The sequence below is a fragment of the Lissotriton vulgaris genome, chromosome 1_1 (genome assembly GCF_964263255.1).
Source record: "Lissotriton vulgaris chromosome 1_1, aLisVul1.2, whole genome shotgun sequence".
NCBI lineage: Eukaryota > Metazoa > Chordata > Amphibia > Caudata > Salamandridae > Lissotriton > Lissotriton vulgaris.
Window position 1 is genome coordinate 833,962,468 of NC_141685.1, and position 137,320 is coordinate 834,099,787.

The 137,320-nt window shown below is 43.2% G+C and overlaps 1 protein-coding gene across 1 annotated transcript; it reads right to left on the reverse strand.

Annotated features, from left to right (window-relative positions):
* Window positions 1-11,497: 11,497 nt before the first annotated feature.
* Window positions 11,498-71,358, reverse strand: LOC147747973 (uncharacterized). The gene is made up of 3 exons (XM_086936376.1): window positions 71,237-71,358; window positions 22,446-22,575; window positions 11,498-11,919 (listed from the first exon to the last, which is right to left on the reverse strand). The coding sequence occupies exons 1-3, from the start codon at window positions 71,352-71,354 to the stop codon at window positions 11,619-11,621; spliced, it is 549 nt and encodes a 182-aa protein (XP_086792502.1). The 5' UTR covers window positions 71,355-71,358; the 3' UTR covers window positions 11,498-11,618.
* Window positions 71,359-137,320: the final 65,962 nt, after the last annotated feature.

Consider the following 137,320-nt stretch of genomic DNA (forward strand, 5'->3'; position numbering starts at 1 on the left):
GGATTACATGTGTTACATAAAAGATACAAGCAGAAAAAAATTGCAAATGTACAAGTTATAAAGTCACACAGGGAAGAGATATAAACAGAAATAAATTGCAAATGTACAAGTAGTAAAGTCACACAGGGAAGAGACAAATAGAAAAAATTGCAAATGTACAGGTTGCAAAGTCACTCAAGGAAGAGATACAAATGGATAAACTCTAAGAGTCACATAGGAATGGTAGAGAGTACAAAGATCTACTGCAGTGGTTCCAAACGTGTGCGCCGTGGCACCCCGGTGCGCCGTGATGAGAAGCCAGGGGCGCCGCGCCGCCGCCCAGGATGTGGGTCATGGAAATTGCAGCCACAACAGTAACAAAAATTAAAAAAAGATAATGTACTCTAGGTATTTTAATTCATGATGTCATGTTTAACAAGTCATGAGTGTTGTACTACATGAAGTCATGAACAGTACATGAAAGGGCACAAGGTATAGAGTTCAAGCTCAGGTACACACTTATTTTTTTCTCTTTTTAAAAAAAAACTTTTATTTAACTTTTTTTCCATTAAAGACATTGCACATCACAACTGCAAAAGAGGCCTAAAAAATAGGCTTGCGATAGGTTACCACAGGGAGCTTTCAGTTATTACAAGTGATTCAAAAGGTACACATCACAACAAGCACTGTAGGTGTATTTGGTCATAGCAATACATCACTGTTGTATGAGAACAGATTCAGGCAACATTGGGACATTATATGTAACCATCTGACACCTGGAGGACATCACTAACAAACAACTTGTTGTATATTAAATCATAAATCGTACGGTGAAGATAGCTGAAAATCCCCCAACAAGGAACATGCATGCACAGGACGATGGTCCACCTGCATTACGGAACCTTACGTGTATCGAAGGCCATGGGGTGGGGATTGAAACATACCTAAAGAAAGTTAGTCTCAACTTTACCCCCTAGTATCCTGCTCCGGGGAAAGGAGTCAGACTCCTCTGTGGTGTGTGTTAAGTGACTGCTACAGAGTTAAGATTTTTTTTTTCATCCTTAGGCTGAAGGCAAAAATGGAAAGCCCGATAGGAACCCATCTTGACACCTGCTTTTTAGGACTGCACCGGCAGGACCCAGCTCACTTAAAACACTGGGGAGATGGGATCTGGTGTGCCATCTTGGGTTCATCAGAGCCCACCCCACGTAAACTTCTTGTAAAGTCACAGAGCTCCATGAGCCTTTCTCTAGCCAGGTTACTTTTAGTGGGAGTGCTTTAACCTACTCTATGATTGTGGTGTATGCATTGAGAAGTACTTCATAAGATCTTTGTGATTGCAAATAAAGTTTTATGATGGTGATGGCTACTCTCTGAATCCTTCAGCACGTTTAAGCTTGATTCTTCATGTAGACCAATGGTTCCCAAAGTGTGCGCCGCGGCACCCTGGTGCGCCGGTAAAAAAATGATGGGGAGCCACGGCCAACTGACAATTAGATCAAGGGAGCCACGGGTCAAAAAAGTTTGGGAACCACTGGATTACATGATGGAGTTCAAGAGGGACCTAGTGAATCTCCCATACCAGCTGGCAACAAGGCTGAGCCAAAAAATAGCAAAGACTTTCCGTTATTCACTAAAAAGAGCTTTCCGCTTATAAAGTCCTCTGCAATTCCATCTTTTTCACTGGCAATCGCAATTCCTCCTGCTACACCAGATGAGGCTGTAACAATTGATTCCCTTGCAAGTCTGCATATTTCTCCACCTGCAGAGGTTTCGTCTCCAGCCCCGATACTGTCTGCCACAGCCGATCAAAGAAAAGAGAATACACCATCCCTCCCAGTAAAAAAGCTGGCCAGGGCAGATTTGCCACTTTAATCTTCTGTGGCAATAAATAGCCCAGAACAACAGCGAGAAAGCCCACTGCGAATACAGGATCAGTCAGGTCTATTCCAGGAGAAGGGTCAGGTATCTCTAAACCAGTAGAGCAAGAATGGGAACAAAAACTCGCAAGAGAAACCACAAGAAAATCAGGATCTGCCACCCCCTTTGGTCAACTCACAGCAGATGGACGTGAAAGATTTGCTTAATCTGATATTGGAGGAGATCCGGGAAATGAAAAAGTCCCAGGCACATGAGATAGCTGTTCTCCATCTTAGACTCGAAAAAATCAAGGAATCAATCTCAGGCACTCCTGCGAGGCTTGAGGAAGCAGAATCAAAAACAGCTCAATTGGAAGATCAGATGAGCTCTACAATACAGAAGATCAATGACGTGACAGTGGAAAAGATTGCCTTAGAGTCTAAAGTAGAAGAGTTGGAAAATCACTCATGCCGCTCAAAGGTTCGCATAGTGGGAGTGCCTGAAGAGAAATATGGTACCAACACCCTTCACTGGGTTGAAACATTTATTAAACAAAAAGTACTCCCTGACTTTTCGGGGGTTCTTGTAATAACAAGGGCACATCGGGTCCCGTCAAATCCTATTCCAAATTTCAAATACTCTCCTACAATTTGAATTAATTTTACAGATTTTAGAATCAAAGAAGATGTGTTAACTAAAGCAATTCATTGAAAACAATGGGGTAAACCCAATAAATCAATAGGACCTGGGTAAATGTATATATATAAAGAAAAATGGTCCTAGACACAATTTTAAACACGGCTAGTGATGTGAGTATTACTTCTTCACAGTCAACAAATAGTCAGACTTAATCTGAACACAAAACACATGGAGATGTATTGGTTAGCTAATTCAGCTATAGATGCAACAAAATGCAAAAAATGCAGGAAACCCAACACAGTGGTGTTACAACAAATTCTACTGTAGTTTATTTACAATTTGATAAAATTTCAGCAAGAAGAAAGGAAAAGAGGAGGTTGGTGCTCAGGTGAAGGAAGGTGAAAGTAAGGGTTGATAAAGTGATTCAGTGCAACAAAGAGAATATTTTTACATTGCACATGTAAAGCCTACCCATTCACAATCTATATACAATATTATACAGGGGGACAGGGAGAGACTGGTGTAGGCTTAAAGAAATTGGGGGGGGGATCGTCGACGTTTCGACCCTGGCGCAATAAGGGAGAGTCACGACCTCTGCTGCGGGTCTTCTTCAGGACGGTTGGGGGGACAGGGGACGGGGAAGCACCAAAAGAAATTGAACCAGGTGTAACAGTTCCAGATCAGTTGGACGATACACCTCTGACTGAGAATTTCTGCTTAAACTGAGAATTCAGTTGAGAAAAAGTTGGTACACAAAGGGCAGTCGAATTCAATCGTGCCTGTTCCGGTAGCGCGATGTGAATTATACCAGTGGTAGAGGGCGAGGAGGAACTAGGTTAAGTTCAAGCAGACCTCAGTATTGTAAAACGTTATCCCCAATGCTTCAAAACGGGGGCAGACGGTAGTTCATAAGTTAGAATTGCTCGCAGTGTAAACCGGCAGCTCCCGACTCTCGCAACCGGCAGAAGCCACGTGATAGGGCACCACCAATCCCATATACGAGAGCGCGTGAAAATAGACAAGGGACTCTGGCTTAATGAAAGTAAAAGAGGGACTACGGACGTTCTGGACGCGAGTAAGCATAAACGCCTCGAAACGCCTCGTTTATGCTTACCCTCGTTTATGCTTACTCGCGTCCAGAACGTAATACTCACATCACTAGCCGTGTTTAAAATTGTGTCTAGGACCATTTTTCTTTATATATAAACTAAAGCAATTCAGCAGAAACAATTTGATATTGAGGAGGGCTCAAAATGTCGGATTTTCCGGCAGCCCATAGACGCAAGGAATTTGTCAAGCTCTCATTTTTATTTAAAGCACAAGGGGCTCAGGCATCCATTGCGCAACAATCCAAGTTAAGGGTGTTGGCTAAAGGCAAATTTCATATGCTCTCACGGGTTGAAGACGCTCTGGAATTGCTGAAAAATATCTCTACTGCGAGATGAAACTGCTTTTACTGGATTTACGAATATGTATAATGGTATAGCTCTTATCCACAGGTCTTTTTCTTCGTTTGGGGGTTGGGGGCGCTCACCTAGGTTGCAGGACCAGGGCAACCCACAAGTGGAAAAGGGGGAAATGTGGTTTGCGGGACCAGAAGAGACCACATTAGGGAGGAGGGAAGGGTTCAAAGGGGGGGGTGAAAGCAGTTGTAAAATGAGCAGTTGTAGGGCTTCTATTGGAATAAGGGGCCGCAGTATGCAAAGTTTTGATGTAATTGGTATGGCCTATAGAAATAGGTTTATTAATGATGAGTAAATGTAGTATTCTTTTGCTTAACATAAATGGAATTTTGAACAAACAAAACCATGGAGCCCTAATTAGATGGCTAGCTTCCTTTGTATGCCAAGTACTATTTTTACAGGAGACACATTTAAAAACGAACTCTCCTAGAATATTTCTTCCAAGAATGTATTTGCATGCCTTTTTTGCTTCTGCAGGATTGGCTAAGCGAGGAGTAGCAATTTATGTCTGTAGGGGTCTCCCATGGGTGTTTGGCCAAGTGAAGAGAGGTCCTCAGGGAAGATGTATATGGGTGGAGGCCAAATTAAATGGTACGATATTGCATTTCATCAACTACTATGGCCCCATTGTGAATGACACTACTGCCCTGTGTAAAATTAGTGGAATATAGAGGGGGGTACCCGAGAAATAATCATGGAGGGGATTTTAATTTTATTCAGGATTTAAAGAAAGATACCTCGAATAAAAATAAAAAAGAGCTCAAACCAAAAACTAAAAAGGTGATTGACGCTTTAAAACAGGAGCATCTTTTGATGGATCCTTGGCGTGTTGCCAATCCATCCAAATTGGAATTATCATGCTATTCCTATCAATTCCATACGCCCTCTCAATTTGATTTTTTCTTAATATCACAATCTCTGGGCTGTACAACCTCTGATATAGATATTAGTCCATTTTTCAACCATTCTCGCATTAAACTTAGTATAGAGGTAAATAAGAGGCCAAGATCCAGGTGGCAGATGGATCGGCTGCTATTGCAGGACCATCAATGGGTGGCTGATACAAAAGATTGGATTGTTGAATTTTTTAAGATAATCGTGGATACAGCAGAAATTTTCTCAGTTTGGAGGGCGTTTAAGGCAGCCCTTCATGGGCAAATGATTGCACTATCCGCCTCTTCAGTTAAATCAAGGAAAGAGAAAATGTTAAAACTCCAGCAGGCTATAGTAGAGGCAACACAATCAGATATGCACCATCTGCAGGTATAGGGGATGCTAAGGCAAAGCTAGATAGGGCCATATGTGAGTTAAAAGAGTTCTTTACTCTGGAAGAGATTGCTAGATCTAAAACGCGTATATGAGGAGAGTCAGATGGTAGGCAAGCTGCTCGCTGGTAGCATGAAAACCAAACAGGAGGCATCCACCATTACAGAAATTACAGACCCTAAAACTAGATTGTCTGTAACGGGCAAAGAGAAGATAGCTCAAGTCTTTTTAGATCATTACTCCCAGTTATATACAACTAGATATAAAGCTGAAGCAAGTCAAATCAGCAAATATTATGACGGAATCGAGCTTCCTACTCTTTCAGGGCTTAGGGCGGGACAGCTCCTGTTAGACATCTCTGAAGAAGAGATTATAGGTGTTATTAAGTCTATTCCAGGAGCGAAAGCCTGCTTTGCTGACGGCATTCCAATTGAGTTTTTTAAAACTTTTTCAAAAGAGCTGATCCTGTTTTTGGTAAATCTTTTGAACAACATCACCCAAGGAGAGGGAGTTCCTCCAAGTTTTAAGGAATCTATTTTGGTCAGTTTTGTTAAAAAGGGTAAAAATTGTAAAGATATTAACTCATATAGACACACTAGTCTTCTCAATGCAGATTTTAAAATACTAATGAAAATCTGGGCATAATGCTTTGCGCCTATTGCCCAGGAGCTTATTCACTGTGACCAAACTGGGTTTGTAGCGGGAGGTACATGTCTAAAAATACACGATTTTTAATTCAAGCCCTTGATTATGTGACAAATAATAAAATACCCACCCTCATTACCATGGTCGATGCTGAAAAAGCATTTGACCTGGTAAATTGGGATGCACTTTTTTTTGGTCTAGGTAAATTGGGTATTCCGGCTCAAGTTTTAAACATGCCAAAAAATATCTGCCAAGGTGCTCCAGCCTGGGTGATAGTTAATGGAGACGCAGTAGGGACCTTGGAAATAAACCGCGGTACTAGACAAGGGTGTCCGATGTCCCCTCTTCTGTTTACTTTTTTCATTGAATCCCCTGCTGTAAGAATGAGTGGAAATTCCCTTATTAGAGCTCCATGCCAAGGGATGCTAAAATTAAAATTATTTGCAGACGGCATAATTATGTACCTTTGCCCGGAAAAACAGATTGTTGAAGAAGCCCTTTTAGAATTTAGCAAATTTGAACAAATAGGAGGCTATAAAATAAATCAAAAGAAAACAGAGATGTTCTTATTTAACTCAAAGGGTGACTGCTTACCCACGATTTTAAGAACTCAGGCCCTGAAAGATGAGCCAATTAGATACTTGGGTATTAGAGTCTTGTGCCACTTATATCAATCATTCAGTCTGAATTATATTGCTGGGCGAATCAAAATTAATCCTTATTAAATCCTTATTAGACAAATAGTCCCTCTTGCCTTTGCCATTGATTAGTCATGTAGCACTCCAAAAAATGTCAATTCTTCCATTATCAATATTTTTGTTTATCAATGTACCCTTAAAAATTAATGCTAAATATTTTATGGAAATCAACTCTATGTTTAGGGAATCAGGGGGACTTAGCCCTACCAAACAACCGCACATACTATGAGGCTGCGTTATTAGATCTTACAGCATTCCTAGTGGAACCTAAAGACCAGATGGACACATATTTTTTCAAAAAAATTATTATAGAGGCTGGTGCTCAAATCCCGGTATTCTTAAAAACATCTAAACTACCGAAAAAGTCCTGTTGTAAAACTGTTCGTGACTATTCCAACTGACTCCAGTTGTTGTTTTAACAGGCAAACGTCTCCGGGTTTGCCTTTTTGAAATTGGATGAATGTAGGGGGTTTGGCCATGTTAGGAGATGGAAAGATATTGGCTTTGAGAATTTGGGCCAGTTTCTCATTGGTAATACAGTGATTCCCTGGGAAGGAGTACTATGTAGGGTAGGGAAACGAATTAAGTCAGGGTTCTTGGAATATATGCAGATTACAAACTTTGTTAAAAAATATATATTCCCGTTAAGCAGGGCTCCAACTCCCCAGGCTAATGCTTTATTTAAAGTAAAATTGAAGGGAGTGGGAAATTCGTATTCCTTACTTATTTTCCCCAGAAATTGAAGAATTTCTGGGGAAAATAACTCGGGAGACAAATTGTTCCTTCTCTCATCAGGAATGGCAGGCTATAGCCCAAATAGGAAGCAAGGCCCTGGGAGCGGCTAATTTTAAAAGGATGGCCTTCTTGTCATGTTGGCTGGCCTATTGTACTCTGAAAAAGCTAAACAAATGTCATCCGGAAGTAGACAATAAAGGCTTTCGATGTCTCTCCCAAGGCAAGGGAGAGTGGCTTCAAATATTTTTTACATGCCCGAAGCTTGAGACCTTTTGGAAAGACATTTTTGTAGCAATGAGCCAGTCAATTAAAAAAAAATCACTTCTGAGACGGAAGTGGCTCTCTTTGGACTCTCTAAAGCTAGGTCAGATCTGACAAAAGCTGAAGAGACGTATATATCAATCTGCTCTACAGTATGACGCTTACTAATTCTTCAAAATTGGAGGTCGGGAGATACTCCATCTCACCAAAAATGGGTAAATAAAATGGCAAGAATAAGGAGATTTGAGGAAGCATATGCTAAACGGGATGGTGCAAGAAAAAGGTTTGCAGTGGTTTGGAAGTTCTTTGACAACTTGGCTGTATTACAGGAATTCTAGCACTTTAGCACATTTGCACTTTAGAAAATTGAGCACTTTAATGCATTGCACTTTAAACCCCAAAGAAGGTGGGGAGAAAAAAAAATTGTACTGTAGTAACAATGCCAACATTTTGTAAATGGAAAAAGCTACTGATGAACCAACTGATTTACTCGTATTCTTGATGATTACCCAGCAATAGTCACTTTAGGGTAGTTTTAGATGTGGAGGGTGTAATTAATTGCTTTCTTGATGTTTATGAACATAGGGTGTTCCGGACTCTCTGTTTTATTTTTCATTCGAAGATTTGAATATCTTGGTGTGAAGGGTTCCAGTACTTAACTGTATATGTGATGTAGGTGTAAATGTATGTATGATATATGTACGTCAAATTTGGAAATATGAGTGCTGTCGCTCCCTGATGACCAATGTTATGTTATCTTTTGGTTCTCTGCATTGCTCAATAGAAAAACTTTTAAACAAAATAAAAGAAGTGTGCAATTCGCTTCCAAAAATATATTTAGATCGGGTTTGGGCCTAATATATAAGGATTCTTGATAACACATTTAGGCCTGAACTACTTTAAAAGAGTCCGATTTAAGGTCTTGCAAGCAGTCATGAATATATAGAATACTTGGAGGAACCTCTTGGGCATCACCTTAATGTATGGTTGTTCTTTACTGTGGGATACTCCACACCTTCCTAGCTTATGTAAAGACTATATAATAAAACTATGGGCTCAGTTTGGACTCATTACAGTTGTGCAATTATACGCAAATTATGTCTTCTGATACTTTTCTTACAACAATATTTTCAGTTGCGTAATTGTTTCTTTAAAAACAAGGTTAACATTAAGCAACATGAAAATGAATGAATTGACTTATTAACTGTATCGAATAAAGCAGTGAACATTCAAGACTATTACAATATTTGCATTAGTAAAAATTATGTGAACTATATTAACTACAAATGGATCATGAAAATTTGTCAGGAGGCTTGCAAAGCAAAAATAATTAAAGCACTTGCGACTGGCTTTGACATACTCAACTCAGTAGCCTTATATGAACAAACGTTTAAAATAATATAAAATTGTTCAAATGGAAGTGTTGAATGACTTTAAATGTCGAAGAAGCAACAGGTATGATGTCGATGAATTACATATGTTTGCGCAATGCACCAAGCCAATGGGTTTTTGGTCTCAGGTTTCGATTTCTATACCAGATTTACCACAACAAGACATAACCATAAGTCCAAAGAAAATTATGTTCGTTATACATGATGTCATACCTCATTCAAACGTAGGTTTCCTCTTTAAAGCTGTGTCAGTGGCTAGTTTATGCAGTGCATTAGACTGGATTAATGCAAATCCCCGAAGCACAGAGAAGTGGTGGAACCTGCTATATCACACATATGAATTAGAGGCTACATTACAACTTTCAAAGGCTGATCAAGGCAGTAGACGCTATATAAACAAATGTGGGTCACTCCATACTTCTACTTAAGATTATTCAGGTATGTTTTAGAAAGTGCTTATAATTATAATGTATTATTAATTATTATCTATACACCCTGACTGCTGGTATATGGCTCGATTACAATTGCTACATATGTACCAGAACAGGTATGAATGGCACAGGTTTAACCAAAAAGATGTTCTAAATAGAGTTGTGTAATCCATGCCAACAAATGTTCAAGGCGGGAATGGTACAGAATAGCGCAATTGCTGTCCTGGTCCCGGTAGGAATGTAATAGCCTAGGTCAACTGGTGCTGCGGGTATGGAGGCACCAATTAAGCCAACTGGTGGTCTATATTGAGATGGTGCAGTCAATGCAAACTGGCATTCTAGATTAGGATGAAATTGGCTCTGTGAACTGATGTTCTAGGTAGCGAGGGTGCGGGTCAAACCAACTCATGTTCTAGGTAAGACCAATTTTAGCTTTTCACATACTCAGGATCACTTTATTTTACCAGATGGGCATTTTGTGAGTGATTCTGCAAGTGCAATTTTCTGTTTTAACGATGTCATGCTCTATTAAATTGTATAGTACATTCAATAGACAGTTCCATATATCTTTCCGAACATACAAATATCAGTAAATAAATCTGTGCTCTATTTTACAACCCTTATCTAGAACATTATTTAACTCAGCACATTCTATTCTACGTAGTACATCTGTTTTGCTTAGATTGCACCATTCGATCTAGAATAACAGTTGACTTCATCTTTGTCATCCATACATAGAATCAGCCGCGATCCGTGGAGGTAATAGATGTGGGGTAGTGGGGCTGGGTTAGGGGGGATTTCAAGGGACGATGATGATGGAAAATGAAATAAATATTTAATTTTCCTTCAGCATCATCCTTCGAAATCCCCCCTAACCTGACCCCACCACTGTTACCTGCACAGACAGCGGCTGCATAGAATATCTTTTGGTTTAGCCTGTGCCATCCCGGCATAGAACATCTATTGGCATAGCTTATACCTTCACTACCTACATCATTAGTAGGATTGGCCAAAGCTACGCTTACCTAGGCTGCATCCAATTAAATAATGTATAGCAGCAATGTAAGCCAATTAATATTGAAATTAGTGATTTGCAAACAAAGCCAATGGTGTTTCAGGTAGGGATGACAAAGGGAAAACGTTTTGATGGGGTGAGGAGGGCTAAACCAGGTGATTTCCAGTGTAAGCAGGGCAAGTCTAAGACCGCTGATGTTCTCAGTAGTGAAGGTGCAGACAAAACTATCTTTTGTTTTATGCTGGGATGGCACAAGCAAAATCTACTGATGTTCTAGGTGCGGATGACATAGGCTAAGTCACCTGAAGCTGGAAGTGAGGATGGCACAGGCTCAGCAGACTGACTATAAGTAAATATGGTACTGATTAAGCTAACTGATGCTGTTGTTAGGGATGCAACAGGTTAAGCACCCTCATGTTCTAAGAAGGAATGGTGCTGGCTAAGTTAACTGATATTCTCTGTAGGGACAGTTTAAGCAAAGCTAACTGAGTTTCTAAAGGGATGCTACTGGATAAGCCACAAAGTGTTCTATATAAGGATGCCACTATTTAAGATAACTTATGTTCTAAATAAATTGAATTGAGGCAGTTGGTATTCTAAATAGGTATAGTACAAGGCAGTGGCGGCTCGCATAGGGTGTGCTGCAGGGTGGTGAGGCGGGTCAGGGGAGGGGCAGGGTGAGGGGTAGTAAACTCAGACATACGCCGGAACGGAGGAGCTTAATAATTAATTTCCTCCGTTCTGTTGTATGTCTGAGTTTACTATCCCCCCGCCCCGCAGGACACCCTATGCGAGCCGCCACAGGTACAAGGTAAGCCAAACGATTTTTGAAGTAGGGGTGGCTCTGAATAAGCCAGCTGGTGTTCTATATAGGGAGTGTAGATTCTAAGTGTATTGATATTAAATCAAACGTTTTTCCTGTAGGCAACCATAGGCCAGGCTAATAAAACCAATGCTGCTCGTAGATGTTAGTAGATAATCCAACTGAAGTTATATATGACGATAGTTTGGACTAAGCCAACTGATGTTCTAGAAATGGTGAAATCTAAGTAATGGTATGTTCTAAGAAGAATTGGTGCAACTGATGTTATTGGCAAGAATGTTGCAGACAAAATCAACTAGTGTTGTATGCAGAAATACCACAAGCTAAGCTAAATGGTGTGCTATGTATTAGTGGCACATACTAACACAACTGATGTTCAAGTAGCGATGACACAAGCTAAAAAACTATAGTTCTATGTAGAGATGCTATAGGTTTTGCCTTTGACTTTTCTTCGGATATATACCCTTTTCTTAACTGGATATGGACGGTGTGGTGGCTGAGTCAGTTTCTCTCTTCTTCTGTCCATGAGTGCTTGAGGTTTGTTTTGCAACACTTGATAGCTTTTAGAGTGCATGCCAAGGGCTGCCTTATGGGCAATTGGTGGCAAAGCTTTGCCAGCTGCATCCAGACGATCATTCAGCTCTACCAGCCTTTTCTTCAGGGCAAGCATCTCTTTTAGCAGATCATCAAGAGCTTCTGATAGCGACCCGACTCTGTAGGAAAAAAACATACCTCTGGTTTAGTAATGTTCAGTCAGTACCAGTTATACATATAGAGGTTATAAATCTCATATAGGGTGATGCGACATTGAACTGTCTCAGTCCTCAGCCCTCTCTACCTAACAAGGATGGCCGCAAGCATCCTTACAAGTTGCCAGGCCATTGGGGTGAAAATTCCTACCTTGGATTAGTCTGGACCTGCAAACTATAGCAATGCTCTCCACTGGATGTACCCACCTGCCCCACACTTTCCCGCGGTGAGCAGGCAGTACTTCTCTTAGAGGAATGACTACAATTAGATGTGCAATTTTTTTTAATCCATTCATTTTTTAAATTCAAAAAATGTTCAAGTATAGAATTTCTATGACAAAAATAAGGCCATTGGTTAGATGATGTTCCAGCACCTACAAACATAAGATTACAATTCTGCAACTTTGGTTCTGCAGTAACACAAGCCAAACATGTACCTTGCTATTGTGTGCAACCCGGTTGTAAATCACCAATTCCAGTTCTTCATTTGAGAGATTTTCCTGCTGTTATTTGCAAATGTCCAGAATCGGCCTTACTGAAGCAATTCAGTGGATGTAGCTTGCACTGAGTCACATGATTCCGTGACAAAACAGATAGATGCTGGGCCTAGGTCGAATCTGCTTTTTTTCCTCAGGATAACAGGGTTTTAATAATAGAACAAACTATGCCATTGTTGTTCTATGCAGTGATGGTGTAGGCTAGGCCATTCCTACTTTCAGGATGAGCTTAAACTGTGCTATCCTTATCTAGAGCATCAGCTTTGCTTTCCCTACCCAGAACACCAGTTGACGAAGCCTGTGCCAACTCTACATATAACACCAGCTTTGTTTGAGCTATCCCAGCGCAGAACATCAGTTTGCTATGCCGACATTTTATCTACTCAACCATCTACTAGCTAAGCCCCTGACATCCATGCTCGCAGACTCAGTTGTCTTTGCCTGTGCTGTCCCTAGCCACAAAATGAGCTGTCTTAACATGTGCCCCCCTTACCTGGAAAACCAGTTGGTTTAGCCAACCTTCTTTCCATGCACAACATAATTTGGTTGAGCCTGCACCACCATTAACTAGAATATCTGCTTGCTTAGACTGCATCATTCCTTTCTAGATCTATCTTTCTAACCATGTCTATTTGGGGGATACACAAAGATAACCATGCCTGGTACAGGAGGTAGCCATTAACATCCTTAAACAAACCCAGATTGGGAGCCTAAACCAGCCCTGGAAAAGTTTGTCAGACCAGCCACCGAATGGTGTGTTGCAAGTAAGTCTAGTCAGCGAACCTGACCACTACGAGAAGGTTTTAGGGGGGGGGGGGGGGGGGGGGGGGGGTTCCCCCCTAGAAATGTTTTTTTTTAAATGTCAAAAATGGTTCCCTCTGCAACACATTTCTCATTTTATATCCAATTGTGTTAGCCTTTAAAGCATGGCATGGATCCGGCCCTCCAGGACCGGTTTGGAGACCCCTGGTTTAAAGCATGGTAAATGATGCCGCTGCAGGGCACCAGAGTACCCAGTCATACCGACAGACTTTCTAATGGAGAACACAAAAAATAAGATTTCAAGCATGAAACATTTATTTAAATATAACATACGCATGCACATTCACTGTTTAGCACAGCCAAGAGCTGAGGACACAATGAAAGACCATTAGAGGATGTTAGAATGCTCCACCCCAATTAGTGGCAGGGCGGGGCCTGCTTTAGTGCTAGTGGTTCCCGGTGGGACAATATTTTTGGGCTCTCCAGCATGATCTCCTCCTCCACAGATTCCTTCACTATCACTCTCCAACAGTGCCCTATATCTCTCCATAGCCCCTATGTCACATGTGTTTCAATTGTTTTATAGCACCTCTCATACCAGCGTAAACTGTGAGAGGACTTTACATCACACACACATACAGGAGCAATGAATCACACGTGTAAATTATTGTCTAGAAAATGTTACATAAGACAACTGTGACAGGATTTAAATGTCATCCATACTGGTATGCAAGAGCCCTTGATTTGGAGAAGCACAAACTCAGGTTTCGAATGTGACACAGTGATTAGTGTTGGATTAGGGTTGGCTTAACTAATGATAATTTATTTCTAACCAAACAAGCCCTTGTTAGCAACATTATGATAATAAATGACTGGGAAAAAACATAACTTTCCAACCTGTGTCATGCAGTTTGCTTGCAGCTCTTTGGTGGCAGTTCATAGATCCCAGTGCTATGTTACGATTGTAACTTATGAACTGCACAGTAATAAGGGATCTCTGTGACAAAAGAAGTAAGCCACTGAACTATGCACATGAGATGCAGTTCTGTTATCTGTATGGGACACGTTCTTTGCAACATGCATGTTAACCCTCTGCGCTGCCTTAGATGAGTCAAACCTGCTGCTAGACAAAACTCTGATCTTTCTCCAGCAAGAACATTATTCAGCAGTTATCGTGGCATTTTTATTGTTGCCTGAAAACTGCTCAATATAAAAGCAACTCTGCAGTCAGTGCTTTTAAATCCATACCAATTTGCAAAACAGAGTGCCCAGCTCAGTGGCATGTTGGGTCCATTGCCATCAACAACCTACTTTAACAATTTTAAATAATGTCAGAGGCATGCACTCAATCAGCACTTACCACAACTGGTAGTAGATGAGCTGCCTGTCGAGGGCACTAAGAAATAATGATACCAGACCAGGGCTGTCAGTTAACACTAGCAGCTTCTGGCAATTGTCTCAGGTGGTAGCTCTGACCAGACTTGGCTGAGAGCCTCTGGGCCTGGCAATGTGCACCATCTCTAAGCATCATGAGGTCTGAAGAGTAGAGGCTGTGTAAGAAATTGAGGGACAGAAGAGAGGGCGCAGTCTACGGGGGCCCAACAAAATTACATGTACCAAGGCCTTAATGGGTAGTTCTTTTGCGTGCTACTACAGATGGCCATGTCAGCAAACACACCATTATCAGTGGTGGCTCACAGTGGGAGTGCTGCGGGCGGTGGGACGGGGTGGGGGAGGGGCAGGGCGGGGGTAGTGGACTCCGACATATGACGGACAGAAGTAAAGTAAGAATTTAAATGAATAAATCTATTTACCTTGAGCGCGCTGCATCGCCAGCTCGCTCCCTCTGCGAGCCGCCGCTGACCATTATGAATGGACAGTGGTCACATGATGCACATTCAAGTGCATGTGTGGAGTGCTGGCTGACCCCCGGAAGGCTGGTAAAGAAAGTGAGTGGATTTGCTTGCTGGACGATTTTGTTACTGCGGTCCAATATTGCATCAGTGCAGCAAAGCTGTTCCTTAGTAACAACACCTTCCCCCTCCCTTCCAGTCTACCAGGGAAACGAGTACAGCCTTGTCCTTAAATGGTTATTTGAATGATACATGCACTCACTCCTATGTCCTCAGTAACCTTTCTGTCAAAAGAAAGAAGGTATTTTGAGGAGGCGCTAGGGGGCGCACAGCGGGATGGCTGCCTGAACTGCAGCTCCGCCGGGCGATCACCAACAATGTGACCTATCGCCGCTGCAGCCCCGCTAACCCACCTTCCAAACACATCCACGGGTGGGGGAAGACGAGGCGCATCAGCGGGTGTGGGAAACTTTGACATCCCACCGTGTTTGCAGCTTTCGTTCGTGATAACCGAAGGGCACCGCGGAGCGCCTGACAAAATGGCGGACATCAACCCGCCGTCCTCCTGCGGTTCGCGTTGAAACTGGCATGGGATCAGCGTGTTGAGATTGAAGAGACAACACGGGGGTAAGAGACGGCGTACCAGGCCTCCGTCAACGTTGTGACATGCTTTCGCCCCCGGGCTCTGACACCCGTTCCTGCTGTTGCTTCAGACCGCGCGCCTGACAATATGGCGGCGCTTAGTACGAATACAGCGTTGCAGACACCCTTGCGCTGTTAAAAACAGACTCGACCGGGCTGAGTTCATTGTTCGACTTGGCTGCGGGGGATCACCACCATATGGGCGGTGGATCTACTGACCTACCGCCAAACAGCAACATGGAGAAGATACTACTAGCCATCCAGTCAAATCTGCAAGACATAAATGGTAAACTGGATAACCTGACGTGCAGAATGGATGGCATGGCCGCACGGCAGGAGAAACATGGTGAACGATTAGACGAGGCTGACATGCGAATATCAGCCGTTGAAGATGAGGCGCGAACCTCCACCACCAAATGCGCGGGAATGGAACGCATCCTCGAAGTGATTAAAGCGAAGGAGGAGGATTTGGAAGCGCGCTCGAGGCGCAATAATGTGCGAATTACGGGCCTGCCGGAGTCGACCAACACTGGGCAGATGGAGCACTACGTCGAGAACCTTTGCAAAGACCTCTTTGGCGCGGAGGCCTTGTCGCCAGTCTTCATAGTGGAACGGGCCCATAGGTCGTTAGCACCCCGGCCACCACCCGGGGCAACACCTAGACCAATTGTGGCGAGGATCCTAAATTATCGAGACAGGGACACGATCCTCAGACTAGCGAGGGAAAAGGGCAAAATCACTCATCAAGGCAACTCCCTGGAGTTCTACCCGGATCACACGATTGCAGTTCAACAGGCACGTAAAGAATATACCTCCGTGAAGGCTAAACTGCGAGACCTAAACATTAGCTATTCAATGCTGTATCCTGCCAGGCTTCGAGTGATGTGGAAGGATAAGGCGATTGTGCTGGCAACTCCTAAGGCAGCCCTGGATTTTGTCAAGAAAGTACAGCGTGAGACAAGGTCGGATTCGCAAAATGACCAACAGAGGGACTCGGACTAGCTTCGCTGACAGACACCATCATCAAACAGCGGTGAGTTGTTCAGTAGAAATAGGTTAAGAGTGTTTGACATGTAACCATACTCGGCCATGCTGGGTGGCTCAGCCTGGTGCAGAACTCCTAAAGAAATGGCTGTGGCACTTCTACTTGACTTTCCATGCAATTGTGAGACTGGTGCCCATAGGGGTTGAGATGACTGGAGAGTACTCCAGACAGTGACGCTCGCCACCACCCACGGCTGACCCCTCTTTGCTGCACACTCCCCGTTTCATATTCATTGACGTTTCCCTGCCAGGCAAGATAAATTCCCGGTTGTCTGGGCTACTTTCCATGTCTTCCCCCGTACTCTGGCACTGAAAGCATCCTGGAAGGGGTCAAGGGGCAGTGGGAACACATTCATGTGCAGCACTCCAATTGGCACCACATTAGAGCGTAGACTTTGCCAATACGCACACGCTCCTGTGCACCCCCATTGCAATAAGCACTTGAGACGCAGCACTCGTTGTGTGGGAAGGAGTTGAACTCTGGATAATACGGAACCTATTACTTTCACACATGTGCAAAAGTGACTGAGCCTAGCTGAAATGCAGCTGCAATTGTACTGACATATGGGTAATGCTACAGAAACTATTGGGGGTGAGGGGACAGCGGGTCCATAGACACATGTATTATGTATATGTACCGCTTTTCTAGTATCGCCTAAACCCGTTCATCGGGTGTAGAGTTGTGCTCCCTGCGGTCCTCCACAAGGGTAATACCCACCACAAGTTCTCAGAATGGGTACTGATTTGATTGTTCTATGTTTGTGGGTTTTGTATTTCAAGGGGCTAAGGCTTCGGCAGGTTGGGGTTGCTGGAGTGGGTGGGCTGAGGGGGTGGGGGGGTCTGAATGTTTACAAAGACCAGAAACATTGAATTTGGACAAATTCCTAGGTTCTCCTTTGCGATTGGCTGCCATTGCTGGTTGTGTTGCTGCTACTGTGTTGAGACGAACACCACATGTGACAATGGGTTGTATAGAGATAAGACACTACACGATCTCAAATGACACCAGGTTCTAGGCATGAAGGTAGACTGTGTTTAAACGTCTTCACTTGGAACATACGGGGGTTCTCACGGCCACAGAAAATCAGGCAGGTTTTTGCAAGCCTCACCAGATGGAACATAGATATAGCATTCTTACAAGAATCACACCTAGCTCCCAACACGCATGCACATTTGGGTGCAAGATGGGCGGAGTCGACGTACAGGGCTTCCTATTCCTCATATTCTCGTGGGGTACTTATTTTGATTAAGAAAGGGGTTAATTTTAAGACACAACAGGTGACACATGATCCCAATGGTAGATACGTGTTGGTGACAGGCACGTTAAGAGGCCAACACGTGACACTCCTTAACGTATATGGTCCGAACACTGATGCTCCGGAATTCTTTCGGGAGGTCTGGAGCCATTTACAAACACAGACCAACACACACATACTGTGCGGAGGGGACTGGAACGTGACATTACAGGATGGGCTGGACCGCTCCTCTCATTCATTAGAACAACATAAGCAGTCGAGATTGATGGTGGATCACATGATGAAAGACCTGGCCTTATCGGATCTTTGGAGGCTGCGCCACACTGACACGCCAGGTGCCACTCACATAACAGCGTCTCACAATAGCTGGTCCAGACTGGATTACTGGCTAGGCACAAGGGACATAGCCCTGTGGGTTAGAAAGATACAAGTACTGCCACGCACATTATCGGACCACAACCCCGTTCTGTTGCAGATCGATATTCCACATTATACACCCCCTCCGTTCCAGTGGCGGTTCAATTCCCAGGCTCTATCCGACTCAGTTTATGCCGACACTTTAAAAAAAGCCATAAAGGAATATTTCGAAATAAACTCGCAGACAATGGAGGACCCGTGTATCTTATGGGAGGCCTTCAAGGCCACGATAAGAGGTGTCTGCATCGGCACCACTATAGGGGTTCTTAAAGACATAAGGCACCAGATACGCCGCTGTGAGATGCAAATGAGGGACATAGAGTTACTGTATGAGACAACACAAGATATTTCACTGTTACCTAAGTTGCGCGAATTGCACACTGACCATGCTGAGTTTATGGCGTTGGAAATTAAATACTTAGATCGCAAGCACATAGCCAGAACCTTTGGAGAGGGGGGTAGGCCAGGGGGAATATTAGCGAAGAAAATATGTGAAGGAAGAGGGCAGTCGGCAATACTCCGAGTCAAATCTAGGGAGGGTATATTGCAGACACACTCCACAGATATACTAAAGAACTTTGTGGAGGCCTTTAGCTTGCTATATCAATCGCAACCCTCAGCGACAGCGGAAGAGATTTATGATTACTTGCAAGATGTGGCGATTGGCTGGCTATCGGATGCACAAAGGGAACACTTAGCTAGGCCCATTACAGTGGAAGAAGTGACTGATGTGATCAAGTCGCTGCCCAATGGTAAAGCACCGGGCCCCGACGGGTACACGTCTGAGTTTTATAAACAATTCGCGGACATTATCGCTCCCTATTTAGTGGACATGTTTGGCACCTCCTTTGAGAAATCGATACTTCCCCCCACTCTACGAGAAGTGCTAGTCATTGCTCTCCTAAAACCGTCCAAAGATCCGGAGGAATGTGATTCCTACAGACCCCTATCTCTGATTAACGTAGACTCGAAAATCCTTGCAAAACTCTTGGCGGTACGTTTGTCCCCTCTGATGACCCGTCTGGTCCTTCCGGATCAGTCTGGATTTATCCCAACAAGGTCCACCTCACATAACACCAGATCCTTGTTTGCGCTTTCTCATTATCTCAAGCCCTCGGTTAAAGCAGTGGCTGTCATGCTTGACGCCGCGAAAGCATTCGACTCCATTGAATGGAGTTATATGATCGCCATCTTACACAGGATGGGTTTTCCTAAGCGATTTGTCCAATGGATCTCCTTGCTATATACACAGCCCTGCGCTAGAGTCCGGATTAATGGCTATATCTCTGCCCCATTTAACATTGAGCGTGGGACGCGGCAGGGCTGGCCCCTCTCACCCCTTCTATTCGCGTTGGCGTTAGAGCCTCTCGCTTGCATAGTGCGACAAAAGTACAAAGCTTCAGCATTACAGTTCGTTGCCAGACCGCTCCACATATCCCTCTACGCAGACGATATGCTGCTGCATGTCCGCGACCCTGGCACCCATCTAAATCCTCTGCTTAGAGAATACATTAGATTCGGGGGACACTCGGGGTTAACGATTAATTGGTCAAAATCCTCCATAATACCCCTAACGGACACTACAACTCCCTTTGAGGTCGACTACCCGCTAGAGTGGCAGCAGGATCCGATTCGTTACCTAGGGGTCATGTTTCATAGGGATCCAGAGGAAGTCATGCGCGCAAATTATGGTGTAGTGATATCTAAACTTGAAGATAGAGTCCGACGATGGGTTCACTTGCCTCTATCTCTAGCTGATAGAATCGCAATAGTCAAAATGAACATTTTACCTAAATTACTGTATCTTTTTAATAACATACCCATCACACCCTCGGGGGAGGTTTTCCGTCACATTAAATCCTTAGTACTGACCCTGATATGGGCCGGTAAACAAGCCCGCATTGATCTTCAGATATTAACACTCCCGTTTGCGCTGGGCGGTTTCGGAGTACCTGATTTTCTCCTCTACTATCTTTGTGCCCAGGCGCAATATGCAGCATATTGGTATCATGAGGTCCCATACCTCACCCACGTGGCCATAGAGGAAGGAGATGCACACCCTGTCCCCCTGTCAGCAATACTAATGCACACCAGACCACCACTACATGCAAAAGACATAAACACCATAGACACCACGATCAAAGCATGGCGTAAACTTGGACAGTTGGCTCACAAAACCCCGTTGTACGCGCCAGCGATGCCATTACAACATCATCAGGCATTATCCGTCACTAGTGAACAGGTAGGGATGTCCCTGCTGAGTAGAGCTGGAATCGACAAGCTGGGTGATGTGTTTAAAGAGGGCACATACTTAGGCCTTGACCAATTAACCTATATACAGAACCAGACACCCATGTTTCGCTTCACGTAGTATAGGCTAACCAGAGCGTTGAGGGAACACTACCCGACATTCCCTACAGAACCAGAGTGCTTGGCACCACTGCAGCTACTGATCACTACACAGGACCTATCACATCTGGTGTCCAGATTGTATGCAGCAGCGCAATCGGAGATAGCGCGACCCACACTTAAGGCTAAAGAGCGGTGGGATGCAGTATTGGACACTCCATTAACGGATGATGAATGGCATAGCACATGCGCACTAACACAGATACTCACGCCTAATGGCAATTTAAGAATTATACACTTCAAGTTTCTTCACCAGGCCTACTACACACCAGCAAAGCTTCTTAAGTTTGGCTTACAGGAGGAAGACAGGTGCAAGAGATGCAACAGGGAAGGTGCAAACTTTGTACATCTGGTCTGGTCTTGCACGAAGATAGCGGAGTACTGGGTGGAGGTTACGTCCGCACTAGCTGTTATGTTGGAGGAAGAGGTACAATGCACGCCTAAGATCTGTCTCCTGGGTATAGTGCCCCAATTACGAGCGCTGAAACGCAAGTTCTGTGCTATTGCATTATTATTAGCGAAAAGACAGGTGGCGCAATGTTGGCACAGCCGTAAGGTACCGAAAACATCAACATGGCTTCATGACATGTCCGTCTGTAGGGATAAACTGCAAACATATGAGGAGAACCTACCAGCGAAATCTAGGCCAAAGGACTTCTGGTGTTTTCTGACAGACTACCTTAACTCGTTGCAGGACAACGTGGAGGATTAGCTCATATTCTGTTTCACTCTAAAAACAGTTGTGTGTGGTGCACGAGCCGCGATCCGATGGCGGCTGATCCATGGGAGGGAACCAGAACCACTGTTACACTCATTGACTCGGATGTGTGGGATGTCAATGTAAGGTCTTAAGTTGAGTTATGTTAATGTTTTTCTCTATAAAATGACAAAATGTAAGACTCATGTCAACCTGCCAGCTAAGAGTCCTACGGAGGGAGTGGAGGGCGGTTCTAACTAAAGTCTATACGCTATTCTTCATAGCTACCTTGTTACTTCCTTGGATGACCATTACCACGTGGCGAGCCGGCCCCAGGGTTGTAGGCTCATGCTGTGTAAACTGCATTGTGTTAATAAAGGTCTTACGCAAAAAAAAAAAAAAAAAATGATGAGTCCACATCACAAGCGGATGGCTTGAGAGCAGAGATATTGAAGTGGTAAAATTAAGGCTGGTTAAGGGTGCCAGAAGTGGGCTAGGGGAATACTCCCATTATATGGCATCAAATAATATTGCCTTCACTATATCGACCTAATGATTATTTTGCAAAGTAAATAGAGATACGTATAATAGATTAGTGTAATCGTAGCTTGGGATAGATAGATGATGTGGAGATAATACAAATATATACTTACCTTGACGATGTACAGACTTGATTTGAATGCACTATAATTGTAGGTGGATATTATTGACTTTGATACAGTGGCCTATAGCTGAAGAAGGGAATGATGAGCACTATTATCATCACAAGGAATCGTACAAATCGACAAAATGTGGCACAACGAAGAATATGACGTAAGATAGTATTCAGCAGCAGCAGCATGGCTAGAGGTTCAACTCATGCCAACCCCAGAAAAGGTGCCCTGGAAGAAGAAAAAGTGAAGACTGCAGTTACCTGGAGTATTCCGGCAGAAGCATCTGGGGACGGTTCATCAGGATGTTCTTACACTGGAAGAAGATGTTGTTACCCCAGTTCTCCAATGTTTGGGTGATGCTGTGTTTCCCTTGGAGGTCCACCCTTCCAGCTGGTACAGAGTAAAAAAGGAATTTAGACAAATATTTAGACACAGGCCTTTCTCTGCATCAGTGGGACCTGACACTTAAAGTAATTGCTTAATATGTGGCAGTGGTTGTAGGTGGTGGGCACTGCTATTCATTTGTAGGTCTTGCCTACCTACAGCTTTTGTTGAATAATTTTTAGTGTGAAGTTTTGTCCAGTCCTATGCTCATCGTAGGATAGCTCTATTGCTTATCTCAGTTCAATGCTTCTGATTCATTGGCTTCTCCCTCTTCGTCCTGCTCCTTGAGCATAGATTATTTACCAACATTTTGACTGGATGAGTAGTATCCTTCCATGCTGACATCACTGAACAATTTTTTCATGTGTCTCTTAGCACTCAATGGAAAGGCATGGCATTCCTCTCTGTCCTTTTCACTCACCCACTGGTTGCCTGCTACCCCCCCCCCAATTCCACCCCTGCTTTATTCATAATTTTTAACAAAATTATAGCAAATGCACAGTAGTTGCAAACGGCGACAAAACCGCTTGCCTTCCTGTTTGTCCATTGCTTCCTGCCTCTTCCCGTCGGGGTTTGCCTTTTTTTTATTTACCATCCAGCGATGGCTGTCTACCATCTTACAACATCTCAGAATAGTAAATTAAACTTTCTCCAAAATGGCCACAGAGAATCAGTCCACGTGTGCACATATATGCACATATGTGCACACGTCGGGTAGCAAATCTTTAATGCTTTTTCTTGATTAGGAGAGTTATTCAAAGTTTGCAGCCCATGAGTGTTCGCGCACTGTGATACAACAATGGCCTGCTGAGAATGGTTTTTCTCATTAAGAAAAAACATGTAAAAAATAGCAGACTGTGATCATAACACATAAGCAAGTATGTGCGTGCTTTAACAGCCATCTTCAAATGTTTTTACTTTATTTAAAAGAAATTCTCCAAAATGGCCGCCCATGCATGGGAATACTTTTTAATGCACTGGAGTAAATTTTGACCTTTTTTTGTAGCCATTAGCTTAGCACTTGCCTTTTGAAGACGAGATCTATTAGTTTTGCCAGTGGTTGTTGGAGACCGGGACTCATTTTCATCATTAGATTTTGACCCAGAGCAAGGCAAAAAAAGTCAGAAGAGGGAGAAAATATGGGGAAGGGAAGAAGGGGAAGGAAAGGGAAAGGTAGGAAAACATAGGGAAGAAGCATTAATGAATGAAATGACAGTGAGATAAAAAGACAGGAAGAGTAAGATGGTAGAGGAAACAGGAAACAGATTTAGACAAGGCAAATTGATGTCTGACATCTCTGCCAGTTCAGCAATACATATAGGGGCACATGCATGAAAGTTGCATTTTGCGATGACCAAATAGCGATTTTTAAGAAATCGCAATTTGGTAAGCGCAAAATGCAATGCAACAGAACAAGCAGCAAATAGCGATTCTCTAATTGCGATTCCTTAAGAATGGCAAATGCAATTAGGGAATTTCTATTTGCAATTGCGACTTCATTCTTTCTTATGCGCCTCAAGGCCCTTAGGTTAGATGATTTTGCATTTCCCAAATTGTGATTACCTCATTGGTAATCGTAAATTAGGAAATGCAAAGGCAAGTGTGCCCGGGGGCCTAACACCCTCCTTAGGCGCACCTAAATACATATGGTGCACATGTAAGGCACACACATTTTGAAAAATTCAGTTTTGTGCATTTTCAAAATATGCACATGGTTAACATCAACTTGAAGTTGATGTAATTAGCGTTTGCTAAATGAACAGTTTGCATTTAGGAAAGGCTTCTTGCATGTGAATTAGGGAATCGCAAATTGCCCATCCACCAACCTCTACATCAGGCCAACAGCTCTTAGATCGCTCCTGCCATACAGCAGAGGTATAAAATGACATGAGATAATGAAATTTGTCGCTATAGGTAAAGAAGTAGGGGCATATTACCAAGCAATAGCGATAATTATCGCTATTGCTTGGTTAGAGACAAAAATTTACCGTTGAGCTGCGGAGATTTTTACCGCAAATAAACCTTGGTATTACCAAGGTTTATCGCAAATGCGATAAAAATCGCAGCAATGCATGAATATCGCTGAAAAGTCAGCGATATTCATGCATTACCGAGCTAATGCTTTTAGCCATGTTATCCACCTCCCATTGGATAACATGGCTAAGAACTGCTCAGGGCAGGTGTTAGATTTTGGAGATATTCGCGCTTAGCGCATCTTGGCACGCCCACTTTGCATGTCATTAGTGATAAATATCACTGACATGCAAAGTGGAGCCCAAGATGGTCGCTATCTCCTACTAGCTGTCGCTAACTGGTGTTAACGACAGCTAGGTAATAGGGAGATAATTTTATCTCCGCTTTCTTAGCTTTAAAAGCCAAAAAAGTGGAGATTAACCCCCTTGATAATATGCCCCATAGTTCTAACTGCCAGAACACCAAGAACCTTACTTGTAGCAACAGTACATTTTGCCATAAAATCGTCAGTAAACGTCCCCGAGTCAACATGGATTTTCAATTGAATATCAGTGTTTATGATTTAGAAAACGCCTCACGTTTCGTTCCAAATGCCAGCGCCCATTCAAGCAAATTAACTAATTTAAATTCTTGGTAGCACTCTATTTCCTTGCTGATGGTACCGCCTGTTAATCCTGTACTTCATACTAATCGCCACACTGCCAATGTGCCATCCTGGTCGCCAAGCCCTGGAACTTCCAGTACCAAACAGCTGCACTAATGTCCCTCAACATTACCTCCTCATTCTCCGTCCTTCTCGTACCAGGCCTAACAACATGAGGCAGCCCCGTCTCGGACGGGAAAATACATGCACACACAATAATACCCCTCCACACTTCCACTTTCTGTACATAACAAGCACAATTGGAAGTGAAAGGGAAGGTGGGAGGGTAGTGGCCTTAGACAAGGAGGACTAAGAAATGGGGTAATGAAGATTACTGTAATTACTCGGACCACTAACCAGCATCACGCAATTATTTTCCTGATCCAAGAACTCCTTGCAACTCTACCAGTGCACCTCAATCTTCGCCTTCCGCTTCCCCACCTTTTCTAGTGCTGAAGCCTCCACACAGCTCCGCCAGAGCACCTTATTCAAAGTGGTGCTGAAACATGTTTTAGATTAGAGTTCTGGCTAATAGGGAGGATCATTCTGGCTAATAGCACAGCCACAATATTTCCAGTGGCCCACTACAATGAGTTGAGGTTTTGCTGCTGTAGGTGAATACTTTTTTTAGGTTGGGCTTACTCAGTTTGCTTGTTAGGCGCAATATGATGTTGATGTGTCTTCTCTCATGAGAGTCATCGAAGGATCTATGGAGAAATCAACTGTGCTTTTTATAAACTTTTCTACTGCAACAAGATATGCACACATGAGAATCTAAGTAAAACTAGGCCCCATTAAAGAAGAAGAAAAAACAATGCCAAATGGAGCTGAGAACAAGGTATCTATTTTGGGAATGGTCAAGAAAGAGGTTTGCATATAAAAACATAGCTAGATGGCAGGTCTCACACAGGGAACTCAGTACACATATGATGAAAGAAAAGTAGATGAAGCGTGTTACTTCAACTGTGACCAGGAATGTTTGACCCTCAGAACAAAGGGTTACTGCCCAGTATGTGTGAGGCAGTTGTGTACAACATAGTGTCTGTTAGAAATGGGGTTTCTGGTTGGTTAGGGCAGGCACCGAAGTCATTTAGAATCCACCACTCTCATTCAGGGTAAGTAAGTTACACACCAAAGATAACCTGTGCTCACCCTCTGGTAGCTTTACCCTTCTGAAACTCTACAGGGAGGGGGCCAATCCACTCATTCCTGGAGCACTGAAGGGTATGATAGCAGAGATCAGGCAGCAGGCCAGCCCATAAAGGTAATTTGCAAAGTGGCAATCTTTTCAGCTGCCTAACAAGCGAGCAGGTCAGCACAGCAAAGCAAGTAGCCACAATGACGATTCCTCTTGGTATCACAGCAGATCTCTGGCAACGTGCAGCTTGTATAGCCAGTGGGGTATGGTTATGAGTCCCATGCAGTGTCTAAAATCATGGGGTCAGAGCCCCTGTACTTAAATTCCAAAATGTATTTGCTCAAGGGGGAACTTTAAAAAAAACTTTGAAAGTGTGTATCAATACCTTTCAACCCAGCCCAGGCTCCAGACATCAGATGGGGAAAACCAGCCCTTTGTTTGAGGGCAGGACACAGCCTATAATATTATTAAGTGTGAACACTCTCTTCCTCTCCCAGCCCAGGAAGACCATCAGTATGCAGATGTAACCTCTGTCACACCCAGCGCTTCCCGTGTTGTGTCTGTCTGAAAAGTATGTAAGTAGTGTAGCTCTCAACCAGCCCTAGACTGGGATTGGAATCAGGCTATAAAGCACAAAGAGTCGTAAACACAGAGAAATGCTCACTTTCTAAAAGTTGTCCGGTAAAGGTGCCTACAAGGGATTTTATTTCAAAATATTTAAATCAACTTTATAGATATCATTTATGAGTATCAAAACTAATGACCTCCAACATGTGAATTTTATAAATCAATTAATGACATTGAAAATAAATGAATAATTCAATTGCGGATGTATACTTTTTTGTAGAAATGTATACTCCAATAAATTAATTTAAAGGGTACAAAGGAAAATTCACATATATATGATTGATAGAGATTAACAAAAAAATAGAAATATCTACTGGTCTCTCACATAAATCAACCATTTCAAAGACCTATTTACAAATAGAAATTTTCATCTGATATACAATAAAAAATAATTCATATTTAACTATTTATTTCATAGAGAATGGGTTGAACGTGCCAATGTTACGGTCTTGTTATATATAGATGATAAATGATAAAAGATATCTATAAAGTTGATTCAAATATTTTGGAATAAAATACCTTGTAGGCACCTTTACCTGACAATATTTAGTTACCCAAGCCCTCAAGGGTATATTGGGTTCCCCAACTAGTACAACACTTTCTAAAATGGGCATTTCTAAAATAGTAATGTAAAATCATACTACATCAGTAAGCAGGATTTATCGCTATCATTCTAAACATACCAAACATTACAACTCCTTTCAGATCAGGAATTATCAATTAAGAGTATGTAAAGGAATTCATAATACTAGTCTATGAGAGTAGTAGGCCTCAGAGTAGTGAGAAACAAAGAGGTTGTTTCTCACTACCAGGACTTGCCACACACAATGCACATGTCTTACCTTTCACTTACACAGCACCCTGCCCATAGGTCTACCTAAGACCTACCATAGGGATGACCTATGCATAATAAAAAGGGTAATTGAAGGCTTTGCAAGTAGTTTTGAATGCCATGTCAAAGTGACAGTAACTACGCATGCAGGTTCTGTAGTGACAGACCTGATACAGGTTTGAAAGGCTACATCTGTGGGAGGCACACGCAGTGCTGCAGGCCCAATAGTAACATTTAATTTACACTTTACAAGGGATTTACAAGTAAATTAAATATGGCAAACAGGTGTAAACTAATCATACCGTGTTTATAGGAAAGAGCCCATGCACTTTATCACTGGTTAGCAGTGGTAAAGTGCCCAGAATCCTAAAGCCAACAAAAAGCAGGTCTGAAAAATAGGCGAAGGAAGGCAAACAGTTTGGGGATAACCCAGATAAAAGTTCCAGGTCCAACAGTGTCAGCACTTTACATCATACAGTGGACAAATAAAAGTGGCATTCCGTGAACAAATTTGTAATTGACATTGGGATAATGAGTGGCTGAGCAGTACTCAAGATCCTTGACAAAGAATATTTGTATTGGAGGGAGAATCTGTGTTTTTCTGTGGAAAATGTAAGCTGTGAGGAAACTGAGGCTGGTGACTGTGAGCTATTGTAAATCTCTGGACATTATTCAAAGCAACTGAGGAACTGGAAGCCTCGGGGGCAAATCAAGGCTACTGAGGGATTGTCTGTCTGTCTCCATCTCTCTGACTCTTGCAAGGGGTGTTGCCTGTCTTGCAAAGCAGGGCCCTTTAAGTCCCTGAATGGAACCCCTGACGCAAAGGTCTATCTGAACGAGGGCATCGCAAACATTGGTGAAAATAAAAAATATATATATTTGTAGACACTCCCCAGTCACTGTCCCATACTCATTTATGCACTCACAAACTCACTCAGACACTTACACACCCATTCAGATATCCACTCACACACTTATACATCCAGTCACATACCCACTCAAATACTCATGCACTCACTCACATACTCATTTAGGTACTTATGCACCCAATACAAACTTACTTGGTGAGTGACGCACCCATGCACAGACCCACTCAGAGACTCATACACCCACTTACAGACCCACTCACACACTCACATATGTTCTCATAGTCTCACTGAGATCTCATACACCCACTCACAGATCTACTGAGACACTCATAAACGCACTCACACACACATACAGTTGCTCCCACACTCAGTCACAGACTTATGGACTCAGTCAGTCACTCATACACTCAGAAACTCACACACCCACTCAGAAACCCACTCAGATATACACGAACCCACTCATTAAATGAGTCAAGGCTGATGCCTCATTCACCGACCTACCCAGACACTCGCCCTCCCAGTCACAGACCCACTTAGACACTCATGCATGCACCCATTCACTCACCCATTAAGAGACTTATGCTTGCACACAGACCCATTGAGGCACTCACACCTACATACAGTCACTCACTCACCAAGCCCCACGCAGCCACTGACAGACACTCATGCTGCTAGTCATTGACCCACTGAGAGACAAATGCACTCACTCACAGATCCACTCAGATACTCATGCACCCACTAACTCACCAATTCAGACACCCACTTACGCACTCATGTATCCACTCACAGATCCAGTCAGACAGTCATATACTTACTTAAAAATGTACAAAGGCACTCATGGCCCTACTCACAGAATGTGTGAGAGACTTATGCAATCAATCACAGACCCATTGTGTCACTGATGCACTCACTCATAGATGTACTGAGGCAGTCACACATTGTGTACAGAAGTATTGATAGACTGATGCATCATCTCACAGATCCCCTCAAATACTTTTACAGTAAATGAGAGACTTAGTGATACAGTGATGCATGCAGTCATAGATTACACTGAAAAGGTTATTTACTGTGTTATAGAGATATTAAGGGAGTTCTACATGCTATTATATAGTTGTGTAGAATGTAATGTGTTTAGTGTGTTTGTTATAATTCATTTTGCAGTTATAAGTTTTAAATGTGGTGGTGGCTATTGCATGTCTGCTTTTGTTTTGTCATTCCGCGAATTATTTGTGGTGATCGTGGCTACTGTTATCATTGTGGCGCCGGGCGTCACTGCGAAAACAGAAAATCAGTTTATATGGTTGTTTTTATGCAAAGTCGCTCCAAAATATGACTTTCAACAGTGAAATAATAAACCCCTACTGTTTAAAATGCTGCAAAATGTGTGCATATATGTGTTTTGCACCCCTTTGAAAAAGGTGCGATCTTAACGGTTACCGGAGTCATCTTGGCTCTCGTGTAATCGTGAAAAGGGGAAGTAAGATTCAAACACAGTTTTTTTAATGATACTACAAATATATGTCTAAAAATATGTTTTTAAAGCAGTGATCTGGTTAGTCATGTGTATATTGTATTAGTTAGAATGCTTTTTTTAGGTTAACATTTTTGATTGAGGTGGCAGTTGTTTAATGTCTGCTTTTGTTTTGCGATTTAGCAACGTGATCGCGATCATCCCGACATTGTCGTGGATGTAAGACATTTTATAAAAAATTGTTTGACAAGATAATAAACAGAATTTTGGCCTCTGATTTAAAAAAAAGTCTTTAAGTGCATTTTTCAGTGTCTCAAATACATTTGGTGATCACAGATTCTCCACAGTAAATGCAACAATGTTGTGGCGACTCAAAATATTTTTGAAAATAAAACTAGTTATTAATGTACCTTCTGATAAACACATACCAAATCAAAAATTTAGTGGTATATAATATAAATATAATATACAATATCCAATTATAGAAAGAAAATATGAAAATCTTAGAGGTTCACTCAAAAAAATAGGCTTTACAATTAAGAAATAGAATTTTTTTTAACTTTGAAATTCACTGAAAAAAACAATAGTTACATGGACCTTATAGTTAAGAAACAGAATAAAAACAAACTCAGAAATTTGCTTAGATTCTGTGGATGATGTTGTTAGAGATGTCACCAGTGATGTCACTGACCATGTCATGAGTGATGTAATATGTGACGTCATAAGCAGTGCATTACGGGGGTATCAAAACAAAACCCTTTCAGGCATAGAATGACACATAAATTATGCAAAAAAGAAGGAGAGAACTCTGGGTAGTTCTCAAGTTTAGGTAGAAAGCAGCTCCTGTTAGAGCACTCTCAACACCAGCGACACTCTAGATCTGCTCACCTCAAATGTCTGTTTTTCTATCAAAGTTTTTAAGCATAGGATTAGCACAGTGCTATCCACGCCGAGATAGAAATGGACAAAGTCTTTTGCCATTTATAGAGCAAAGTCTTAAAGCATAGGACTAGTACAGTGCTGTCCTTGCCAAGCTGTAAAATGACAAAAGCCATTTATCACACCAGGCACAATATTACAGCTTTGAATTGGTAAAATACCAACTCAAGCCAACCTGAAATGAGTAAAAGCAACCCCTGACACAGTGTTTTGCTCTAATTAGAGCTCTTCAGAGAGGTATAGCTTTGTCAAGACACAAGGGAACACCCAGTATTAAGTAAAAACAAAACCCTTTCAGGCATAGAGTGATGCATAAAATATGCAAAAAAGAAGGAGAGAACTCTGGGTAGTTCTCAAGTTTAGGTGGACAGCAGCTCCTGTTAGAGCACTCTCAACACCAGCAACACTCTAGATCTGCTCACCTCAAATGTCTGTTTTTCTATCAAAGTTTTTAAGCATAGGATTAGCTTGCAGCCTTGCTAACTGTTAATTTAAAAAAATAGCGCCTGTGGGCACAATGGCACACAGCAAAATATTCAAATTGTCAGCAATCACCAATTCATATCTAATCTTACCCCAGTGGGTGAATAGAATATGTTTCTCTGAACGTTGCTTCAGAGGAATTTTAAACATTGCATTGCCAAATCCAACAGTTTCCTTTCACGTACCCCCATAAGATATCTTCAATACTTGAATACCCTACCTATTTAACTGCCTGTTTAGGGATTTAAAAACATTACATAAAAGCATATACCCTTATTTCATGATAAGAGGCAGACTACTACCATATTAATCTTCTCCTTGACTTTCACAAATGCATGTACATATCTTCTTCCACATTGAGGCCCTCCGGTTGTTTAGAATTCAATTCAATAATATACCGGGATTCTAACTTGCAGAGCTTTTTTTTCAGTTTCCACTGAAAATCTCTTTTTATACAGAATCAACCACGTAGAACGTAAAACCTACTACATCTTTATTGTGAAATCTTTTGAAATGGCGGGCCACTGGATAAGTCCGGTCTCCGTCCTTGATTGCCCTTAAATGTGTAAGACTCGTTTATGCACCTCTAAGATAGTGCTGCCCATGTACCGCAGCCCGCATGGGCACTGCAGGAGGTAGACAGCATAATCTGTTTTGCAATTGAATTTCCCTTAGATTTTCCGCATCTCATTCGACAGACCTGATCTGTACTGGTCAGTGTTGACCCCATAACCGCATGTCTTGCACTTAGTACATTTAAGGACACCCTGTTTCCTATTGAACCAGGTACCCTTTACTGTCTTTTTCTTTAGAGTGTTATTTACGAGTGATTGTCTGAAAGATTTCACACGCCTGAACGTTATTTCTAGCCTACGTGGGACTACCTTACCTAGGACTGGGTCGTTCTTTATGACATGCCAATGGTGATTTAAAATAATTCTCACTTTGTTTTGCTGCAAGCTATACTTTGTGATCAACCTACACTGATTGCCTCTTTCTCTACTTTTGTCTTTCCCTGATCCAAACAGAATTTCTTCCCTTTTCATCTTTGAAGTTTTTGAAACCGCTGTTTTGATCCACTCATCTGAATACCATCTACTTGAGAATCTTTTCCTGAGGTTCCCTATTTCTACTTCAGTTTCTACTTCATTGCTACAATTCCGCTTGGTTCTCAAGCATTCCCCAAATGGAACACTCCTCATTAGATTCACAGGGTGGAAACTTGATGCATGCAGCACCGTATTGGCTGCAGTTGGTTTCCTGTAGAGCTTGGTTGATATATTTCCTTTACTGATATACACTGTAAGATCTAAAAAGTTCACACTAGTCTTGCTTATTTCACTGGTAAGTGACTGATTCAATAAATTTTGTTGGATATTGCTAATTAACTTTTCAACCTGTTCTACTGATCCCTTCCAAACAAGGAATAGGTCATCAATGTACCGACTCCAGTGCATAATATGCTCCTCCCATTCTTCTTGGTACTGTTTCGAGATCACCTGCTCCTCCCACCAGCCCATATTCAAATTTGCATAGCTGGGGGTGAAGCAGGTGCCCATGGCAGTACCACACAGCTGATGGTACAGGTCCTCACCAAACAAGAAATAATTACTTGTAACACATGTTTCAACCATTTTCACAATCATTTCGGTGTGCGCACAGAGTCGTATTGGTCTGCTACCCAGGAAGTGGTTGATGGCCCTCAAACCATCTGTGTGTCTTATACTAGTGTATAGTGTGGTCACATCAATAGTGACCAACAGGTAATCATCTTCCCACAGGAGATCGTATATACATTTCAAAAAGTCCCCTGTGTCTTTTAAATAGGAGGGTAATGCCTGTACTTCTTTACTTAGAAAAGAATCCACAAACTTTGATGTACTTTCAAAGGCACTTCCTATTACCGAGATGATTGGATGCCCTGTAGAGTTTTCTAAGCTTTTATGAACCTTCGGGATTAGATAGAAAACTGGTGTCACTGGTTTGTCAATTTTAAGAAACATAAACTCATCATGACTCAACAGACCCTGATCATACCATGACTTCAACATCATGTTATAACTCTGATAACAAGCTGCCATATCTGTTTCTGCGATCTTAACATAACATGATTTGTTGTTAAGATGTTTGTATGCTTCTGTCAGGTACAACTGCCGATCCCAAAGGACCACATTGCCCCCCTTATCAGCACTTCTTACTATGCAGTCATCATTGCCATTCAGTTATTTAATTAATTTCTGGTAGGCTATATGTTATTGTACTCACAATGAATTTGTATTTATTTTTTTGTCTTTGCTGATCTGTGAACTCAAATTCTTAATCTCATTCACCACTAAATCATTGAATATATATCACATCTCTGGCTGACAATGGTGTGAAACGAGAATTTGGCCTAAAGCCTGTTGCGACTCCTCATCAGTGATTATGCCTTCTTTCTGGGCTGCTGAAATCTCATCTCTCACATTGTCTAGCATGGAAGTCTCAGAATTAAGATCTCTTAGTATCATCATCAAATTCATATCTCCAACAGTTAATTCATCATGTTGATTTTCACGTATCATAGGTATTGTTGGTTGTCTCAGTGTTTTTTCAGTTTTAAAGATCGTACACATCTGAACAGATCTATTCTTGTTTGCACATAGTCCAAGTCTGCCTCTGGGCAGAATGATAGTCCCAGACTAAGTATTTTCTTATCTTCCTCTGTAAAGGCCGCCTTGGTGAGATCAATATTGGTGGCTTAATTAGTTCTTCTAGTTCTTGCCTCCTTTTTTTTCTGTGGCTGCCCTCCTTTTACAGGCTGCCCCCTACCGCCACTTTCTCCTCTGCCTCTTCCCCTTTCTCTTATTCGCTGGGCCATCTGTATTGGTTGCCTTGGTCTTAGATTGAATCTCCTCTCTTTGGATAAAAAACCAAACTCTTCAATGACCGATGGGACTGCTCTCCTCATTTGCACATCTTGCGCCTCCTCTAAGTCCATATCAATTTCCGAACTTTGCAGACTACTCTGACCAGAATGCATTTCTTTTGTAGATTTGCTTGTTGCTGTCATATTTTGTCTGCGCAGTGTATCCATTTTGTTTGCAAAGGTGTACATTTGTCTCCTATCGTAGTATAACTTATCTCTTAGGAATTTCTGCGCCGTCCTTTCTTAATTGCAAGTTCTGATTTTCGCAGTTTTCCTTCATTTCATTCACAAATTTGGTTTTTAGTTCTTGATCTTGTTCTTTCTTCAATTTGCCAAGCAACACTTCCATCTCCTCCAGCAGTTTTTGTCGGTCAATATTGGCATATTTAATCAAAATAGCCAACATTCTACGCAATGCATCATTGTTGTTACCGGCCCACTCATGTAGCATGTCTGGATTCTGTTCTTCATAACTGGGCGCAACCATGATGCGGAGCCCTCTAGGTATTCGCTGGACCTCCAAGTAGCGCTGTAGCGATTTGGACTCCCACCCTTTTGACACTTCTCCTCGCTTTAGCTTTTCTAAGCGTTTCAGTCGCATGCCCAGATCCTTTTGCTTATCAATTGCTGTCACCTTATTAGAAGAAGAAGTACTCGCACTTGCATTGTTGTCATAAAAAATTGATAACGCTGCCTCCTCTCGCTCTCTTACTTCCGAGGCAGACATCTTCTCTATTCTAATCGAGGGAACACTTCCCTTCAGCTACGGCCACTCCTGTCCCTGTGTAATCATCTGGACATAGGAACTTTACTCTCTTCCCCTCCTCTCGCTCCTAGGCACAGCCTTATCTGTCTGCTGGAGCGTCCTCTGTGCGTCTTCCGACTCACCAGTTGACGCTCTGTGCTTCAGTGATGCTGCCCTCCATGGAGACCTTGGCGTCTTCTGCCTGAGTTTCTCCAGACACTCTCCTGCGAGTATACTGCTGCCTGACTCTCGAGAGTCGCGTCGTCACTTCGGACCCCACAGGAGCAGGTCCCATAATATTTTCTCCAAAACACCTTCTTAGTAGCAAAAGATGATGACGAAGCCGATGTGTAGCTGGCTCAAATCACTTTATTTCGGCCTCTTTTGAACGTGTTTCAGCTGACTTTGCAACCTTGCTCACCGATAATTTCAAAAGATCAGAGCAGCCATTTTAAACATACTACATTAAATGTCACGTGAACACTACAATCTCATAGACAGTGTAAACAGACTTGTAGTTCATTCGGGTATTATTCAAAAATACAATGATACAGATATGTTTTTTAACAAAATCCCTTAAAAAACTTTTTATGCAGTACTGAAATCGAATAAAAATGTACCTCCCTCTAGTATGTTATGGAGTGATAGCCATGGTTTAAGGGAACCATCTAAAGTCAGGTCCCTCCACATCTTCATCCCTGCAGTCTTTAGTGTTATAGCCAATTTGTCTTTTAGGCAATCCGGAGCCCCTGGAGAGTCCCAAAGAGGGGCCATACTCGAGAAGTAATTGAGGCCTGTACATTGTTTAATTCTACGTAAAGCTTTTGGGTGTATGGGATGAATGGGTGCTCATATAGTAATTACCACTTTGTTTAGCCTCCCAGGTAATCAGTTTGGTGCATCCAAAGTATAGGAAGGGAACACCCTACTTCCCTAAGCTCAATCTGAGATTGAACAAAATTAAACATCAATTCTTGGAGCACACATGCACGGTCAAAAGATCAGTCAAAAATATGTGAATAAATCAACAAAAAAGTCAGTTGGGCTCTTGTTGTTCTTTTCTTTAATTTAACCACATTCAATCCCTTTGTGCCAACGCGTTTCGCCGTGGTAGGGTTAACCTATGGCTTCATCAGGACTGGAAATAATACAAATTACACATATGTAATTATATACAGTAGCACTAGAGTCAGTGCCAATAGAGCCCACATTACTTCAACCATGTGCAAAGGGACTATTCACAAGATACATAAATTGTGAAACACAAATTATCTTTAGACATTCAGATTCGTCAATCATGTTCTTCTCACATCTAGTTCACTGTGGTAGCGTGACATACAACTCCAAACCTAGGTTCAACCATGGTGTTATTATATTTATGTAACCCTAGTGAAAAGTAATTAATAAGATTTGCATCAATTTTATGCCGTACCTTTGATTTTTCTCAAGAAGTAAATCTGATAAAGTGGAGAAAACTCTCTTATTATTGACAGAAACTGTGAGGCAAGCTTTCAGCAGTCAAGTGCCTGTCTAAATATGCACCATGAATATGAAGTCTTATCCTACCTCGCTGAAGTTCCCATGCGTTGCTGTCTCATTCCACAAAAATCAATATCTCATGCAATTCAATTTCAGATATAACGCCCAAATTATCACGAACCAAATATAAAAGGTCCAGTTTAATCAGGCGACGGGTTGAGTCTTAAATAGAATTATAGCCAAAAAAACTATGAAATAAATCTGACTGCACTCCCATCAAAAGACATAACAAAGCCTAAGGTTCAATATCCAAGATGCTTAACAAATAAAATGAATTATCCCACAAACTCCTCTCTTACCTTAAATTATAAAGATCGTCGATTTAAATAATCTCAAAGTTTCTGTTCGTCATTAGTGCCCAAATCAATCCAAATCATAGATTAGACTCTTTCCAGTCTAGGTATGTCGTGCTACACCGCGTTTTGTTAAAACTCGGTCTCCTAGTAAAATGAGAATAATAAATGGAGCATCGGTTTATCCTTACTCCTAATAGTCTAGATTGCCTATATCTAGCTGCACACTGCCGTTCACCCCTCTTACCTCGAAAACTGTTCCGGTCTCCAGGACGCGTCACATCGCTGTTTGCCCAAGTTCAGAAAAACACCTCCGTCTTCCGGGTTTACGGTGATAAAGTAAGCCACGAACAATGAAAAAGGACTCTTGCTTTGCTCCAACTGTGGGCAACATCTTAAGCTAGTAAACTGAAACCTTTTTACTAAACCTATTGTCAATCTCCCGGGTTCACGGCAGTACAGTGAGCGGGAACCACTGCAGAAGGGCTCTCCCTGCTATGCTCCGACAATAGCCGCCATCTTGTGTTAGTATATAATGACCTTTATTAAAAATCTATTGTCAACTTGACTATTAATCATAATAGATTCCCTAGCAATTGGTGTGTTTCTAATAAACTCTATAATTCCATCTATAAGGGTTTATGGGCAAAATTGAGAAATTTGGAATTGGACACTATACACTTACCTTTATTAATAAGGGAAAATCACAGCCTCAGCTCACACAATAACTAGCCAAACATTACCCTTATCTATTCCATGATCACTCACCTAAAAAGTATTGTAGCTCCTGGTCAAAATGTAAGCGGTTCTCCACGGCTCTTAGACACATAATCCACCTTGCTTCGCACCTCCGCAACATAAGCTTCCTGTTACCACCTCGTGTATCAGATTTGATATGTTCTATCCCATAGAACCTGAAACTTTTACTGCCATTTTGGGCTGCGCAGTTATGCACATGCTCCGCTATTGGGTACATAATGTCATTTTGTTTAATTGCTCTTAGATGTTCACCAATACTTTCTTTGAGCATTCCGTATTGTGCTTCCCACATATATTTTACAACATTTACATTCAATTATGTATGCAACATATTTGGTACTGTAAGTTATATTCATTAATATGTCATACATTTTACCATTGTCAATCTGGAATTTACTTGTCTTATCCTTGGCACATTTACAGACCCCACAATGTCCACATTTGAAGAAACCCTTGGAGTGTTGATCTAGCCATGTCTCGGATTTCTTCATAGGATAACTTGGGCTTAAAAGTCCGCTTAGCGTTCTGCTTCTGCGAAATGTGATCTGAGGTTGTATTCCAATAACGCCCTCTAGAGCCTTATCCAATTTCAAGATGTGCCAATGTTTGTTTATACTCTCACGTAGGGCATTGCTAACAGGAGTATAACTGGCAATGACCATAATGTGCAGTGTGCCTGTAGTTTGTCTTTTTACTGATTTTCAGGTGGATATATGATTTGTCTTTAATTGCTCTCTCTTTGGCTTCTTGTACATCTCGTTTACAGTATCCTCTTTGAAGGAATCTCCCTTTCATATCTTTTATAAATCTGCAAAGTAGTGGTTCTCACTGCAATTTCTTCTTGCCCTAATCATCTCCCCGAAAGGAATAGCTCTAATTTGGTGTCTTGGGTGCGCACTTTAGGCATGCAAAACTGCATTGCACGAAGTGGGTTTCCGATACATCCTGCTTTGAATTCTATCCCCCTTCATGTATAGTTCCACGTCTAAGAAGACTATTTTAGTTGAGCTATGATTCGTGGTGAATCTGATGTTCATGTCATTATCATTTAGATACTCATAAAACTCATTTAGTAAGTACTCAGGGCCTGTCCATATCATGAGGCAGTTGTCAATGAACCTTCACCAGTACAGGATATGTTCATTTCAATGGCTTGCCTGCGGGCTTCAGACAAATACCTCTTCCATCCATCTCATGAAGATGTTGGCGTATGCTGGGGAAAATCTGGAGCCCATAGCTACACCCTGGGATTGTTTAAACCATTCCCCATTGAACAGAAATAGTTATTTGATAGTATTAACTCTGTCATCGCTAATATCATTTGTGTGTGTTCCTATTGACTCTCTGGTTTTTTTGATAGAAAATAATTCAGTGCCTGTAGGCCTGGCTCATTTTTAATGCTGGTGTACAATGAATGACACCACATCCAAGGTAACTAATATCACGCCAGAGTCCCATCTAATGTCCCCCAATATGTTTTATGAGGGCATATTGATCATTATAGGCTGCAGAAATATGTCCACATATTGCGACAGATGCTCTGTGGGTCCCCCAATCCCCGATACAATAGGCCTCCCAGGTGGAAAGGGGAGGCCCTTATGAATTTTGTGTATAGGCAGGGGTATCTTGGACGGTTCACCTTCAAGAATATATTCATCATTATCCAAGAGTCCCTTCTCATGCCATACTTTCAAATGTCCATTAATCAAACTTGTCAGAGCAAACATTGGGTTATGAACAACCTTTTCATAGCACATTACATCATTTAATTGACTGTAGATTTCATTGTCATAATCTATTTTGTTCATCAGCACAATGCTCCCACCTTTATCTGCATTTCTGATAATCAATTCAGTATTTTCCATCAAATCTTTTAGGGCATTTCTTTCATCTCTGACAGAACCTCCTGGTTTTGCATTATCATCTAGGTCTGAGAGCACTAATCGGTGGGCTATTTCTATGTCGTTACCACCCATTAGATTTGGAGACCATCTAGATTTACCTTTGAGTCCACTTGATATAGGTAGGTCTGGTATCCAGGTCATCTAGTACCCTAGCTGTTGTAACTGGATCTTCCTCTAACTCTGTGATTGATAGAGATTAACTGTGTCTTGAATATCACTGATAGTAATTGAATTAGGCATTGCACTACATATTTGCATGGTAGTTTCTTTATTTGGCTTTGGGTTTTGCATAAAGAATTTCTTCAATGTTAACCATTTCATAAACCTAAACAAATCAATCTTGGTGTCACATAAATCACCTCTTGTATTGGGGCAAAATCCCCAAACTTTCTTGAGCAAAAATGTCATACCTTCTGTGAGTGTAATGTCAGATAGATTTACCACCTCCACCTCTTGACACTGCCTTGCGCTTTTTTGTCCCAGGACCTCATCTTCATTCCTGCCCTGTCCCCTCCTGCCACTTCTTTTCTTTCCCCTTCTTGTTTTTTTGTACTCCGGGTTCGTCTGGCCTGTTCTCGGTTCCCTCTCTTTATCTGGTTCACCTCTTGTAAGAAAGATGAGTTCCCTAAAGGGTGTAGCTGTCTTATTCCAGAGCCAGATGCCCCTTCAGTATCACTGCTACTAGTAAGGATGGTGCTTAGGGATGTGCTGCTTGAACTCTCTGATAAAGGTTCTGGCACTTTCTTAGTCTTGTCCATTTGCATTAAATAGTTGTATTTCTTAGAGAAAGTAAACACCCTCCCACTGTTGTAATCAATTTCGTCTTGCTTTAATTTGAGAACTTTTCTTTGTTTAATATCATTTTTGTGGATACCCAAGATACCTTTTAAGATTTCAAAAATTCTTAGCTGTTGGATCAGGCAAGTTAAGTGCTGTGATCTCACCCTCGAATTGTGCAATCACAGCTTGTAATTTAGTGACTTTCCTATCTGCATTTTCTATTAGGATCTCCATTAATTTCATGGAACTAAATGTTAGCTCCTTTTCCCACACCTCTAGTAGATCTTCATCAAGATCATTATAAGTTGGTATGATTTGAGAACGGAGCCCCCCCCTAGGAACTTGTTTAATTATAGCCCACATACGAGCCATCCCCAGCAGGACTTTCCGCCTAATCTTCTTGAAGAATTTTTGGTCCCTGAATTTGAACAGAAATCCCTCCTAAGGAAGGTCCCCTCCTTTTAACATGACCCCTGTCCCTGTATGGTCTGGTGTTATTAATAACATTCTTGCGTATGATAACTAAAATGCTCAGGCATAATATTGCAAATCTGGTAGTGCTAGACCTCCCTTCTCCCTCCTATGCCTGAGTTTTCTCCTAGCTATCCTTGTGGCCTTATAGGCCCATGCAAATGAATGTATTGCTTGCTGGAGTTTATGAATCTCTCTTTTATCAAAGTGCAGGGGAATGGTGTCAAAAATAAAAGTAATTTTGGGAAGTATAGCCATCTTAATCGAATTAATCCTACCCAAAATGGTCAATGGGAGATGAGCCCAGGACTGCATAAGCCTCTGACGTTCTTTGGATACTTTAGCTAAGCTGTCTCTGCTATCTTGGTAATGTTCTGGACATTCCTAACCCCCAAGTATCTTATTTCACTTTTAGTTGGGAGCTGACAATCTGGCGGGTTCCAAGCCATGATGTCCGTCTTGCCCGCATTAACCTCATAGCCGGAGACCTGCCTGAAGTCTTGAGACAGCTTAATAATCTGGTTGGGCGTAAGGATTAAAAGATCGTCCGCATAAAGAGCTACCTTCCTCTCCCATTCCACGAATCTAAAAGGTGGAATGCCTGCTTTGTCTCTCAGACGTTGAGCAAAAGGCTCTATATATAAATCATAAAGAAGCGGAAGAGGGGGCAGCCCTTTCTGGTTCCCCTAGTGATTTTGAAAGGGGTATTCAGTTTACCATTGACTAAGAGTCTAGCAGAATTGCTCGACTAAATTTCACTCCAAAACCAAACCTATCCAATACTGCGGCAAGGTAGACCCAGTTCACACTGTCAAACGCCTTGGTAGCATCAAGGGTTATGGCTGCAAGAGTTAATAAGAAAGATGAGGCGATATCAATGGCGCCTATAAAATCATATGTAAGATTTGAAAGATTCCTACCTTTTACAAAACCCTTCTGATCAGAGTGGAGTAGTCCACCAGCCACTGTTCCCAGCCTATCTGCTAAAATCCTTGTAAAGACTTTATAGTCAGTATTTAAAAGTGAAATGGGTCTACAAGACCCACATTCCACTGGGTTCTTTTCTGACTTCAAGATCAGTGAGATGGTGGCTTCTACCCATGAAGCAGAGCGCCTGATACCTTCTGAAAGGATGTTATTAAAGAGCATAGTCATGGTTGGAATAACTGCCTCTCCCAAAGATCTATCCAGTTCTGCGGGCAGCCCATCAGACCCCATAGCCTTTCCTCTCTTGCATTTAGAGATAGCCTTTTTAACCTCCAGCTGTGATATAGCTCTCGGTCCAGGTTGTCTTGCTGTGAGGAATTTAAGGAGGCAAGCCCACTTCCCATTAACCACTTACTGGCACTAGTAGTATCCACTAAAGTATCCTAGTCATATGAGTCCTGAACGAAGGCTGAAAAGGCTTCCCCCATCTCTTCATCCGTGAAGACCGAAGTACTACAATCCTCATTATCTATCTGCCTTATTATATTGCGCGCTCTATCGGCCTTGACCTACCACGGCAATAGTTTACTGGCCCCCTCACCATATTCAAAATGGGCAAGTTTACTAGCCTCCCATTTTTTGGTGAGCCTTGACTGAATTATACTATCCAACTGATCCTTCAAACTTGACAGATTTGCCAGATGTTTTTGAAGGTTTACAAGGCCAGTTTCATTGTTTAAGATCGTCTCAACTACCTTCATCTCAGCCTCTATTAGCATGACCTCTTCCCTATATTTCTTGTTCTTGTGGCTAACCCTGCTCATAATTATGCCTCTTAAGTACGCTTTCCAGGCATTCCATACCACAGAAATCTCAAATGAACCTACATTTGTGTTAAAGAAAAACTCTGATTCCCGCGATAGATACTCTACTTCAAGCTCATCAAGCAGTAATGAGTGATCAAATGTCCATATCCTTGGATGTTCTCTCCCTTCCAAAACTGAAACCATGTATACAGCAGCATGATCTGACAAGTGTGGAGTCACGTAACCCAAGTCCTTGATTTTACCCTCAGGTCATGACTGACCAGTATATAATCTTTTCTGAACTTGTGCCGATACTTATTATTATAAAAAGAAACACCTAGCTGAGAGCCCGATCTCTCTCTCCAGGCATCACATAGTCCCATCAGTGTCATCATTTTTTGCAAATATGCCTGGGATTTAGGTGATGTACTTGCCCTACTGCTTGGAGATTTATCCAATAAGGGATTTAAAATGATATTGAAATCACCCGCCAAAATGATAGGCTCTAGAAATTCCAGAAGGTGTGAAAATATGTTTTTTAACACCGAAGGGTCGTCCTGATTCGGGCCATAGTAGCCCACCACTGGAATCAGAAAACTTGTATGGAGAGTCTAACAATAACCCACCTGCCAGCTGGGTCTGTCAATGATTTTAATACTCTAGCCTTAGCTTGATTCTTAACTAAAATGACTACACCTCTAATATTAGCGCTCTGATTTGAACAAATAAAATGTTCAATCCTTTTAGCTTTCCTAAAGATTTCCTACAATTCCTCCTTCAGGGAATGAGTCTCCTGCAGAATAATGACTTGAGAGGGGAATCTTTCAAATATTGTATGATCTTTGCCCTTCTGGATTTTACTCTCAGGCCATTTACTTTCCAGGATAAGAATTGTATATTATTCATGGTGGGTTAGAGGCTAAGGTCTTTAGGATGCTACATCTCCTACCACTCTGCTCCCAGGATAAACACAACCAATCTGTCCTATATGATAAATATAAATTAATCGTACCATAGGACAAATGAGGATTATTTTTTCCGTGAGTAGGGGGGCCACACTATGAACTCAGTGAGACAAAAAAAGAAGGAATCACTGAGAAGCACTTGTGGTCCTAGTCAGAGGTATGAGCAGGGCCACTGGAATTATGAGACTGTTTGGCTGCACCGACCTTCACACAATTATACATTGTATGTGTATGTGTTCTTGTAAAGCGCACTGCTGCCCTGAGGCGTCGTGGCGCTGTAGACCACTGGGGAACCCGTCCTGGCTATCCCTGTGAGATGGTCCCTACTGGATATCTCTAAGGTGAAACCAGGCATCCCCGGCGAATGTGGGGGGCCGTTGTAGAGATGAGGCAAGCTAATGCCCAGAGTTGCCGAGTGTGATCCCTGGTTAGAGTAGGCACCGAGGCGAGAATTATCGAGTCCGCTGACCCTGGTCCACGACCCTGCCGCGTCGGGAATTGAACCCTAGTCCCGGGCCGTTCTCTGCTTCCGGGTCTTCCGCCTCTAACCAGTGAGCCACACCACTCCACCGCATTAGCCACATAATCCATCATCTTCTCCCTAATCAAAAACAAAAAAGCCTCAACAAAAAAGCCTTGATTCTAGCTCAAACGTTACCAAAAATGCAGTGACAGGTGTTACAGTGTGGTGGAAGGCCCTTTACAAACCTAGAACCTATTGCTAAATGTGGGTGTTAAATTTGTACTAATGATATGCAAGCCACTCTTGCCTCCTTCTGTGCCTCTCTTGCCTCTTTCTGCATTTCTGTTGCTTCTTTCTGTACATTTCTTTCTTTTTCTGCATTAGTCTTGCCTCTTTCTGCAATTCTCTTCGACTTTATGCATCTCTCTTGACTTTTCTGCACCTCTGTTGCCTCTTTCTGCACCTCATGTGCTTTTTTCTGTACCCCTCTTGCCTCTTTCTGCACCATTCTTCCCTCTTTCTGTACCCTTCTTGTCTGTTTCAGCACCTCTATTGCTTCTTTCAGCACTTTTCTTCCTTCTTTCTGCACCTCTCTTGCCACTTTCTGTACCCCTCTTGCCTCTTTTTGCACCTCTCCTACCTCTTTCTGCACACCTCTTGCCTCTTTCTGCACCTCTGACGGTTCTTTCTGCACTGCTCTTGCTTCTTTCTGCACCTCTGTTACATATTTCTGTATCCCTCTTGCCTCTTTTTTCACCCTTGTTCCCTCTTTCTGCATCTTTCCTGCCTTTTTCTGCAACTCTCTTGCCTCTTTCTGCACCTCTGTTGCTTCTCTCTGCACTTCTCTTGCTTCCTTACCTCCTTGTACCCCTTGTGCCTCTTTGTACACCTCTTGTTCCTCTTTCTGTACCTCTTTTGCTTCTTTCTGGACTTCTCTTGCCTCTTTCTGTACCCCTCTTGCCTCTTTCTGTACCTCTGTTGGTTCTTTCTGCAGTGCTTTTGCTTCTTTCTGCACCTCTTTTGCTGATTTCTTGATCCCTCTTGCCTCTTTCTGCAACCCTGTTCCCTCTTTATGCACCTTTCTTGCCTGTTTTTGCACTTTTCTTGCCTCTTTCTGCACCGCTGTTGCTTCTATCAGCAATTCTCTTGCCTCTTTCTGCACTTCTCTTGCTTGTTTCTGCACCTCTTTTGCATCTTTTTGCACTTCAAGTGTCTCTTTCTGTACTTCTCTTGCCTCTTTCTATACTTATCTTGCCTCTTTCTATAACTCTCTTGCCTCTTTCTATACCCCACTTGCAACGTTCTGCTCTTCTCTTGCCTCTTTCTGAACCTCACTCTCTTCTTTCTTCACCTCCCTTGCCTCTTTCTGTACCTCTCTTGCCTCTTTCTGTACCTCGCTTGCTTCTTTCTGCATCTCTCTTGCCTCTTTCTGTACCTCTATTACCTCTTTCTACAACTCTTTTGCTTCTTTCGGCAATTCTCCTCCTTCTTTCGGTACCCGTCTTGCCCTTTTCTGTATCCCTCTTATCTCTTTGTGCACCTCTCCTTCCTCATTCTGCACCCCTCTTGCCTCTTTTTGCACCTCTATTGGTTCTTTCTGCTCTGCTCTTGCTTCTTTCTGCACCTCACTTGCCTCTTTCAGCACTTCCCTTGTTTCTTTCTACACCTCTGTTGCTTCTTTCAGCAATTCTTTTGCCTCTTTCTACACTTCTCTTGCTTGTTTCTGCACCTCTGTTGCGTCTTTCTGCACCTCTGTCGCCTCTTCCTGCACTTCACTTGCTTCTTTCTGCACCTCTCTTGCCTCTTTTGGTACCTCTGTTGCTCTTTTTTGTACTTCTCTTGCCTCTTTCTGAACCTCTGACTTAGAGATAGTCAGAGATGCCCTACCTATGTAGACATAGTTAGAAATTAGCATTTAAAAAAAAACCTTTAAAATTCACTGAAAAAACCACAGGTTACAGGGACATTATAATTAGAAATTAGCATTTAAAAAACCTGAGATCTTCACTGAAAAAAATACAGGTTTTAGGGACGTTATAGTTAGTTGAGCATTTCACTTATACAAAACCAGAGAAATTCGTCCGTAATAGTTAGTTGAGCTAACTTTAACTCAAGCCCCCGCAATGCACTACTGATGACGTCACATATTACATCATTCATGATATTGTCAGGGTCATCACTGATGACATCACTGATGACATTTCAATGAATCCTGTGTTTTTTTTCAGTGAATATATATATGTTTGATCAAAATGTATACCATCAAGGGAGGGGCGTAGCTATGGGGGCTAGTTCTCCCCCCGCTATGCCTGCTTACATATGGGATGGTGGGAGTTCATGATTCTTTTAACAGAGTTTGCTAGGTGCTTTTCTAAGAATGTAGTAAAATGGGTCCGTTACATCGACAACCTTTTTGTAGTTTGGCATGGGGACAAAAAGAGTGCAGATGAGTTCATTGCTAAATTAAACATCAATGATCTGAACTTACATTTCACTCATGACATCAGTGATAGGTCCATCACTTTCTTAGATGTGGAGGTATTTGTAGTTAATGACAAGCTTGAAACCAGGTTACACCGCAAAACAACTGCGGGTAACTCAATACTCCACTCATCGAGTTTTCATCCGAAGCACACATACTGAAGCATTGCCTATTGGGAGATTTGCGGAGTCTGAGAATCTGCAGTAGGGATGCGGACTTGGAAATTGCTCAAAAACACTGTAAGGACAGATTCCGTGAGAGGGAATATGCTGAGCACATCTTAGATGATGCAATAAAGCGCACTAGGAATATGTCTCACACTGAATTGTTAATGAAAACACCTAAAGAGAATATGAGCACCCCTCAGAGTAGGGTGGATAAAAAGAGCAATAGGCTGATACTCATTTTTACCTACAGTAGACAAAAAGATAACCTGTACAGAATTTTAAAGAAAAGTTGGCATTTGATTCAGAGTTACCCCATCTTGGGGGAAATTTTACCACGCTTTCCCATGATCACTTACAGAAGGGCACCTAGCACTAGGGATCTGGTGGTTAATAATAGCCCAGAGACAAAACCTAGGGGCAGTTGGTTATCTAATCGGAAAGGTTTTTACAAGTGTCAGAGATGCAGGGCCTGCAAATATGGAATTAATAAAACATCATATTCCACACCATTCAGAGACAGGCCTTGCATTTTTGACAAATGGTTGACATGCAAGTCTGAATATGAAATGTATGTGCTGGAGTGCTCCTGTGGCCTGCGGTTTGTGGGCAGTACCAAGCTACAGGTCCACATGAGAGTGCTCCAGCACTTGAGGGCCATCACTAAGTCAGACGAGTCCTATCCGATGGCACAGCATTTTAAAGAAGTACACTCAAATGACCTGCAACACCTGAAAAATTTTGTAATCGACTGTGTTCTTTGCCCCAAGCACATCTTGGAATTGGATTGTAAAAATCCAAATGGATTGAACACAACTGAGGACTTACACATGTGGCTCTAAAAATCTCTGTATGAAATCACTGTGGCTATTTTGCCTATAGGATAGCATTAGTTTTTCATAATGTTTCACAATTCTACATAGTTAGTTTTTTCGTACATTCCGGACTGGATAAGGATTTTTATAGGACTTATTCCCTTGCATTATCAGGCCTCTTTATCCCACTACGTTGTTTCCGATTTTGGCTGCATAGGATAATTGGGATTTCAGATCCATTGCTGACCAAATGTTTAATAGTTTTCCAAATAAAGGATGCATTGGTTAGGGGTTAAACAATGGGACATCACTAGTATGCACTTTATGTAAATGTGTTTGTATTTATATAGCGCCTTCTACCCAGAGGTCTCGTAGCACTGTATTCATACCGCTGTGGAACCCTTCCTGGCTTTTCCTAGAAGATGTCCACTCCTGGGCACCCCCTAGGTGAAACCAGGCATCCAAGCGCTGCTGGGGCCGTTGTGGAGATTAAGCAAGCTATTGCCCAGAGTCACAGAGTGGGACCCATGATTAGACTAGGCACCGAGGCGAGAATTATCAGGTCCGGGGAGATTGAGTCCAACAGCCGCCCAGGCGGGAATTGAACCCTGGTCCCGATCTCTGCATCAGGGTCTGCCGCTCTAACCATTGAGCCACACTTCTCCACTTTATAGCACTTGGCACTTTCTTTTGATACAGCAGTTATTTCCTTGCATATCCACAGGATACACTTGGTATTTGACCGGCAGGGCCCACGAAGAATAATATATGAAGGTGCATATATGTCGGAAAGACTGGCATTATGTAAGGACAGTACTAAGGCTATCATTGTGAGCATCCAATATTGATATATTTGGAAGTTAGGCCAGACATAATGAAAAATAATAACTGCTCTTCAAACTAGTTTTAATTATGGGAAGGCTCATCAATTAGCACTATGTTTTATGATTAGTTTACACTATAAAATGCGTTCTTTGCACTGATTAATGAGTAAGTTGCACAAGTATAAAGATCAGGTAGAAGTGCAGACTTACATATTTACATTCAAACTGGCAACTTTGAAGATATAAGGGTGCCAATGTATAGCGAATATTGTTAAGATTTTAGAGATATATTTATGTTTCTTATTCTTTACAATTTTGGATGTCTTAGAGATTGTGAACAAAGATTGGGGTTTAGGAATGCTCTAGCACAAAGTATCAAACTATGATGAACAGAAACTGTCTTTTAAAATATTTATTTATTATCTTTTGTGGATGAATTCTAAAATTCTGTATTAAGCTGTCTATTTCTTAATTATTGCACAAAACAGTATTTTAAACTGTAATGAAATGAATATGTGTACAATGAATGGCTATTAAAATGCATAGCTAGCGCGGATACTGCTGTAGAAAAACAGACAGAGAGTCTGTTTTCTATTGTTTTGATGCACTGTCACTTTAACTGAGAAAGGAAACACAAGTACGTTATGTGATCAAGGCCTCTAGGGGCTGAAACACGTCCTGGTGGAATTGCACTGAAATAAATACTTGCACGAAGGAAAATTGGTGTCGGTTCAGTTTCTGGCTCTTTGACATGGAGTTGTAAGAATTCAATATTTGTGAAATATATATATATATATATATATATATATATATATATATATATATATATATATATATATATATATATATATATATATATATATATATATATATGCATGTGAACAAGGGCTTGTAGCCCGAAACGCGTTATGCATTTCCTGCATTAGCTTCTTACCTGGATTAAAGACCTGTCATCCATCTTGTGGTCCGTCTCCTGTTTTTGCGCTTCGCCGATCTGTAAGGTTGGAAGTGGCGTGTTGGGAGTTCTTCGTGAATATATATATATATATATATATACTTTGCAAATGTTCCCGTAGCAGAGGGAACTGCTTGCGTTGGTGCCCGCGTTGGAGACCTATATATATATATATATAAACCCGTACTCAATACGCAACGTTCTACAGAAATATTCTGCAAGTAATCAATACTGCAAACCAATGCATCTAACAACGAGCATTTATGTTGATAATGTGTCTTAGCAAACTGCTTCAATGAATACTCACGCATTCATGCGGTCATTTTAAATATCCAGTTCAAAAGCCATGGTATATGCAAATATAGATACAAAGTAACTTGTGTAAATATGTCAACAGACTAACGCATATATCTTTTACTCTGTATTGCAACATTGTTATAACCATAATGTGGCTACAATGCACTGTGCCTTTAATTAAGGCGAGGTTGTTTTAAATGTTTTACCATGTGACTCACGTTTGGAGGTGGGACCCGGATGGGTGTGTCTTCACTGCAAAGAATATAAAAAAAAGTTTCCACTTTGTGCAATGTGGTGTGTGAACAAGACTACATCGTTAGTCGAAACGTTGCATTTTTTGGAAGGCACAAGAACTTAATAAAACATCTTGACTGGAAAGCGTGGGGTCTGTCTCTTCTCTCGCCGCTGTGCAGTGGAGGTTTGAAGATTTGTGCTGATATATATATGTATATATATATATATATATATATATATATCATGAAAGTTATGTCGATGTTTTTTTTTCCAATATTTTGTGCTCTGTATTGTAGCCCATCCCCATTCCGGCATTGATATTCAGAGACAACCCCCAGTCCGCCTCATTATATGTGCCACAAGATATAATGCACTTGGAATAAGGTAGGCGGGATAGCTGTCACGTTTGTAATGTTGCAACCCGTCTGCCAGACCCTAAATCAGGCCCAGAGTGTGGCATGAAGTGACATGCCTGAGCACTGAAGCTCTTTCAGTCTGCTATTTCAACCACAGTAAACCAAGAGAAAAGCACATTCGAGGCCTGGTGAGGTCTCTTAAGGTGATTCCAATTACTTCCCGTTCAAATATTGGATTAACAGCCTCTCCCTAAGTGCCTTAATAAAGATGGAAATTTTTTACAGCTTAAGTCATGAAGAACATTGATTTATTGATAAAGTTTTTACGCAACAATAATAAAACTAATGATCTTGGAAGCTAGGAAGGGTGATTAGGCAGAGTAAACATTCTAACGTTCAATGATTGTGGCAATCAAACGAATGGGATATTCGTTGCCAACGTAAATAGAGGGAACAGGCCTTTTGAAGGAAGACCATTAGTAGCATAAGTACCTACAGTTGCATTAGTTGTGTGCACAGGACAACAGATGCTCATACCCTGATAATGTGTTCTTCGTAGATCACAGAGGCAAAAACGTGAGTTTCTTAGCAGAACTTGGGGGTATATTTACAAGGAGTTAACGTCACCAGAACTTCACTTTTTCCGTTCTGGTAGCGTTAAGTCCTTTGCTTTATTTGCAAGGCGGTGTTAAGCCACACAAAGTGGCTTAACACCACCTTGCAAATGATTCCCCTATTCACTCAGCACTTAGCGTGAAAGGGGCATGCAATGGGTGCTGCAGGGGGTGTTCCTTCGCAACACCCATTGTTTTTTGATGCTGCCCCATAATCACAAGGTATTGGGCAGCGCCAAAAATATCGCCAGGGAATACCTGGTCATAAGCAAGCGATAAGAGGTGAAATGTTTCATATCTCCTCGTATGTTGCTCTTTCCATGTTTGTTGCATTCTGCAGCACACACAGGAACAGAAAATTGCATGTAAAGATTGCTATTTGCAGGAAGTTGTCCCTTCCTGCACATAAACAATCATCCCTGCAGCGCAGGCACCCTTGCAACATGGCACAAGGGTGCCTGCTCTGGCGCTAGCCAACTTCTTTAGCGCCAGCACTAGTGGAAATGCAGGGGTATGGTGCATCCTTGTAAGTACGACGCATCCCTCGATTTGGAAACTGATGTAGCACAGCGTTACCAATTTGCCATAACACCGCGATCCACCGGTTTCTAGTAAATATGCTTCCCCGTGCTCATTACAGTTTTGAAGCAGCACGCTCTATTGCTTGTTATGTAACAAGGTACCAAATGTTGTATTCGTTTCTGCAGCTCACAAAGTTGTGCATCCATAAATGATTAACAAGATTTATTTAAATCTGAGGCTTGTGATGAACAACTGTTTTAAAAGCAATAAAATATCAACTTTCATTTAGCAGAAACCCGTTTTTATCTCCACTTCGAACAGCAATTCTCTTAGACGATATAACACAGAGGAATATAGCTACTAATCTGTATGCTCCTCAATATAGCAGCCAACGATACTGTGCTGCATTGTGTTGGAGGATGATAGAAGGACAGAGCCATATCTACAGAGCTATGGTGCTGTTCTGCTGTCTCCCCAATGCTGGTGAAAAATCAGGCTGCTAGTGCCATGCACATACCTTTGCACCATAGTGCATGGGTGGTGTGTGTGATGTCTATCATAGAAGGACGGAGATCCCAAAGGCAGGCGGGTGACGCAAGCAATTTCACCCAAGTGCAGGTGGGTATTTGGGGGAGGTTCATGGGACCCCCCCCCTCCCTGATGTTCTTAAATAACTCTCAAGCAGATTGTTTTGAATATCATTTTCCTGCCATCAATTTTTAATGAGGGTAATGTGTGAGTCTATTACGTCATTTTGCCAAGAAATGTTGGGGCAGATTTACAAGCCCCTCGCTCCACTTTTGCGTCATTTTTCCCATTACAAATGACACACAAGTGGCGCCTGGGGCTTGTAAATATGCCCCGTTGTTTCTACGGTTCACACAACATCCATGAAAATATTCCTTTAGATCAAAACAGGACCTCATATATGAGAAATGGGAGGGCATAACAGAGGTTATTTGTAGTAATATTAGTGAACAACTGTTGTGTTACAATATTGAAAACACACCTTACTATCCCATAATATTAGTTGTGCAAAACATTAAGGGGCAGATTTACAAGCCCCTTGCGCCACTTTTGCGTCACTTTTCCCATGTTAAAAGTGATGCAAAAGTGGCGCAAGGGGCTTGTAAGTCTGCCCCTTAGAATTTGGAGGAGTGTGCCTGTGCACTGTCAGTGACCTGGCTAAAGAGGGCATTAAAAAGGTCAAGTTGTATCATAAATTCAAAGCTGATCCGATGAAGGGCCCCCAAAATATGTTCGGCCTAGGTCCCCCAAAATCCTTAAGATGGCCGTGGTTGACAATGCGTCGCTGGTGACGCACCAAAGAATCCAATGACATATCTTGTGACCACTACAGTAACTCCTTTTCATTGTTTACAACTTCTAACTTTGCCCAGTGTATTTTCCCATCTATTTAGAAATTACTTCAGCCTTTTTTTATGAAACATTCCCACCGTATCCATTAAATTCAAAACCTACGCATGGAGAGATGATAAATGGCGTGTTACAAAATAACAACCTCTACAGAGAAGATAAATAATGTCAGAAATAACCGAAACCATCACTTAGACGAAGATTCAAAGCCCTCGACAAGCCCCATAGATCCCCCCCCCTCAATAACGTTTCCTGTTGTGGTTAGCAGGCGTGAATGTGCTTGTAGTGTTCCACAGCTCGTGCCAAGATGATGACATCACGTTCGGGATGAATGAAGTGCGGCTGTTCTTTCAACTTCAGCTTATCATGTGTTCTATTTCAACATCTGCTGTTACAGCAATAAGTGCACTCACGTGAACTCATCAAAGGTCACCATTTACTGCAGTCAGCCAACTGATAGTGCGCTGGGAAAGTGCAAGCGGAGCAGCAGGACAAAAAGTTAGTTCTAAAATAAGATAGTCAATCAATAAGCTAGCTCAACTTTCACGGGCAACGATTTTAAAGCATACCCAGCAGCAGGGAACATTGTTTTATACATACTTGATATTAAACCACAAATACATCGCAGCGTATCTTATTCGTCGTGATTTACATAGCAGCAGTGGCTACTACGTACAGCCTGGTGCAGACAGCTCTCTCCGCCCACCTCGCTCTATCCCGGTTTATTTATTATTTTATTTATTAATGATATTTGTAGAGCGCGTACAATTACCCGTGGGCGTCTCGGCGCTAAAATGCATTGTTGTCTCACCATGATCAGGAAGTACGGAGATGTGAATTACTGATTGAATAACCACGTTTTCAGTTTTTTTCTGAACTGAAGAAGTGAAGGGCATGTTTTTATGTGGTTTGGAAGGGTGTTCCAAAGTCTAGGGGCCGCAATTGAGAAGCGGCGATCACCCCAGGAAGCTGTTCGACTACGTTGAACCACTAGTTGGTTAAGTGAGGTGGATCGGAGGGTTCTCGATGGGTTGTAGGGAATCAGTTGATTTTTAAGGAAACGAGGTCCTTGATCCTGTAGTGTCTTGTAGACTGTGTACAAAGCTTTGAATTTTACCCTGTTGTGGATGGACAACCAGTGGTAGTTTTTCAAGGTGTCTGAGATAGGTGCAAATTTGGGTTTTTTTGACAGTACGCGAGCGGCAGCATTCTGCACGGTCTGTAGTTTTTTGGTAACTCTGCTCTGAGCATTGAGCAGCAGACCGTTGCAGTAATCTAGTGATGTCAAAACTAGAGTGGTGACTAACGTTTTGGCTGCTGAATCTGGTAGATACGGTATAATTTTTCTTAAGCTTGAAATGGGCGTTGGCTGCCACCTTATTTGCATGGGCCATGAAGTTGAGCTGGTCATCAAAAGTAACACCTAGGTTTCTAACTTTGACCGTGGGGGAGGGAGGTGTACCTAAGGCCGATGGCCACCAAGCTGCAGACCAGACAGGTGAGAGATTACCAAAGATAACCACCTCCGTTTTATCGGAATTAAGCTTCAGGCAATTCCTTGCCATCCACTCGCCGATAGTGATCATCCCAGTTTGGAATCTCTCTGCCACCCTCTGTCCATCACCCTTTATTGCCAGCACCAGCTGAGTGTCGTCAGCGTATGAGGTTAGGCTCATCCCATGTGCTTTGATGACACTAGCAAGGTCCGACACGTATATATTAAATAGTGTCGGACTTAGGGATGAGCCTTGGGGAACCCCACACGGGAACGACAGGTCAGCTGACTGGAAGGGGCCCAGTGTAACCGCCTGGGTTCTGTTGGCCAGAAAGGAGGCAAGTAAGTCCCTGGCAGTGAGCTGAATGCCCATCCTCTCGACACGGTCGACCAAGATCTTGTGGCCAACCGTGTCGAAAGCTGCTGAGAGATCCAAGAGAACTAACAAAGCAGTTCCTCCTTGATCGCGGATGACTCTTATGTCATCAGCTGCTTTGATGAGAGCGGTTTCTGTGCCATGATTTTTGCGGAAACCGAACTGCGTATCATCCAGCAAATTGTGGTTTTCTATGTAGGCTGATAGCTGCTGATTCATAGCCTTTTCTAGAACCTTGGCTAGGAAGGGGAGGCTCGCTATAGGGCGGTAGTTTTTTAATTCGCCTTTATCTGCGCCCGGCTTTTTGAGCAGGGGTTTGATCAACGTGTTTTTTAATGAGTCAGGGTAAATTCCAGATGTCAATATTGTATTACAGACAGAGGTAATGATGGGGGTAACTGTGTCTGGTACAGTAGCGAGCACGGAAGTCGGGCATGGGTCCAGAGCTGAGCCAGCTTTAATCGATTTAACTATGCTCTTAATTTGGTCAGTGGTGAGGGGGCTAAAACAGATCATGGAACTTTCGGGAGTAGTCATGGGGGTTGTAGCACTGCTGCTAGCCTGGTCTGAGCTGAAGGCTTGATAAATATCATTAACCTTTGCAAAAAAGAACTCCGATAAGGCATCACATAGTGCTTGTGAAGGGGGAGGATTAAGATCCGGGGAGTTTCCAGCGAGGGTTTTAGCAATGTTAAATAACTGTTTACTGGAATTTTTCGCAGTTTCTATCTGGCGTGTGAAAAAATCTTTCTTTGCTGCTATTATCATAGCTTTGTAAGTGGCAAGGGCTTTTTTTATAATTTTCCTTATTTTCACTATCATAAGTTCTTCGCCAGTGTCTTTCCCTGTTCCTGGTTAATTGTTTTTGAATTTTTAGTTCTGTTGTATACCACTGAGCTTTAGGCGCATTTCTATTCTTAGAGAGGGATTTAGTGGGTGCCAGCTGAGTCGTGGCATCACCCAACCACTTATGGAATTGATTGGTTGCGATGTTGGGATCGGTGGATAGTTCTGGGGTTGTGGTATTAAGAAGCAACGTTAAGTCATTGGGGTTGATGTCCTTCCAAGCTTTGAACGTACCCTTTTTCGCAGGGACCACTTTTTTTCTCTGCGGACCTTTGATGGTGAGTCTGCTGAAGATGACTGAGTGGTCTGTCCAGGTCATAGGGAGAACTGAGGTAATACACAGTCCTTCCACATTTGTAAAAATTCCATCCAGCGTGTGGCCTGCCTGATGGGTAGGAGTCGTGACCAATTGTCTGAGGCCCATTGTGTCTAAGTCTGACAGAAGGGCTGAGGTGTCCCTATCACTGAAAAGCTCCAGATAGAAATTAAAATCTCCCATAATCGTAGTGGAGTCTTCTGTAGCTATGGACTCAGTCATATTGCTAAGATTTGCGAGGAACGCAGATCTAGTCCCCGGGGGTCTATAAATCAATATTCCCTTGAAGTTATAGGTCGGGGACAATTTTATATTGAAATGCATGGCTTCGCATGAGGTAGTAGGAATCGACGAGCAACGGACTTCAAATTGGTCTCTCGCTATGATGGCTATCCCACCACCTTTTCCTATGGGCCTGTCCTGCCGGTAGGCACTGTAGCCTGGGGGGGACTGCCGTGACATAGTCAGGGGCAGATGCTTCATCAGTCCATGTCTCTGTGATGTAGAGCACATCTAAGTTAAAGTCGCTGATAAGGTCAGCTATTTCCTGGCAATGTTTGCTCAGGGAGCGTGCGTTAATGAGTGCCATGGAGACATGGGTATCGACCTCAGTAATTAAAGATTTAGCATCCATAGTTGGGTTATCAAACACAGGGGAAATGTTACAGTGTGAACATTGTGTATGTGACACCAACTGCATGAGGGATAAATCGAGTTTGGTGCACAGCGGAGTGTAAGATGGACAAAGCTCCAGAAGTGCATTGCGGGTATAGGAGAGGAGAGGGGCAGGGGTTGTGGCCCTGGGCCCGGTCCCGGCGCGGACGGGCGCAGACGGGCTTGCCTTTGGCGCGCCGCCCCGCTGCGCGGACGGGCGATGTTGTTGTTTTTATACATACTTTGGGCGGGGCGTGAGGAGGGTGGGAGGAGCGCAGAGCTCTCAGTCAGCCTTCCCAATGGAAGATGGCGGCCACGTAAAGTCCAAAGCTTCCCTGCGCCTGAATGCAGCGGCGCTGCAGGGAAGTTCGAGCCTCGGCGAAGTAGTCTCGCCTTAGGGGAAGACAGTACTATTAAAAGCGCACCGATTAAAATATTATACAAATTTTAAAACAATTCGTGTCTCAATCGTTTTAGCAGAGATATAGTAGCATAAGGTGCAAGGAAGCACAAACAGACCTCCGGCTTCCGCCTCAGAGGGAAAACTGAGATATCAAAAGGCAGCTAAGTCAATCGAGGTCTGAGCCCCTCGGCACATCGCTGTAATATTCAGTACAGCTGAATATAAGGCTGCATTTCTCAAACAACTGTCAACAGATATGCCTGCAAGCACGTTAAAGAAGAATTACCCTTTAGGTCCCTCTGACTCGCACAGGTCCAATTGATAAACAAAGTGCATATGAGTCACTTTCACTTAACATGGTACATCAAACCTATTTGACCCCACGAGTGCCACACTGAATATACCCGGATCGCACAGCCCAATGACCTAGATGTGGTTACACGGAGGCCCATTGCCTACACATGCTTTGGGTTTGTGCTGAATTGGTATCTTACTGGAGTTTAGTGATAGACAGCTTACAAACAATTACAGGATGGCAGATACCCCACTCCGCTAGGGAGATATTACGGGGACTCCTAAAGGGAAAAACACACAAGGACATTTCTGCAGTTGGTGTTAGTACTAGCCAAACGACGAATCGCAATTAGGTGGATGAGTTCGATGCCCCCTACGATTGGGAGCTGGGCCAAAGACTTACGGGAGTGGGCAATAGCAGAGTTAATTTGAATTAAGAGAAGCAGGAGAGATAAATAGGCGGAAGATGATACGATGTCTTGGAATGTTATGATATCAGAGATCCCCACTGGAAGGCCCCCCGCAGGGGACAGGTGGGTCACGTTGATTCAGGGGAGGCAACAATACATGGGAGTCACTCGGAGTACGGAAATGTAGGGGAGTCGTAGCTGATAATTCTCGTCTCGGTGCCTATTCCAATCATGGAGTCCCACTCTGCAACTCTGGGCAATAGCTTGCTTAATCTCCACAAAGGCCCCCACAACGCTAAGGATGTCTGGCCTCCACCTTGGGGGTGCCCAGGAGTGGACGCCTCACAGGGAAAGCCAGGATGGGTTCCACAGCGGTATTCGTACAAGCGCCTTGAGACCCTTGCGGGTGAGTAGTGCGCTATACAAGTATCAATTTACATTTACATTTTACACTTGTGAGAAGTAGTCCGACCTAATGTATCTTACATGGAAGGGGTATACCTTTACCGACCTGAGAGAGGGTTGGGGGGGGGGGGGGAGTTTAAAAGTTATGACCTATACTTTTAGGATACTGTTGTTTATTTACGGATCCAGTAATGAACTCCATACACGCATGTTGCTCTTGAGAATACATCTTATTTTTCAACGGAATGTACAGATACTATTGTCATGGCTCCTGTGATGTATAACTGTTTACATGATCTTACTGTGAATCTGGAGATTGATAAATACAATAAAAATGTATTGGGGAAAAAAATGAGTACATTTCACTAGCTTATATTGGCCCACTCAGGTCCAATGGCGTAGCAGGGTTGCTATGATCCTTAATGCAAGCTGAAAAAACATGAACCTCAACAACCAGTTGCACCTTAACCTGTCTGTCAGCCCTGCCAGCATGACTCCTCTATCCTTTCCTCGTTCCTGGGGCTTGTGCTTTTAGATGTCCCACTATAGGTATGGGCCGATAAGTATCAGTGTGCAAAGTGTGACTTGTTAAGAGGCCATCACTCGCTAAAGATAACACACCTGACTTTAAGAACACTATGCAACTCTGGCAACAATATCACCAACAATCCAGTGCAAGCGACCTATACCCCTGGACTGTATCAACCACTTCAACATCCCTATATCGTTGCTCTGAATCCTACCAACAAACTAAGGTTAACCCTAAAAGAAGACCAAACCTACAGATCCTTCAACAGCTTCTCTACAGACAACCTATGCTTGAACTCACCTCTCATCCTATCAACTCCATGTCCAATGTCAATAGCCCTTTAAACAACGTCAACATTTTTGGCAAACTTTAAGAACAGCCACATCCCAATTAAAATGCTCAAGTGCAAATCAAAATCTTCAATACCCTGATACTCCAAAGACCTTGCTGACAATAAATGATCCATCCACAGACAGGACAGAAAATGGAAGAAAAATAGAGCTCATGATGACCTCATATACTGAAACCCCTTTGCACAACCTGCAGACAGCTCATCACATCAGCTTAATAAATAAAAGTACTAAACCAATACCACCATTGAAGCAACTAACAGAACTAGAACACGTTTTAATACACTCATCCATTGCATTAAGCTACCACCAGTCCCAACTACTACTCACTCATCAGAAAAGTGCAATGTGTGAAACCTCTTCTTCAGTGCAAAGATACAGAAAATCCAATAGCACATCAACAACACTAACACACTACATATTTTTTTGCCCAACAATTCCCACAGAATCCCTTAATGGACATTCTCACAGGCTTTATCTCTTGTTGATCTCACAAACACACTCAGATCCCTTAAAGTCCCTTTTGATGAAGGTGATGTCTTACTCTCTTCCTTCATCAAAGCTCTCTCTGGGAATAAATGCTCTCTCACTCCTACTCACCGCTGACAATGCTTCCCTCACTCAAGGAATCTTCCCAGAAGCGCTCCAGACAGGCCAGATCCTTCCAATTCTACGGAAACCTACAATAGACCCCTATGGGCTCGTCAACTATTGACCAATCAATCACCTACATTTCTCAGCAAGATCATAGAAAAGGCAGTCTAAGCCCAACTCCCAAATCCTATTAATACTAACCAGCCACAGCACAACTACCAATCTGACTTCAGATCATACTGCAGCACAGAGACTGCTACCTTCCACATCATACATGATGCTCTACTGACCACAAAATAAGATGCTCCCCTGCCTTCTGCTATTGCTGGACCTCTCAGCTGCCTTTGACACAGTCTACCATCTCACTCTTATATACGCACCATTGAGTCTAATATGGAATTTAAAAGCAATGTCCTTGACTGGTTCTCCTCCTACCTTTCCAACCAATACTATGTTTTTCACATATTCACTTCCAGGTCCCAAAAGATCTCTATCACCTGAAGAGCTCCCCAGTGTACCACACTGTCCCCTGCCTCTACATGGAACCGCTTGGTGATCTTCTCACAGTAAAAGCACCAAGTTTCACCAAAACGCTGATGATACACAACTCATTGCCGAAATATCACACAGACCTGGATGTTCAAATCCTACCTGAAGCTCAACACAGCCAAGACAGAATACTTGGGATAAGCCTAGAAAGACAATCAAGAAAAAGTCCACACCTGGCACAATTATATGAAGCTTTAGGGCTTTGAACCAAAACTTTCACTTAATGCCAACTCACTTAGATTCACCCTGGCCATCAATCTCACCCTGATCGAATGCATTACCAAACAAAACCCAAACATGGTCTCTCTTCTAAAGAAAGTAACTGTGACTTTAGAACTTCTGTTTAAGCCCTCTATCTCTCACATCTGGATGGTGGTAACAGTGAGATAACAAAACTTGAGGGGCACCCCTGCAAAGTACATAAAGGGGGCAGCCCCCCACTCAGGACCCTGTCAGGAGCATCGAAGCCAGAGGCCTGCCATTCGTACACAGTGTTGGAGGGTCCTGGAACTCGGGCCCCCAAAACAATGGGGCTATTGTTACACCACTGGGTGGTAATATCCAACTCCATTGCCTCCCAGACTCCACACTGGCTCCCCTTAAGCGCATCCTACATGACACAGCACATTTCATCCAGGGCCCCAGAAATATGATCACTTTACCCTCATTCAGACGTAACTTCATTGCCTCCTCTAACCAGCAAGCATCATCTTAAAAAAACACATGCATTACTTACAATGCTATTCACAACAAGCACTCCACTTATCTTGCGGACATGTTTATTTTTGTTTTATATAGCGCAATCTTGACCCGAAGGTATCAGAGCGCTTTACAGGAGCACCAGTTGCTTTACAGATGGAAACGGTAATTTTTTTAGGCACAGGGAAAATATGTGATTCGCCCAGAATCACTGGATGTTGAGCTGTCGCTGCCAAAACTTGCACCCAGCTTTGAGACCCGCAGCTCTAGCTGTTAAGCCACATTCTCCCCCATCTATGGTGGGTTTTGGCACACCTGCAGCAATGACACAGTTAGACCGCAGAGCAAGAAGTGTTTAAGAAAATTCAAATCAGGTGGTCCTATTCATCTGTGCACCCGGGATCTGGAACAACATCCAGGTATCCATTAGGACAGCCCCAAAGCTGCCCCTGATTAGGAAAGAGTCTAAGTCACACATCTTTGCAAAAAACACCTCATGACAGTGTATTTCCAGCACAAAAAACAGCCCCCCCCCCTATTACTCATTGACTTTAGACTGGACTTTTACCATCAGCAGCTCTCCAGTGCCTATCGGCTAGGTTTGCACTATAGAAATACCACACATTCACATACATATTCATAGGTTCTGAAGCCAACCTGCTTTATGTATTATTGGTGAGGCAGCTTAAACACTTATTGCCTCCAGACTCCAGGTTGCAGGAAAAATAGAGACAAATATTTTACAAAAAGGTGACGCAGTACACTCTCCTTTAAATACTTTTGGCAGAGGAAATGGATCCACATGGAGTAGAAACATGAATCATGAAGCGTGAGTGTCGGCTTGCCTTGGACAGTTATCATAAGAACAGAGTGCATTAGCCAACTTAGGGGCAGATTTTCTTTTCCTGGCGCATCCCTGCAAATCAGCAGGGATGCGCCAAGAAACGTGCAAAACGCAATGGCATCGTTGCACCACCACGGATGCGCTGCATTTGCAATGGCGCAAGGATAGACAGATACATGTTGCATCTGCCGGCGTAAGGTTGGCGCAGTGCTGGAGTTGTGTCGCGGGCGCGATGCAACTCCAGCACTGTGCCATCCCAGGCTATCTTCCACATGGTGCGTCACACCTTACGCCTGCTTCAAGCAGGTGCAAGGTTTTGACACAGCGGGGTCGCAAAAGTGACTTAGTGAAATCTTGTAGATTTCACTCAGGCAGTTTTCCGAGGCTTTCCTGCACCGGAACGCCCGCCCTGTGCCGAAACGCCACATGAAACCTGACGCAGGTTTCATGTGGCACAGGGCTTTAAAACGTGACGCATCTCCCTAGATGCATCACTTTGCAAATCCCCCTCAGCATGGCGCTAGCTTTACGCCGCCGCAACGTCACAGAAGTGACGCAACGGCAGTGCAAAAGTGGCTCACAGGGCTTGTAAATCTGCCCCTTAGTTGGGAAGAAGATAGTGACATACATGACCTGCCTTCTGATTGGCCAGGAGGAAGAAGTACAACACATCATCACAATCCCCTTCATATGTTCACTGCCTCGAATATCTACTCTACCAGCTCTATGACAACAGAGCTCTTGCTGCAATACTTGTCCCAACATCAAATGATGTCAGGCAGAACCAAGGAGAAGAACTAGGACCACGGTCACCTGAACATCTACAGACAGTGCTTTGATGCGGCACGGAGTTCATATGATCGAGACCACCGCAGGCTGTAAGTGGGTGCCATAGAAACCCAGGGAAACTGATTCCTGCTCCGAAGCCCCTTTCCAGGGTAGAGCAAACAGGCAATGCTGTACAACAAATTTGTTGGTTGCATTTTAGCTGTATCATATTGTCTATACTACACACATTGTTCATCTTTTTTAAAGTTCTCTTTATTTTATTCTTTGACTTTACAGAGGCTGCTTATCAAGTTGACTAGACAAGTCTGAGTCCCCAGACACCCAATTACGTTTTTCTTTTATTTGGCTCTCCCAATGCTTGACATTTATTGCCTTTTTTTACACTAAATTTGCTACACTGAGTGGTTGCTTGCCACACCATTAGAAACATTAAGCTCCAGTAGTCTGTTTTCCCCATTGACAGTCTGGCTTCATTTTTCAGAGTTGCTACTTCAAATGCCATTGATATCTCTCTTGATGAAGGCCCAATGAGTTACCATGTAATGGGCTCAAAACGTGGATACTATCATTTTTAGAGGTTTGTTGTCACTTGAAAAGTTCTTAAAATTTGATACCCAATTGATTCACGGGTCTTGATTAACTTATAAGGAGAAAGCCATTACTTTTCTCTTGATCTTTGTGTAACAATTTCCCACATTACTGTTGCAAGCTTGAAATTTATGCTATAGCAACCAGTCATCTGCCATTTTCCTTATTACCTTGTGCATACAAGAAACATATTAATTATGTAATATAATTGTATTTATTATTGTTGGCCCATACTTGTGCTATTGCATGTGCAACGCTTTATTTACTTCTTTGTCAGTGCCAAGAGACCTCCAAATAATACAGCGCTCTAGTTCCTTGTCTCAAGGCCTGGGCAGGACTAGGCACCAAAAGCAGCCCTGTCAAATTTTGTCCGACCACCCCTCATAGTGCGCGTAGGGAGCGAGGGCAGCGAGCAAGCCAGACCACTGCAGCAGGGGTGTTCTCCACACAAGAACTGTTTTTAAAGAACTGCAAGTATGGTGCGTTTTACAACACATTTTTTCATTATAGAACCTTGTCCAACCATTGAATGGGTGGATTGAGATTGGAGACAGGGCTGCATGGCTCATTGAAAGAATAGTTAGATGGGTAAGGAGTGGGAGGGTGAAATAATTCAATAAAGGATGACAATTAATAAAGACTTTTAACTATGTAGAACGAATGGTCTCAATGCTCTTACCAAAGGTGGGTGCTTTTATTTTCATTTGAGCTTCTGCATTTAAGCATCCTCCTCCCCAAACACTCCAACTACCAGTGCTTATCAAAAGTTCATATCATGAATCTATCTAACACAGTGCACTGATTCAGCACCTCCAAAAACTGAACACAAAGCATTAAGCTTTCAAAAATGGGAGCGAGAAAGAGATAGCAATGTAGTGACCAAATTGCTCAACCGGAAACCAGGAAAGCATACATCAAGCCTGGCTTCCACTGGACCGCATTGTGTGATCCTAGATAATATAATTTTTCACAGAGTCTCCTTTTTCTTAATCGTTACATGAGAGCACTGTTAAATACACGGGTTTTAGGGGGCGCACTGCACAAAAACAAAAAACAGTAATGTCATTCCATCAATAGAAGAACACTAGGCCATACATATGGGGCGAAATGACAACTGACTTTCTTCTTGGTTTGCTGATCACATTGTCGTTGGGGTAGTGGTAATGGGTGCCTGAATGTTTATAAGTTCATAATTGCAATTAGCCACTTCATGAAAAAATACGCTGCTAGGAATTTTGAAGTGTCCTCATCATATATTTCTGGACTCTCTGAGCCATGCATCAGCAGGACCCTCACCTACCTTCCACATGAATTTCAGCACTACTCTTGGCAACCCTGAAGCAATAGGAACCAAACACCTGCATAAGCAAATGATTTTAAAGCAAGTATTGTTTTGAAACCATTTATTTAACATTGTTTATTTGCAGTCGCGGCTCCTCGAGGGAAGACTGCGGGGCGGTGGGGCATGGCGGGGGAGGGGCAGGGTGGGGGGTAGTAAACTCCGGCATACGGCCGAACCGAGTTAAGTACATAAATAAATAAATCAAACAAATTACATTGCATGAGCTGCACCGCCAATTGGGTTGCAGCGCGCGCAATGTAATTCGTTTTATTTATTTATTCAAGTACTTAACTTGGTTCGGCCGTATGCCGGAGTTTACTAGCCCCCACCCTGCCCCTCCCCTCCCCGCCACCCCTCAGCACTCCCTCGAGGAGCCGCAACTGTTTATTTGTTAAAGCCCTGAAGCACTGCATGCAAAAAATGCGGGAAACCCGGCCACCAATTGAAAACAAGCATTTGCAATGCAATAGGTCTCGCATTAGGAAATCCAATAGCTTACACTTTCCTAATGCAAGTCCTATTGGCTATGGCAATGCTTGTTGGTAGCAAGCAAGGACAGTGCTGTTGTGGTGCTGAGTGATGCTGTTGTGGTGCTGAGTGATGATGTGGTTGGGCTGAGTGATGTGGTGGTGTATTAGAGTGATGGTTGGTGTCCCAGAGTGATGTGGTGGTGTCCCAGAGTGATGTGGTGGTGTCCCTGAGTGATGTGGTCGTGTCCCTGAGTGATGTGGTGGTGTTGCCGAGTGATGTGGTGGTGTCTGTGAGTGATGTGGTGGTGTCCCTGAGTGACGTGGTGGTGCCCCTGAGTGATGCCCCTGAGTGATGTAGTGATGCCCCTGAGTGATGTGGTTGTGTCCCTGTCCCTGAGTGATGTGGTGGTGTCCTAGAGTGATGTGGTGGTGTCCCTGAGTGATGTGGTGGTGTTCCTGAGTGATATGGTGGTGTCTGTGAGTGATGTGGTGGTGTCCCTGAGTGATGTGGTGGTGCCCCTGAGTGATGCCCCTGAGTGATGTGGTGGTGCCCCTGAGTGATGTGGGGGTGTCCCTGTCCCAGAGTGATGTGGTGGTGTCCCAGAGTGATGCGGTGGGGTCCCAGAGTGATGCGGTGGGGTCCCAGAGTGATGTGGTGGTGTTCCTGAGTGATGTGGTGGTATCTGTGAGTGATGTGGTGGTGTCCCTGAGTGATGTGGTGGTGCCCCTGAGTAATGCCCCTGAGTGATGTGGTGGTGCCCCTGAGTGATGTGGTGGTGTCCCTGAGTGATGTGGTGGTGTCCCTGAGTGATGTGGTGGTGTCCCAGTGTGATGTGGTGGTGTCCTAGAGTGATATGGTGGTGTCCCTGAGTGATGTGGTGGTGTTGTGAGGCGTGCAGCAGTGTGAGGCATGCAGCAGTGTGTGGTGTGCAGCAGTGTGTGGCGTGCAACAGTGTGAGAAATGCAGCAGTGTATGGCATGCAGCAGTGTGAGGCGTGCAGCAGTGTGAGGCATGCGGCAGTGTGAGGCGTGCGCCAGTGTGAGGCGTGCAGCAGTGTGAGTAATGCAGCAGTGTGCAGCATGCAGCAGTGTGAGGCGTGCAGCAGTGTGAGGCGTGCAGCAGTGTGAGGCGTGCAGCAGTGTGATGTGTGCAACAGTGTGAGGTGTGCAGCAGTGTGAGGCATGCAGCAGTGTGTGGCGGCAGCAGTGTGCAGCATGCAGCAGTGTGAGCAATGCAGCATTGTGCAGCGTGCAGCAGTGTGATGCGTGCTGCAGTGTGAGGCATGCTGCAGTGTGAGGCGTGCAGCAGTGTGAGGCATGCAGCAGTGAGGCGTGTAGCAGTGTGAGGCGTGCGGCAGTGTGCAGCATGCAGCAGTGTGAGTAATGCAGCAGTGTGAGTAATGCAGCAGTATGCGGCGTGCAGCAGTGTGCGGCATGCAGCAGTGTGTGGCGTGCAGCAGTGTGTGGTGTGCAGCAGTGTGAGGCATGCAGCAGTGTGAGTCGTGCAGCAGTGTGCCGTGCAGCATGCAGCAGTGTGAGTAATGCAGCAGTGTGAGGCGTGCAGCAGTGTGAGGCGTGCAACAGTGTGAGGCATGCAGCAGTGTGCAGCAGTGTGAAGCATGCAGCAGGGTGTGGCGAGCAGCAGTGTGTGGCGTGCAGCATTGTGTGGTGTGCAGCAGTGTAAGGCGTGTGGCAATGTGAGGCGTTCAGCAGTGTGTGGTGTGCAGCAGTGTGTGGCGTGCAGCAGTTTGTGGCATGCAGCAGTGTGGGGCGTGCAGCAGTGTGAGGCGTGCAGCAGTGTGTGGCGTGCAGCAGTGTGAGGCGTGCAGCAGTGTGTGGCGTGCAGCAGTGTGTGGCGTGCAGCTGTGTGAGGCGTGCAGCAGTGTGTGGCGTGCAGCAGTGTGTGGTGTGGTCTGTGCGCGAGGGAGCCAGTGTGTGTGGCCTGTGTGAAAGGGGGGCAGTGTGAGTGGTCTGTTGGAGAGGGGTGTAAGCATGTAAAGACAGCCAGAGGCGAGACTGGATAAAAGTGCTGTTTGTGGAGAAAGTATTTTTGTTTTGAATACAAAATATAAGAAGGAAAGGATCGGTGGAGGTAGATACAGTGGAGGTAGATACGAGTGGGAGGCGAAAACAGGGCTTTGGAAAAGGAAAAGTGCAGCTTATGACAGAGTGAAAGAAATAGGATAAAAGGACAGCGCGAATCAAGAGGAAGAGAGATAGGAAGAGACAGGGTGAGAGGATGAGGAATGTTAGAAATATGAGAAGAAATGGGTACATAAAATGAGGAAATTGTAAGGTGATAATTGAAAAAAGAGGATGCTACGTGCAATGAAGCGGGAAAAGACGTAATGGAAAGGAAGAAAAACATGGGGATGGGTAAATAAAATAACAAGCTCTTGCCATTGCTGTGGCGGGGTCGGGAGAGCGCATTCCTTTGAAGTCAGCAATTACACAGTTTATTGACCTCCGCGGGCCAGGTATGTGGCTGCTGCACAGGGGCGGCTGAGGAGGGCCTAGACACAGTGTGGGAGGAGGGGACTGGAGACACGGGACATGGCCAGACCAACGCGAGAGCAGGGAAAGACACTGTATAGGTAGAGAAGCGAGGCAAGATTATAGAAAAGACAGGAGAGGAAGGAAGAGAAAGATAGCCGGAGCGGGAGAGCATTCCTTTGAAGTCTGATGCGGTGGGCGGGGGAGTAGCAGCCTTTGAAGTCTGATCCGAGGCACCGACAAATGGAGGTGTGTCACGTGACTGGTTTGTGCATGCGCCTGTTTCACATAAACTGTGTCTAATCCGCAGTTTTGGTAGAGTTTTCGTACTGCTTACTAAAATCTCGGCAAAGAAGCATTGCTAAAGCAATGCTTTAGGTCGAGACCTAAAAACCCACCCCACCCTGCCAGCCCAACAGTGAAACGCCCGGTACCCGGTACAGCCAGTCCAACCTTTTGCGAAGCCTCCCTGAAAAGTAATCAGGGACTGTTCATCATTCATCTTGTCCAATTACAGAATGAACAACTATGCTTCTCACTTCATGGGCCTGATAGATTGATCTTTTGACCTTTAACATTATCTCAAGAGATTATGAACATGGTATTCCTCATCCTGAAGCATCTCAGACCACATAGATATTCAAACATCAATTCCTTTTTCTCTGGATTGTGTGATTGAGGGCGTCTTTACTGAGCGAACCAACAATTAACTTTTGCCACACAGAGAATATGATTGTCAAAAGACCTTTCAGCATCTGTAGTTTCTTTCAGACAAGTGTGCAAGGTCTGTAAGTAAGTTTATTAACAGTAGTAGTAAAATTTCCAAAAGGGAGCGAAGCACTACGCTACGCTTGTGGAGTTTGCAAAGTCTGCGCAACTTCGCACTACGCGAGCTGCACGTAGCACAGTGCGAACATGCGTAGTGCAGCGTAGCGTAGTGCAGCGCTCATTTTTTGCTTGTTCGCGGTCCTGAACGTCATGTTCGCGACCGCAAGCAAGCAAAATGACATCCCGGCGAGATTCTCAACGCGGGGAAGTAAGGTTTCTCATTGTGAGTGGTTGCGCATGCTCGCGACCGCTCTCAATGAGAAACTACCAGTTCGCGTTGAGGAAGCTGCAGCTCGAGTAATAATCTACTCGAGCAGCAGAAAACTACAGCTCGCACTGTGCAAGATGCCGTTTTCAATGATTGCACAGTGCCGGATGCTTGTCCGCACTGTGCAATCATTGAAAACACATCTTGCACAGTGCGAACATGCTACTACGCAGCTCGCGTAGTGCTACGTGAAGTTTGCGTAGTACGAAGTGCACTTCGCGTAGCTTCGCGTAGTGCTACTTCGCGAACTACGCCCACCCCAAGTTCCACTCTGAGGCATCTCTGGAGCCAAATATTTCTCACCTATTAAAGTCATTTAGGAATTGCAATCTAGAACCAATACAGGCCGGTGCACCATTGGTCTGCAAATCTCAGTAACATATATTGATCCTGATTTACTAAGGCGCACAGCTAGCAATAGCACAATGCGGAGTGATGCAAAACGCACAACAGCACATGTTGCATACTGTTCAGAATAAAAAAAGTGTTGCAAAAAACATGCTGTATACTATTCAACACAAAAGGTGTTTTGCTCTAGAATGGTGAACTTTTCAAAGCACATAAGGTTCTTTGTGTCGAAGGTGGATTACTGGGGCTGATCCATACAAGCACCTATAAATTGTGAAGCAAAGCCCAATCTACTCAGATAACCCAACCAGGCGTTGTGTTAAACACTAACACCAGCTTCAAGCAGGCCCAAACATAGGACATATGTTGTATTCACAAAACATAATTGACGTTGAATGTATACGGAATCACTCAGCAAACAACCAGGGCCAGTTTGACCATTCTTTCATGCAAAGCAGCGCAAGGCAGCCAGGCAACTTGCTGTGCCAAGCTACTTTAAAGGGAGAGAGTAGAAATGCACCCTCTCTCTTAAGATAAGCAGCAATTCTGCTCTCCCCTAGAGCTGGTGCACTTGGTGCTGCCTAGCGCCAAAGCGAACAGCCTTATACCATGCTGCAAGGCTCAGGGGTTAGAGGCGGCAGACCCTGAAGCTGAGATCGGTCCTGGACCAGGGTTCAATTCCCCGCCTCGGCGGGTCTTGGGCTAAAAATTCCACAGACTCGATAATTCTCGCTCCGGTGCCTTCTCGACTCACGGGTTCACACTCTGCGACTCTGGGCAATAGCTTGCTTAATCTCCACAACGGCCCCTCGCGGCGGGATGCCTGACTTTCACCTTGTGGATACCCTGCTGGGGCTATCTCACAGGGGAATACCAGGACGGGTTCCCTAAGCAAGCGCCGGGAAACCCACTGCGGGTAGCTGTGCGCTATATAAGCTCAAATACATACATACATTTACATACTTTTGTGCAGGAAGGGATAACTTCATGCACAAAAATAATCTTTAGTGGAACATTCTTCTTTTCATGTGTGCTGCAGAATGCACCATACATGGAAAGAGGCAGTAACAAGGATAAATAAAGACATTTTTCCTTGTTACTCTCTGTAGGGTAAGCGTATCATTTTGGCACAAACCAAGGTTTACCAGTCTTTAACCTCATCGCTGCGGCGCATATTTTTGCGCTACGCGGCTTTTTTCAAAAAGCCGCGTTAGATGACGAGCTCAGCTCGTCAACCGCACACGCCCCCGTGGCTGATGACGAGCTCAGCTCGTCATCAGCATCGAAGGGGTTAAAAATCAGAGTTTGCAACAAAATACACCCACGCTCTACCCATGAAATGCTTAGCGGATGCAAAGTAATGTAAGGAAATGCCACGTGCCTCATTACGCTACTTTCTATTTACTAAACCATGCAAATTAACTATGCATGGCTCAGTAAATGGCAAAAATGGTTTTGCATCAGTGTTGACCCACAAAAGTACCCCAACCCAGGAACAAAATCTTGGCAAATCTGGGCCCCAATGTCTACGAACATTCTTAGTTTGCCTACACATACGAATTTGTCCTGGAATGGTATGATTTAAGTACAAATCTTTTACTATACATCGCACAAACACATCTGCACCACTGTGCAACACTGTGCAGCATAAAAGGCAGTCTAGTCAGAGTGCCAAAACAGGGAATGCACCAGCAGCATACCAGTCTTTCCATATAAATAGCTGATCTGTGTTTCCCCTTTACACAATGCAGCACAGACAAATTGGATGCTGAGATGCATGTAAAATTACTAAATCTAAACCATTGTTTCTTGTTTATATATAGCATTAAGGTCAATGATTTGTTGTTTTCCCCTTTCCATTCTTCGTTATGTACTTTCTAGATGCATTTCCATCCTTCCAGTTGTATTATTAAGAGTCAAGTACTCCACACCACCAGTATACTCAGAATTAAGAGCTAAAACCCTCTATTTTTTTCAGTGATTGCCATTGGTCAATAATGCTTTTTTTGCTTTAAAATTTCCAATTGCTGAACAACAATGCGGGTAAAATGGGTACTATGAACAGTAATTAAACATTGGAAATAAATAGCAAACTGGTGGTTTTATATTGGCTTCCCTTCAGTATAATGGCACCTAAAGATGGCTGACATGTTGCACCAGTGAAGGGAACAAGCTACATTCTCTATTTAAAAAAGTGGAACACATGTTTTGATGTGATGAAGCAGCTAATATTATTTACATTTCTCTAAATCGAAATGAACTTGGAGAACCCAACTTTCAGTCATATGCTTTCTACTCAAACCGCTAGATAAGTCAATCTAAATCTACAGAATGGGAGGTGGACACAGTGATTTATTGTGAGATGTCCAAATACTACTTATTAGAGAAAACAAGAGCAATACAATAAAAGTCAAATACGATTCTGCTGGTGTGACGTGATGTGGTGAGGGTTTACAGATGTATTTCTTCAGAAAAACAGAAAATGACCTGTTCTTAATGGTAATGGCAATTACCGCGCAAAGCGTTCACAGGCACATTCTACAGATAAACAGCAAGATATTATATCTTGCTAACTCTCACATCTGTTGTGCACCCCTTCATTACCTCCTTCCCTGTAGTTCCATTTCTGAGATGGGATCTCAAGTTCATTGTGAGAATGGGCAGTCGGCAGGAGAAGCATAAATATGACCGCTGGAGTCACGTGGCAAGTGACGGCTTTCATCGCCAATAAAGACACCTGCAGTGAGGCAAACAGAGAGGAGATTAAACGCCCTGTCCATTGAAGAGATCCACCCACCATGAGGAATATTTATATTCACAGTGACGCAGTTCTCTCACACTCAAAGGAATGATAACATTTCACAAAATCAGAGCAAGAAACACAAAACGTAGAGAATAATAAATGTGTGTAACTGTCATTATATGTAACATTTCAGTTTTGTCAGTGGAGATGTTTCTTCTTGTAAATAGTTTTACTGTTCAATATATCAGAAGGATGTCTTATCCCTGGGTATCTCACCTTCTGAGAAAGTATTGATGATTTTGGGCCTCATTTTCCTGTGCACATCCAGATGAGTAAAGTGCTGAGCCTTAGATGGTCAGGTGGTACCAAGTGACCCACTCTTTTTCTGTCCCCACTCAGGGATCAGGTTTGGCTTGGCCTGTCACCATCTTGAGGGCCTTCTCTGCAGCTTGTTTGAGACTGCGAACCGGGCTTACTCAAGCCTGGCTGGTGCTCATGCACCTCGTCTTGAAAGTCAGGAGGGCAGTCGGAGACCAGACTGGCTGTGTGAATTACCCCCCTTTGATCCCTACAGAGCCATCTAGCAATTTGCTAACACAACCACCAGTACACAACATGGCCACCACCCCTTGCAATAGCCAACCAGACTTTATTATGTCATCTAGAGATGCTTGGTGAGGTTTGCAGCTAGGTTTGTGTTCAGCCTGGCACTAAGCACCAGACCAAGGGTCCGGATTGTAAATGGTAGGGGTATGCTTGGGGGGGGGGGGAGCGGGGGTGCGGGGGGGGGGGGGTAAACATATACCCTCAGGAATGATGAGACTTCTGACCACAGCTCATGGCTAGGAATGACAGTCATTCAAAGGGGGGGGGGGGCTATAGGAAAACTCTGATGGCACCAAAACTAATTTGAGGGGTTTTAAAGTGGACAGGAACAGGTGCAGGGTTACTTTCGTTGGTTAAGCGTTCATGAGTGCACTTCGTTAGAGGCTGTCTCATGAAGCAGTGGAATATCGTCCACAGTGCAACCCTTCAGCTTCTTTTAGTCCAACCTACATAGTGCATGTTCTTTATCACCATCATCAAGGAGCCTTTTGTACAGCTTTTATAATCCATGGGCAATCTAGTGCATGATATAACTGGAGAGAGCCGACACACTCTCATAGAAGAACACGTTTGTCTTTGGGTCCTTTACGAAAGACTGACAACTGGCGGTTTAGACACCAGTGCTTTCATAGGCTGGTCCATAACTTAGAGACACTGAATTGATAGGCCCAGTCTCCTGCCCTGCTTTGAAGTCCACACTAGCAATTGCTTCCCACTTGTATGTAACACTGTGGTGTTCTGGGCCCTAGGCCTGCATACCAGAAAAATGACTAACACAGACACAGCATGGTAAGGTACTAAACTGGCCCTGGGCTCGAGCGCCCAGTTTCTTATATTAGCAGACATCACGTCACTTGTGACGCCTGTGTTGGATGAGTTTGGGTGGGTGTAAGGCCAGCCCTTAAGGAGTGTCAGGAAACACGCACGTGTCTAGCAGGACACTACATTCCTCCCAGACTTTAACAAAAAAAAAAAACAAGCCCAACCTGTGGGAATAAATAAAACAAAGTAGACACCAGTGAATCTCTCAATCTCTAGAGGCAGTCCTCAGTACATCACTGGACAAGTGGACAGATGCAGCTGGGAGCACCCGGGCCTCACTGCTCACATCCATTATTTAACTAGATGATTCTGGGCACAAACACTGGTGTGGATGGAGTCCAGATCTTCAACAGTATGTCGATTGGGTTGAAGTCCATCCATGTAATGTCTGTCGGTCCCGCTAGTGGTGTCAGTGGTGTGATTGGGGTCAAAAGTAAGTTCAAACTGGGGTGAATCAGGAGCATCGGTTTAGTCCGCTGCAGAGCTTTCTCTTGGGTTGTCCTGACTCCGTGGAGGTCAACCTTGTTAGGACTGGGACGGCATCAACAATGTTTGGACGACCTCTTCTGCAGCCCTGGTGCCTCCCAGTGCCTTTTGGTAGAGCAGCTACAGGCCCATCTCTCACGCAGGAATTCCCTTGAGGCTCTTTCCAGTGGGTTGCCATGGCACCTAGTGGACTGTGCTAGACCGCATGTGGGCCAGGCGGGGCCTGCTGCAGGATCACTGACAGAACCATGACCTAGTTATTTGTGCAACCACAAGGATAGCTAACACATGGTCGAGTGTGCTTGTCTATATGATCCAGCTGCAGGTGGGGCTAACAGTCTCTGTACGATTGGTTCTTGACGGTGCCAGAAGTGCCTCCTTGGTCTCTTGGTGGTTCGTGGGTCTAAGGCTGCACCCGTGGTGAGGGTGAAGCACATGGCATGATGGTGTTTTTCCCATTAGATGACCTGTATGACAGGTGGCTAGGACTTGCAGGGAGTGAGGGTGACATGAGAGACCTTCCATCAACATAGTTCGATGTGTTTGCTGGTACTGTTCTTCTCCTTCGGCATGTGCGTTTGTTAGCAGGGATGTCGTCTTCATCAAGCATCCTGTGGCGGTGGCTGGGCAATGGCACTGTGAGGCGTGGGGCAGATATGCGGTTTGCGCATTCTGGAGGCTTACTTTTGAGTTATAATTTTTTATTTACATTTTTAGAATTTCATCATAGTACAATAAAGTTAATAATAACTTACAATTTGAATGATATGAATAAATATATGGAAAAGAAAAAGAGAAAATGCATATATGATAAATACTATGCACCAACAAATAACACAACTATAAAGATAAATAGTAAGGTAGACAGTTGAATAAATATGGTGTGAGAAACGTTAATTATTTAAATAATGCAAGTAACATATATAAGAAATATAAAAGTCTTAAAGAAACAATTATAGGTTAACTCAACAGATATATAAATTGAGTATAAAGATTAAACATTGTATATAGCTACAAATATAGAAAATAGTAACATGACAAATCTCCTTAGCCCTCGAGGAGTAATTCATTTGTAAAATTGAAAATTGTAAAAAATATCGAGAAAGGAGTAAGGAATAGAATATAGAAAAATAGTTGATATACGAACTAACAAAGCATATCAATAGAAGTTAAATGAAGATAAATGAGAAATGAGATGTTAATAAGAAATAGTAAGAATAAAAGAATAGAAGAAAATTAGAAAAGAGAAAATAATAAGATAATAGAATAATAACATAAAATTACAACAAAACTATAAGTTAGTATAATAATAGGAAAGCATGGGATCCAGAGGAGGGGGGGGGCAGGGAGAAAGAAAGAAAGTATATTGTCAAATGTCAGATCAAGGGGTATTAGTATCCACTCCTGGAGTGTTGTCATCAATATCCATGCCACTATTCACATTCAAGAAAGGTGACCAAACACGAAGAAATATGTCAGTTTGATTTTGAAGATTATAAATTATTCTCTCATGTGATGCTTTTTGGAACATAGTTGTCAACCATGCTCAGCTCGTCATGAGTGCAGCTCCACTGTACTCCATGACGAGCTGAGCTCGTCAGCAGCATGGATGGAGTTAAACCTAATAAACGGTGTGCTCTTTGCCATGATTTGGACATGGCTGATAGGATTGGGCTTGTGGGTTTTTGACGTGCAATTTTAGTGCCATAAAGTACAGAAATATTAGAGCCCGAAGATAAAAGATAGCGTTCTAAATGGACCCATTGCGGAACATCAGAGACTCCCGGTAACATATATGATAATTGAGATATCTGCCATGCTAAGTTATAATGTTCAATGGCTGGAAGACTCATACCTCCAGAAGAATGGTGAGCCTTTAATTTAGTCACAGCCAAACGAGGTTTCATTGAGCCCCATATAAAAGTTTTTATTTTGGAATCTATGAGTCTCAAAGTAGACAAGGGAATATGGAGAGGGAGCATACCTAAGGTATATAGAAAACGAGGAAGTGTAACCATTTAAACAGCTCGAACTCTACCCCACATGGAAAGATTCAAAATGTTTCACTTATCAAAGTCACGTTGCATTTGAACAATCAGTGGGTTCAGGTTATCTGTAATCAAACCTTCCATACCCTTATTTACTAAGATACCCAAATATTTAAGACGGGAGGGTTGCCAATGAAAGAGGAAGTAGTGTATAGCCTCTTTAGTGGTTCCATCAGAAATAGGTAAGGCTTCACTCTTGTCCCAATTTATTTTATAACCTGAGAATGAAGAAAATGTCCCTATAATTTGAAGCAAAGATGGCAATGAATTAGGGAGGTCTGTTAAGGTGAGTAATATGTCATCTGCGTAAAATAAAGTTTTGATTCACTTATAGGGAGGGGTATGCCTGTAACTGCTTCTGATTGACGAATCATTGCTGCTAAAGTCTCCATTGCTAAAAGAAAAAGAAGTGGGGATAGGGGACATCCCTGACATGTTCCTCTTTGGAAAGGAAATGATTCTGATATGAAGCCTCCGCAATTAACTTGTGCGGAAGGATTATCATATAGCAGTCGTACTTTCTGAATGAACTGGTTTCCAAGGCCAAAATGTTCGAGCACTTTAAAAAGATAGTCCCATTCTATGAAGTCAAAGGCCTTTTCAGCATCTAGTGATAAAGTTAATGCGTCTTGTGGGAGGGTTTTAGCATAACATAGGGTATGCGCCAGTGTATGTAAGTGATTCCTGGAGGAACGTCCTGGAACGAATCCTACTTGAGTTGAGTGAATTAAGGAAGGTAATACCTTTTTAAGACGAGAAGCCAAAATGCTAGCAAATATTTTGATATCACAATTCAGGAGTGAAATGGGACGGTAAATGGTGCAAAGCAAAGGGTCCTTTCCAGGTTTAGGGAGTACTGCAATAATTGCCTTGTTAGAAAGAGGATTTAAGGAGTTATCTCGTTCTGCTTCTTGAAAAGCAGAATATAGGGAATCAATTACATTATGTCCAGCCCAATGATAGAATCAGCTGGAAAACCATCTTCCCCAGGGGCTTTATGGTATGGCAATTTAGATATTGCTTGCGCAATTTCATCCCTGCTAATTTCTCCTTCAAGAAAAGCCCTTCCATCATCGGAAAGGTATGGAAGATCTACTTTTGAAAGAAAGTCATTTAGTCTATCTGTGTTTACTTGTGTGTCTGGTGTGTAGAGGGTCGTATAAAAGGAAGCAAACTCATTCACTATGTCCTGTGGTCTAGTAAGAATTGGACCATAAGATGATTTAATAGCTGGGATAGCCATGGCTGCTTCTCTTTGCCTTAGTTGTGTTGCTAATAATCTACCTCCCTTTTCACCTTGTTCATAATGTCTAGTTTTCATTTTTTGAAGGGCAAACTCCGCCTTAGATGTGAAAAGCCCATTTAGCGCCATTTGAGCTTGCTCTAGAGATTTACGATTTTGCAGTGTTGGTGCTATGGTATATTGATGGGTATATTACTGAATGTTCTGTTCTAATTCTTGTTGACGTGCAGCATTTCGTTTGTTGGCTAATGCTGCCTCGCGCATCAATTGACCTCTGATAGTAGCTTTAGCCGCAGCCCATATCACTTTACTTGAGGCTACCGAACCCTGATTCATAGAAATATAGTCTTGAAAAAATGTTTGTAATTGATGTTTACCCTCTAGAGACTTGTGTCTTTGTATGTTCATGCACCAGGGTTTACGCCCTGGTCTGGGTATGCCAACTTCAAGGGCTAAGAGGACCGGGGAATGATCAGATAATGCTGCTTCCAAAATACAAGATTCTTGAATGGATTGAACTAATCTTTGTGATACTAAGAAATAATACAAACAAGAGAGGGTACCATGCTTTGTAGATGAAAATGTGTACTCAGTGTCTGACGGATGTGAAAGACGCCAGTGATCAATTAATCCAATATCAGCTAAGATGTCATCCATTAATGCCCTGTCAGTATTATTATTTTTATGTAAGGGTCCTGTTCTATCTAAAATTGGTTCCCTTACAATGTTCCAGTCGCCACCTATGAGATATTGTGATGCACCTATCTCAACTAACAAACGATTTAGATGAAGAAAAAAAGATTTTTTTTATCCCGTTGGAGCATAAACAGAGCCAACACAAATGTAGGTGTCTCCAAGACGTAGCTTGCAAATACATAACGACCTTCAAGATCTGTCCATGTTTTTGATATTGTGACTTGAAGAGATTTATGAATTAGAATTGCTACTCCACATTTGTGTGTGGGGCCTGCGGTTGTATGTTCATCCCTTTGTATACTACTGTGAATTATTTTGGCGACCCTATCTCTACAGAGTTTCTCTGACTCCAATGTATCCAAATGTGTCTCTTGAAGTAATGCCACATCTGTACTCTTGGATTGAAGATATGACAATATTTTCTTTCTTTTGATGTAGTGAGTAAGTCCATGCACATTCCATGTAATCACAGAAAGAGGGCATGTGTTGGGCGTGCTGGACATATTTATGAGGTGCCAATGAGTTTAAGTAGAAAAGAAGAAGAAAGAGTAAAAAAAAGTAGAATAGTTAACCTGAAACCAATATGTGTAAATATGATCACAAAATATTGTAAATATTAAACTTCAATTGGTGTACATACACTGTTCTACCTGCTAGAAAGGAAAAGAAGACTACAGATCAAACAATATATATCTTTCGTCAGTGGGTCTGAACCTCAATGCGAGACGCAGACTCCGCAGGGGAGAAAACCACATGTGGTAAACAGATTATGAAAAGAACCAAGCCATGGATTTATAAAGTCCATCTGGGAGATTTGTATATACAAATACAGTATGAGATATACATGGTGTATTGAACAACAATGTATGAGAAAAGGAAATGAATCATATCCATCAGCTGTAATAACTGGACTAAAACAGTAATACAATTATATTAATACATAGCATGCATATATACTCATCTAGCTGGAAGAAGCAACAGTGGAAGGTTTAGCATCAGATACTTTATCAAAATACGTGAATGACTTCAGAGGTGATCTCGATTTGTCTCTGGTATTTTGCTGCGTGAGTAATTCTACACAGTGGACCACTTTATCTCTGTCAGACTGTTTCTTAAAGGTACAGATGTGTACTCTACCAGTACGATGGGTTTTAGGATCATTCTGTAATTGAAATAGACTGTTCATAGTTGTTTCGGTCATGGGCGGCGGTGTTAAGTCCCTGTGTTGGTCCTCTAAGCTGTCCAGGAAGCGTACCAAATCTTCAGGCTCTGTGTAATCTCTTGACTTTCCATCCATTGTGATCCACATTGTAGCAGGTTCTAAAAGACCATATTTAATATCACATTTCCGAAGTCTTGGCCTAGGTTGCAGGAATGCTTTTCGTTTGGCATTGGTTTCAGTGGAGAAGTCTGCAGCAATAAATACTTTATGGCCTTCTAAGTCATAAGGACCATGTTTACGAGCAGCTGTTAGTATTTGACAAACCTGTTCATGACACAGCAGACATGCAGTTATTGGTCTAGGTCTAGATTCAAGGGTTGAAGTTCAAGTTCTTGATCGAATCCTGTGAGCTCTCTGCAACTCAAGGGGATGTTCAAAAGATATGTTCAGTAGCCTCGGTATCAAGGTTAGTAGCAGACTCTTCACATCATTATTCATTTCCATTTTTTCTGGAATTCCATAAAAGCAAAAATTATTTCTTCGGGCCCTGTCTTCCAAATCAATTACTTTTTGTTTTAAATGCCAGATATCTAGACCCCAACACTCTGCATTATCTAATCTTTCTTCCAAAAGGGTGGTTCATTTATCTAGAGTTTCCACTTTGGTGTGAAAAGAGTTTAGGTCCATCCTTATTGACTTCATTTCTGTCACGAGATCTGAGATTTTGACATCTACAGATCCTACTCGTTGTCCCACAGCAGAGATCTCTTTTAAAATAAGGTCCATAGAAGCAGTATCTTGTGGGGCAGTAGCAGAAGTGCCCGAAGGTAAAGTGTTCCCTACTACTTGTGTTAACAAAGGCTTTCTATTAGGTTTTCCACTGTCCATACTGTTATACTTCAATGTTAGAGAAAACAAGAAATAAGTGATGCCTAGTAACCAAATATGATATCCAGTCGCCTCACAAGGACATATGGACAGACTTTTGGGATTCTCAAAAATTATGGCTGCATGTTTTCAAACAAGGGGTGTTGAAAAACAGTCTATTGGATATATCACTCTGCTTCCCCCTGTTTATCTAAGTTTGCTCTGCACCCTTTGCTGGTAGGACTTTCTTTGTCTTTTTTAATGTGTAGCAGAGGTTAAGCTGTCAAATGAAGAGAAATAGCTTGGGTTTGAAAGTTCTCATATGCTTCCCCTGCACCCTATGAGAAGTACAAGAGTGGTGCAAAAACACACAGCAACCTTTCCAGTTCAAGAAAGGGAATGCCACTTAACTCTTCAGAATCAAGTTGTGTTTCCTGACAGAATGAGTAATTTTTCACAGACTTCTGGGATTCTAACAAATTATGACCGCATGTCTTTAAAATAGGTGTTGCTGAAAAACAGTCCTCTAGCAATCAGAAATGTCACCCAGCTTTCCCCTGCTGTGTTTCCTGACAGACTGAGTCCTTTTATTCACAGACTTCTGGGATTCTAGCCAAATTTCATCTACACTCTCTGCTAATAGGAATCCCCATGTTATGTATCAGAGTCTATGCTTCTCCTGTGTCATGTGAGAAATACAACAGCAATTCAAAGACATATCAAAAACACACAGCAGTCTTTCCACTTCAAGAAAGGGGATTTCTCTTAACTCTTTAGAAGAATCAGTCTGTTTCCTGACAGAATGAGCCCTTTTTTTCCACAGACTTCTGGCTGCATGTCTTCAAACAGGGGTTGCTGAAGAGCTGTGTCAGAAATGCCACACAGCTTTCCACTTTTCAGCCAAATTCCCTCTACAGACTCTGCTGACAGGAATTCCCATGTTACGTAACAGAGATTTGAAGACAATTAAAAAACACAAAGTAGTCTTTCCACTTCAAGAAAGGGAATTTCTCTAAACTCTTTCAAATTAAGCTGTTTCCTGACAGAATGAGTTGTTTTTCACAGTCTCTCTCAGCTACAGAAATGGTGCTCTATTTTCCCTCCACCCTCTGCCAGTGTGGAGGGTTCAACCAAAGTTCAAGAGTAATTAAACTCCCCTGAAGTTGCCTGTGTGTTTAAAAGCAAGGAAAGTCACTTATCTCTTGAACAGCTGACTGTTTCCTGACAGAATTATTTGGGAATCTGGGCTGAAGGAAAGACGGTTTCAGGATTTCATTTAATTGAAGAGCTGGTTAACTGAAATTTCTCATGTGAAAAATAACCTCCAAGTAACGCACTGTTGTCTCCCTTTCATTTTGGCTCCAAGGACACCTGTTGACAGCTGAATTGAAGAATTCTCCCGAGCTCTACACAGAGGCGGCCATTTCAGTCAGTGGCCAGACTCCGCCCCCGTGGCTTACTTTTAGTTCTCCCGCCGGGCTGTCACCATTGACTTCACTTCACCTCGGTGGCTGGCCTGAGTCGGTAGGTGCACTCTCAGGTAGTGGCCCAAGTCCTCAGTCTCTTCACCCTTGATAACTATTCCGGTTCATCTGTGGTTGTCAGATTCTTCATATAAATGCATATTTAAGCTTAGAAATGGATGAAAGTGGCAATATTTTTAAATTAAGTTGGCGAACTAGGAATTTATATTTTAAATGCGTTTTATACAATAAAATGTGTTGGGTGTATTTCATTGTAAATGAGTAAACCACTTGTTTCTATACCCCTTCATAACCGCTTTAAACTAGGGAAGGCTTTATGGAGCACAAATAAGAGATCCCAAGTTAAGCTCCTAGTGGGCCACTAGCAGAGATAAAGAGGAAGCTGTAGTGGGGTGAAAACCCGCTGAAATCACAAGGAAATGTGAACAGTGTTTGGCACAAGGTGACACCACAAACACCTCCCTTGGCTTCAGGCTAGGGGGGACAGAATACACCCTCTAAAACTAGTGAGGGGACACCACACTCCCTTATCCACCCCTGGCTTGTACCCGAGTGACAGGCCGTTACCGACCGGTATTTGGATATTGAGATGTAGGGGGCCTGAATTTACAGAATCGGTAAAGTTACAGATTCTGTATATTTACCGATTTGGTAAAATACCGAATCGGTAAATTTACCGATTCTGTAAATCCAGATGTAGGTGGCACTGAAAACAGTGCCACAGGCCCTTAGGAATGCGTTATTTACCACCAAATAATACTTGGTGGTATATAATGAATTTCTGTGTACATGCACATCTGTGCATGTACACCGGTGCCATGTGGCACACATACATGCCCTAAGGGCATGTATGTTTGTCACATTGCACACAAGCCAGAATCAGGGGTGCAACAGGGTGTCAAAGTGACACCCTGTCCTCCTTGTAAATTCGGTAATTTTACCGAATCGGTATTCACCGATTCGGTAATTGACATTGATTCCTGTGGGCCTCAAAGCCCATGGGAATCAATGGCAATTACCGAATCGGTAAATACTGATTCGGTAATTACCGAATCTTACCAATTCGGTAATTGAATCAGTAAAAATACCTACATCCCGATTGCCAGTTCTTAAATACCGAATCGGTATGATTCGGTATTTAAGAATCGGTAATCTGGGATTACCTACATCTGGCCCTCAGTCATTTACTGCATCTAATGTGGTTTGTGTAATTGTATTTTGTATCTCACAGAGCTTTGAAGTCAAGCTGAGGCATGGAGGCACCATGTTCATGCTCTGAAACTGCCTACAAAGTGGCATGAGCGAGTTATAAATGCCCAATGTATATATTATGAAGTTAAAGATGCCTGTAAAGTACAATGTTGATGGAATTATTTATACCAACAGAAGTTCTCACAAGAGTGCAATGGAGATGGAAAGCTGCAACTGCACTATACTACCAACAGATGTCCTCATAGAAAAATGTAATGGAGATGTCAAGATGCAGTTACACTCTACTACCAACTGAGGCCCCTACAGAAGAGTTCAAGAGTAAAATGTCAATGGATAACCTTTTGCCCTCCTCTACCAACAGACCTATTTTAAAAAAGAGTGCAATAGTGATGTAAATCTGCAGTCGTGCCATAATACCAACGAGGTCCTTACAGTAGAGTACAATGGAGATGGAAATATTGGTGCAATCTACTACCTATATAGGTCCTCATGGAGGTTAAGATGGAAATGGAAAGCTGCAGTTACGTTATTTCACCAACAGAGGTCCTTACAGAAGAATGCATTGACATCATAGCCCATCCTGAGTGTATACAAATCGCAAATTACACAAAAGACATCATTGACAAAATACAGCCAGCACTGCTTTGCATTTAAGTCCACACTTCCCTCAAACAAGTGCAATAAACAAATATATTAACTTGTCCAGGATCACATTTGTCATGGACTGACTTCCACCATCAAACGTTTCTTATTGTTTTAGGTAATTTGATGTGCACCACAATGGAGCATGGAAACAGAATACCTATTTCCAGATAACTCTAGCATCCTGTATTGTTTTGCACACAATAAATACATGTAAGTGCAAAGCCAGTGCAAGTGCAAAACAAGTGCAAGGGCTCCTACGATACTGAATAGTAAATACGTGAACCCACTTCTGGGCTTCTTATTAATTAATTAATATTTCAGCAGCTCCTTCTCGCACCTCGTTTTCCAGCAGAGTTGATTAGGATTGGTTAAGGAAACAATTTTTTTTTAAATTCTTTTTGCGAAGTAATAACACCCTATTATGTGTAGGAACTGGCTTTCATTGGTATATACAAGAGCCTCAAATAGCTGATTTTGGTGATATTTGGGTAGGAGGGTGTGAAAAGATGTGTAATCAAGCATTCTAAAATAAATGTATCTAATGATAGAAGTGGACTTGCCTATTGATATATGTTGTGTTTTGTGGTGTGAGTGGGCACTATTTAAATACCAACTCGGAAACTTAATGGCTAGACTTTGTTGAGTAAAAGTTCTTATCTATTTTTATTATTAACTTTTTGGTTAAACATCAGGCTGGTGGCTTTGAGGTATAAGGAACTAGCTGTCACTATCAAATGTAAGTGCCTTTAAACTTATTCTTAGCAAACAGTTTTTTAAGTGGCACTATACCTGTATGACAATAATCACAGCTGCTCATATTAAAGCCCACTTACCTATGTTATATGCTGTGGTAGGAAGAAGCAAAATACCAATCTTATGTCCAGAGGTCATTGAGGTCCAGAGGCAGGGAGTTCAAGGTCTTTGTAGCGAGGTAGGAGAAGGATCTTCCTTCAGCTGTGATCTTGCGGATTCATGGGATGGTGGTAAGGGTCAGTTGAGCGGAGCTAAGTTGCCTGGTGGGAGTGTAAAAGAAGAGGCGATGGTTTAGGTATGCAGGTCTGGCATTGTGAAGGGCTTTGTAGGTGTGCACGAGGAGCTTGAAGGTAATTCTTTTGTTGATAGGTACCCAGTGAAGGTCTCTATCAGGTGGCTGGTGATGTGGCTGCGGCATGGGATGTGCAGAATGAGTCTGGCAGAGGCGTTCTAGACGTCTGAAGTTTCTTTTGGAGTTTCTGGCTGGTACTGGTGTAGAGTGTGTTGCCGCAGTTGAGTATGCTGCTGAAAGAGCATGAGTGACCGTTTTCCTGGACTCAGTTGGGATCCCCTTGAAGATCTTTCTAAGCAGGTGGAGCGTGTGGAAGTAGGAGGCCGCAATGGCATTGATTTATCGGTACATGGGAGCGAGGAGTCCAGGATGGTGCTAAGGTTTTATGCGTGGTATGTGGGCGTGGGAGGGGTTCAGAGCACTGCAGGCCACCAGGAGCCATCCCAGGCAGGCAGAGGCGGTGGATCCCAGGATGAGGACTTGGGTCTTGAGTTAAGCTTGAGGCAGCTGTCCTTCATCCAGGTGGCAACTGCCTTCATCCCAATGTGGAAGTTGCTCTTGGCGGCGTGTGGTTTGTCTGTGAGGGAGAAAATCAGCTGGGTGTTGTCGGCGTGAAAGATGATGTTGAGTCAGTGGCTTCTGACAATGACTGCAAGCAGGGCCAGGTAGATGTTAAAGAGTTTGGGGCTCAGGGAGGATCCCTGAGGCACTCCACAGCTGATCTCTGTGGGTTCTGAGTTAAACGGTGGAAGGCTGACTATGTTCGGCTGGTGAGGAGAGGATCCATTGTAGGGCTTTTTTGTGGATGTCAGCGTTGTGGAGTCCTGCGCAGAGGGTGGGGTGGGACACGGTGTTGAAGGCAGCTGAGAGATCCAGGAGGATGAGGGCAGCAGTTTTGCCTTGGTCATAGAGGGTGTAGATGTCGTATGTAGCAATGAGGATAGTTTTCTCTGTGCTATGGTTGCTTCTGAAGCCCAATTGGGAGAGGTCCAGGATGTGATTCATTTTGATGTACTCAGAGAGTTGGGCGCTGATAGCTTTCTTGATAAATTTGGCTAGGAAGGGGAGCAGAGAGATGGGTCTTTAGTTCTTGATGTATGTTTGTTCGGCACAGGGTTTCCTCAGCAGAGGCTTGATATCGGCATGCTTCTAGTCTTGAGGGCTAAACTGCTGCCAACACTGTCATATGGGAGTGAGGCTCTAAAAGGTAAAGATGCAGCAGTTTTAGATGTCGTAATAGCTAACGCCTACAGAGCAATTTCCCATCTCCCAAAATATGTCTTCCTGGCTCAAATCCATTTAGAATTTGGGATTCAAAGACAAACGGTAGAAAGGAGGAGCGCTTATGTTAAAAGTTGGCATAAAATCCGAAGCGCTGAGGCAGGATCTTTACATTTCCATGTTTGGAAAGCCCTGGTCAGCCAAGAAAAATGCCCAGCCAGGGATTAATTGCTCGATTCAATTGAGTTACTGGGCCTGTCTGATCTCTGGGCCGTTCCAACGGACCATCTTTCTTTCAAAAAAGCAGCACGAAAAACAACATCAATGCTATCTGTCTTAGAAGACAGCAATTCTCACTAATAAGGCACACGGCTGGATAGTGCTCAGTGACTATGTAAGGCTGAAACCCCAAGCCTATTTGAGTACCGGAATCAAGATAAGTAAGAAGGAAAACTTTTTGAGAATGCGGCTGAGGGTAATTGCGATTAAGCCCCATCTTTCACCATGGGAAAGGAAAGGTGGCACTCCGACTTGTCGCCTATGTGGAAGTGGGAAGGAAGACATCATCCACGTTATCTGCAACTGCCCCAACTTAAAGGATATAAGATGCACCTTGTTGCGCCCTTTTTTCAGGCATTACGGCATCCGGTCCTGTAGGCAGGCAGTGAAGCTATGCTTCAAACCCACTGACGTTCAGCTCAACTGTTGGCTAACAAAAATTTTTGAGACTGTAACAAAGAGACTTAAAACCCTGCTGCTATCCGAACCATGTTGATAAACTTTATAAGTATAATATTAACTCAATACTTTGTTTTAGCTGTATCTGTATTTTAATCACCAGATCTTCAATCTGGACAGTGGTCTTGATTAAGCTGTGCCATTCGATCTGGGAAGTTGTTGTAGTCATTGGCAGATAGCACTACATGAGATGCAAGAGTCTATGTGAATAATGTATAAATATAGAACATGCAATTGATGATTTTTAGATTACGCATCTTTTAACTGTTTTAATTGTATTTAATTGTGTATAATGGGAATAATTCTTGCTATGTATTTGCAAAGACTTTAACTAATCAAACAAAATAAAATATCTTATCTTAGTCTTCCGGGTAGGTGGTAGACTCGGTGGAGCAGTTGATGGTGCAGCAGTGATTGGGTGCGATGGAGGTGCCTGGATATTATAGGGCAGGCAGACCCGGCACTCAGATAGAGACCAGAAGGCTGCATCTGGGTTCCCCCAGCTCACTAGTCAGAACAGGCTGAGAAGAGCTAAAGTACGCATATCATGTTTGACTGTGGAAGACAAAACGGTCAAACTGACATGCACACTTTATTTTCACTGCTTCCTGCCTATTATTATCCTTCAACCAGCCCGCAGTACGTCATCAGGCATCACTGTGGTCATAGAAGTCACTTTGTTTCAAACTGTAAAAGCTATATATTTTATATACAATGCGATGGCTGGCACCCAAGGGGGTGAGGGGCAACATTCTAATGCTCCTAGGGACGCACCTGCCCCTGGTAGAGTGAAACAGAGTAGAGTGGAGAAGGGTGGTGTAAAGTGGAGTGGAGTAGAGTTGCTTGGCACGGCATAAAGAAGAATAGCATACTGTAGAGTGGAGTAGAGTACAATGGTGTAGAGTAGAGTGGCGCAGAGTGAATTGGGGTAGAATAAAGTGAGGTAGAGTAAAGTGGAGTGGTTAGAGTAGAGACGTTTAGAGTAGAGTGGAACCCTAACTATAACTCAAAGCTGCTACCGCCACTATGCTATATATATATATATATATATATATATATATATATATATACATATATAGCCACTCTGTAGTTATAGTTAGGATTCCCAGAGATAGGAATCCCCCAGATTTTAGCTCGCTAATAATTTTGTCACAGTTTGATGAATGTGCACGACAATAGGTCTGCAGAGTTTCGTGGTGATTAGTTTAGAAAGTGCTAAGCAAAAAGGTGAGTCCCAAAACACATTTTTTCCACTAATGCATCTTCCATGGAATTTTGCATCAGACGTACCAACAAAATGGCAGCATGGATATTTATGAAACATAGCAGTAATATAGATTATGGTGTGTAAGTTCCCTTTTGTAAATTTTTGCAATAGTTTTAGAGTTATAAGGGAGAGAATCGTAGTGATATACTGGCCGTGGTATACTGCAGTATTTTCACGTTATAACGCGGTGCATGGTGATGACAAAACACAATATTATTGGCAGATGACAGCCCTTATAAAAATAATAAGGAAGCCATATTGTTTGCTCCATACATAGCATTTGTTTTTGGGAAGATCTACTTTAGTAGTGTTTTTAAATGTATATAAACACATGAGGCACTTTACCAAAGTCATTAGATTTAGGGAAAACTGTTTTTTGTGTATTAAATGTTGTAAAAAAGGGCAGTACTACCATAAACCTATCAAGATAGGCTATGGTATCTATGGAAGTAAAAAGAAATAAATTACAGAAGACAAACTGCACACCACTGCTCTATGCACAACTGGACTATACGCTGTTGCCACGCTGCACTGTACGCAACTGCATTCTATGCCACAACCCTCTACACCACTGCACTGTATGGCACTGCACTGCATGCCACTACACTGTACGCCAATGTACTGCATGTCACTGTACTCTATGCCACTGCACTCTACGCTACTGCACTGTAAGCCACTGCACTGTATGTCCTGCACTGTACACCTCAGCACTCTATGCCACTGCACAGTAAGCCAAACACTTTACACCACTGCGCTGTAAGCCACTGCAGTGTTTGCCATTGCACTCTACACCACTGCTGTGTAAGCCACTGCACTCTATGCCCCTACCCTCTATATCACTACGTTGTATGCCACTGCAATCCATGCCACTGTACTGTAGACCATTACCCTGTACGCCACTGTACTATATGTCCCTCTACACTACACCACTGAACTCTATACCACTGCACTCTACACCACTGCACTGAATGGCAATGCACTCTATGCCACACCACTGTATGCCTCTCTTCTGTACTCTCCACTGTTCTACTCTGTCACTCTATGCCACTCCACTCCATTCAATGCCACTTCACTCTACACCATGGCACTGTACTCTGCACCACTGCACCCTATGAAAATCTACTGAAATCTGCACTACTGCCATCTGTGCCACTGTATTCTAATCTACTGCAGTCTGTGCCACTCGGTTCTGCACCACTCTACTCTATACAACTGTACTGTATGCCACTCTGCTCTACTGTGCACCACTCTACTGTATGCCACTGCACTCTACACCACTGCACTCTATGCCTCTCTGCTCTAATATGCACCGCTCTACCCTACACCACTGCACTCTTCACAACTCCAAGTGCACTCCACTCCACCCCATGCCACTGCACTCCACTCTATTTAACTCTACTCTATGCCACTGCACTTTATGTCATTACACTCTACTCTGCAGCACCGCACTCTACACCACTCCAACCTGTGCCGTTCAACACTACCTCACTTCACTCTGCCCTACTTCACTCTACACCACTCCACTCTACCCCACTTTACTCGACACCACTCCACTGTATGCCATGCAACTCTATGCCACTGCACTCTATTCCACTCTACTGTATGCAACTTGAAGCCAATGTACACCACTCTATGCCACTCAACTCTACTCTGCACCACTCTACTCTACGCCACTGTACTCTACTCTGCACCACTCCACTCTACCCCATTTCACTCTATGCCACTCTACTGTACACAACTCTACTAGAACCCAATCTACTCTACCCCACTCTATTCTAACCCACTTCACTCTACCACACTTCACTCTATGCCACCCGACTCGACTCTGCCCCACTCTACTCTACTGCACTGCCAGTGTACTCTACTCTGCACCACACCAGTCTACTTCACTCTACCCCACTTCACTCTACACCACTCTACTGTACGCCATTCAACTCTACACCCCTCTACTCCACCCCACTTCACTGTTCGCCAACCTACTCTACCCTGCATCACTTTGCTATATCCTAGAGGTATCATTCACAAATACAATAATACATTTAGTACAATACTGTACACATGTATGTTGCCACAAATGGGTAAAAATGGACAATATGACCAAGAATTGTCAAAAGGATAATCATATATCTTTAATAACAATTGATATTTAGCAGCTTCAAAGATACATAGAAAGTTAAAGGTGCTCAAACTCTTCCATCCTCTACTCTACTCCACAGTACTGTACATCACTGCTCTCTACTCTATACCACTCTACACTATCGCTCTTCACTCTACTCTAGTCTGCACCACTCTAGTGTATGCCAGTGCATGCTATGTCACTGCACTCTACTCTGCATGACTCTACTCAATGCAAATGCATACTACACCACCGTAGGGTACGCCACTGTACTGTATGCCACTCTACTCTACCCCACCTCAATCTACGCCACTCTGCTGTACGCCACTCTACTGTACCCCACTCCACTCTACCCCCCTTATCTCTACCCTACTTCACTCCATGGCACTCCACTCTACTCAGTTTCACTCTACCCCACTGGACTCTACCCCACATCATTCTCTGCAACTCTACTATACTCTGCACCACTGTACTCTACCCCACTGTACTTTACTCTGCACCACTCTACTCTATGTCACTGGACGTTATGCCACTCTACTCTATGCCAGTCTACTGTATGCCATTCTACTTTACACCACTCTACTCTATGTCACTCTTCTCTACTACACTTCACTCTACTCCACTTCACTGTAATCCACTTCACTGTACACCATGCCACAGTACGACTCTTTACTGTACGTCTCTGTCAAAGCCCAGCTCACCTGAGTTTCTGTTCAGTTCTGATGGAGGTTGAAGACAGTCCGACCCCACCCTGAAACTGCTTGTTCCAGCACACTAGTTTTAAAACAGTGCACTAAGAACCAGAAGCTCAAGGGAAGGGGGGAAGTGGATAAAATAAAAAAAGAGAGACAACACCGTTCTTGCGTTTCCACTGTAGAAGAGCTGCTAAAATCTGCGGCCCTCTCTGACTTCTGTAGAAACTGGTGCCTACTGAAACATAAACAAAGAACAGATAAGTGCAACCTATCCCTAAATGTGTTCCTGACTAAACCTTAATCTTATTAGAAATTCTCTTCTAAAAGTACCTCTTGGATCCTGGTCTCTAGCTTCCAGATTTGGAATGTGTTACTGTTTTGGGATGTGCTTTCTATTACTGTAAAACTTCTGTAAAATCAAACGAATATCATTATCAGAATTACCAACGTCTAACATTCACCTTAATATAACTAAAGCCTAAATTCTTAATATCAAACTCACTTTTCACACATTTCCAGACTTTTTATAAAACAAATACTGTACTTTTACATCAAAATACAGCAGGTAATTTGTGCAAGTCCTTTATTTACTGTTTGCCTTGCTGTCAATGGTTTCCTCTGTTCGATTCTTAAAAAAGTTCCATGTAAAACAATGTTTATTTCACAAAGTTCCACAAAGTATTCTTGTAACAAAGGGTTTGAACCACAAAGTTTGTGGGAGATATCTTGTTCCAAATTGTCTTTACATGAATCCAGAAATCGCCAACAAAGTTCTTTCAGGTATTAAAAGGTTTTGCACTTACTTGTTGCTGAAAAGGGATACTGATCAGTCTAACCTTGACCTCTTTCTCTTTTGCAGGTCGATTGCAGTGGACAGAAGAGGGGCTGAGGCAAGAAGTAGCCGGAAACCAGAAGAAGGAAGAGCCAGAAGCCGCGCCCGTTAAAGTCAATGAAGGTCTGGAGAGTGCAGGAGTGCCAGCGCCAAAGGATCTGTTCTCAGGTAAGTGGGAGGTAGACGAGCACAAGCACTGGGTGAGGCTCAGGGGCTGCCTTTTATAGATAGGGCTGGGTGTGGTTCGAAGAGCTGGGTTTGGTTCGAAGAACTGGGTGTGGTTCTCACAAGCAGGTGTGCAGAGCTTCAGTTATTATGCTAATGAGTTGAAGTAACACATGGCCTAGGGAGGAGTGTTCTAAATAAGCCTTGGTAAAAGCAAGGTCCAATGTTTTCTAAATAAGCCTTGGTAAAAGCAAGGTCCAATGTGCAAACAAGACAGCAATGTCCAAACTTGTGAATACATTGAGCAACATACACAGAAGTCTTAGGGAGGGGCTGAGATAACAAGAAATGTTTTCAGTAGTATGTTTAAAGAGAGCTATTACAGAGACCACTAGTGCAATGGTGGTGGTGGAGAAGTGTGGCTCACTGGCTAGAGGAGGCAGACCTGGAAGCAGAGGTCAGCCCGGGACCAGGGTTCAATTCCCGGCTCGGCGGGGTCTTGAGTCCTAAAATGTCCATGGACTCGACAATTCTCGCTCCGGTGCCTACTCGATTCATGGGTTCACACTCTGCGACTCTGGGCAATAGCTTGCTTAATCTCCACAACGGCCCCTCGCGGCGGGATGCCTGGCTTTCACCTTGCAGATACCCTGCCGGGGTTATCTCACAGGGGAATACCAGGACGGGTTCCCTAAGCAAGCGCTTAGAAACCGCTTGGTGATTTGCGCTATATAAATTCCTGTACATTTACATTTACATTTACATTTGCAATGAGAGGGGACATGCTCTTTGCTGTGCACAAACCCTAACAGTCACTCTACTCTGCCCACTTCACTATACCCCACTTCACTCTACCCACCTTCACTCTTCATCACTTTACTGTATGTCACTCTTTTATACGTCACTCCAAGCCACTGTGCTAGACTCCACTGTGTGCCACTCTACTCCATTCTGTTGTACTCCACTCCACATCAGTGCACTCTATGCCACTGAACTCTACTATGCACCACTGCATTCTACCCGACTCTCCCCTATGACCTCCAACTATACCACAGTTCCCTGTACCCTTTCATTCTACACCAGTATATTCTATGCCACCCTACTCTGCCCCACGTCATTCTATGCCACTTTACTGAACGTCACTCTACCTCTACGCCACTTCATTCTATGCCACTTCAAGATCAAAATTCACTGTACGCCAGTCCACTCCATGCCAATATACTGAACTATACCCCACTTCATTCTATGCCACTCTACTCTGCGCCACCATACTCTACCAAAATTCAGTTTACACCACTTTAGTCTAAGCCACTCCACTTAACCCCACTGAACGCCCCTCTATCCAACTCTTCTCTTCTCTACTCCACTCAACTCCACTCCACTCCACACCACTCTACTCCATGATACTCCAGTCTACACCACTCCATATGAAATTATTCAGAAAGTACTGTGGCAATAGTCAAATATAAAAAAATAATTATATAGAAAATAATTAATACCAAATACACAACATTATATGATTAGAAACTGATTATTCAAAACACACAAAAAATAGAAATTCAATGAAAAACCAAGGTTGAAGACAAGTTATGTTCGGAAAACGTTATTTATTATTTCTCTAGGAAAACAACTCGAACTACACAAACCTTAGAGATTAAAAAGCTATCTTTATATCTTAAAGTTATAATTTCCACCTGACCAAAACTTTCTATACCTCACGCAACTTCATACACAGTGTTGTAAACTCACTTGACAGACTAAATTACCTATAACTCGGCTCTGAACCATGCACAGTACTCTCATAAATAATGGCATTTGAGATAGTATGAGTGTTGTTGTGAATGCTATGACTGAACATGGCATATGTAATGTATTATGAAAGGGTATATGCAGTGCATGGTGAAGTCTGTTTAGCGAATTTACAACACTGTGTATGAAGGTGCGTGAGTTATAAAAAGTTTTGGTCAGGGCTGAAATTATAACTTTAAGTTATAACTATTACTTTTTAATTTCTAAGATTTGTGTAGGTTGAGTTGTTTTCTAAATAAATAATCAATAAAGTTTTCCTAACTATAACATATCTTCAACCTTTGTGTGTGTGTGTGTGTGTATATATATAATATATATATATATATATATATATATATATATATATATATATATATATATATATATAATCCAAAAATTTTTCCGCTCTGACCTCTGCCTTCTCAATGGTGGCGGGCTACCGGCGAGGTCACGACCCTCTTTACTCCAGCACCAACAATCCTTCTTTTCAAGAAATTGCGCCGAGCCCCAGTTTCTATTTTAAGCGTACTTTATTGCATAAAGTGTGTGGCAAACAGCTCCCGACGCGTTTCAAAACCCGAGGGTTTCTTGGTCACGGGTCGACCAAGAAACCCTCGGGTTTCAAAACGCGTCGGGAGCGGTTTGCCACACACTTTATGCAATAAAGTACGCTTAAAATAGAAACTGGGGCTCGGCGCAATTTCTTGAAAAGAAGGATTGTTGGTGCTGGATATATACATATATATATATATATATATCTTCCTGATTTCGCCTCCAGCACACAGGATTCGAATCCAAAGAGACGATGCAGACCCAGATTTCGTGCAAATATTCCTTTATTTCATGAATCGCCCAAACACCACCGCCATGACGCGTTTCGGTCCCTCTCGGACCTTGATCACATGACACATCACATGGGCAGAACACCACTATTTAAAGTGACAGTGCAATTGTGTAAAGTGCTAGACATGGATGAAAGACTAAATTCCTGCTTAAATGCAGTTGTGTCTGTAAAATACAGATCTATACAAGTTTTGGCTGTTACTATTAACCTCCTGTGCAAATATTGCTGTAAAATACATGATAAAGTGCCAAATGTGCTTAAATCTAGTGCAAATTCGCATTTCAAGTAAACATTGACAATAAATATCCACTTCCTCGAATAAAAGCATCAATAAATAATTAAATTCATTAATATTGATAAAACCATTCCATCATTAAAAATGCAGCTCAATTTCAAGGAACCTTAATAAAATGTCAGCATGAAAAAAATCTATGCTATATACAAAGGCCCTCGAGGTTGTTCCCAAAAAACGGATATAGTCTGCTTGAAAAAAGAGGGGTCACATCCGTGACCAGCACATTTGGAGGATTGTAAACAGCCACTGCAAAAAACAAGTATAATACAGTTGTTCCTCTTGAATACAGCCCAAGTGGGCATATTACTATACATCCATGAACTTTAACATAAATCCAACAGTGTAGTGACTACCCTAAACACCAAGAAAAATGTGAAAAAAATATATCAGTAAACATCATAATGTACACTGTAAAATGGTTAAAATAATTCATTATTCATACGGCCAAAGACTTATTACTAGCAGACGGACACAAGAAGATATTTACAGTTTTAAAATTACTTTAAATATCATTTACAAAAACGTATAAAAATCTTCTGTTGAATTCAACCCATTAGGGCTCTTAGTGTCCATCTCCGGAATATATTTCGTTTCCAACCTCCTCAATTTAGCGTTTCTATCACCACCACGTCTCAGGGGTAAAATGCAATCAATAATGTAATATTTCAACAAGTCAGAGTTTTTTGCGTGAACTGCAGAAAAGTGACGAGCCACGGGGTATGATTCATCCCCATTCTTGATGGCCCGTAGGTGTTGGAGAATTCTCTTGTGACACTGAGGTCTAGTGCTCCCTACGTATTTCAAGCCGCAAGGGCACTCTAACACGTAGACTACGTATTCTGATTTGCATGTAAGCTTTTTGTCTATTTTCCTCGGTGTACTATGGGATGGGCTGTAATATTCAGTCTTATTGATGCCCTGCTTACATGCCTTGCACGTTGCACATTTAATGAAGCCCTTACTTTTAGTCAGCCAATCTACGGAGGATTTAATTTCTGGGCTACTTGAGACCAAGGTGTTACTCATTGAGTTGGCTTTTCTAAAAGTCAGATTGGGGGAACGTGACAGTCTCTCTCCCAAAACTGGATCGTTCTTAATTAGAAGCCAATTCCTAGTTATAATCCTCCTGATGGCCTGATGCTGATCACTGAAAGTGAGAATAAGTCTCATGGGCTGCTCATCAATAGGAGTGTCTTTAATTCTATCTCTGGTCACCAATGCCTGTGCTCTACTTTGTGCGTTGGCCCTTCTAGTCGCACTATCAATGACCTTGGGGCTGTAACCCCTTTCAATGAACCTTAGTCTGCACTCCTGGTGTGCTTTGAGGCAATCAGTCTCCCTACTGCAGATTCTCCTGATCCGCAACATCTCCCCATAGGGGATGCTGCGGATCAGGTGGGCCGGATGGTTGCTGTCTGCATGTAGCACTGAATTGCCCGCCGTGCTTTTTCTGTGTAATCTAGTGTTGAGAGCATTCTCAGTCACAAAAATCTCTACATCTAGGAACATAACAGAAGATTTGCTGATATAACTGGTGAACTGTAAATTCATGTCATTGACATTAAGCGAGTTCACAAAATCCTGCGCTTCACCCTCAGTCCCACGCCAAATAAACAAAAGATCATCAATATACCTGAACATATATGCTACATGACTGTTAATAAATGAAAGATCTCCATTTAAAAGTGTCTGTCTTTCCCATAAACCCATGTGCAGGCAGGCGTAGCTAGGGGAAAAACATGCCCCTATAGCTACGCCCCTGATTTGTTGGTAAATCTGTTTGGAAAAAAGAAAGTAATTATTTTCCAGACACATGGTAATGATAGTTATTAACATCCTGTTGTGTTCCATGTAGCACATGGGACGTTTCTGAAGGAAATAATCTACAGCTTTTAAGCCATCCCTATGATGTATACTAGTATACAGTGACGACACGTCCATAGAAATGAGCACCATGTCTTCGCTCCATGTCACATTTTCCAGCTTTCTCAATAGGTCACCTGTATCTAGTATAAAGGAAGGCAATGTTCGTACACAGTCCTGCAAAAAATGATCCACGTACTTACTGGCATTCTCCATCAGGCTACCGCAAGCTGAAATAATAGGCCTGCCAGGTGGTTTCAAAATGTTCTTGTGGACTTCAGGTATCAAATACAGGACCGGTATTATGGGATTATCGTTTTTCAGAAATTTATACTCGTCTGCTGACAATAGCCCCGCACTTCTCCAGGCCATCAAGCAGGAGTAGAATTTGTCCCATGATGCTCTCACCACGCTCAAATCACAACGCCTATAACAGTTTTTATCGGCCAACTGTCTTTCTGCCTCCTCACAGTACATTTTCCGAGGCCAGAGGACAATGTTGCCCCCTTTGTCTGATTGGTGTACCACAATCTCATTGTTCTTATTGAGCTTGGCCATAAGTTTGAAATAGGCATTGTCCTTGGCCGTATATCTCTTTCTTGTCTCATTCTGTTTTTTGTGAAGGGTTTAATTCTTGTGTCACCTTATCATGGAAGATGTCCACATTGTCACGAATCATGATTGGGCAGAATTTAGATTTTGCCTTAAACGATGTTAAAGGTTTGCGAGTTGTAATTGTTGGCATTTGACTCAACGCCTCACCCGTGACATGTCCCTCTTCACGTAATTGATATAGATTTTGCATCAGGCCAATGTCTTGAGCTGCAATGTCTGGTATTTCCTCACTTGTATCCATGATTGTACTTTTGTTCTTTGTGCTGCCCTGGAGTAGATGAAACTTTTTGAGTTTAATTTTTCTCACAAATTTAAACATGTCTACTCGACAGTCAGCATAATTAAAGTTGCCTTTGGGACAGAAAGACAAGCCCAATGATAGGACAGATGTTTTATTCTCTGTGAGTTGTATGTCCGTCAAATTTATAATGGTTTGGGATTTCCCCTGTGTGGTAGAAAGTTCCATTATTGATTCCATTGTTTTTTTGTCTTCTTGGTGTAGCGCTTTTTGGGAACTGTGCCGCTGTTTGTGGCATTGTCGGCGTTCCCACCTCCTGTAGTTCCTTGGCTTGTTGTTTGCACACTTTGTGCATTTTGAGCCCTGGAGCGCAGTGTTTGTCGTCTGTCCTGGCTCATACAATCCACCTCCTGCGCCAAGGTGAGTTTCTGAAAACCCGCTCTCTGCATACGTGAAATCTCGTTGTCAGATCCACTCTCAATTGCTGAGCTAAGGTCAGTAGAAGAGCCAGCCATAGAGCTACTTGCTGCAGTCAATAAATCATTTGGTGCAGGTGATTGCGGAGTCGCCTGTTGCTGTGTTTGGTTCTGCTGTTTCTTGTTCTTAACCGAATTGTACCTCTTAGCGAAGGTGAACACTTGCCCGTTTTCATAGTCCCATCGATCCCTCTGGAACTTGAAACTTTTTCGTTTCTTTATTATCTCTTCCTCCCGGGCCAGGCGTGCCAACATGTCTTCTCTGAATTTGTGCACCACTGTGGTGGATGTTGATGAGGCATTTGGCACTGATTCCACTTTAGCTATCTCCTCATTGATTGTTTCAATTTGACTCTGTAGCTTCAGTCTGTCGCTTTCAGCGTATTTGACCAGCAACACCACTAGTCTCTTTGAGGAGTCGAGGTTAATTTCTGCCCAATCGGCCAGCATATTTGGGTCGGGATTTTCATAGCTAGGGGCCAGCATAATGCGTAGCCCCCGCGGTATGCGCCCCACCTCTAAATAGCAACTATATATATATATATATATATGTATATATGTATATATATTCCCAGTAGGAAAGAGACACCGACACAGACACATGGATTGGGTTTTCACAATTACTTCTGCGTTTTTATTTTTCCGCTATAACGTGTTTCGGCATTGCTGCCCTTCGGGTGAGGGCCGGGCCCACGGAGGCGGGGTTTGTCAATTACAAAAGTTGCCGCTAAAACTGTTCTGCTGCTTGTCTCGAGTCCTTTGCCCCTAAGGAAGTTTATTATGAAACGCGTTGGGTTGGACATTTGATGCCTGTGGACTGAGTTATTTTACATGCTTCTTCCCTCTTGAATAAACAGATTTGGCAAAATATTTACCCGTGGTGTGGTGTCTTCTACAGCAGGCAACTCTGTTTGAAGTTGGATTAAAGCGGCTGACCTGAGCCGCGGAAGCTGCTCCGATGCTGGTTTTGGCATTCCCGCTGATCCTTGTACGGCGGATTAGCATTGGGCACTGGTGCCGTTTTTGAAGAGTACTAAGCGGTGGCATGGACAGTGACCGGATGCCACGATCCACTAGGATGTTATACAATTGAAATGATCGAGTGAGCAGCAGGCAATTCACTGTAGCAAGACAGCGGCACTACGAATACCAGAGGCCTTCGGGTGAGGGCCGCGCCCACTGAGGCGGGGTTTGTCAATTACAAAAGTTGCCGCTAAAACTGTTCTGCTGCTTGTCTCGAGTCCTTTGCCCCTGAGGAAGTTTATTATGAAACGCTTTTGGTTGGAGATTTGATGCCTATGGACTGAGTTATTTTACATGCTGCTGCCCTCTTGAATAAACAGATTTGGCGAAATATTTACCCGTGGTGTACGCGGGGTACGCGCACCATACGCGTACCTACGCTTAGGTACGCGTATGGTGCACGTTCCCCGCGATTTAAAAAAAATAAAAATTTGGGGGGGCTTTGGGGGTCCTTGTGGGACCCCCTGACCAGGCCTAGGGGGTCAGGGTGCTTCTACCCTGCCCCCTTTTTGAGTTCTACACATTTGTTTTTCTGCTTTCCTGTGCCTCAGTCTACCGAGGCACAAGATGGCTGCCAACAATTTCTGTTTTGGAGTGTTGACAGACATTGGCAGCCAATCAGCATGCAGCTCGCGCATGCGAAGGTCCACGCATGGACGCGTACCGTGCGCGCACGGTACGCGTACGGTGCGCGCTTATAGATATATACATTTTTTCTAATTTGATTTTCTCAACAACTATTGGAGGGATTTACACCATTTAAACAAAAGGGCGATCTGCGAATCAGACTCTACCATTTTGCAAAATTTGGTGTAATTCCGTTCAGTGGTTCGGGCTGTAGCCGTGTCTAATCGTCCTATGAAAATTAACATGGGGAAAACACCTTTGGGACACACCTTTTTTTTCAGCCGCCGCTTGACGAATCTTCCCGAGACTTTCAGGGAAGGAGCAGAGCGGAGCGGGCCATCTTCTTTGAGAAATCCGCGAAGATTCAACAACCAGCGCCAAAGTTATTCCCAATAGAATGTTGCGGATTTCCTATGGAAACTAGGTCCTAACTATAACTACCTACTGGCGACTGCCAGTAGGTAATATACATATATATATATATATATATATATATATATATATATATATATATATATATATATATATATATGTACATATATATATATATATATATATATATATATATATATATATATATATATATATATATATATATATATATATATATATATATATATATATATATATATATATATATATATATATATATATATACTACTATATATATAATCTACTGGCGGTCGGCAGTGGGTAGTTATAGTTAAGATCTTGTGTCTATTCAAATAGCGTTTTTTTTTTCCCCAATATCTTTTGTGTCGTTCGACGAATCTTTGCGAAATTTTCAATACTAATGGCCCGCTCTGGTCAGCTCCTATCTTTGAAGTTTCAGGGTGATTCATCAAGTGGGGGCCGAGAGAAAAGGAGGGTCCCAAAACACGTTTTCCCCATGTTAATTTACATAGGAAAAATTGGAACAGGCTACAGCCCGAACTGCTGAACGGAATTATTAAATTTCGCAAAAAGTAAGCCCTTGGTTCAGAAAGAGACCTTTTTTTAAATGGTGTAAATCCATTCAGTAGTTCCTGAGAAATGTAAAAATGGAAAATATCGATATCTGAGCACCGAGGAGGAGTCGCAACTCCGCCCGAGCACGAGCTGACTTCTGATTGGCTGCCAACACTCCAAACCAGGAAGTGTTGGCAGCCATCTTGTGACTCAATAGAACCGAGTCACAAGAAAACAGTGAAACTAAAAAGATGAAAAGCAAGAAAAAGGGGCAGGGTAGAAATACCTGGACCCCCCTAGGCCTGCTCAGGGGGTCCACAAAAATCCACAGGGCCAAAACAGCATGTCATTAATAATTACAGCCGAATTTGCACAGGGGCGCTTCATTTTAATGAGGCCGCTGGGTGGGCCAGGTCCTGGGGGCCTTGTTAACAAATAATAGCGGGGGCCCGTGGGGGCCCCTGCATCCCTGGGGACCGCCACCTCCCTGGGGCGATGCTCATTATGTGCAGAGGGCACATGGCCCCCCACAGCCCTGGGGACCGCCACTTCTCCGGGTCCTTTTTCAAAAGGTAAAGCGTAGGGGTCCCAACACCCCCATGCTGCCCCGGGGAGTGTCACCTCCTCTGGGCTTCATTAAATAAGGGTGGGGGGGCCTTGTGGCCCCCCAAGCCCTGATGACCGCCACCTCCCCGGGGCTGTGAAAATTAATTGCCACCTCCCTGGGGCACTTTGACTTTAAATACAGGGGTCCGTAACCCGAGGACCACCATCTCCCAGGGGCTTTTCAAATGCTGGAAGGGGGCCGCACGGCCCCCCTCCTGGAGCCCTCCATGGCCCTTTTGACCATCTCCCCCCAGGGCCGACTTCTGCAGTGTCCCGGGGTCCCCACTCCGGGACACTGCTGTTTTCAATGAAGCAAATTAGGATTACTTTTCCACAAGGGGAGCTGCATGTCAGCAGCTCCCCTTATGGAAAAGCAATGCAGGCTCCCGCAGGAGGCGGGGAGCGGGCAGGGACCGTGGGGGCATTGGGGCTCCCCCCACGGTCCCCAACGGAAAGGGCCAGCCCCAGGGGATGGTGTCCACTGGGCCAGAAGTGGCCTGGGAGAGAGCCCATGTAGCCCCCCACTGAATAAAATAAAAAATATTTTTATGAAAAGAGGCACAGCCTCGGGGGATGGGGTCCCCAGGGCTAATAGATGCCTCAGGAGGGGGGCCACACAGCCCCCCTCCTTAAAAAATATACATTTTTAAATAAATAAATAAATATATGTCCATGCCCCGTGGGATGGGGTCCCCTTCCTTTTTTTTTTTTAAATAGGGGTCAGGCCCTGGGGGATGGGGTCCCAAGGGCCCTACAAAAGGGAAAAGAAGGGGGCACACAGGCCCCCTTCTGAAAAACAGAAAAAGTCAGTATTGTGCCGGAGGCCCCTCCCCCTCCCTGTAGCACTCTGCAAACGCACCCCCTGGTGCGTTGTAAGTTGGGCCTCAGAACACGTCTCTGCAACGCAGGTCTGTGGCGCTTACGTGAGATACCTGGTGGGCTAGTTGACCCCTAGGGACCCAAAGGATTCAAGGGGACTTAATCCCCCAACTTACAATGCGCCAGGGGGCGAGTTTTCACAGTGGTGCAGGGAGGGGGCGGGCCTAATACTACAAGTGGGCAAACACACCCCCTGACGTGTTGTAAAGTGGGGGGTTAAGTCCCCTCGAATCCAGAGGGTCCCTGGCCCCGCTTGAGGAATCTCCACAAAACTTTCCCAAAAAGTGCTACTTTGTGACTAGTTTGTGCCTGGTGAAAATTTCAGCATGATCCATCAAGCGGGGATTGAGAAAAAGGAGAGGGTCCCAATTTTTTTTTTTTCTCATTCATTTTTTCATAGGAACTTTATACACCGCTACAGCCCAAACTGATGAACTGATTTGCACCAAATTTGGCAAAAAGCAAGATCTTGCTCCAGAAAGAATGTCTGTTGTATTTTGGTGTAAATCCATTCAGTAGTTTTGGGGAAATTAACGTTATAAACTTTGTATACATCATGCTGCAGAGGATCCACTGAGATCTGATTGGCTGCCACGACATCAACCAGGAAGTGGTGACAGCCATCTTAGGACTCGGGTTGCAGTACTGATTCCTAAGAAAAAATCAAAAGGAAGACATATGGGGCAGGTACAGATACCCTGACCCTGTAGAGCTGCTCCTGGGTTCCTAGAGGGACCCCACCTGGGGCCAAAACCTTTGAGTTTGTTTCTTTTAAAACCCCTGGGGTGGACCTGGGCCCGGGTGGGCAACACATGAATTATTTTGGGGAGGGGGTGCTTGCCTCCCTTAAGAGCTTCTGAGAGGCACCGCGGGCCAGGGGAGTGAGGTAAAAAACAAGAGGGGGGTGCGAGACTCCCTTCTCAGAGCCTAAAAAGGCCATGGGAACTGCACCCTCCAGGCCAAAATGCATTAAAAAGGGGAGGGGGTACTCTGCCCCTCTACTTGAGCCTAAAGAGACTCCGGCGACTCCATCACCCATGGCTGAGTAATTAATGGAGGGAGACAGAGCGCTTTCTCCTCCCTGAGTCTAATTAGGTCTTAGAGCTGAAATGTAAATAAAAGGCGATGGTGGCCATGCAGCCCCCCTCCCTGAGCTTTTAAATGCCCCGGGCATACCATCCCCCGAGGCTGGCTCAGTGACTGTGTCCCGCGAAGCCCATGCCCGGGACACATTCATTTCCCTGCCTGCTATACCACAGGCAGGGAAACATGTTTGCTCTCTTCTGGGGGAGTATTTTTAAATATTCATCCAAACAGGAACAAACATGGCAGTCTGCTCCCAGGCAGTGGGAGATTTAAAAAAGCTCCTGACAGCTGGGTGCAGACTTGTATTCTGTTTTCATGCCTGCACTCCTGCGGACAGAGGAACAAAACATGTACTGCTCCCGATCATAGTATGCTCCCGCCGTGCGGCAGCATTGCTGGCTCCTGCACCATGCTGGAAGCTGGTTGAAGTCACAGGGCTTCCCCATGGCACCCAACACATCTGCAGGCCCTGGGCATCCACATATTATAAAGTGAGTCCCCGGAGGATAGTGTCCTCAGGGCCAATGCAGGCTCGGGGAGAAGAGCTGTGCTGCCTCGCCATACACTGCTAGTTAGCCCACATATTATGTTTCTCAACATCTCCTTTGGCATCATTGATAATATCACTGCAACATTTGCGATGAAATTATCGATGATAAAACTGTGCATGGCAGGGTCGCTACTTACACTTTATCTTAGGGCGTGACAAAAGATAGCTATAACTGGTGAATTTCTGTGGTTTTCAGTTAAAAACAATAAGCTGTTACTGAACATTTCACCTAACCATTACATCAACTTTGTTTAGTGGATGTGTGTGTGTGTGTGTATGTGGGTGTGCGTGTGTGGGTGTGTGTGTGTGTGCGTGCGTACACGTGCGTACACGTGTATGTTTGTGTGTGTCTGTAGGAGGTACATGGTTGTTGTTAGACCTGGCACCATTGGCTTGGGTCTCCCTTCCATTTTTTCTGTTGCCTCATGTATTTTTGCTGGTGTTAGATGCTTTGGGCACTGTAACACTGCTATCCCGTGCCACAGTGCAAGTGCTCCCTATGGTAAATTGATGTATGGATTAGTGATTCCATGTTTGGCTATTTTGGTTTACTTGTCAGACCCTAGTCTAGTGCACTGAGTGTGCCAGGGCATGTAATCCAAATGCTGCTGGTGGGCCTGCAGCACTGGTTGTGCCACCCACAGAAGCAGCCTTGTAAAATGTGTCTAAGGAAGGGAGGAGCTACGCCAGCAAACAAGATGGCCGCTTAAGCTCCCGGCTCCGCCGACCTCCGTCTCCTGCCAGAAGATCCTGTTATTTATCCTGTTTTTGTGCCCTGCCTCCGTGTGTATGAACCGGACTGGAGCTTAACGATGCGATCCCGAGATTCCTACCAGTTTGGTAGATAAAGATACGTTGAGTGGCAGTTTGCGGCCTAGACCAGCCTGGAAGCCGGCGTCTCGAGTACTGGCCTAGCCGGGTTTCAGTTGAACAATATCGGCTGTAGTTGTGTGACAGGGTCTGGTTCACCGAGGTGGAAAAATTTCTTGGACCGAAGTTAACGATGATTGGCTGAATTGGTGACTATCGAAGGAGGGGTGACGACGCACAATTGGAGCGGTGGACGGGAGTCCCTGGCCCGGTGGCCCGGTTAGGGCCCCGCCGGTGTTCGCTGGGTTGGGATCTCCGCCTGCTGTGGCTGAGTTCGGATTGTTATTGTTCCCAACGATAAGTCCCCCTCTGAAGTCGTCCGTTCCGCATCCATCTATTCTCCCCGGGGAGACCGGGCTCTCTGGGGACACGAATATGCCCGAAACTGAGAGAGATGTTGTGGAGCGGACTGAGAGTGACCCGTCACTACGATCTGTGTTGGCAGCCATAAGGTCACTTCATGTTTGCGTTGAAGCCCACATCCACAAAATGATAGTGTCTTTGTCTGGAACTGAGTGGATGGGACCGGACCCTGGTCCACTGCAAGAAACGAAACGACTCAAGATACCCAAGATGGCCACTTCGATGGAGGAAGCAGACCCCGTACTATGGGAGGCGTTGGAGCCTCTGACCAGTGTTTTGGGTGCTGAGAGCAAGCCTGATGCAGCAATTGGATTGTCAGGCCTACGATCGTTGCCGACTATGGTAGGGCTACTTGATGCTCCCTTTCCGGAGACTTTCGATGGGAACTGTTGTTGGTTTGAAACTGCGTCACTCCCCTATACATCGGCACCGCTAAGATGGCGGACGAAACAACCTTGGGAATCCATGACGATGTGGGGAGTCTTTGGACTTAGCAGAGTTCTCAACACTTTCATCTCAATGCTTCATCTCGGTTTGAACTTTGCTACAGTTTGTTCGTGCATTGACTATCCTGCGGAAGCGACAGTTTGTCCGGAGGGGGCACACATGTTCGATCGGAAGGGTCAAGGATGAGACTGTGTGATTGAGTTTGCCATTGGGTATTACTGGACACGGGGTTTGCAACCATGATGCGTCCGGGAGGTTGGGAGGTGTTTGGAGTTTCCCCTGTTGCGCTACGTATTTGCTTAATAGATTTCGAGACCTTAGTCTGGGGATTCTCGGCTTTGGCGGGGGGGAGCGGAGACCGGGGGCATGTATGAAGATGCCCTCCTTCATTTTCTACTTTTAGTATTTAGTTAGTAGGGGCGACAGGCACACTGCTAGTTGGGGTTAGGCGATAACCATATGCAGGGGTGCAGGGTGGGGGGATGGGTTTATTGTTTTGTCTTCTTTTGTTCTTTTGTTTTTATGGTTTCTTTTTCTTTACACTCTCTTTACTTTCCTTTTATAAGTATAGTTGGTGAAACATCCTGACTTTGTTGGTATTCCAGTATCTGGTGCTCATCCTTCTTCTATTATCCTGATTTTATGGGTGGACATACTCTGAGAGCTTGCGCTTAATGTGAATCGTATATTGTACTGTGGCACATCCTGTTTCTCATACATTGGCGTAGGCGTCTCAGCCATTTCTTCACTGCTTAGTATCTATCCATCATCTACATCTGTTCGCCTTATTATTATGTCTGAATGTATGGCACCTGATATGTCTATTACTTTCTTTGTTTTGAAACTAATAAAAAGATTTACAAAAAAAATTAAAATGTGTCTAAGGTCTGCCATTGCAGAGCCTGCGTGCAGTCTGGTACTGTCATGCTGACTGGGCAAGTGCACCCACTTGCCAGTCCCTAAACCTTCCCTTTTCTTCATATCAGTCACCCCTATTGTAGGACCAAGGGCAGGGTGCATTGTAAGTATAAGGTAGGACAAGCCCTGAGGTGTGTGAAATGTCCTAATAGTGAATTACAGCCATTTTCCGTTTTTCACAACTGCAAGGCTACCTGTTCTCTATAGGCCATAATGGGATGTTAGAATTGTTATATTTTATAATCCTAACAGACTCAGAGAACATGGTAGAAATTCGAGTTCAGTATGCCTGAATTCAGAATAATCAAATGAAATACATCTTTTAGTAAAGTTTGTTTTAATATTCTGTGTTTGCAAATACCACTTTTAGAAAGTAGGTATTTGCTTGTCTAACCATTCAAACCTGCCTCTGCTAGAATGTGTATTCCTATGTCTGGTTTCATGAAGTTTCTTATATCAAGTAGGGGGAGAAGGAAAAGTCTGTGACCCTTTCAATTTCTTTATTGTCAGTACCAAAAAATCAATGTGGGGGAGAAAGGATCGCTAGTCCTGAGTAACCAGGGTTTTGTATTCTAATCATTTCCTGTTCCGATAAAAAAACCCTCATTCACGTACCAAGGCTCAATTGGCGGTGTATCTTGATTCTCCGCCTTAGTTTTAGTGACGTGACAGCATCATCATTGGGTTTAGATGTATGCTTTCTCCACCCGGAGGTAACCACTGCTTAGTGCAGTAGTGATTAGAGAAAAAAGAAGAAGTGGGGTGTTTTTATAAAAAGGCTTGTATGACCAGTAGGAGCACATTTTAATTAATACTAGCGAAAAAGCCTGGTTAAAGGAATTGGCGTGCTTAGGAAGCTGTATTAGGGGGCTTCCGCACTAAGTATTGTCCATAAAAAGGTCGCCATGTTTCCGCCATTAAATGCCCTTAAGGGGTCAGGTTGGCTTTCTTCAGGACCTAATAACTATAGTGAGTAAATTAGAAAAAGCAAAAAAACAACCTTGTGCTGTAGGTTGAATCTTGGGAAATTTTCTGAATTGCGAAAGGCCTTTAAAGTACCTGTAAAAATGGAAAAAATAGGGGGGAGGGGGTAGACAATACAAACATATAGATAGTGTCATTGCGCGATATCATGGATGCTGTAGTACTATGACAAGCTGAAGAAATTAAGTAACTATAAATGCCAATTCTTTGTCACAGAGGCAACATTCTCTCATTTACCTGAGGCAAACATTCTCTCATTGTTCCTAAACATCATGCCGAGGTTCTGTGCTCCTCTAGTGTGTAGATGTTCTTGTAGATGTTTAGGTGACTGGTTAATAGCTAGTTCAAGTTTGGGCCACGTGGCCTCTTATTTACGTGTGATGTTTAATGTGATTGAATCTGTGAGGTATTATGTAGAAGTCCTTATCGGGTGAACTAATTACGGCATGATGTTGTGCTGGTTCATAATTGTTAAATAGGTATTAATCCTCTTTAGATCTTGTTTAAAAACGCACAATTTGAGACTGCCCCAACGTTAGAAATTGGCGATGGTCGTTGCTAAAAAACGTTAAGGAATTATCCCGGCAGTGAATTAACAAATCGGCGGCATAGCGTATTAGGCTTCAAATGCATTGTGCATGAGGCAGGTATAGAAACTGTGCGTGTGTCCTCTGAGCAGGACCCAGTTAATTTTGAAGAGTAAATTGGCAAATTATGCACCGACAGTTGTCTAAGCATATCATTGTTTCACTGACATTGTAAACTCATGCCCCTTCAAAGCTACTCGGATACTGAGTAGGGATTCCCAAGTTATTCCCCGCCTTTGTTGGTATTGCGCGTATCTTTCGGTGTTTGTTTTGACACCTCTTCGGGCGTGCTGAGGGCGTTTTCCCTGCTGAGAAAATGGCATTTAGACATAAAGTATTACATTTTTGTTTGTCAGATATTTTACGGTTTTGTCGTGGAGGTTCGGGCGATGCGTGTTCTACCTCCTGTGGAGGTCGGACACGACTTGTGCTGCCTCTGCTTCTCAGACCCTGGAAGCAGAGGCGGTGTAGGTTACTCCTTCATATAGGTGGATACAGGTGTGATAGAAGAAAAACTAAATGTGCAAAATTACACTATTTATATTTCCGTGACCAGTGGTTGTTGGTAAAATTACTATAGGTGGGAATATTAAAATAAAATAAAATTAAGCTTTTATATTATGGTCTACGTGAGTGGTGAATATTGCTAAATGTGGACTTCATTTCTATCATTATTAGTTGGGGTGTCACTAACCAGGTGCTTGACAGTCGGAGACTTGGTTTGGAAGAGGTGGTTCTTAGAGTTGAATTTCAGTGTACATTATACCATGTTTTGATCAGTGTACCTCGCAGTTGATTTACAAAACGCAACGTTTACCTGGTTGGCATATGCACCTGTGTTAGTGTGCATAACTTGGATGGGTGATTCTTAGAGGTAAATGTCAGTGTGCATTGTACCATGTTTTGATCAGTGTACCTCGCAGTAGATTTACAAGACGCAACGTTTACGTAGTTGGCATTAGCACCAGTGGCAGTGTGCATGTCTTGGGACTAGAGAGGAGTTTGAACGAAAGGGCTAACACTGTGTGTTTCGCTATAGGTGTTCTGTTTTTTCAGTTAATTTCTTAAACGACCTAGGTTGGAAAGATGGTAGATTATATCATTGGGCCGTTTCATCTTCATCTAGCTGCCCAAACTAAGCCAAGGAATATTGTCGTTGAGTCTGTGGATATTCGTCTGTAGACCGTGGACCCATCTTTGCTCCTTTTCAAAAAGGATTTTCTCAGCATTGTGATTTTTTAAGGGTAGTGTTTCAAGGATTACTCATCTCAAATCCTTCACTGTGTGTTTTTTCTCAATGAAGTTATTGCTCATTTTGGTGGTGTTGCGTTGGCTCTTGTAGTTGCTCCTATGTTCCACCATTCTCTGTTTGACCTTGCAGCAAGTCATGCCGATATAGCACAAATTGCAATGACAGGTGATCATGTATATTGCATGGGTGGTGTTGCAGTTGGTATGGTACTTGATGGTCCATTTTAATTTGGGAGGAGCTGTAGCGTCTTAGTTGCCATTGTTAATTTGCACACTGAACAGGAGCCGCACGGGTAATGCCCCATGACAGGGGTGTTGTTCCACAGTTGGGGAGTGGATTCTCTTCTCCTGATTGGGGCTAGTCTGGTATATACCAGTATGTCTTTTAAATTGCGGGTTTTCCTATTCGCAAATCTTGGTTTTGGCTAGCAAATGGTGCCTGAATTGATTATTCTCCAACTCTTGTTGACTTTTTTTTATTTTGTTTGATGCTGCATTGTAGGTGGTTAAACAGGTTACTACATCATTGTCTGTTGTTCTTGCACGGGTTTCAAGGAGGCATTCTCTCGGTTGGTTTCTAGCTCTCTTTTTGCATTTATTGATTACCCTCTCTGGGTATTCTCTTACCCTCAATTTAGTGCAAAGATCTTCCGCTTGGCTCTTATAGTCTTGTATGTTACTGCAGTTGCGTCTAAGATGCAAAAATTGACTATAGGTCAGATTCTCCCTCAGTGGCATGGGTGGAAGCTTTTGTAAGAAAGCAAGCTGTTTTTAGCTGTAGGTTTCAAAAAGTTCTTGTATTTAGAACGCCGTTTTGCGCGTAGATAGTTAGATCCAAAAAGTCAAGGCTTTTGTTGTCAGCTGTATAGGTGACCTTAAGCCAATCATCTTTTGTGTTAAGCCATGGATGGAATTCCGACAGGTTTTCTCTATTGCCTTCCCATAAGACGATTATGTCGTCTATGTAGCATTTCCAAAAGAGGATTCTGTGTAGATATGGATTGGTAGCAATCTGCATGTAGGTTTCCTTAAAGTCACTGACATAGAGCCCTGCCACGCTAGGAGCAAATGTGCTGCTCATCGATGTTCCGTGGCATTGCTGATATAGGGCGTGGTCATATTCGAAGTAGTTCTCGGTGAGAGCTAGTCTGCTGCATTCGAGGATGAAATGCCTCGGTGTCCCATGGTCCCATTGTCTGTTGAAGGGAAGTTTCTCCAAAGTGTCGAGAGTCTTTCCTTGAGGGAGGCTTGTATAAAGACTCTCTACGTCAAGTCCTACTAGTAGCATTGTCTCTTCTGAGTATGCTGTTTCTGTTAGTAGGTTGAGTAGATCCCTTGTATCCTTGAGGTAGGTAGGTGTCTGTTGGACTAGAGGTTTTAGGTACTGGTCTGCAAACTGCGATAGAAGTTCCAGGACTGACCCAATCCCAGAGACAATTGGTCTCCCTGGCGGTGGATTGCGGTTTTTATGAGTCTTGGGGAGAGAGTAGAAGTAGGGTGTCTTAGGTGTCGTAGTTTAGAGAAAATCTGCCTCATTTTTCGCAATGTAATTGTTTGTTTCTGCCTCGTATACCATTAGTGTGATGGTTCTTTGGAGACGTTCTGTGGGGTCAGTTGTTATTTTCTTATAGAATTTTTGTTCCAAGAGTAGTTCTCTGCACTGTAGGTCATAGCCTTCTTTAGTTAGTAGGACAATTCCTCCGCCTTTATCTACGGGTTTGATGACAAGATTGGCTTCCTGTCGTAGTTCTTCCAGAGCCTTCCGTTCAATCTTAGTGATGTTCTGGATTGGTTGTGTGGTCTGTGTCTTTAGGTTGTCTATTTCCTTCATCATTGTCTGCTCAAAGGTTAGTATCTCTACTGGAATTTGGCTGTTCATTGGGCAGAATTTGGATTTGCTCCGGAGGTTGGTGTCTCCATCCGTAGTGTATTCCTCTTGGTTGTTAAAAAGAAGACTTTTAGTTTCAGCTTCCGGCATAATTCGGCCATCTCACATTGCAGTCTGAAGGTGTCTAGGGATGGTGTGGGCACGAAGCCCGGTCCTTTGTTAATGACCTTCATTTGTTCTTGCGACAGTATTCGGTCTGTTAGGTTGACGACGTGGCTGTCGCGCTGGTGCTGGGGTTGTTCCCTGTCTTGCTCCTCGTGTGGACCTGTCTTTCTTGGTCTGTCCAGGTCACTCCTTTCCGTCTGGTCCTCTGCTTCGGTCGGCCTCTCCCTAAAAAAGGTTGCCTAAGTGCATACTCTTGTCCCATTTATGGTGTCATGGGTGGTCCCATTGGTGGTGGACCGTGAAAGTATGGGTTCATCCACCCTGAGAAATTTGGATTGAATGGTTGGAATGGTATTCCTTGATTTTGGTTTACTTGGTACAGGTTGTGCCACATCTGTGATCTGCGGCGACTCATACGGCGATACTGGCATCTGTTCATTCTTGGTGTCAAGTCAAGTCAAGTCAGAGAATTTGTATAGCGCACTACATACCCAGAGGGTCTCAAGGCGCTTGAGGGGGGGTGGGGAATTACTTGTCGAATATCCACGTTTTAAGTTGCTTTCTGAATGCTAGGTGGTTCTGGGTAAGGCGAAGGTAAGTGGGAAGTGAGTTCCAGATTTTAGCTGCCAGGTAGGAGAAGGATCTACCTCCCATGGTGGTTTTGTTGATGCGAGGTACAGTGGCAAGGGCTTGGTTGGATGATCGTAGCTGGCGGGAGGGGGTGTAGAAGGACAGTCGTGTGTTGAGGCATTCTGGTCCGATTTCGTAGAGTGCTTTGTGTGCGTGGGTTAGGAGCCGGAAAGTGATCCTCTTATTGACGGGAAGCCAGTGGAGGTTTTTCAGGTGACCAGAGATATGTTCTTTACGCGGGATGTCTAATATGAGCCTGGCTGAGGCGTTTTGGATTCGTTGGAGTTTTTTCTGGAGTTTAGCGGTAGTACCGGCGTAGAGGGTGTTTCCATAGTCCAGTCGGCTCGTGACCAGAGCGTGGGTGACCGTTTTCCTAGTTTCGGTGGGGATCCAACGAAATGTTTTTTTGAGCATGCGAAGAATGTTGAAGCAGGATGAGGAGACGGCGTTGACTTGTCTGTTCATTGAAAGTGAGGAATCCAGGATGACGCCCAGGTTCCGTGCGTGGTCTGTCGGGATGGGTGCTTTTCCAAGGGCTTCTGGCCACCAAGAGTCGTCCCATGCGGAGGGGGAGGTACCTAAGATGAGGACTTCTGTTTTGTCTGAGTTCAGTTTCAGGGGGCTGTGTTTCATCCATTCGGCTACTTCTTTCATTCCTTCGTGTAGGTTAGTTTTGGCGGTGCTAGGGTCATTGGTGAGTGATAGGATCAGTTGAGTGTCATCCGCGTAGGAGATGATGTTGAGGTTGTGTTGGTGTGCGATGACCGCGAGGGGGCTCATGTACACGTTGAAGAGGGTGGGGCTGAGTGAAGATCCTTGTGGTACGCCGCAGATGACTTCAGTGGCCTCTGACTTGAATGGTGGAAGGCGGACTCTCTGGGTTCTTCCGGTGAGGAACGAGGTGATCCATTCTAGTGCTTTTCCTTGGATTCCGATGTTTCTGACGCGCTGTAGAAGGGTGCTATGGCAGACTGTGTTGAAGGCTGCGGAGAGGTCGAGGAGGATGAGGGCGACTGTGTCTCCATTGTCCAGTAGAGTTCGAATGTCGTCTGTTGCTGCGATGAGGGCGGTCTCTGTGCTGTGTTTTGCTCGGAAGCCGGACTGTGAGGAGTCGAGGGATTTGTTGGCTTCGAGGAAGGCGGCGAGCTGGTTGTTGACAGCTTTTTCGATGACTTTGGCCGGGAATGGAAGGCGCGAGATGGGGCGGTAATTTTTGAGTTCGGTGGGGTCCGCTGTGGGTTTTTTCAGAAGGGCGCTGAGTTCAGCGTGTTTCCAGCTTTCCGGGAAGGTGGCGGAGTTGAGGGAGCAGTTGATGACGTCTCGGAGGTGCGGTGCTATGATGGAGTCTGCTTTGTTGAAGATGTGGTGAGGGCATGGGTCTGTGGGGGATCCTGAGTGGATGGAGTTCATCAGGCGGATGGTGTCCTCAGTGGAGATTGGGTTCCAGTCATTAAGGATGTTCGAGGGGGGTGAAGGTCCAGCAGATGGTTGGGTGGGTTGGTCTCCGGGTTGGTTGTCGAAGCTGTTGTGGATGTCTGCAATTTTGTTGTGGAAGAATGAAGCTAGGGAGTCGCAGAGGGCTTGAGAGGGGGTGATGTCGTTAGAGTTGGCCGAGGGATTGGTAAATTCCTTGACGATGTTGAAAAGTTCCTTGCTGTTGTGGGCGTTGTTATCTAGTCGGTCCTTGAAGGCGGTTTTCTTGGCCTTTCGGATCAGTTGGTGGTGTATGCAGGTGGCGTTTTTGAAGGCGTCCTTGGTGCTGGTGGTTGGGTCTTTTTTCCAGGCCTTCTCAAGGGAGCGGCAGAGTTTCTTGGATTTCTTAAGATCATCGTTGAACCATGAGGCCTTCTTGCTGCCAAGTTTGCTTTGTCGTTTTTTCAGTGGTGCTAGGATGTCGGCGCTGTTGGATAACCATAGGGTGAGGTTGGTGGCGGCTTGGTCGGGGTTTGAGGAGTGGGCTGGGGGGTTTAGAAGAAGCGATGAGGAGATCTGGTCGATGGTGATTTTGTTCCAGTTTCTTTGCAGAGTTGGTAGGGGGTGGTTGTTGGGTTTGGGCTTGTTGTAGGTAAAGTGAACGCAGCTGTGGTCAGTCCAGAGGAGAGCCGTAGTGTGGCTGAAGGAGACATGATTGCTGGAGGTGAAGATAGGGTCGAGGGTGTGACCTGCGATGTGGGTGGGGGAAGTGACCAGTTGTTTAAGTCCGAGGTTGGCGAGGTTGTCCAAAAGGGTGGTGGAGTTGCGGTCGTTGTTCTTTTCAAGGTGAAAATTGAGGTCTCCCAGAAGGATGTAATCTTTGGAGGGGAGCGCGTGTGGAGTGATGAAGTCCGTGATGTCCTCACTAAATTGTGCGCGGGGTCCTGGTGGCCTGTAAAGGAGGGTGCCTCTGAGTGTGGTCTTGGGGTCGATGTGGATCTGGAAGTGAAGGTGTTCAGAGTTGGCGAGATTGACGTCAGAGCTGGTTGAGATGTGGATGGATTTCTTATGGACGATAGCGATTCCTCCTCCTGTGTGGCCGGTACGGTTCTTGCGTATGATCTTATAATCTTCTGGGATGGCAATGGTGATGTCTGGGGCGGAGGAGGCGTTCATCCATGTTTCTGTTAGGAAGGCGACGTCCGGAGAGATGGTGTCTAGTAGATTCCATAGGTCAATGGCGTGCCTGTGGACCGATCGGGTGTTGAGCAAGATGCATTGTAGGTGGTTGGGGTCGGGAATCTGTGGTGTGGTCGAAGCGGAGTTGTTGTCGGTGCCGATGAATTTGCAGGAGTAGCATGAGAAAGGTCCATGGGTGTGACCAGGAGCGGCTTGTGAAATCCTTCACTGTGTGTTTTTTCTCAATGAAGTGATTGCTTATTTTGGTTGTGTTGCTTTGGCACTTGACGTTGCTTGCAGACAAAGGGGGAGGAATTGTCATGCTAACTAAAGAGGGCTATGACCTACAGTGCAGAGAACTACTCTTGGATCATAAATTCTATAAGAAAATAACAACTGACCCCACAGAACGTCTCCAAAGAACCATCACACTAATGGTAGATGAGGCAGAAACAAACAATTGGATTACCAAAAATGAGGCAGATTTTCTCCAAACTACGACACCTAAGACACCCTACTTCTACTCTCTCCCCAAGACTCATAAAAACCGCAATCCACCACCAGGGAGACTAATTGTCTCAGGGATAGGGTCGGTCCTGGAACCTCTATTTCAGTTTGCAGACCAGTACCTAAAACCTGTAGTCCAACAGACACTTACCTACCTCAAGGATACAAGGGATCTACTCAACCTACTAACAGAAACAGCATACTCAGAAGAGACAATGCTACTAGTAGGACTTGACGTAGAGAGACTTTATACAAGCCTCCCTCAAGGAAAGACTCTTGACACTTTGGAGAAACTTCTCTTCAACAGACAATGGGACCATAGGACACCGAGGCATTTCATCCTCAAATGCAGCAGACTAGCTCTCACCGAGAACTACTTCGAATATGACCATGGCCTATATCATCAATGCCACGGAACATCGATGGGCAGCACATTTGCTCCTAGCGTGGTGGGGCTCTATGTCAGTGACTTTGAGGAAACATACATACAGAATGCCACCAATCCATATCTACACAGAATCCTCTTTTGGAAACGCTACATAGACGACATAATCGTCATATGGGAAGGCAATAGAGAAAACCTGTCAGAATTCCATCAATGGCTTAACACAAAAGATGATTGCTTAAGTTCACCTATACAGCTGACAACAAAAGCCTTGACTTTTTGGATCTAACTATCTACGCGCAAAACGGCATTCTACATACAAGAATTTTTTTTAAACCTACAGCTAAAAACAGCTTGCTTTCTTACAAAAGCTTCCACCCATGCCACTGAGGGAGAATCTGAGCTATAGTCAATTTTTTGCGTCTTAGACGCAACTGCAGTAACATACGAGACTATAAGAGCCAAGCGGAAGATCTTTGCACTAAATTGAGGGTAAGAGCATACCCAGAGAGGGTAATCAATAAATGCAAAAAGAGAGCTAGAAACCAACCGAGGGAATGCCTCCTTGAAATCAGTGCAAAAACAACAGACAATGATTTAGTAACCTGTGTAACCACCTACAATGCAGCATCAAACAAAATCAAAAAAATTGTCAACAAGAACTGGAGAATAATCAATTCAGGCACCATTTGCTGGCCAAAACCAAGATCTGCGAATAGGAGAACCCGCAATTTAAAAGACATACTGGTACATACCAGACCAGCCCCAATCAGGAGAAGAGAACCCACTCCCCAACTGTGGAACAACCCCCCTGTCATGGGGCATTACCCGTGCGGCTCCTGTTCAGTGTGCGGATTAAAAACGGCAACTAAGACACTACAGCTCCTCCCAAATTTAAAATGGAGCATCAAGTACCATACCAACTGCAACACCACCCATGCAATATACCTTATCACCTGTCCTTGCAATTTGCGCTATATCGGCATGACTTGCCGCAAGGTCAAACAGACAATGGTGGAACATAGGAGCAACGTCAAGTGCCAACGCAACACGACCTAAATGAGTAATCACTTCATTGAGAAAAAACACACAGTGAAGGATTTGAGATGGGTAATCCTTGAAACACAACCCTTAAAAAATCACAATGCTGAGAAAATCCTTTTTGAAAAGGAGCAAAGATGTGTCCACCGTCTACAGACGAATATCCACGGACTCAACGACAATATTCCTTGGCTTAGTTTGGGCAGCTAGATGAAGATGAAACGGCCCAATGACAAAATCTACTATCTTTCCAACCTAGGTCGTTTAAGAAATTAACTAAAAACACAGAACACCTATCGCGAAACACACGGTGTTAGCCCTTCGGATCAAACTCCTCTCTAGTATGTGACTACAACCCCAAGACATGCACACTGCCACTGGTGCTAATGCCAACTACGTAAACGTCGCGTCTTGTAAATCTACTGCGAGGTACACTGACCAAAACATGGTACAATGCACACTGACATTTACCTCTAAGAATCACCCCTTCCAAGTTATGCACACTAACATAGGTGCATATGCCAACCACGTAAACGTCGCGTTTTGTAAATCAACTGCGAGGTACACTGATCAAAACATGGTATAATGCACACTGACATTCAACTCTAAAAACCACCCCTTCCAAACCAAGTCTCCGGCTGTCAAGCCCCTGGTTAGTGACACCCCAACTAATAATGATAGAAATGAAGTCCACATTTAGCAATATTCACCACTCACCATAGACCATAATATAACAGCTTAATTTTTTTTTATTTTAATATTCCCACCTAAAGCAATTTTACCAACAACCACTGGTCACGGAAATATAAGTAGTGTAATTTTGCTCATTTAGTCTTTCTTCTATCACACCTGCATCCACCTATATGAAGGAGTAACCTACACCGCCTCTGCTTCCTGGGTCTGAGAAGCAGAGGCAGCACAAGTCGTGTCCTACCTGCACAGGAGGTAGAACACGCATCGCCCGAACCTCCACGACAAAACCGTAACGTATCTGGCAAAAAAAATGTAATACTTTATGTGCAAATGTCATTTTCTCAGCGGGGAAAACGCCCTCAGCACGCTTCAAGAGGTGTAAAAACAAACACCGAAAGGTACGCGAATATCAACAAAGGCGGGGTATAACTTGGGAATCCCTACACGGTATCCGAGTACCTTAGGGGGGGCATGCAGTTTACAATGTCAGTGAAACAATGATATGCTTAGACAACTGTCGGTGCATAATTTGCCAATTTACTCTTTAAAATTAACCGGGTCCTACTCTGAAGACACACGCACAGTTTCTATACGTGCCTCATACACAATGCATTTGAAGCCTAATACGCTATGCCGCCGATTTTTTAATTCAATGCCGGGATAATTCCTTAACGTTTTTTATCAACGACCATCGCCAATTTCTAACGTTGGGGCAGTCTCAAATTGGGTGTTTTTAAACAAGATCTAAAGAGGATTAATACCTATTTAACAATTATGAACCAGCACAACATCATGCCGTAATTAGTTCACCCGATAAGGACTTCTACATGATACCTCACAGATGCAATCTCATTAAACATCACACGTATATAAGAGGCCTTGCGGCCCAAACTTGAACTAGCTATTAACCAGTCACCTAAACATCTACAAAAACATCTTCACACTAGAGGAGCACAGAACCTCAGCATGATGTTTAGCAACAAAGAGAGAATGTTTGCATCAGGGAAATGAGAGAATCTTGCCTTTTTGACAAAGAATTGCCATTTATAGTAACTTAATTTCTTCTACTTGTCATAGTACTACAGCATCCATGATATCGCGCAATGACGCTCTCTATATGTTTGTATTGTATAGCCCCCCTATTTTTTCCATTTTTACAGGTACTTTAAAGGCCTTTTGCAATTCAGAAAATTTCCCAAGATTCAACCTAAGCACAAGATTGTTTTTTTGCTTTTTCTAATTTACTCACTATAGTTATTAGGTCCTGAAGAAAGCCAACTTGGCCCCTTAAGGGTATTTAATGGCTGAAACATGTCGGCCTTTTTTATGGACAATAGTAAGTGCGGAAGCCCCCTAATACAGCGTCCTACGCACACCAATTCCTTTAACCAGGCTTTTTCTCTAGTATTAATTAAAATTTGCTCCTACTGGTCACACAAGCCTTTTTATAGAAACACCCCACTTCTTCTTTTTTCTCTAATCACTACTGCACTAACCAGTATTTACCTCCGCGTGGAGGAAGCATACATTAAACCCAATGATGATGCTGTCACGTTGCTAAAACAAAGGCGGAGAATCAAGATCACCGCCAATCGAGCCTTGGTACGTGAATGAGGGTTTTTTTATCGGAACAGGAAAAGATTGGAATACAAAACCCTAGTTACTCAGGACTATTAATCCTTTCTCCCCCCATTGATTTATTGGTTTCATGAAGTGACAGAGCTGGGGGATTCCCAGAGACAGGCTGGGTCACCCAGTGGTGAATAGAGAGATCTGCATTTAGATGGGAGGGAGGAATGCACCTGAACCTTGAATTAGGGCTGTGCCTGCCTTTCACAATGCTGGCTCCACCTCCTGGGGAGCGGCTGAAGTCACTGCCCTGCACACTGAAAGAAGAGAAGGAGTCCTGTCAATAAAGTGCTCCAGGACTGTACTTGACTTCCAAAATGCTGGCTCCACCTCCTGTGGGGCGTCTGATGTGCATGCCCTGCACTGTGAAAGGAAAGGAGAAGTCTGGTAAACAGAGTGCTTCAGAACTGGTTGGACTGGGCAAAGGCCCTTCTCTCCTCAGAGAACAAAGTATTTTGGGGTATAAATATTGGGACCCAGCTCCCATGAAATTAGATCACTTTGGACTACAAGAAGAAACCTTTACTGAGGAAAGGAACCTGAGGAAACTGATGAGAGACTATTCCCAAGCTGAAGTGCTGCTTGGGGTATTGGCCTGCAGTGGTTGCCTTACTGCCAAAGGAAGGAGAAAGGAACTTTGTGTACTTTGCTTTCAACTTGTGAAGGATCTCCAAGAGCTCGGAAAAGAGCTTGCCTCCTGCTGAAGTCTCAGGGACAACAGACTTCACCCCCCTGCTCCCCAGAGTTCTTTTGGAAGTGCCTACTGCTGTTTTGGACCTTCTGAGGAACTGCGTGTCGCAAGGAGCTGGAAGCGTGACTTAACGAGAAGAAGCGTGTCGCTGTGCCTGCCGTCGCAACTCTGGAGAAATGAGGGTGTCGCCGCTGGAACTGTCGCACTGCACCGCATCGGAGAGAAGCGTGCCGCAACGAAGAGGAAGCGTGTCGCCGTCGCTGCTGCTGCCGTCGCAACTCCAAAGAAGGAGGGTGTCGCCGCTGTAGTTGTCCCACTGCACCGCGTCAGGAGAAGAATCTCGCAACGAGGTCGGAGCGTGTCGCTGTCGCTGTGCCTGCCGTCGCAACTCCGAAGGAGGGTGTCGCCGCTGGAACTGTCGCACTGCACCGCATTGATCAAGAGCACCTCGCATCCCCGAGGAGCGGGCCGCCGTCGGAGTTGCTGCCATCGCATCTTGGATGTCACCGCTGTAGTTGTCGCATCAAGCGGAAGCTTCACGCATAATGGGAGAAGAGCGTTGCCGCTGGAGCTGTTGCCGTCGCATCGTACGGGTGTCACCGCTGTAGTCCACGCATCAGACCGAGAACTTCTCGCATCCCCGAGAAGCGTGCTGCATCTGGAAGATCTTCACGTCTTTATTTCTTTGTATCTGAACTTTGCCGCATTTCCCATCGCTGCGACATTGCTTGTCGTGGAAGCACAACGCAACCTAAGGTACATTGACGCAGAGTGACCCATCTAAGAACTGAACTGAACTAAGCTTAAATCTACTATCTTAAAGTAATCATAGTGTGTAATTTTGTCGTTTATGGTCTTGTGGTAACTCTATATAGTCTACTTATTTTTTATATAAAACCTGTGTGGTGTCCATTTGTAGTGTTGTCACTGGGTTACTGTATGTGGTCACAACTACTTAACTTACAACGCCTCTGAAGTAAAGCCTTGACTGCTCTCGCCACGCTACCTAGAGGGTGAGCAGGGGTTATTTTAGGAGTGTAATCCCCCTTGTCCTGACTAGAGAAGAGGGTCCCTGCTTGTCACAAGTACCTACATGTGCCAACCAGAGACCCCCAAATCTAACAGTTGTCAAAATACTGAGAGCGCCAAAGGAAAAGAAAATTATGAGATTACAGGTGATGCGAGAGGGAGAGAGTGGGTGCATTTATTTGTGGTGAAGAGGTGTACACAAAAAAAGACATTCAAGACAGAGTGACACCGAATTAAAGGGAAGGAAATGATCTGAGAGATGCAGATGGAGGATTTCAGATAAATGTTGGGCGAAAAGGGGAGTAAGTGAGAGACTGTAGTGTAAAGTAGTGTGAATGGGAGTCCAAGAGTGATTAAGACGCTCCAAAGATGAATACCTCTTTCACAGAGCTCTGAAATGCTTATTTTAAAGTCCAATGTTTTCCTAATTTTGAATTCTGATTATTTATTACAAAATCATTGTTATCACTCATTTGGATGATACATTAGCAAGCATTTACAGCACCAATCGCTCTGGCTTGTGCTTGGTGTATGTTCATTGCTGTGAGATATTTTCAGGTGCAATAACAGAAAATTCTAAAAGAGGTAACAAAATACTGTTAGTAGCCTCGCTTTTCTTGCAAGAGAATGTAGCTCAAAGTGTCACGCATTTAGCAGTAGAGTGTCACTCATACACACGCACAGAGAAATCTTAGAAATGTCAAACACAAGCAGTCTGAAAACTAGACAGCTATGTATGTGCATGATGGCACGGGCATCTATTAACTTGCAGATATTTTTATTTTGACGAAAAGTTTATTGACAGAGTATATATTATGGGTAGTTCTCGCACCATGTTTAAAAACAATTACATTTTTTCTAGAAATTTATTTAGAATCTTTTTGTCTGGGATACCAGACAGCAAAATACGATTCGTGCAAGGGCACAGACAGATTTCTCCTGTGCAAGATGTGCTCTGGGAATCAAAATGTTCTCATGGAATATTTTATAAGCTCGTAAACATCTAACTGTTTCTAAAATCCAATTTTTTAGAAAAAATATCTAGAAAATGAATTTTAATATGCATTGGCAATATGACACTTTAGAAATGAATTTTCAACTGTGTCTTCCTTTCACCTATTCTGACCAATTAGCCGAGACCTCGTGGAAAGAGCTGCTTCCCTCACTTCCCCAATGACTTGGGAGCTGTTTGCAAACCCCTAGGTTTTGCTAAAATGGTGCGTTGAAGTCCATTCGGTCCTCCGCACCCCCTCCATCTTTTGACAGACCTCTTTATAATATGCGCCTGCTGTGCTTTTTATTGTTGATAAATTGTATTTTACGCAGGTAGGAAATTAATAGTCTTAAATCAGCAAGTAGTCTCGAAAGTCAATGTAGGGGTGATCCTTGCTGTGTATAACACCACACGACAAGTCACAGATATCTCACCACTGAGAAAGAACACAAGACTGAACATGGAAAACACTGCCAAAAATAACTTTGAGAATAAGTGGTGCCCGCGGTCAACAAACCCACAAATACGGGCAAGACAAAGATCTTAATCCATGGCACCACTACAGAGCCTCGTCCATTGGCAGAGGAAGGCCTACATCCGTCCCCTCCCCCCAGGGCCAAGAGGCAGAGGAATGTAGAACACGTGCTATAAAAAATATGTTAACGTCAAAAAGGGAGTGTCACAACCTATGAAGTTAGGAGCCACGCTCTCACAAACACATCTATATGTACAACACTTAAAATGCTACTGTGCTGTTTGTCAAGGAATACATTCTGATCACCATCCTGTTACACATAGAGTGTTAGCACAGCGTTTAAGAATGTGGAACGCGCAAGAAGAAACCGAACGTTTAATTATATATTTACCAGAATTATTTTCGCACATCAAACATCAAACAAAATATATTTAAAAGGAATGAAAAATCTATTTTAAACTTTCTGCAGCCCAAATATCAAAGGAGTTATGAATTCCTTTTTCAAAATCATTATGAAGTAGTCTAAATAAATGTACTGTCTTGCAATTGACACGTGAAACTGAACACTACAATATCTGTGGGGTTTTTCGTATTAAAGTTATGCATAGAAGGGTTTTTAGAGTATGTGTACAGTTCCTAGGGTTACTGAAATGCCGATTTGTGTTTCATGTTCACATAAAAACATCTTTGGGATGGGGGCATCTTACTAATATTCTACAGGCAAAGTTGATATTTGTATGCCATGACGTTAAAAAACATAGGAAAGTCAGCAAAAGTTGGTATTTTTTCACATATGAAATGTAAACTTAAAGCAACAAATATACAAAATAAATGCCTTCAAATGTACTTTGGGGCTCTCTGAGCTATTTCCAAACAATTATTAAAACAAATGAGGAAGAATAACCGTAATAAAAAGAACAGAGCCGTTTACTTAAATACTTATTGAAAATCCTGCCCTATCAAGAATCTTAAAACGTGGTCGGTATTTTTTCTTTTTTCTTTGAGAAAGGTGGCACCCCTGCTTGGAGAACTATTTCGATATTTATATAGAGGAACTAAGTTAAAACAGTTATTCCTTGTGCTGGACGTCTGGGGAAGCTCTGTCAAAGAGTATCTAAGAAATTACCTTTAAGTGCTTCCTCCACAATAATTGTCGTGTTTTTCCCAGTAAGGTTGTTATGTTTCATTTTAGATTGATGAGATGCTAAACTTGGCCCGTACACTGGTAAATCACGCAAAGAGGAAAAGTAGAAATCCTTTTACCATAAGTCCAGAGATGTGCCCAGCTGCGAGAAAGTGTCCGCTTGTCCTCCCCATGCGTCGCCTTTGGACAGGCAGGTGTGTGTCTCCCCTTTGCCGTTCCACGCTGTTCTGCAGAGTTTCATTTTTTTTCTCGGAAACTTTTCCGGCTGCTGGCTCCCTACATCCAACATTCACCACCTCCCCTTCCCTGAATCTGGCATCCTGCTACACGTGCACACATGGGTTCCGTATGGAGTCCTGTCCAGCTCGCAACATCAATTGGGTCCGGTGGTTCCATCAATCTTCATGGCCGACATCTTGTTTCCTTGCTTTCCTCAATGAACTGACATGGTTATGTAATGTACTCCAGGAACTCGCTCTCCTCCTCTTTTCATAAGGTGGTTCGTCTTAGTCTGGTCTCTGGCTTCATTCAGAGGGAGAGTGGCGTATTGCACACTGGATTTGAAACACTTTCTTTATAGTATGAAATATCTTCCAGCCAGCAGTTGGATGTCTCCTCCATTGGTCGCCATCTTAAGACCAGGCTCTACCAGAGAACACCCACAGCTGCTTCATTTTATGTAGGTCTTTCAAAGCTTCAAGGAAATGTATAGGCTGTTCTGAAATCAAAGTCTTCACTCGTAAGGTTAGGTTAGGAAACACATTACTAATTTCAGTTAGAAGCTTAAATGCAGATCTGGGATGGTCCTCTGTGCTGACAGCAGAGATGTTGTACGTTTCTTTCCAGAACTGAAGAGTGTTTCTACTTTCCAGTGCTTAATTTGTAAATTGAATTTGTAGAATGAAGAGTAAATCCTGGTCCTTAATAAAAATGAGTGCCAGTGCCCACCACATGCAATCACTGGCACAAGTTAAGCCCTCTTGCCAGTGGCGGCTCCTCCTCTAAGGTGGAGGAGCATCGCCCCACTTGTTTTCATCAGTATAGGAAAAAAATAAAATGATTATAACTTAGTTATTATCATTTTATTTTTTCCTTTTTGGTGCACGTGAGCGAGGCGAGGCAGGGCGGGCGCATCTAACAGAGCTGCTGAGGAGGAGTTTGCCCCCACTCCCAAGTGTGCAATGACTGGCCGGGCCTTTCAGGCCACCCAAAGCAGTCATGCGCACTCTCCCTCTTCTCCACCCAGGCCGCAATACAGCCTGGGTGGAGAAGAGGCCCAGGTCACAATGCCCTGTCTGAGCACCAAGTCAAGGTGCTCAGACCAATCACAAAGCTGCACTGCAGCGTTGTGATTGGCTCGGGGGAGCCTGGGTACTTCCATGCTGCTTCCTGTTCCTGCTGGTGGGAGGAGGGGAGATGCGACACGGAGGAGCAGTAAGGATGATGCGACAAGCCGGGAAGTTAATTTATTTTTATTTAACCGCATCTGCGCTCAGAGAATTCTGCTCGCATGCTCAGATTTTCAAAATCCCATGCTTCATGACGAGCTGGGCTCGGCATCAGCGTGCGAGGAGGCTACGCCATGACGAGCCTAGCTCGTCATGAGCGTGGAAGGGGTTAACCGACCCCCACCCTGCACCGCTCCTTCCCCCCTGCCACCCCTCCACCTCTGAACGGTGCTGGCCGCTGATGCATTTTGCCTTCGCTTCTATACTTAATATAGATGAAGGGAGCTAGACATCAGTGTGAAAGAGATGGACCTATCCACCTGCATTGGCATCACAATCACCTCAAGTACCTTCGCTATCTCCAGCACTCTGCAAGACATCTTGGGGTATATTTAGCAAAATAGCTGGCAACGCAGCACAGCAACCATTGTTGCTGAGATACATTGCATGAAAGGGTGTGAGCAGGACAATGCCACATCTACAGAGATATAATGCTGTCTTGCTCTCTCCTAGTTCAAGTGTGTGTACGTGATGTCTAGCATAGGGTTTGTACTGGAAGGGTGCCCTTCCAATACAACATATTATGACTAACTTTTAGACTTTTCCTACTTTGTATGTGTGCTGTACTGTACAGTAGAAATGCGAAGGTAAAAAAGGTTGGTGAAATAACAGCATTTCTTCTCGATAATATCAATGTCAAAACAGTGTTTTTTTTTAGAGAAAACACCTGGGCATATTTACAATGAAATGGCGCAGCATGGCAACGTAAGCAATTTTGCTGTGCTGAGCAAGGTTATATAAAAATCTCAGGGATGCACAGTTTTAACAAGAATACAGCGCACCCCTGTGCTCTCACCTGCACCGAAGCCAAAACAGTAGCTGTGTGCCAAAGCAGACACCCTTACACCATGGTGCAAGAGATCCTATGTTGCAGGGATGGTGTCCCTTCCTGCACAAAAACAATTATTAATGACGTTTTGGTCCTTCTGTGTGTGCTGCATTCAGCACACATAGAAAGAGCAAAAACAAGGAGAAATAAAAGTATTTCTACCCGGTGCGTCACTGTAAAGCCTCCCCTGAAAAGGCATTAGCTTTTGGTGCTGCCTTAGATTTATGAATCCTTGTAAATCTGGGGCAGTGTCAAAAAGCCATGGGTGTTGCATGGGAACACCCATAGAAACACCCATGACACGCCCCTTTGCTGCAGAATACTGTGTAAAAGAGGGCCATAGTTACAAGGCTGTGTAAAGTCAGGCAAAGTGGCTTCGTGTGGCCTTGCAAATATGGGCTAGCACCCAGCGCCACTGGAGCGTCAAAAAAGTGATTCTCCAATGGCACTAGAGGTCTAGAACACAATCAGAGGCTCTCATTCATGTATTAGTGGGAATCCTTTAATAAGGACGTAATCCCATCACCCACCGAGGTGGCATGCTTTATCATCTGGGATTTCTCCTCTTGGCTAATACACCTAGTGTAGCCAAGGGCTACAACCCCCTCACTGTGAGGGAGGAACTCAGGGATGTTTTTAGATACTACTCTTGTATAGGATCTACTAAAATCCAACAGATGTAAAGCACAAAGATAATTGAGTGATGGGCGCAGTGCAAAAAAGTGATGTGTGTTATGAAACTAACTACCAAGAGAAAAATGAACTTTATTAGTTAACTCTTGGGGTCAGGATTCAAAACAGTGCATATGCAGTTTAAAAATAATAACTGCATCTGTCCTATGAATGGTTCTACATGTTTTGGACACTATGACCTCAGTGGTGTCGTGGCTTTCCTCAGGACATTGATGTTATATGCTACTGCATAACAAAGTGATGAAGTGAAAAAAATATATGTATGGGGAAAAGCGTAGTTTGGAACAAATACAACCTACATCACCAGTAGTCTCACTTTTGGTAGATATACTGGTGACACCCGTGAATTACAAGTAGGATGGCTCACCTCACCTGGCAACAGCTCAGGACGGGAGGCACAGCACTATCTGTCGGTACCCCGGACTTTCAAAAGCGGCAACCGGAGTCGTAGTGTTACAAACTACACTTTTCACCATATTTTTTTTTTCACTTCATCACTTTGTTACGCAGTAGCATATAACATCAAGAGGTCATATTGGCCGAAACATGTAGACCCGTTTATAGGACAGATGCAAATATTACTTCTAGACTGCATATGCACTGTTTTTAATCCTGACCACAAGAGTTAACTAATAAGGTTCCTTTTTCTCTTGGTAGTTAGTTTTATAACACACATCACTTTTTTGCACTGCACCCATCACTCAAGTATCTTAGTGCTTTACATCTGTTGGATTTTAGAGGATCCTATACCAGAGTTGTATCTAAAAATATCCCTGAGCTCCTCCCTCACAGTGAGGGGGTTGTAGCCCTTGGATAAACTAGGTGTCTTAGCCAAGAGGAGAAATCCCAGATGATGAAGGAAGCCACCTCGGTGGGTGATGGGATTCCGTCCTTATTAAAGGATTCCCCATATGCATGATTGAGAGCCTCTGCTTGTGTTCTAGACCTCTAGTGCTTTTTTAAGCCTGTCAGACCCATCGATAACTAGGCATTTTGTAGCAGTGAGAACAGGCCCACATCTGGACAAACCCTTTCCACTTAGGGCATCAAAAGCAAAAGGAAAAAGTGATGGATGGAATGCTGAACAATTCAAACATTCACCCCCAGTCACAAAGATCTGGGTTTAATCCATTGTTCTTTTCCTCACCATGCCACCCCAGTTTGGACCCAGTCATAAGCAAATCATAAAAAGAGGAAAATACGAGGAGAAATAAAGATATTTCTCCTCATTATGCCTGAATAGGGGCAGCAAAGCATTTTGACATATTCCCAGACCTACCAGTGATGGTAAACCTGGGAATGTGCCAAAATCCAAGGGTGTTGCGTGGGAAACTTGGCTTAACGCAGATACAATGGCATCTACTACCTTAGCCATTCCGCCTGGCTTTAAAATGAACTTCTAGAATAGGAAGGTCAATAAAATAGGGGGCGGGTGGCTATTATTTTTAAAGAATCCTGGGAACTGACTTCCTCTAGTCCCCTTGACATACAAGGAATAGAGGGGCTTAACTTCTGCTTCGAAGTCAATGCTAGGGTACCCTTAGCAGGTCTGCTTATCTATAGGCCACGGATTGTGCAGCAAATATCCCTTATGATCTCTGCAATTATATTGTACATAAATCGTTAGCTCACACATATTTCATGGTACTTACGGATTGTAATGTTCACTTCAATTATCCCAACTGCCTTCAAGCAACTCGACTAATTTCATTGCTAGCAGCTGTCAATTTCTTGCAAATGATCTCGGGTCCTACACATAAGGCAGGCCACACTTTAGTTTTAGTTTTCTCCAATATTTAGGTAAACAACAACGGAAGCGCCTCTACCCCTGGTCTGATCAGACCACTACCTGATTCCTTTCTCAGTTAGAATGGCCAACTTAAGCGCAGGCCAGAGGCAAGCGGGCCACTATGAAGAGGAAGTGGAATAATCTAACAGCTGAAACCCTGGGTCCTATTTTAAATACAGATCCGCCTTTCCCCACCTCAGATCCTAATAGAGATGCCCTGGCAATAAACCATTGGATTGCCTTGGCGGTGGAGGCCGTTGCACCAGCAAAAATGATGCTATCGCGTAGACAATCTCCATCAGCTCCTTAGCTTTCAGAGGCACTTAAAGAAGGAAAAAAAGGAGCTGCAAGCGATTAGAACTACAATGGAGACTAAAGTATAGCGACGCAGCAAAGGTGTGCTATAAAAATGCCTTAATAAATGTACATAAATCTATAAAAACAGCCAGAAGAAAATGTATTGCTTCCTGTATTCAGAAAGCGGACCATTCGGGTAAAGAAGTATTTAAGGTAGTTCAATCCTTCTGTAAGCCAAGAGCAATTGAGACTGAAGTGACCTCGACACGGGCTATGTGCGAAGACATCTCAAATTTCTTCGACAATAAAATCCTAAAGGTGTATGACACCTTCTCTGCCCCTGTTGCGACAGAGAAGTTAGACACAACTTCGGTCAGAGTGATAGCCCTGTCGCTTTTATATTTTTTTCCAATATTGCATCAGGAGGCGATGGCAGAGATTGAAAAATGTAAATCAGTGGCGCCTGATGACCCATGCCCCCCCAAACTATGGAAAATTATATCTCACTCCGTGTTAAACAAACTTACCCATGTTCAGAACACATCCCTTGATACCTGAGTTTTTCCCAACTGCTGGAAGCATGCCACATTGCTTCTCTTGAAAAAAAAAACACCAGAGCCACAGGAGATTTTAGCAATCCAGGCCAATTTCGCTCTTACCCACACCCGGTAAAATGCTGGAGAAGTTGGTTCAACACCAACTAAACCACTTCATTGAATGTAATGCCATCCTGCATGAAACACAGTCAGGCTGTCGGCCGAGTTTTAGCAATGAGACGGCCCTCTTAGAGGTCGCGGAGTCGGTTAGATGGGCACTAGATTCAGGGGCATCAGCAATGCTGGTGCTCCTGGATCTATCTGCGGCATTTGACACGGTTGACCACGCCAGGCTGCTCCAGAGACTGGAAAACATCGGCCTGGGTGGGAAGGTGCTGGCCTGGCTGCAGTCCTACTTGAGCGCCCGCTCTCAAAAAGTCGTTCTTCGCCCATTTTCGTCCAAACCGAAACCTCTTTGGTGTGGTGTCCCCCAGGGCTCCGCCCTGAGTCCCTTACTTTTTAATGTGTATCTGGCCTCTCTCTTTACCTCAATTGCCAACTGGGGTGTCAGAGCAAATTCCTATGCCGATGACACACAGCTGGTCTTCTCTTACCAAGAGCAGACAGTAGAGGCCTTTGACAATTTTAAGGGCTGTCTTCGCGATATTGCCATCTGGATGAATACGAATAAGCTAAAACTAAATGCAGATAAAACGCAGATGATCTTCTTTGGAAAAGGCCCGGTGACCTCGCCATATCTCTGGTGGCCCACTGAAATGGGGCCCCTCCTTCCCCCAGGTCTAGTGCCAAAAATCTGTGGGTGGGTGAGATGGAAAGACGACCCCTCTTTTTCAGCTCATATTCAACAGGTATCGGCTGGGTGCTTAAATAAACTAAGAAACCTCTGAAAGTTCCTGGATCTACTACCAGAAGATTGACGTAAATTAGTAGTCCATGCCACTGTAACATCTAGGCTGGACTATGCAAAGGCCTCTACCTTGGCCTGCTGAAGTTTGCGATCCAACGATTGCGGATGGTGCAGAATGCAGCTGCAAGGCTGATTAAACATATTCTGTTTAGACATCATGTCTCTCCGCACCTGCGTGATTTGCACTGGCTGCCAGTGGCAAGAAGAATTGAATTTAAAGGCCCTGACCGTGGCTTACCGGACGTTGCAGGGAAAGTGCCCAAATTATCCTAAACTAAGATTCCCCCGATATAAGCAGGCGCGGTCCCTGCGCTCTACTACTCAGAATTTGTTCCATGTTCCACGCTTCTTGAAGGCTCGGCTTGGGGGTAGAGCGTTTTCGGCCAGAACAGCCAAATTGTGAAATGACTTATCACTGTCTCTTCGAAATGCAAACTCAGAGTCCTGCTTTAGGAAACAGCTAAAGACGTGGCTTTTTAATCAATCATTTTTTTCTAACCCTCGTCCTTTTTTTTTTTTAACCATTCGGTATGTTGCCCCCTGCTCACTGAGCACCGGGACACCTCCTGGTGAGGTAGCTGTTTGCGCTATATAATCTTCAGTATTATTATTCATCCACGCAACCCCGTGGACTCCTCCCTTGGGCAGAGTAACGCAGCGCAGCGCTTTGCACTGGGTTTTCGCCAGATTTATCAAACCACTCAGGGTCAGGCAAGTTGGACTTGCGTGGTTGGATAAATCGTGCTTAGTAGTTGCGCCACACATGCTGTTGCGTGGTGCAGGTGCAACGCAACTACTTGATAAATAATGGCCCAGCAATACATAAGCAACGTCATTGAAGGAAGTACAAGGGGAGCGGCCCACGGGATCGGAAGCGAGCTACATGTGGCACGTGCTGGACTCTCGGCGACCTCTCTCCAACCCAGAGCACTGGGAGTTCGGAATTATTTTCATCTGCTGCGCAGTAAAGCATGCCAAGTCGTTCCTTCATGGCTAAAGCTCGCAGAGCGTGTTCTGGACGACTACTTCGTCTTCAAAGAGCGTGTTATGTGCTTGTTTTAACAAATTATCATTAACGTTCCCCAGGGGAGAGTAATTGCGCTCCTTCACAGAACGCACCATCATTGATCAAAAAAAATGCCACAAAGCGGCAAACAAATCATTCATCTGTGCGCAAGGTGGACACAAAGGAAAAGTGTCCGCAATGGGTGGACAGGAACAGACCGTGGCGCCTTTAGATAATCACGAAGCTAAAAAGTGACTACCTTTGCAAATGGAGCATGTTTTCAGCTTGTAAAGTTGTTTTGCAAAATATGGGTAACGGCACGCATTAGGGTTTGCTGCAGACAATGTCTGTTTAATGTAACGGAAATCAACAGGCCTACCAGACCATTAACCAGGCAAACGAAGGGACAAAAACAGCCCTCTCTCACTGACCTGTCCGACTACCTCTTCGGGCAGTAGCAAGATTGACGTGTTGGTCAGTCCGACCCTGGAGTCGGAAGGGAACTTATTCAGCTTTTGCTGATTCTTACAAAATAGAGATGGGCCAACGGAGGACCCCAGTGGGGCACACAAGCTGAGCAGTAACGCTCAACCAAGATACAAATGCATACAGCGATACAGCTCTGGGTACAAGGCACAAGGCCTGTGTGTAAGAAATTCTTAACTATTAGTATTCAAGCACTCAGTTAGTATGTTTATGTTAAGCTCATGACTCGTGAATCACAATAGCTTCATAATCATACAGCTCACATTAACAAAACAATGCACAAAAACTAAAACACGTAAAATATTTAAAAAATAAAATAAAGGGAAATCGAAAGATGAAACACAAACAAAAACACCCATCTAAATGTAAGAATGAACAAAACTCACAAATCCATTAGATTACAAGCATGATTCAGTCTACAACATTTGTGATGTTCTGTATTTGTCACAGTGGATCACTGACAGCTGTTGACGTTTGCACTCTCACAACAGTCACCCATAAGTGGCTACCAGGAAGGATTTATATGGCAACAGAAAAGCGAACAATATTTCTGTTCAGATTCCATTAAATAACTAATCAATGTACACTCAGACCTAAATAGGAACAATAGCAATTATGAAAACAATGATAATTCCTGTAGGAAACCGGTGTATTATTTGTGTGGCTTACACAAGTAATAGGTCCAAAATGTCCTCTTACTAGGAGCCAAGCACTCCATTGTAGCGCTTGACTGTCAGAGAATTTCAAGGCCTACACAGGAGAGGAGGTATGGGCTAATAATCCTCAGCGCTCACTGGAATGCAATAATAACACTCAATAAATGATTGTCTACTCAGTGATTTTTCTTTAGAAAAAGGATAAGTACATGTATTACACACACACTACTAAATACGATGCAGCAATTTGGAAACATATATATTGGCAGATGGAAAATACCATAGATGACATTGCATAATCAACTTTGACCCCTAAAGGGGTCGTATAACCATTTAAGGTAATTCTACTGGCTTGGTCAAAGGTTAAAGATCAACAACCCACTTGTTAAAGACTTCATTTTGTATGTAAACGCAATCATCAATAATAAACTTCAGTGCAAATGAGCCTATTAATGTTAATAATGCATATTCAATTTGATCAATAATCACTGTCAAACCAATTATAACAATACAACTTTGTAAAATGAGCAAAACATGTTTGCATGCTTTTTATAAACGTTCCAACCATGCAAATGAATCATAAAAACAACTCCTAGAGAAAATTGCATTTTGATCACATAAAAAGCAATCATAGACATAGGGCCTGATTATGATGCCGTTTGGACTCTCGTCTTACCGTCACCGTGGCAAAAGCAGGATCGTCTTCCTGCTTCCGCCTCCTGCCTTCACGCTGACCACATTACGATGCAACCTCCATGAAGGCAATGTATATAATTTGTATTGCGATGTGTGCTGTGGGCTGCAGCACATGCCACAATACAAAATATACACATTTAAAACATCTCTGCACTATCTGGCAGGCACCATGCGGTGCCTGACACATGGTGCAGGGATGTTTAGGGAGGCACCATAGGTGCCCCCCAGGCCACATATCGGAGGACATTGGGGCAAAGGGGGGGCCCACTAGGGGCCCCCAAAGTCACTTTCTGCCTTTCTTTTCATAGCGGACTAACCACCATGAAAAAGGCAGAAGGAAAGAGACATTGTAATCCTTACTGCGGTGCCTGAGCAGGCACCGCTCCTATTGTAGAGATTACTCTCCCTCCGATGGTTCTGTTAGATTATGCTCGCTGATGCTCTTTAATGTCATGTATAAATTAGCATTCACTACGCCATTTTCTTTGACTCTGCCATTTCTAATGCAATGTTCGAAACCAATCCTGTTTGATTCTGAGAAATGCCCCTTGCTAAGTTTTGTTTCTGTAACGAAGAATTGTTCATGCTAGCGCATAGCTTTCTCTTGGCAAAAGCCCTCTCCCACCTGTCTGGCAGTTTGATCACAGCCCAGGATGGAACTGCCTTGAAAGTGTTCTGAGCTGTGCAAGATACAAAAGTATAAACCCTTTATTTGTGTTTACGCTGTTTCTCTACATCTGTTTGGAAAATTCCACTGTGGGCGTGTTATGGGTTGACCATGCAATGCATATAATGTATCTTTATGCTTACTGTTTCTTAGTTACCTCTGTAGCACTCTCTTGGGACTGTGCAGATGGGGCCCTGCTCTGAGGGTATACAATAAATGATTATTGGTGTATATTCTCCATTGTTTCTCTGACTCTTCATTTAGCATGGAAGGCTGAGAGGTGGTCAGTATTGATCCAGGTGGCCCTAATCAGGTCACTTCCTTCTGTTTGCACCCAAAGAGGGACTCCTTCAGGGCATGACCCATCCATTTTCCACAGACGGAGGGAAGGACGAGGACATCATCAGGTCGGACTGACGGCTCAGGGATCCTTGCACGAACAGATACTTTTCTCGCAGCTGCTGTCTATGTCCCACCAGAGGGTGCCTTGCCCAGAGGTCATCCCGACTGGAGTCCTGAATGGGGGACACGTGAACTGACTGCTTGGTCCGAAGAGTCGTCAGTGGAGAATTGGTCTATTGGTGCGCCTGATACCAGGTGAGTCTGTTTCAGTTTATGTGGGACCACCTTAAATTGGTTTTGTTTCAGCATTAGGACTGTTTTGGTGAAAAGTGTTTTCAGAAATACTTTGCAAAGTAAAACAAGGACTTTGTCTCTCTTTTCTTTGCAATGGCTGGTTTCAGTAAGATTCTGAGTTTGTGCAGCTATTGTTGTTCTAAAGATGCACCGTTGGAAGAAGCCCAGCCTGCACCGCCTGAAGGTAGTCCTAATTTTGATATGCACATAAAACATGGCATTGGCCATAATATGTTTAGTACATTATGGCACAAATATACGAGGGACAATGCAGAGTTGCCGTTGATTTTGACAGGCTCTTTAGATGAGCGGAAGATAGGGTTTCTTCAGGAAGAGTTGTTTAAAAGACGCCGTCGAAAGTCTATGTTTGACTCCCTTCATACTTGATAGAAGGAGGCCAAACAGAGTCAATTGAAAATGGAGAAAGATGTCGGAAAAAGAAATATGCAGACCCTTAAACAAAAGGCAGTAGCTTATGATAAAGACAAGCAGGAGACAGGAATAGAACGCAAAGACAGATTTCGATTGTACATTGATAAGTCCTATATGGCTCAGGAAGATGGTGATACTTTTATGGAGACTTAATTGGATACCCAACCCTGACACCATATGCCCAGAACGGGTAGTATCCTGGTGTTCCCCAACAGCCACAACAGCCGACACCGGACGCATCCGTCTCTAAAGCTGCTACACCTATGGCCCCAGTCAACATACCCCCTAATCCTTCCCTTCAATGGCAGCATATGTCTGCGGCGGTGCACAGTCAAAATATCGATTCCCTATTATCGACATACAGTAATATCGAAGGTGAAGAATATCGAGGTCAAGAATATCGTTGGACACAATATCGACCCTAAGGTAAGTAATATTGATTTTTTTATATCGATATAAGTAATATCGAAGTTAGTAATATCGATATCAAATATATCGATGTCACTAATTTCGATGTTATAATATCGATATTTGTTTGTTGTTATGTATTTTATTATGTATGTATTATGTATTTTATATGTAGGTGTTATATGTTTTTTGTTAAGTATTTTATTTGTTTTAAATTATATGTGCACTATTTTTTATATATTAAAAATGTTATTTTTAATTTAATTTTATGTTTTAGTACTGGAGCGGGTTGTGGGTTTATAGGGGAATAGGGTGGGAAGTAATTTAATTATAGTAAATTAATTATTACATTTTAGTAATTGTAAATTAATTTTAATTAATTTTTGCATTTAAGGTCTGTAGCGGGTTGTGAGTTTATGGGGGAATTGGGTGAGAAGTAATTTCATTGTAATTAAGTAATTTTTTTTATTGGTATTTATAATTATTTTATTTCTAATTAATTATTAATGGGTAATTAATAATTTTATTTGGTAATTAATTTTTTAATTGGTAATTAAGGGTTGTAGTTGGTAATTACATTTTTTAAGTGGCAAATCATTTTTTTAATTGGTAATTAAGGTTTGTAATTGGCTATTACATTTTTTAATTGGTAATTACTTTTTTAATTGGTAATTATTTTTTTTAAATTGGTAATTGATAATTGTAATTGTTAATTAATTTTGATTAAGTGGAAATTTATTTTATTCATTGGTAAATAAATTTCCATAAAAAAATATTTTTTAAAATAAATGTATTGTTTACCATTTTCTAATTGTTAAACAATTTTTAATTATTAATATGTTTTTTGTTTAAAAAAATATTTTAGTGTTCAATATGTATTATTTGGTAATTTATATTTATTAATTTATATGTATTGGTATTTATTGTTATTTTATTGTTAATTAATTATTGAATTGTAATTATGTTTTTAGTAATTATTAATGGGTATTTGCTATTGATGTAGTTATTAAAAAATTAAATTTATAAATATTTTATTTATAACAATTATTTATAAGTATGTTATATTTAACTTCTACACTATCCAATGCTTTCGCTACTGTTGCACTCTCTGGGGTGGGAATAGTAATTTTTACCCCTACACTATCCAACGCTTTCCCTACTGTTGCACTCTCTGGAGTGGGAATAGTAATTTTTACCCCTACACTATCCAACGCTTTCCCTACTCTTGCACTCTCTGGAGTGGGAATAGTAATTTTCACCCCTACGCTATCCAACGCTTTCCATACTCTTGCACTCTCTGGAGTGGGAATAGTAATTTTTACCCCTACGCTATCCAACGCTTTCCCTACTGTTGCACTCTCTGGAGTGGGAATAGTAATTTTCACCCCTACGCAATCCAACGCTTTCTCTACTGTTGCACTCTCTGGAGTGGGAATAGTAATTTTTACCCCTACGCTATCCAACGCTTTCCTTACTGTTGCACTCTCTGGAGTGGGAATAGTAACTTTTACCACTATGCTATCCAACGCTTTCCCTACTGTTGCACTCTCTGGAGTTGGAATTTAAATTTTTACCTCTACGCTATCCAACGATTTCCCTACTGTTGCACTGTTTGGAGTTGGAATAGTAATTTTTATCTCTACGCTATCCAACGTTTTCCCTACTGTTGCACTCTCTGGAGTTGGAATAGTAATTTTTATCCCTACGCTATCCAACGTTTTCTCTACTGTTGCACTCTCTGGAGTGGGAATAGTAATTTTTACCTCTACGCTATCCAACGTTTTCCCTACTGTTGCACTCTCTGGAGTTGGAATATTAATTGTTACCCCTACGCTATCCAATGCTTTCCTTACTGTTGCACTCTTTGGAGTTGGAATAGTAATTTTTACCTCTACGCTATCCAACGTTTTCTCTACTGTTGCACTCTTCGGAGATGGAATAGTAATTTTAACCCTACGCTATCCAACGTTTTCTCTACTGTTTCACTCTGTGGAGTGGGAATGGTAATTTTTAGTTCCATGCTATCAGACATTTTTATTACTGTATTTTTTTTACTCATGGATTTTGAATAGCATTTTTATTTCTTTAGCTATTTAATATTTTTTGTATAAATTTAGATAATGTAGTATATAATTAATTAAAAAAATATTAAAAGTATATTTAAATTTTTTAAATTTATTAAACATTATTCTTTATTTTTTGTAAATTTATTTGTAATTTATATTTTTTATTAATTTATAAATTATTAAAATAATTATAACTCATTGTTAAGTATGTATATTTTATATATTTTCTGTATATGTTTAATTAATGTATTATTATTATATATGTATTATTTATTAATTTTAAACATTATTAGATATTTTTAACTATGTTTATTTTATTTATTAGTGTTATTTACTTTATTTTACATTTATATTTTTACAGCAAAAAACGATACTTTTAACATCGATATTTTTAACATCTATATTTTTTTTTAGATATTTTTGTACTTACCATGTTGTAGATATGATGTCGATATTCTTGCCTTTGATATTTCTGCATCGATATTCCTGTAGGTCGCTTTTTTCCTGGTCGATATTTTGTCAGTTAATCACCTCGACTATAGTGCCAGTTTTTAAAAAGGGTGACTGTGATAGCAAACATTGTGATAGACCGATTTTGCTGTTGGACTCGGTGGTTACGGTGCTGGGCCGTTTGCTCCTAGATAGGTTGACCAGCTGGGCAGAGGAGCACAATATATTATCAAATGTACAGTATGGGTTACGCCCAGGCCCATCCAAGGTGGCCCAGTGCCTTAACCGTACTATGACCCTTAACAAATACAGGGCTGCACGTTCTGGCACCATTTATCTAGCTTTAATGGACTTGTCTTCTGTGTTCGATCGCGTGAATAGAGTCAAACTGTGGCAGTCCATGATAGATATTGGGGTAGACAGGAATATTGTCTATTTTTTAGAAGTCCTCCACCGCGCAACCAAGGCCAATGTTAGATTCTTGCAGGATTTACGAGTGTCACAGAACTTTGATATAAAAAGATGTGTATATCAAGGGTGTTTCTTTTTTGTTCAACCTTTATATCAATGATCTAGATAAAGACCTTTCACTAACAGGGGTAGATTATCCGCATGTAGGCCGACCTGGCCTCCCAGTACTACTATACGCGGATGACGCGGTCCTTATATCTAGGACCGCCTGGGGGCTACAAACCCTGCGAGATGCCTTTTCCACCTTCATGTCAGATCGGGATTTATCAATAAATGACTCTAAATCATACGTTATGCTGGTGAGAATTGGCCCCAAAAAATCTTTTCAATTCAGGGTAGGTTTGGCTAAGGTACCTCACACAGACGTTTTTTTCATATTTGGGGGTCGTATTGGATGACCAAATGAAATGGGGTCTTCTCAAAGAAAGAAAGAGGGGGGACATGATGCGGGTGAATGTGGGCAGTTTTAACTTTGCCTATAAACTGGGAAACAGACCCATTGCAGTGCTGCTAAAGATCTACCAAGCCAAGAGTGTAGAACTAATACAAAACCGTATCTATGAGTAAGCTCGATCCAATGAATCATATAAAGGATGAAAAGTTCTAAAAAATAGGACACAAGCAAGAACAGCTCCAACATTTAAGTTGGACTTTATCTGTGGCTGAAAAATAACAAGCATTTACAATGCAACGGTCTCGCCTTTGCAAAAGTTGGAGCTATTGGCATTGTAAATGACAACATTTTTATTTATGTGTTGGTTTTGAAAACAGATAAATAAATGGCATTGTCATTTACAATGCCAATAGCTTAATCTCTTACAAATGCAAGACCTATTGCATTTGCACCCACACACACACACAGAGCCACACACACAGCCATCCACACACAGCCAGCCACACACACACAGAGCCACACACACACAGCTACACAGAGCCACACACACACAGCCACACACACACACACACACACACATAAAGCC

Coding starts and splice junctions, on each gene's coding strand:
- LOC147747973 (XM_086936376.1), bottom strand. CDS start 71,354: ATGAAAGCCGTCACTTGCCACGTGACTCCAGCGGTCATATTTATGCTT. Junction 22,576..71,236: donor ATGGAACTACAGGGAAGGAG/GTAATGAAGGGG, acceptor ACTCTGTACCAG/CTGGAAGGGTGGACCTCCAA. Junction 11,920..22,445: donor CTTCTGCCGGAATACTCCAG/GTAACTGCAGTC, acceptor TTTTTCCTACAG/AGTCGGGTCGCTATCAGAAG.